The 144,179-nt window shown below is 44.6% G+C and overlaps 1 protein-coding gene across 1 annotated transcript; it reads right to left on the bottom strand.

Annotated features, from left to right (window-relative positions):
- Positions 1–60,034: 60,034 nt before the first annotated feature.
- Positions 60,035–133,819, bottom strand: hcrtr2 (hypocretin (orexin) receptor 2). Its single transcript, XM_052024844.1, has 7 exons — positions 133,627–133,819; positions 95,261–95,439; positions 87,112–87,355; positions 84,404–84,519; positions 84,092–84,315; positions 77,684–77,805; positions 60,035–60,258 (listed from the first exon to the last, which is right to left on the bottom strand). Exons 1-7 carry the CDS (start codon positions 133,817–133,819, stop codon positions 60,035–60,037), a joined length of 1,302 nt encoding a protein of 433 aa, XP_051880804.1.
- Between the last annotated feature and the right edge of the window lie 10,360 nt (positions 133,820–144,179).

The following is a 144,179-nucleotide window of genomic DNA, read 5'->3' as shown; positions in this document are numbered from 1 at the left end:
ATCTTCTTTAAAGCTTTCCTCTTCCCATCTTAAAGCTACGTCCTCTAGTATTTGACATTTCCACCCTGGGAGAAAGACTCAAACTCTCTCCCCTATCTATGCTTCTCATAATTTTATAAAATTTTATCAGGTCTCCTCCCCTCAGCCTCTAACATTCCAGAGAAAACTATCCAAGTTTGTCCAACCTCTCCTTATAGCTAATATCCTCCAATCCAGGCAACATCCTGGTGAACCTTTTCTGCACCCTCTCCAAAGCCTCCACATCCTTCCTGTGATGTGGGGACCAAAAACGCACACAATACTCCAAATGTGGTCTGACCATCTTTCACTTTTGTTGTGCCAATGGCCTCCTTCTGGGGTTGTGTCTCAACCCTGGTGGTCCCTTCGTGAAGATTGCATGCCATGATACCTGCGTCAGTTGTCTTATGAGGTTACCTGAATTAACTGGAGGTGTGCATCAAGGGAGGTATAAATATTTCACTGGCTGGGGAAGCAATTGGCTCAAATCAAATGGGTTCTTGAATTAAAAGGGGAGTTGATGGACATTAAACCATAACACAACCTTGACTATGACTCTGCCACAATAAGTGGACTCAGATAGACCACCTGTAACAGCCTGTCCAGCAACAGAGGAGTGCAGGGATCTCAGAAGGTTACATACTGGTGGAGATTACAGAGATTGGAAAGGGTTCAGGTTTGCGATTGAGCACATGGTAGCACTACATTTCACAGAGTGTTGCCAGTTTTATATACTTCCTTGTTGGAAATAATGCCTTGCACCAGGATTTCAAATCCAAACAACGTTCAAGCAGAAAGGAGGCAGGGTCATATCCATGGAAACTCATGGTGCATTTCTTTTGTCTCCACTGTTGGTATAACCCCTGGCGAGCTCTTGTTGGAAAGGCTTCAGGTTAATGCAGGTGGTCCAGCCTAAGACCCAGTGGGTTTTTTTAGTCACCACAAGGCCCTGTTGATATAATATTCTCCCTCCACAGGACGCAGATGGCACCTTTGCATTTGATTCTGCTCCTTGGTATCTTCAATCTCAGAACCTATTTCCATAACGACACTGAGGTCAACGTGTCAATGGCTGCTGACTCATCTGATGCCTTCCTTGTAGCTCATGAGGTTAAGCAGGGCTGTGTGCCCTACAGTTACCCAGAAGGTATGGTCTGTGGCATCATCCTCAAAACATCATTTGATGTTGGACTTCTCAAGCTCTTCCAGTTCAAAGCCAAAAACAGATCCAAGCCACATGATGTATTGGATCTGTTGAATGCCAACAACTTGCTGTTAGTTGGTCCTTCTGAGGGTGATTTTTATTTAACATTTACTCAATTCTTTTGCCCGCATTGGATCAATACAAAGACCAAAAGGGGATGCAGAGAAAGCCAAGGTCCTGTACCAGTCACCTCCCAGAGAAATCTACCACTCGCCAGAAAGAATAGTGAATGGTAGGTAATTAATCAACATCAGGTCCTTCTGCAACCCATTGTGCCTGATGACAGCAGCATTGACAAAGAACCTTCAGCACGCTTAAAGACAGCTACATCAGCTTTCAGTTCAAGACAGGTCGTCAGAGTGTCTGCAAAATTCCAACTTTAGAGAGCAGTTGTACATCCCTGGCGCCTGTGTACATTAGAAACTTGCTCCTTATATTGTCACCATGTCAAAACATGGCAGGACTCTTAGCAGTGTGGAGGAACAGAGGGATCTTGGGGTCCACGTCCATAGATCCCTCAAGGTTGCCGCGCAGGTCGATAGGGTTGTTAAGAAGGTGTATGGTGTGTTGGCCTTCATTAGTCGGGGTACTGAGTTCAAGAGCCGCGAGGTGATGTTGCAGCTCTATAGAACTCTGGTTAGACCACACTTGGAGTATTGTGTTCAGTTCTGGTCGCCTCATTATAGGAAGGATGTGGAAGCTTTAGAGAGGGTGCAGAGGAGATTTACCAGGACGCTGCCTGGATTGGAGAGCGTGTCTCATGAGGATAGGTTGAGTGAGCTGGGGCTTTTCTCTTTGGAGAGAAGGAGGATGAGAGGTGACTTGATAGAGGTGCACAAGATGATAAGAGGCATAGATCGAGTGGACAGTCAGAGACTTTTTCCCAGGGCGTCAATGGCTGACACGAAGGGACATAATTTTAAGGTGATTGGAGGAAGGTATAAGGGGGATGTCAGGGGTAAGTTTTTTACACAGAGAGTGGTGGGTGTGTGGAACACACTGCCCGCAGAGGTTGTGGGGGCAGATACATTAGGGACATTTAAGAGACTCTTAGATAGACACATGAATGATAGAAAAATGGAGGGCTATGTGTTGGGATGGAAGGGTTAGATAGATCTTAGAGCAGGATAAAATGTCGGCACAACATTGTGGGCCGAAGGGCCTGTACTGTGCTGTAATGTTTGATGTTCTATATCACTGCCCACGATGCAGTGGTGACACAGCTGCACGGCTGGTAGAACTGCAGCCTCACTTCTCCAGTGACCCGGGTTCAATCCTGACCTCGGGTGCTGTCTGTGTGGAGTTTGCATGTTCTCTTACTGACAGTGTGGTTTTCCCCTAGGCGCTCCTGTTTCTCCCTACATCCCTGAGAAACCTAGGTTGGTAGGTGAATTGGCTGCTGTAAATTGTTTCTAGTGTTCGGGTGAGGGGTAGAATCTGAGGGGGAAATTCTTGAGAATAAAATGGGATTATTGTAAGATTAATGCAAATGAGTGCTTGATGGTTGGCACAGATGTGGTGGTTCGAGGGGCCTGTTTCCATGCAGTATCACTCTGTGACACAGACACCAGGCTGTCTCTATGGCTGTCTTCTACAGAAATTCAATAATCTGATAAAATCATCCACACTCTGTATAAAACCATCCAATATAGGAGCAGAATTAGGCCATTCAGCCCATTGAGTCTGCTCCGCCATTCAATCATGGCTGATTATTTTTCAACCTTATTCTCCCACCTTCTCCCTGTAAACCTTAACCCCCTGTCAATCTCTGCCTTAAATACACCCAATGACTTGGCCTCCACAGCCCTCTGTGGCAACGAATTCCACAGATTCACCACCCTCTGGCTGAAGAAATTCCTCCTCATCTCTGTTCAAAAGGGACGTCCCCTTATCCTGAGGCTGTGCACTCGGACCCTGGACAAGCAGCCATACAAAACCTGGAAGGAATGTTTCCCAGAAGCAGGTGACCTGGATTGAGCCTTCCATTGGTCTAGGCAGTCTATTCTGTGCAGTGTATTTGGAAAATGTGCAGGGAAGGCTGGTTCGCCCAAACTCCACGAGAAGGAGGGCATCAAATGCCAGCCTTGCCTCAATGGCTGGGGTGATGTAGCCTATGGAAGGTGCGTAACAGAACATGATCCACACAACAGAGACATAAGAGATAAGATAAGCTAAGATATCTTTATTAGTCACATGTACATCAAAACACACAGTGAAATACATTTTTTTGTGTAGTGTTCTGGGGGCAGCCCGCAAGTGTCGCCACGCTTCCGGCACCAACATAGCATGCCCACAACTTCCTAACCTGTACGTGTTTGGAATGTGGGAGGAAACCGGAGCACCCGGAGGAAACCCACGCAGACACGGGGAGAACGTACAAACTCCTTACAGACATTGGCCAGAATTGAACCCGGGTCTCTGGCGCTGTAATTACATTATGCTAACCACTGCACTACCGCGCCTGTCGTACTCAAAGAGACAGTCATTCCACTGTACCACATCAACAGATGAGATTATGGAAGCCAGAGGAATTGGAACCATATAGAGACTTGAAAACAGGAATAACAATTTTAAGCAAAAAAAAATGCTGCTGGAGGAACTCAGTGGTCAGGCAGCATCTACCCATAACAATTTTAATATCAAGGTGAAAGTTAAGTGGGTTAATATTGAATTGTACGGCATCATGTCAATTGTATACACTGCATCGATAATGCTATTTCTGCAGTAATAGAACATTAGCTACACAATTAGATAAACTGCTTAACCAGCAACATGAGTTAATATGCATAAATTCCCAGCTACTTTCTGTGGGTCTTTCCATGCCATCAGAAGCATTTAGAACAATGTTCCCGTTGAGAATCTAACCCTGATGCAAATTGTATTGTCAATTCTCTGTGCGATTTGCACTGTGCACATTCAGGGCAAAGATTTCATCTGCTTCGTAAAAATCAAAATGTAATATCACCTCTCTTACCCTAATCCAGTAAGTTGATTACATCCTTAAAGGTCCTCATGAATGTTTTAAACACAGGCTGCAATTCAGTTCTGCAGGCTTTGCATAATTTCCTTCAATCTCTCAAGATGACTCTTAATTGTTTTTGTTCAAGGGGACACCAATATGTTTGCCACTATTATGACCCAGCTAACTGGTCTATAATTACCAAGATCATTCCTGTGACCTTTTTTTCTGAAGAATGCAATCACATTAGCTGCCTTTCTAATTCTATTTCCACTAAAGCAGCCTCTATTCCTACCTTCATCTTTTTAATTCTCACAACACAGAGCTTCCGTTACTGTAATTCCTTTATATCAATTTTAAGGTATTATAAGCATATTCACCATGGATCTGTTTCCACGCAATTTGGTGACAAGACTGGAAATATTGTTGACAACTCGAGTGAATATGCATCATTTACAGGTACTTCTTTCATTTAGAAGTCATTATATTTACAGGAAGGAGACAGAGAGTTTAGTGGCATGGTGTCATGACTGCAACCTTTCCCTCAATGTCAGCAAAACAAAAGAGCTGGTCATTGACTTCAGGAAAGCAGGCGGTATACGTACACCTGTCTATATGGTGCTGAGGTCAAGAGGGTTGGGAGCTTCAAGTTCCTAGGAGTGAACATCTCGAATAGCCTATCCTGGTCCAAGAAAGCTCACCAGTGCCTCTACTTCCACAGGAGGATAAAGAAATTTGGCATGTCCCCTTTGACACTCACCAATTTTTATCGATGCACCATAGAAAATATCCTATCTGGATGTATCACAGCTTGGTATGGCAACTGCTCTGCCCAGGACCGCAAGAAAGTGCAGAGAGTTGTGGACACAGCCCAGCATATCACGGAAACCAGCCTCCTGTCCATGAACTGGACCTCTTGCTGCCTTGGTGAAGCAGCCAGCATAATCAAAGACCCCACCCACCCGGGACATTCTCTCTTCTGCCCTCTCCCATCAGGCAGAAGATACAGGAGCCTGAGGGTACATACCACCAGGCTCAAGGACAGCTTCTATCCCATTGTGCTAAAACTATTGAACTGTTCCCTTATATGATGAGATGGACTCTTGACCTCACAATCTACCTTGTTTGACCTTCCCAGTAGATGTGACACTTTACTCTGTATTCTGTTATTATTTTTACCCTGTACTACCTCAATGCACTGTGTAATGAATTGATCTGTACAAACAGCATACAAGACAAGTTTTTCACTGTACCTCAGTACAAGTGACAATAATAAACTAATACCAATACCAAGACCAATAATTAATCTTTTCCTGCAACAAGTGCATCAAGTAACATTTCCCTTCAATCTGTCCATCTTCATTGTTGTCAATGGGGGAGGCTTTCTCTATTTACAGTGCGTGATGGAAATCTTAAAAATAGCATATGGCATTGAAATTGGATTATGAGTGTCCATTTTACTGTGTGAATCAAATGCTCAATTGAATTTACGAGAATGTTGCCAGGACTCAAGGACTTATAGGGAGAGGGTGGGCAGGCTAGGATTTCATTCCTTGAACCGTTGGAGACTGAGGGATGATCTTACAGAGGTGCATAAGATCATAAGGGGCATTAGATAGGGTGAATGCACGCAGTCTTTTTCCCACGGAAAAGGAGTCAAAAACTAGAGGGCATAGGTTTAAGGTGAGAGGTGTAGTGTAGCGGTTAGTGTAACACTATTACAACGCTTAGTGTAACACTATTACTATTAAGGAGTTTGTACATTCTCCCCGTGACTACGTGGGTTTCCTCCTGGTGCTCTGATTTCCTCCCACATTCCAAAGACGTACGGGTTAGGAAGTTGTGGGCATGCTATGTTGGCGCCAGAAGCGTGGCGACAGTTGTGGGCTGCCCCCAGAACACTCTACACAAAAGATGTATTTCACTGTGTGTTTCGATGTACATGTGAATAATAAAGATATCTTATCTTATGAAAGGAACCTGAGGTGGTGGCATATGGAACGAGCTGCCAGAGGAAGTCGTTGAGACAGGTGCAATAATGACATTTAAAAGACACTTGGACAGGTACATGGACAGGAGAGGTTTAAACTAAATTGGTTTATTATTGTCACATGTACTGAGGTACAGTGAAAAACTTTGTTTTGCATGCCATCCATACAGATCATTTCATCACATCAGTGTACTGAGATAGTATAGGGGAAAACAATAACAGAATGCAGAATAAAGTGATATGGGCCAAATGCGGGCAAATGGGACTAGTTAGATGGGCACCTTGGTTAACATGGACAAGTTGGGCTGAAGGGCCTGTTTCCCTGCTGTATAACTTGATGACTTTTTGACTCTAATCCACTCTTGTGGGTGGATGGGGGATCTCATTCTTGATGGATGTTACAATATGGTGCAAGGTATTGACCTGAAGTTGGCATCAAGAAGCACTGCACATTGTTCATTACTTGGAGGCTCACTTTGGGAAGACCATTCGGGGTTTGGAGAAGCTTCAGAGGAGACTTACGAACATTTAGGTTTCTTCTCTCTAACTTTCCTTTGCCCTAATAAGGAAAATTTCCCTGCACGAGAAGAACTTGATTTCACTGCTCAACAGTTCATAACTAGAAGACTCAGATCTGAAAGGACCTGAGCAGAGGAGACGCTCAGAATGGGTGGTCAAATAACATAGAACAGTTAAGCACAGGAACAGGCCTTTATGCCCACGATGTCATGCCGAACTAATTAAACTAATGGTTAACTAAACTAATCCCTTCTCTCGAAACAAGGTCCATATCCCTCCATTCTCTGTACATGCATGCACCGATCCATGATCCTCTTAAACACCTCTATCATATTTGTCTCCACCACCACTCCAGGCAGCACATTCCAGGCACACACCACTCTCTGTGTAAAAAATGTTCCCCTTCTTTCCCCTTTATGACTGAAAAAGTACTGCCTCTAAAAGTATCATGGAGACTGATTCAATAATAACATCCCAAAGGGGAGCTGCTCGAGAAGGGGAAGTTTTCTGGGCTAGAATGGTTGAGCAGCATCAGTTGGATTGCTCCTTCAAAGAGACACCGCATGAAGGACCAGCTTCATAAAAGTCAGCAGGAGGGATAAATGGGTTGGATTTTCCAGTGATGGACAGAACCATCAGCATTTACTGGAAGATATACTGCGATGTCTGTGCCCGTGTTGGCAAAAGTAAAGCCTTCGAATTGCTGAGAGACTTGGAATGGTGAACCTCCATGTTGCTCCACTTCTGGTTTCTAGGGCAGAGCACCATCTTGCTGAGATTGTTGAGATGCAGCAACCCATGTTGCTATCCATATCCAGTACCAGTTTAGACCTGGCACAGAATCTGAGACCATAATCATTTCTTAAATTTAAAAAAAACATTTTAATTATATACTTCATTCACAATTGATTTTAAATGTCTCTGATTATTAGAGATTTATGAAATTTTAAAACCACTTCCCAGCTGGTTGCAGTATCTTGCTGGCTGTCAAATCTTTGACCTTACAGGGCTTTTCAGGAGCATGGATACCTCAGTGCACAGGAGACCAGAGACTACAGATGCTGGAATATGGAACAACGCACAAAAAGGGCTGGAGGAACTCAGTGGGTCGGGCAGCATCTGTGGAGGGAAATGGACAGTCGACATCTGGGGTCGAGACCCTTCATCTGGAGTCATCTGGTCCAGATGAAGGGTCTTGACCCAAAACGTCGACTGTCTATTTCCCTCCATAGATGCTGCCCGACCCGCTGAGTTCCTCCAGCCCTTTTCGTGTGTCGCTCAGTGCACTGTTGGAGGTTTTGCTGCCACTCAAGATGGCTTGCTGGAGTCCTGGTACTTTAAGTCATCCAAGTAACTACAGGCATGGGGATTGATGGGGCAATTCCAGGTGTCAGTAAGAATCAGCCCAATATAAATGTGGTAGGAATCAAACTGTGTCTGCATTTAATATACAACGTGGTAATTTGAGATTCACAAGTGACTTCAAGATACCGAATCTTGGAAGTAGCAGCTACTTCCAACACATTTTTCACAAGTGATCGAGGGATTCCTGCCTTTTAATTTCTCCCTTTTCTTGGCATTTCACATCCATGCTGACTACGTAGATCAATACATGAACAATCTGAAGATTATAGATTTAGATTAATCTATTATCGTATGCACCAGGTATTTGCGTTCCCAGCTGGCACAAGCGCACACTGCAGCATTTCTTCCAAAGTGACCATTTTGCTCAGATAGAGCAATTATAAAAGGAACAGTGATTGAAAAAACAATGAAATGTCAGCAATGCAAGGAAGTGACTTGCACTGATGCAACACCTTATGTCTCAGAGAACTCTCACACGGAGACTCCCATATAATTAATTAGTTTGAAGTACAACCACTTCTGTTGTGTAGACAAATACCACAAGCAATAATTGGCAGTGAGTGACCAGTTAATCTTTAATGGGAAGTGATGTGGAGCAGTGTGTGAAATGTGTGGCTGATCCGATTGCATTAGTCTCCTGGCTGACTCCTTAGATTAAAATTACCCCAATCCTCACTTCACCAGCGACATTCTTGTCGAAGGCATTCCACTGCTTTCTGTACTTACGGCCCTCAGTCAGACTTTTACCATTTCACTTTTTTTCCTTTCTCTCTACATTTCCCTTCTGCAAGGTTCTTAAGTTCATCCAAGCAAGGCTGATTTTATTCCTATTTATCTGCGCTGTCTCTTATGAACACTCTCAACTCTGCGACATAACTCAATCAAAGAAATATTTAAGTGCATGATAGTTATCCTAAATGTGAAGTATCAGTCCACAGATAATTATATCCCATGAGATGACCACTAAAATGGATGAAAGCTCAATATATTCTGTGTTTCTGTAACTGAGCACTGACCAATCCAAAGGCACTGATGCATTAATCTTTAATTATATAAAACAGTTCAGCTGCTGCTAGAATTGTCTGTCACTTTGCCTTCAGACAAACAATTTGAAATGCTACTTTGATAATTCCAGATCAAGGGACTGAATATGTAATAATACAATAAATATTTTATCAAGCCATATCTTAATGATTATACAAATTAAAATTAGATAGTTGGAACATTACTTCAACATTTCACTTTATTTTTCCACTCAAGAAGTTATGTCGCCTGGTCTTTTTCACTTAGTAATTTTATGTTGCACTCCTGTTATGAAGATGGAAGCATGTATTTACCTCAGAAGTTGAAATCCCTCTCTGATACTTTCCAGAAGCCTGGGCCATGAAGAGTGTAAAGCTTTCCACGGTTACCCTGATTATCATATTTTTGAGGCTGCAAGGAGACAGAGCTAAAGTGGACAACATGGGGCAGGTGCGACTTCCTTGCAATGGTCCAGACGTCTACTCAAGAATATCCATGATACTTGAAACTTTTAATCAGTCTCTGTTAATTGCACTGCTGGCTTAAAATGAACAATCAATACAAATTGCCCAGCTACATATGAGCATATTCAAAGGAATATGAATTTATAAAATGAATTAATTGCTCTAAATGTATGTTCAAACTTAAGATCATGGATTACTGCTTCCTTTCACCGGGAAGGTCAAATGATTTAATATTGATCCAACATTTTTCTATAAGGCCTTTAACACAGCTAGAAGAAGAACTCACATCGCATGGAGGAGAGGGTAAAGTACTGATCTTAAAGTAAGCTTGGCAAAACTTATAACTGGTAACTATAGTCCCATCTAATGCAAATGATTTTCTCAATAATAATGCATGGTATACCATGTGAAAGCTTATTTACAACCCTGAATAATGTTGAACTTAAGTGTGCTATGCTGCTATCCTTACTGAAGCAAGTCAACACAAACTTTTCGTTTGATGGCATTCACATTAATTAACTTGCAGCCATATACATCCACTATAAAATTGTAATTTGAATGGATCTGGAAAACTGATTTGTCACTTCCAGGAACATTTAGGTGCAGTTGGAACGTAGGACATGCTGAGGGAACTCCAGAGGGCAGAGCTTAAGAGGTAAAATATTAATACTGTAAGATAAGATATAACATATCTTTATGTACATCAAAACACACAGTGAAATGCATCCTTTGCGTAGAGTTGTTCTGGGGGCAGCCCACAAGTGTCGCCACACTTCCGGTGCCAACATAGCATGCCCACAACTTCCTAACCCGTAGGTCGTTGGAATGTGGGAGGAAACCAGAGCACCCAGAGGAAACCCATGCAGACACGGGGAGAACGTACAAAATCCTTACAGACAGCGGCCAGAATTGAACCTGGGTCGCTGGTGCTGTAATAGCGTTATGCTAACCGCTACACTACCATAGCATTGGAAAACACCATTTACAATCTAGTGTGGGGATAATGAGGATACGTAATCTTTATTAAGCTTGAATTTTCCTTTTCTAATTCCAGGCAAACACATCTTCAAACTCCTAGAGCTGGGACCCAACACCATTCTTTGCAACTGAATCCTTGACTTCCTGACCAACAGACCGCAATCAGTGAGGATAGGCAGCAACACTTCTGCAACGATTATTCTCAACACTGGTGCTCCATAAGGCTGCGTCCTCAGCCCTCTACTCTACTCCCTATACACTCATGACTGTGTGGCCAGAATCTGTTCTAACTCCATCTGCAAGTTTGCAGAATAAACCACTGTAGTTGGCCATATCTCAAATAACGAGTCGGAGTACAGGAAGGAGATAGAGAGTTGAGTGACATGGTGTCATGACAACAAACTTTCCCTCAATGTCAGCAAAACAAAAGATCTGGTCATTGACCTCAGGAAAGAGGTCGGTGTACATGCACCTGTCTACATCAATGGTGCTGAGATCGAAATGGTTGAGAGCTTCAAGTTCCTGGGAGTGAACATCACCAATAGCCTGTCCTGGTTTAACCACATGGATGCTATGGCCAAGAAAGCTCACCAGTGCCTCTACTTCCTCAAGAGGCTAAAGAAATTTGTCATGCCCCCTTTGACACTCACCAATTTTTATCGATGCACCATAGAAAGCATCCTATCTGGATGCATCACGGCTTGGTACGGCAACTGCTCTGCCCAGGACCGCAAGAAACTGTAGAGAGTTGTGGACACAGCCCAGCGCATCACGGAAACCAGCCTCCTCTCCATGGATTCTGTCTATACCTCTTGCTGCCTTAGCGAAGCAGCCAGCATATCAAAGACCCCACCCACCCGGATCATTCTCTCTTCTCCCCTCTCCCATCAGTCAGGAGCCTGAGGGCACATACAACCAGGCTCAAGGACAGCTTCTATCCCACTGTGATAAGACTATTGAACAGTTCCCTTATATGATGAGATGGACTCTTGACCTCACAATCTACCTTGTTATGACCTTGCAGCTTATTGTCTACCTGCAATGCATTTCTCTGTAGCTGTGACACTTGACTCTGTATTCTGTTATTGTTTTTACCCTATACTACCTCAATGCACTGTGTAATGAATTGATCTGTACGAACAGTATGCAAGACAAGTTTTTCACTGTACCTTGGTACAAGTGACAATAATAAACCAATACCAATACACTTCAAAGTGATTGGCAGTGTTTTTAATGCCTTGCCTCCACCAATTCCTTTGCTATAACAAAAAGGGATGGACTGGAAGGAAGATCTTCCACCTTTATTGGAGCTAATCAGTGACTTTTAAAAGCTGTTGGTGAAGCCAAGTGGTGGTTGTAAAAGAGGCAGAAACACTGATCAAGTTACCGTGATGATTGTGGTTATAGTAAGCCCACCCATTGCTAACTGGGGCCCAAAGGACCAGTTTACGGGACCAGTTTGTGCAGACTAAGTTTGAACTAAGAGGATTAAAGGATGATCTAATCAAGATGTATAATATGATTAAATAACCCCACACTGCAGAAGGAAGGAAGGAAACTACCTCTTCTGATATGGGAGTCCAGAACAAAGGAACACTTCAAAATTAAAGCCGAGCCATTCCGGGGTGATAAGAGGGAGACACAAGAGATCCTGCAGATACTGGAATCTGAAGCAACACACACAAGATGCTGGAGGAACTCAACAGGTCAGGCAGCATCTACAGAGGGAAATAAACAGTCAACATTTCGGGTCGAGACCCTTCATCAGGACAGATGAAGGGTCTCGACCTGAAATGTTGACTGTTTATTTCCCTCCATAGATGCTGCCTGACCCGCTGAGCTCCTCCAGCATCTTATGTGTGATAACTGGAAAAACATTTTCCTAAAATAGATCATAAAAACATGGAGCTCTCTCTTCCAATAACATATATACAGCGAATGGTAGGGCTCTGAGGTGTGAGGTAGAACAAAGGGACTTGGGAATAGTTCCTTGAAAGCGGCATCACAGGTAGATAGGCTCATAAAGAGAGCTTTTGGCACTTTGGCCTTCATAAATCAGGGAACTGAATACAGCAGTTGGGATGTTATGTTGAAGTTGTGCAAGACGTCGGTGAGGCCGAATTTGGAGTATTGTGTGCAGTTCTGGTCAGCTACCTACAGGAAAGATATCAATAAGCTTGAAAGAGTGCAGAGAAAGTTTACACGGATGTTGCCAGGACTTGAGGACCTGAGTTAAAGGGAAAGGTTGAATAGGTTAGGACTTTATTCCCTGGAGCGCAGGAGAATGAGGGGAGATCTTATCGAAGTATATACAAAATTATGAGGGGTATAGATAGGGTGAATGCATGCAGGCTTTTTCCCCTCAGGTTGGGTGAGATTCAAACTAGAGGACATAGGTTTAGGATGAAAGGTGAAATATTTAAGGGGAATCTGAGGGGGACCTTCTTCACTCAGAGGGTGGTGCGAGTGTGGAACGAGCTGCCAGTGGAAGTGGTGGGTGCGGGTTCAATTGTAACACTTAAGAGAGGTTTGGATAGGTACACGGATGGGAGGGGTTTGGAGGGATATGGTCCGGGTTCAGGTAAGTGGGACTAGATAGAAGATCAGGTCGGCATGGACTAGATGGGCAGAAGGGCCTGTTTCTGTGCTGTGGTGCTCCATGACTTTATGGGGATAATTCAAAGAATATTTCAGAACTGAGGCTGAGAGATCTCTTTTGGCATAGGCATCAATGTTATGTAACCAAGGTAGGTTGTTGGAAATGAACCCATTCAGCAAGGGGAAAATTGAATGGCAGAGCAAGGTTGAGAGGTAGAATGGCCTTTCTCAGTTCCTCTGTCATTAATGTACCTGTTCAGGGAGGCTCAGATTGTCCTGCAAAGTCATAGCAAACAGACTAAACTGTCAGGATGACTGAGGAATTTCTCTCCACAGTGAGCTGAATTTCTGGCTGGACACAAGAGATCACCATAATGACTTATTTGGTGTTAGTCAGGAGTAAATGAGACCCAGTGTCAAGACAGCTACATTGCAGGGATGATGGAAAAAACGAGCAGGTTGGTCTGTGGGAGAATGGGTAAAGGCTGATTGATAGATTGGTAATTGGTCTATTGTACAGTGAAAAACCTAGTTTTGCCTGCCATCCATACAGATCATTTCAAAACATAAGTACATCAAGGTAGTACAAGGGAAAAGCAATAACAGAATGCAGAATATAGTGTTACAGTTACAGAGAAAGTGCAGTGCAGGTAGACAATAAGGTGCAAGGGCACAAGGTGAGGTAGGAGTTCACCTTCATCATACAAGCAGTCCCTTCAAGAGCCTTATAACAGCGGGATAGAAGCTGCCCTTGATCATGGTGCAGCATGCTTTCAGGCTTTCAAATGCAGTGAATTTCCATCCCTTTTTTGTCCTATTTTGGGTGCTGGAATCCGTGATCCTGGTCTCAGGAACACAAGTGTTGCAGTTGTATTTTAGAAGGCTGCCTCTGTTCAGCTTGAAGGAGCAGCCCCAACATAAAGCCTGCTGGAATATTCTATTCCAACCATTAGTGGACAGGACAAGCAGAGATAAGCCAGGAGCGGCAGTCCGAGCACTCACCCAGTGGTGATTTTGATCAGCTCTGGTAGTTCTGGGAAGGCGAGCTTTTACTCCCCACTAATGCTAGCTCTCTTTCTCCAGACCATCAAATCATTTATTTACAACATACTAATTTATCTAATGTAACGTGCTCTTTTCCCAACAGACATTTAAGTGTTTTGGCAACTTCTTAATTTAACCTATTCATACTACAGTCTCAGCCTTGCAAAATATTACCAATTAGCAACGGGGAGGGGGAGGGGGTTGATAGAGAGTGGGGGTTGGTGTGGGAGAGAGGATTCTTGATGATTGTTCCTTTTGCTAGGCTGAGAAGTTTTGAATCGTGTGTCTGAAGATTTGTCCACTTTCAAATCAAGAAAGTAACAAACTTCTGGGGGAAATTAACAGGGAAGGCAAGGCACCTTCAGAGTGGCTGGTCTCAAAATGGTATCCCTGACGGAAACCATGATGTGAAGATCACTCAAGTCTTCTATTTGTAATCAATGGTGTGAAACTCCTTTCTTTGGTTTCAAAACCATTTCAAATGAATTAACCTCTGCATTAAAATTGTGGGTGAAGAAATTTCAAGCCATACGTTAACATCAATCGTGCAATAGCCTATTTAAACAAGAATGATTGCACAGTCAAGTTCCAACCAGCCACAGGTCCCAGACACACTTGATTTTGAGAGATGTGGACCCCTTTCCTGAGTAAACCTTTAGGGTATTTAATTTTATTTGAGCTGTGATTGGGGAGAAGCAGTTAAATGTTTTCAAACGGCATCTCTCTCTGAAGCATTCTGTCCAGCACCTAATCCAATCTGGCCTTTATTCAGCAAGGCTGACTAATGACAGCTGCCTCTTTCAGAAAGTTAGACCCTCTGATTTTCCCATCTACTTCCCTGCAGCTCTCAGTTATGGCTTAATTTGTGCCTGGAGTTAACATGGAGGTATTTCTATGGACACTAATCACCTCCTTTAATTTAATTGCAGCTGAGTGACTCTTCATCATTGCAGAAGGTGGAATTTACTAAAAGGGACCTTCCACTTTCTAACCCATCCACCTGACAGTTCCATGCCAAGACTGTACAACAGAGGTTCCCGAGTTCTTTTCAAAACTTCCCTGGAATTTACATAGAACATAGAACATTACAGCACAATACAGGCCCTTCAGCCCACAATGTTGTGCTGACATTTTATCCTGCTCTATGATCTATCTAACCCTTCCCTCCCACACAGCCCTCCATTTCTCTATCATTCATGTGCTTATCTAAGAGTCTTTTAAATGTCCCTAATGTATCTGCCTCTACCACCTCTGCCGCCAGTGCGTTCCACGCACCCACCACTCTCTGTGTAAAAAAAACTTACCTCTGACATCCCCCTTATACCTTCCTCCAATCACCTTAAAATTATGCATCCTCGTGTTAGCCATTGTCGTCCTGGGGAAAAAAATCTCTGACTGTCCACTCGATCTATGCCTCTTATCACCTTGTACACCTCTATCAAGTCACCTCTCATCCTCCTCCTCTCCAAAGGCAGAACACTTGCAAAGATATCTCGACCTTAATAGCCAACCATATTTAGCATAAAGTTTGGTATTTGTGGGAGCTTGCTGTGCACTGGCCGCCCCTCCCCTGACTTACAACGCTTTGGTTGCTGTGATAAACTTTTATGACTTTCAGAAGGCGTGAAAGGTGCGAAGTAAATGCTAGTCTTTCTCGATGTTCTCATAAGAATCGTACTCAATACAGCTTAATACAAAGATCAGCGCCAATGATATTCATGTTAAAAAGGTGGTTACTGTTCCAATAAAATTTTCATTCAGACCCTTGAAAACGAGCCTATAACGATGGCAAGAACAGTCCAATAAGGAGCTGAAAGTTGAAACCGCAGTCAGGAACTGCTCTTCGCAGTAGACAATTCAAACAGCGCATGAAACATCTCTAAGTGCACTTGCAGAGATGCTTCTGCGTCCCTGGAACCGGCAGTAAGAACGCAACCAGTCACAAGACAAATATTTCCCTCACTCACCGATCAAGATTGCGCACCTCATCGCTGCGAAACTCGTCGGAGAGTCTGTGTGAAGGTGTTGATGTGTCCTGTCAGCAGGCTGTGTGGAGCCGGGTGGTTTGTGATTTCAGGACTCCCACTGTGGACAGCTCACTCTTCACTGACGTCAGTCCCACTGCACCTCACACATTTTCCCAGCCGGACGTTACCTGTTGCTGGATAGTTTAGGGAGAAGTAATCCTGATCCCCCCCCCCACACACACACACACATTGACACACACCATCATCATCTCGGCATATCCCACAGGCACAATATAGAGGCACAGAAACAAACACTGATAATCCCAGAACTAACATGCATACAATTCACCTGGTTATCACATAGAGAATGAACTGTCAGGGAGTTGAATCATAAAGTCAAGGAGTCATAGAGAGATACAGCAGGGAAACAGGCCCTTCAGCCTACTGAATCCGTGTTGACCATCAATTTACACTAATCCTATATTAATCCTACATTAATATGGTGTATTGTCCTTCATCAATCGGGGAATTGAATTTAAGAGCTGAGAGGTATTGTTGCAGCTATATAGGTCCCTGGTCAGACACCACTTGGAGTACTGTGCTCAGTTCTGGTTGCCTCACTACAGGAAAGATGTGGAAGCCATAGAGGGGGTGCAGAGGAGATTTACAAGGATGCTGCCTGGAATGCGGAGCATGCCTTATGAAAGCAGGTTGAGGGAACTCGGCCTTTTCTCCTTGGAGAGACGGAGGATGAGGGGGGGGACCTGATTGAGGTGTATAAGATGATGAGAGGTATTGATCGGGTAGATAGTCAGAGGCTTTTCCCCAGGGCTGAATTGGTGGCCACAAGACGACATAGGTTTAAGGTGCTGGGGAGTAGGTATAGAGGAGATGTCGGGGTAAGTTTTTTACTCAGAGAGTGGTGAGTGTGTGGAATGGGCTGCCGGAAATGGTGGTGGAGGCTGATACGATAGGGTCTTTCAAGAGACTGTTAGATAGGTACATGGAGCTGAGTAAAATAGAGGGCTATGGGTAAGCCTAGTAATTTCTAGGGTAGGGACATGTTCGGCACAGCTTTGTGGGCTGAAGGGCCTGAATTGTGCTGTAGGTTTTCTATGTTCTATGTTTCTATGTTAATCCCCTTTTGTTGTTATTCTCCACACTTTCCCACCAATTTCTCCCACATTCTACCACTCGTCTGCACACTGGGGCCAATTAACCCACCAACCTGCATGCCTGAAAGTCCGGAGGCTGTAGGTGACTGAGGTAGATTCACCAGTGCAATGCTGGGGAATCCCAGCACAACTGGAAGCTGCCACCAGGCTCCACATAACAGAGGAGCAGTGTGATAGATTCACCTGCCTCTGTCACTGTGCACTTTGTGGGTGTAGAGCTGGCCTGTGTAGGTTTGAGGCTTATCTGGGACTGGCTGTGTGATGGATATTCACTGTCCAGACCCAGGATACTTATTAACAACCTCATCATTTTAAGCAGAGCAGAAGATACTGGCCAGGGATTAAGGTTTTTATCAGCAGAAGAAATCAGTCCAAGGATTAAGGTGTTTATCATTACATAGTTTAAACTCTTAACTAGTACTCTTTGCTCAACTTAGCGTAATGCTATTACAGCACCAGCAACCCGGGTTCAATTCTGACCGCTGTCTGTAAGGAGTTTGTACGTTCTCCCCATGTCTGCGTGGGTTTCCTCTGGGTGCTCCGGTTTCCTCCCACATTCCAAAGGCGTACAGGTTGGGAAGTTGTGGGCATGCTATGTTGGCACCGGAAGCTTGGCGACACTTGTGGGCTGCCCCCAGAGCATTCTACGCAGAAGATGCATTTCACTGTGTGTTTCGATGTACATGTGACTAATAAAGAAATCTTACCTTATCAGGAGAAACAACATCACTTGCAGATGACTGGTTAAAAAATGGTATAGTATGGGTTGTTTGGAGTTACAGAGATGAAGACATGGAATCCACCCCTCAGCCTTGACCCAAGAGGGATCTCTTCCCAGAATATTCTCACTGGGACAGACGACTTGTTCATCTGGAACTCATTGGTACATTTTCCTAGTTTGTAGGAATTATATTTGAGCTTTGGAAATCCTTTGTAGAATTAAACTCTCTGTTGGAGTTTACTCCTCAAAACAAATGTGCTCCAGTTAAAAGAAAATAACTGTGTTTAATCTCGTTTGTGAGCTGGAAGTATCTTCTCCTTGGTTACGAGGGGGGATCCCACTGCTTGAAATAGTGATGTTTGACAGCCTTCAGAAATGAGACTAAAGTAGTTCAGTAAACTAGTCTTTGAAATGTAAGTTAATGCAGTGTAATCTCCCTAAAGTGAGGGTACTATAAGACACATAGAATTGATAAGGCTTACGTTTATGAATCTAGAACGAGTACACTCAGTATCACCACAGCTGAACCAGCAGTTACTTTGAGGACCTCCAGCCACTGCCAGTTCAATATGGCCCACCTTAGTTGACCTGTGAAATTAATTCCATTTGTTTTCTATCGGTATTGGTATTGGTTTATTATTGTCACTTGTACCGAGGTACAGTGAAAAACTTGTCTTGCATACCATTCGTACAGGTCAATTCATTACACAGTGCAGATACATTGAGTTAGTACAGAGTGCATCGAGGTAGTACAGGTAAAAACAATAACAGAATACAAAGTAAAGTGTCACAGCTACAGGGAAGTGATTCTCTGCCTCTCCCCATCACTGCCTTGGGTTAAGGCAGACTGTATACCAACTACAGGTTTTAGTGGTCCCCAATTGTATCCCTGACACCATGTCAATCTTGGCCCTTTGTTAATACAAACTATCACATTCTTTCAATACCAAGATCCTTAAATATTGTCTCACCCACTAAATTATTTTCCACCCTTCCTGCAACACTTAGTTTGAAATCTGGGGATCGAGTTTCTGCTATCAAAGGAGCAGATGACACCCCATGTGGCTATGACTGTGGTAAGTTAAATGTCCTCATTGTCTCCTCATGTGTTTACTTTTTAGAGAAACAAAGGACTGCAGATGCTGGAATCTAGATGAAAAACACGATGACACTGGAGGAAATCAGCAGGCCAGGCAGCATCCGTGGAGAAAAGCGGGCAGTCAATGTTTCGGGTCAGGAACCTTCTTCAGGACTGAAGATAGGAAAAGGGGAAGCCCAATATATAGGAGGGAAAAGCAGAGCAGAGATAGGTGAACAAAAGAGGGGAGGCGGGGTGGGCACAGGGTGGTGATAGGTAGATGCAGGTAAGAGATAGTGATAGGCAGGTGTGGGGGGGGGTGGTGGTAGGGGAGAGCAGATCCACTGGGGGATGGGTCAAAGGGATGGAGGCAGGCGCCCCATGGTTTACTTTTTGGTACAGTTAAGATGGTATCCAGTTGATTATTTGGTTCAACTATTTTCAGCTGTTTCATCAATGACCTTCCTTCCAACATTGAGTAAGAAGTGGAGTTGTTCAGTGATGATGTTCCGTTCCATATGCAACTTTTCAGCAAGTGTGGTAACAGGCACGGTAGTGTAGTGGTTAGCATAACGCTATTACAGCGCCAGCGACCCGGGTTCAATTCCTGCCGCTGTCTGTAAGGAGTTTGTACGTTCTCCCCGTGTCTGCGTGAGTTTCCTCCGGGTGCTCCGGTTTCCTCCCACATTCCAAAGACGTACGGGTTAGGAAGTTGTGGACATGCTATGTTGGCGCCGGAAGCGTGGCGACACTTGCGGGCTGCCCCCAGAACACTCTACGCAAAAGATGCATTTCACTGTGTGTTTCGATGTACATGTGACTAATAAAGATGTCACGTCTTGTCTTGTCTTGTCCAATCATCCCACTTGCCTGGATGAACGCAGCTTCAATCATACTCAACATCATCGCTACAAGTCATCCCACATACCTGGAACCCCATTCACCATTGTAAGTTTTCATTCCCATCGCCACTGTGGCTACAACGTGAACCATGCACTGAAGTTACTCACTGGAGCTGCTCTGACAACACCTCTCAAATCTGTCCCCTCTCTCCCCAGGAAGAACAAGGCCAGTTGGTACATAGGAAGACCACCACGTGCTGATTCCCTTCCAAATCACACACACTGATTTGGAAGTATATCACCGTTCCTTCGTTGTTGTTGGATCTAAGTCCTGGAACTCCCTCCCCAACAGCACCATGGGAGAACCTTCACCAGATGGACTGTGGTGGTGACTCACCTCCTCAAGGGCAATTGGCGATGGGAAATAGATGCTGGCCTGATCCACATCCTGAAAACATAATGAATAAAAGCAAATAATTTGCGTTTTCCATTTAAATCAGGATTGGGCTTTGATCTATCTTATAAATCAGTTTTCCCTGAATGATTGCATGTTCTCCCCTAGTTACAGCTCAAACCTTAGCCCACTACTACAGACGCAGGTAGATCAATGGTACCCGCTAATGTTTGAGGAGCAGCTTACTATATTATAACAGAACCCATGACAGTCCTCTGTTGTCGATCTGCTTATCCATTTCTTAAGTGTGGGCACCTAATGCATCCATGCATTTTGTTTAAGGTGAACTGTGCAGTGAATAACAGGAAGACAAGTATTATTCATTAAGTTGTTTTATTTCTCAGATAACAGGGAACAAGACAGAACAACTGATTTGATTAATTTAAGCAGTCCGACTTGTCCTTGTGCAATTAGACAAAATAACTGAAAAAGAGTTGCATTCACATAAACCTTTCAGAACGTTTAGCGTTTCATGGAAACCAGCATCCCTTCCTTGGACTCTGTCTTTACCTCTCGCTGCCTTGGTGAAGCAGCCAGCATAATCAAAGACCCCACCCACCCGGGTCATTCTCTCTTCTCTCCTCTCCCATCAGGTAGAAGATACAAGAGCCTGAGGGCACGTACCACCAGGCTCAAGGACAGCTTCTACCCCACGGTGATAAGACTATTGAACGGTTCCCTTATACAATGAGATGGACTCTGACCTCATGATCTACCTTGTGACCTTGCACCTTATTGCACTGCACTTTCTCTGTAGCTGTGACGCTTTACTCTGTACTGTTATTGTTTTTACCTGTATTACCTCAATGCACTCTGTACTAACTCAATACACTGTGTAATGAATTGATCTGTACGATCAGTATGCAAGACAAGTTTTTCACTGTACCTCGGTACAAGTGACAATAATAAACCAATATCAATACCAATATCAATACCTTGTGTTAACTGTACTTCACAGTCAGATAAGTAGTTAGAAGCGTACTCATTAGAGTAACATATGGGAAGCTAAAGTTAATATGTACTGGAAGATATCCCACAAACAACAGTGTGATAGTAGCCAGAAAATCTGTCTCTGAGTAGTATTGGCTGAGGGTTGAATATTGCCATAGACAATATAGAGTCATAGAGGGATACAGCATGGAAACAGGCCCTTCAGCCCATCAAGTCCATGCTGGCTGTCAAGCCTTCAATTACACTTGTCCTACACTAATCCCATTTTTTATTCTCGGCACATGCCATCAGCTCCCCCAAGGTTCTACCCCCCACCTGCACATTAGGGATAGTTTCCAGCGGCCAGTTAACCTTCCACCTGCACGTCTTTGGGATGTAGGGGGAAACCGGAGCACCCGGGATAAACCCACATGGTCACAGGGAGAACGTGCAAACTCCACACAGACAGCACCTGAGGTCGGGATAGAACCAGGGTCTCTGGAGCCGTGAGGGACGTCTCTACCAGCTACACCACTGCACCATTGTGAAGAGCCCATTCACCCTTGTCTTTCCTAATAAAACAAGCGGATCTTTTATATTCATAAAAGAACCTTCCTTTAACACTTAACCTTAGAAATACCACTCTGACTTTGCGCATTCCCTTAGAACTACAATGTAGTGTCAGTGTAGATTCTGAGTTAAGACTTTTGGCTTAAAAGGTGACAGTGTTACATACTGAACTGCAAGCTAAAGCCCAGTGAACACAATCGACCTGGCACCATGCAGACTCAGGTAAGCTGAATGATTGCTGCCACTGTTCTTGCAAAACAATTCACATCAATGATCACTTAACCTCTTTGTCACAGATCAATAAAGCCAATCTTTCTCTTCAAAAACCCCTATGTAATGATAACTGGTGAATGTATATTCAAAGGACTTTGAATGCCATTTCTACTGATGGACTTCCTCCTGGTCAGTTCTTCAGAGGCTGAGAGTGATAATCAGCTATCAGCCAATTGATTTTAATACTTGAATCTTATGGCAGTTGTGAGTGGGTCGGTATTATCGTTATTTTCACATTGCCAGGAGAATATTAAATTTGGTATTTGGTTTGCTTGCTGTACTAAATACTCAATACTTCCCTGTTTAATGTAAGTAATTTTGTTTACATGCTTATAATTGAATTTACAATCTGTTCCTACCCTGTTCTTTCCTTTTTGAAGACATAAGTTGTGGGATAAGCCTCAGTGAACCACAGTGTAGAGAGATTCTCTATTAAACCTTTGGTATCACTACATTTGACTAGAGTCCATCCACATATTGGAATACTCATACACTTCAGGGGTAAGAGGTCACTTATACTGTACCCAAGGTCAAAATCTTGAGGGCACAATCTTAGAATTAAAGGGTACAGGTTTAAAACAGAGATGAGTAGAAATTTCTTTAGCCAGAGGGTGGTGAATTTGTGGAATTCCTTGTCACGTACAGCAGTGGAGGCCAGATCATTGGAGGCATTTAAGGAAGAGATAGATAGATATCTAAATAGTCGGGGTATCAAGGGATATGGGGATAAGGCTGGAAATTGGGGTTAGGTTTTTTTTGGCCCCCGCCCTCAATTTCTCATTTCTTTTTCTTTTTTCCTTTTCTTTGGAGCAGACTCGATGGGCCGAATGGCCTACTTCTGCTCCCTTGTTTTGTGATCTTGTGAATAATTGTTAACAGCTGAAATGGAAGATGACTATATCATAGAGCATAGAACATAGAACAGTACAGCGCAGGAACAGGCCCTTCAGCCCACGATGTTGTACTGAACAATGTAAGCTAATGAGACATAATCCCTTCTGCCTACACAATGTCCATATCCCTCCATCCTCCGCTTATTCATGTGCCTATCTAAGAGCTCTTGAACGCTTCTATCATGGATTGGAGAGCATGTCTTATTAGGTTGAGCGAGCTAGGGCTTTTCTCTTTGGAGAGGAGGAGGATGAAAGGTGACTTGATAGAGGTGTACAAGATGATAAGAGGCATAGATCGAGTGGACAGTCAGAGACTTTCTTCCTAGGGTGAAAATGGCTAACAGGAGGGGGCATAATTTTAAGGTGATTGGAGGAAGGTATCGGGGGATGTCAGAGGTAGGTTTTCACACAGAGAATGGTGGGTGCGTGGAACGCACTGCCGGCAGAGGTGGTGGGGGCAGATACATTAGGGACATTTAAGGGACTCTTAAGCAGCCACATGAATGATAGAGAAATGGAGGGCTATGTGGGAGGGAAGGGTTAGATAGATCTCAGAGCAGGATAAAATGTCGGCACAACATCATGGGCCGAAGGGCCTGTACTTGGCTGTAATGTTCTATGTTTTATCATATCTGCCTCCACTGCCATCTCCTTTGAACACTCCCCCTCTCACCTTAAATACATGCCCTCCAGTATTAGGCAACTTGACCCTGGGTAAAAGATATTGTCTGTGTACTCTCTCTATGTTTCTCATAATTTTATAAACTTCTATCAGGTCTCCCCTCAACTTCTGCTGCTCCGGAAAAATCAACCCTAGTTTGTCCAACCTCTCCTTATAGCACATGCTCTCTAATCCAGGCAGCATCCTGGTAAACCTCTTCTTCACCCTCTCCAAAGCCTCCACATCCTTCCTATATTGACGTGACCAGAACTTAATGCAATGCCCCAGATGTGGCGTAGCCAGAGTTTTATAAAGCCACAACGTAACTTCCCGACTCTTGAACTCAATGCCTCAACTTTTGGTTTAGCCACTCCTGACCTCTGGAATTAGGTTTTGTACTTAAAATTGCAGCTAAAGTGTGAAATGTTCTTGCAGTCTGATGTATATTTGTGATGTTTTGGACTTAGTTTCCCTAGAGGCCAAACTACACTAGAGACCAAGCAATACCAAACTCACCAATACTTCAGAAGGAAATGCTAACGATTATTATTACATGGGATCTCAGTAACCTACAGCAGAAGAGGAGGCAGTTCATCTGATAATGCTGGTTTTTAGCTCTGAGAAAGTTCATTTGTATTTAGTCACACCTTGTCCATAACTTTGCATGTTCTTCATTCTCATCTACCTGTTTGGCCTTTGATTAACTACTTGTGAAACCAGCTCAAACAACCTTCATGGATCCCAAAAAACCCTCTGAGTGTAAAAAGCTTCTTCCTTTTCCTCCCTTGCGATCTTTTGCTGATGAATTTGAATGTTCAAGATCTGGATAATGATTAACTCGCCAAAGAGAGTTTTCCCTCATTCTGTCTATCCAAACCTGACGTCAACTTGAAAATCTAATTTGGGTTGCTACTTAACTTGCTCTAGTCTGAAAAGAGTGGTCCTCATCTCCCCAGCTTCTTCGTAGCTAGAGTCCCTCATCCCACATAACGTTCAGATACAGGCAGTGCTGGAAACAAATCAGTGTAGAGTCATGGAGTCATACAGCAGGGAAACAGGCCCTTCGGCCCAGCTGGTCCATGCTGACAAGATGCCCATCCAAGCTAGTCCCATTTGCTATGTTTGGGCCACATCCTTCTAAACCTTTCCTATCCATGTACCTGCCCAAGTTACATGCCAGGCAACATCTGTGGGGAGGGAAACAGGTTAAGGGTTTCTGCTTATTGACTTTTCATCAGAAGCAGAAAAGTTTTAATTTGCAAAGGGAGTAGGGGTGGGAGGGATGGAGAGAACAAAGGGAGTGTCTGTGATAGGATGGAGACAAAAAGAGACTGAATGACACATATGGTGTTGGCGTTGGCTGAGAAGATGGTGAAGGTTTGTCCTCTAAGGGGATTTGCATGGTAAAAAATGACTGAGAACAGAGAGGAGAGAATGTTAAGATAAGATAAGATTTCTTTATTAGTCACATGTAGATCGAAACACACAGTGAAATAGGTTGAGTGAGCTAGGGCTTTTCTCTTTGGAGAGAAGGATGTTGAGAGGTGACTTGATAGAGGTGTACAAGATGATAAGAGGCATAGATCGAGTGGACAGTCAGAGACTTTTTCCCAGGGCGACAATGGCTAACATGAGGGGGTATAATTTTAAGGTGATTGGAGGAAGGTATAAGGGGGATGCCAGAGGTAAGTTTTTTACACAGAGAATGGTGGATGTGTGGAACGCACTACCGACAGAGGTTGTGGGGGCAGATACATTAGGGACATTTAAGAGACTCTTAGATAGACACATGAATGATAGAGAAATAGGGGGCTATGTGGGAGGGAAGGGTTAGATAGATCTTAGAGCAGGATAAAATGAGGCACAAAATTGTGGGCTGAAGGGCCTGTACTGTGCTGTAGTGTTCTATATTCTATGTACTGCCTTCACCATATCATGTCCAATATGATTTAGCTTTCAGTGAGTCTCAGATGCCAGTCTGGAGAATTAACATCACCCAGAACGTCTTAAAAAATGGTATCAATTATGCAAGTTGTTATTTGTATGTTTATTGAAGAATTATATGGAGAAGCATATGGAGGAATGTGAAATAGAGGGATATGTGGGAGGAAAGGGTTAGATAGTGTGAGGGTGGTTTGATGGACGGCACAACATGGTGGGCTGAAGGGCCTGTTTTGTGCTGTATGGTTCTATAGTTCTATGGTATTATTACACTTCAAAAGCAATATAGGCCCAAACCTATCTTTAAAGTACTAATATGGTCACATGCATACCTGTTAAATGAAGAACTGGTCTACTGAGTTCCTCCAGCATCATCGTGTTTTTCATCTAGATTCCAGAATCTGCAGTCCTTTGTTTCTCTAACATATTTATGCTGCCTGCTTACTTCAGTGATGCAGGCTGTCCCTGATATTAATTGACTGCTTGCTTATTGAGGTTCAGAGTGAGGTTGAAAACATGGTTATGCATCCAAATGCAACTTAAAGCCAACACCTTCAGAGGGGAGGTGAACTCCGCTTCTCAGAGGAAGAGGTTGTTGAAGAAATCACTGCGGGATGAGGAGATTTCCCAACAATTCACTGGGAGCCTTGGTGTAGAAAGATGGAAGGCATTAGTTGTTCCCCTGGAGGCAGAAAACTTCCTAACCTTCTGCACAACTGTTTGGTCAACTGTGTGCTCTGCTGGGAGAATGACATTGTGGATTTGACTGTAATCCCTCGACAAAACACAGCATGACAATTTAGGAAATAGAAGGCATGTTTGAGCCTTCTGTGATTGTGACCAGCAGCACCGATTAGGGGGAAGGAGTGAATGTATTATACTTAGATCAGAAAAAAATTGAGATTGAGAGCTGCTGCCTCACAGCGCCAGAGGCACAGGTTCAATCCTGACCTTCAGTGCTGTCTGTGTGGAGTTTGCACGTTCTCCCTAAGACCACATCTGTTTCTCTCAGGTGCTCCGGTTTTCTCTACTGTCCCAGAGATGTGCAGGTTGGTGGGTTAATTGGCCGCTGTAAATTGCCCCCAGTGTGTAGGTGTGTGGTAGAATCTGGGAGAAGTTGATGGGACTGTGGGAAGATTAAATCAGTGGGAGTAATGTAAAATAAGATAAGATAAGATATCTTTATTAGTCACATGTACATCAAAACACACAGTGAAATGCATCTTTTGCGTAGAGTGTTCTGGGGGCAGCCCTCAAGTGTCACCACGCTTCCAGTGTTAACATAGCATGCCCACAACTTCCTAACCTGTATGTCTTTGGAATGTGGGAGGAAACTGGAGCACCCGGAGGAAACCCACGCAGTCATGGGGAGAGTAATGTGGGAATAGGGTAAATGAGCAGTTGATGGTATCATGAACTGAAGGGCCTGTTTCCATACTGTGTGCTTTTACAGCTCCATAAATCTTTGGCTCTATTATTGTATGGGGGAATATATTTGCAATGATTGAGGATTGATTGATGTTCATCAAACAAAATACAAGTAAAAGACCATTTGTTAGTTTTGGACACATCGCTAATATATTGACAGCATCTAGTTTGGCTGGCAGGGATATACCTAGGAAAGTTGAGGGGTTCAAAGCACAAGAGTACAATGCAAAAGGAATGGTCAATATTTTGTGGTCAGGAAAGACAATCCTAATTACTACCTTAGTACAGTAACACTATGACCACTTTGCACTACAAAGGACTTTGCTTTTACTTTTCTTGTTCTTTCTTGTAAAAATTATGCATAATTTATGTTTTTCTTGTGGATGTTATGTCACTAATGCTCTGTGTCTGTGATGCCGCTGCAGGTAAGTTTCTCATTGCCCTCGTGTACACATGGACTTGTACATATGACAATAAACTTTGACTTTGATTTTGATGATTGTATTGTGGAGGTCGTGGCTGTCATGTGATTGTGGAGGTCGTGGCTATCACGTGACAGCACTGCTCATCACCTGGTCAGAAGACACACCACTGTCAATCAAGGTTTGGCTCCACTCCTGCCCCTCAGGGCACACCTGACGATTGGCTGTTTTAAACACCTTGGTACCAGGCCTGGGGTGATTGGCCTGTTTGAACTAGCTGGGCTGGACCCCCCAGCCCTCCAGCGGTATAAAGAGTGCCACATGCTTGGTTCTGTCTCTTTTGTCTCTGAGGGATGCCCTGTTGGTAAGCTGCGTACTGTTTAAGAGAAATTAGTTAAGTATCCCGAGGAGCATAGAGCTGTGCCTGCAATAAGTCGAGGGGTGGCAGGCATCATATTGTTTCTTCCTTGATCATTTGTTCCAAGTCCATTGTGTGTGCATGTGTGCATCTTACCTTTGTTGTGATTCCCCCACGCTTGTGATCACCAGTGTGCATGTGTGCGTTGTTCCCGTTATCCTTTCCCGTGTTTGTTCTTATAGATAAATCATTTTAACTCCAAAGACTGTGTCCAGAGTCCTTGCCCTTCGAGACCTTTCGAAATTGTCTCACAACAATGATAAACTCAGAAAGAACAGAGGATGGTTAGTGGTCTTTGAAAGCTTCAATAGATGATTTTTAACCGAGTTCCAAAAGCAATAGTTTGTGTTCCCTGTGCCCAGATAAGGCTTGGTCATATTCTTCTGTGAAATAAATGGAAATAGATAGTCCCTTCTGATAGTTAAGACATGAAGCATCTACACTGGTGGTCAGAGTGGGGTTATTTGAAATAGATCTCATGCAAGAATGTACCAAGTCCGCTGGAGCAAAGCCATAGATGAGGAAAGGCTACGATCATATCAATATGGAGTTGGTTGGGATTGTGGTAATTGCCTCTCAACTCACTTCTGCAATGACTCCATCCCTACAGCAGGTCTCCAGTCAGTGATACCAAATCTGATTCTGATTCTAAAAGCACCAGCCATACACTCTGTTGAAGCTGGAACCCTCCTCTGCATCAGGCTCATATAAATGAGTGAATTAGAGCAAAGATTTAACAAAAAATTAAAATGTCTTCATTCACTTTTTCTTTGTAGAGATGAGTTAATTTGCTTAGTGTTACGGACTCAGTGTAAGTCCCTTTAAGATAGAGAGTGTGTGTGTATGTGTGGATTTCCAAGGGGCTTACCACAAAATTACTCGCACAAACAGGTCGAAAGACAACTGAACCTACAGAAAATGGTGGTAGAGGAGGAAAGAGAAAAGCTCAAAAAGCTTATTCTGCTTTGTCTGCTGAGGATGCAGCTGATTATACCAAGGTAAAACAAGCTATATTGAAGGCCTATGAATTGGTACCTGAAGCTTATAGACAAAAATTCAGAGACTTGAGGAAATCTGCAGATCAGACTTACATGGAATTTGCCAATGGAAAGAGAATATGTTTTGAACGATGGTACATGGCTAAAAATGTAGATGGGGATTTTGATAAATTGAAAGAATTGATATTAGTGGAGGACTTTAAAAGATGTGTTCCAGCTGAATTAACAACATATTTAAATGAAAAGGCAGTGGAAACTTTACAAGAAACTGCTAGGTTGGCAGATGATTATGCTTTAACCCATAAATCCAAATGGGGACAACCTAAAACCTTTCAAAAGAGTTACAAAGACAATCCAGGTAAACCGGAGATTAAATTGGGAGGTAATCAAAAAGGAAAAGATGAAAAGAAGCCAGGGCTGGAGAAACCTGTTGAGCGTACTTGTTATTACTGTAAGAAACCTGGCCATGTGATATCTAATTGTGCCCTTTTGAAGAAAAGGAAGGAAGCTGTGCCCAATGCTTGCTTTCAGGCAATTAAAAATCAAAAAGGTTTAGGAGATGCTGTTAAAGATCAGTCCTTGCAAGAGGTAAAGGCTGAAAAGTTGGTGGAGGTGAGAAAGGAATTCCGTTCGTATGTATCAGAGGGTTTTGTTTCACTGAATGATGAGTCACCCCAGGTGCCAGTGAAAATTCTTAGAGATACTGGGGCTAGTCAATCTCTCCTGCTGGACAGTGTTTTAAATTTTGGAGAAGAAAGTGACACTGGTGAGGTAAATCTAGTACGAGGCGTTACAGATGACACCATGTCTGTCCCTTTACACAGGGTGATTTTAAAGTCAAAGTTCGTAGAAGGACCAGTCGAGATAGGGATAAGACCTAGTTTGCCCGTGGAAGGAGTTTCTTTGTTATTGGGAAATGACCTTGCAGATGGAGAAATTGTTCCTGTGGTACGGTTAACAACCAAACCAAGGATTGATGAGTCTGAGAATGATCCAGATGTTTACCCATCATGTGCGGTGACTCGAGCTAGAGCTAGAGAATTAGCCAAGACAGACAGTCCAATGCAGTCTGATGTGGTTCCTTGTGACAGTCCTAAACAGGAAGAAAATTATGATGCCTTATCTGAGACTTTTCTGTCTTCACTGGAGGATCAACATCCTTATAGTGAGCCTGAATTTAAAGATTTGTCTTTGTCGAGGAAGGATTTTATGGTGGAACAGACAAAGGACCCTGAGTTGACAGAATTGAAAGAAAAAGCACTCTCATGTGAGGAGATTGAGAAAGTGCCAATTGGATATTATGTCAAAAATGGAGTGTTAAGGAGGAAATGGAGACCTCCCCATGTCCAAAAATTTAAAACTCGGTTGGAGAGAGTCTGCCAGCTAGCGAGAGAGAATTTGAAAACAAGCCAGATAAGAATGAAGACATTTTGATAGACGTGCTCGGCCTAGGACATTTGCAGTGGGGCAAAAGGTGTTGGTATTTTTCCCTAGCCAAAATAATCCCTTGCAATCTCGTTTTTCTGGACCCTATGTTATTGAATCTCAAGTGACTGATTTAACATATATAATCAAAACACCAGATAGACGCAAGAAAACACAACTCTGTCATGTAAACATGCTAAAACCTTATTATGAGAGGGATTCAGTGGTGGCCTTGGTGGATGATGTAAAGGTTGTTTCTAGAATGCCTGATGTTGATGTTGAGGAAGGCCAATTTAGACCAAATATTGTTCCATCGAAACTAAAAAACCAAAATATCCTGGAGAACCTTGAAACGAAGTTGGACCATTTACAAGTTTCACAAAAACAACAGATGAGAGAATTAATTTTAAAATTTAAAAATCTGTTCCCAGATGTTCCAAACAGAACATCGATAATTACCCATGATGTTGATGTTGGGGATGCAAAACCAATCAAACAACACCCATATCGAATGAATGTGGAAAAAAGTAAACTTGTTGATCAGGAGATAAAATACATGTTGGAAAATGATATTATTAGACATTCAACTTCAAATTGGAGTTCGCCCTGTGTTATTGTACCTAAACCTGATGGAACTGTTAGATTTTGCACAGATTACAGGAAAGTGAATGCTGTAACAAAGTCAGATGCTTACCCTATTCCTAGGGTGGATGATTGCATAGATAGAGTGGGAAAGGCAAAATTTCTTACAAAGATTGACCTATTAAAAGGGTACTGGTGTGTTCCATTAACAGATAGAGGAAGGGAGATTTCAGCCTTTGTAACCCCTTCTGGATTGTATGAATACAATGTTTTGCCATTTGGAATGAAAAATGCTCCGGCAACATTTCAAAGAATGATTAATTCAGTGATTCATGGGTTAAAACATACAGATGCCTACATCGACGACTTAGTGACTGGGAATGATACTTGGGAGGATCACATCTCTGCGTTAGAAAGGTTGTTTGAAAGACTTTCCAAGGTTAACCTTACAGTTAACTTGGCTAAAAGTGAATTTGGCCATGCCACTGTGACGTATCTTGGTTATGTTGTAGGTCAAGGCAAGCAAGCTCCTGTTCAGGCAAAAGTTCAAGCAATATCTGAGTTCCCTATTCCCACAGGTACGAGGAATGTTAGAAGATTTTTGGGAATGGTTGGATATTACCGAAAATTTTGTAAAAATTCTGTTGATATTGCTCTTCCCCTAACTAATCTTCTGAAGAAGGGAGTAAAGTTTGTTTGGACAGATTCTTGTCAAGAAGCATTTGAGAAGCTGAAAGCCATTTTATGCTACCATCCTGTGCTCAAAACACCTGACTTTGAAAAGCCATTTTCATTAGCAGTAGATGCCAGTGATGAAGCTGCAGGAGCTGTGTTGTTGCAGAAGGGTGACCTTGATGATATTGACCATCCTGTAGCTTACTTTTCAAAGAAATTTAATGAGCATCAAAAGAATTATTCCACCATAGAGAAAGAATTACTGTCGCTTGTTTTAGCCTTGCAACATTTCAGTGTATATGTTTGCACCGCTCAGAAACCATTGACTGTATATACAGATCATAACCCATTGGTGTTTCTGAGCCGAGTCAAAAACAAGAACAGAAGGCTGTTAAACTGGAGTTTAATTTTGCAAGAGTTTGATCTCATGATAACTCACATTAAAGGCAAAGATAATGTGATTGCTGATTGTCTTTCCCGATGTTAAATGGGAAACATGTAGCTGTACTAATCTGATAGTCTGTAGTTGTGTAGCATGATAATTATTAACATTACTAACTATATGCGCGGTTAAATTTTTCGTGGGAAAAATTTTTTTTTAGGTGGGAGGTGTTACGGACTCAGTGAAAGTCCCTTTAAGATAGAGAGTGTGTGTGTATGTGTGTGTGGGGCGTGCTTACGTCAATAGAAGATAAAGGACGTAATGACGTTGTTGAAGAAGTCAGAAGAAGAAGAAGAAGGAGAGAGAGAGAGAAGGGAGAGAGACACCAGCCTGCTTGTTTTCTCTATCGATGGATGAGAAACTATAACTGTGTCTGCCACTGAAATCCATGTATGGAAGTTGGAAGTAATCCGGTGGAGTTCACTTTATTGCTGACCTGCAGAAGGAAACAGGTATTTATGTGTGGACGACCACGATTCGGATGCTTTTCGGGGTGAGGAAGTCACTACCGAGTAAACACTGAAGTGTCGTTTGGGTTCCATCATGGAACATTTGGATTTCGTATTTACTCTCTCTATGTTTCCCTACATCTACGTCTTATCTTCTGACAACGGTGGTTGTTGAAGAAGCCCTTGCTCATGTTTCACCTTATGGCTTGCAGAACTGAACTTTAAGAACCATTCCGGAACTTGGAGTTTGGGACTTTGTCACACACACACACAACGAGTTTAGTTTTGGGGTTAACATTCGAGGTTTAACATTCTTGAATTCTAACATACTAACATTTTTACTTTTATTTTACGTATTATCATAAGTAGTAATTAATAAAATAGTTTTTAACACTGAATCATGCTCAGTGTGTTTCTTTTGTTGCTGGTTCGTGACATTAGAAACTTGACATTGGAAGTTTGATGCCTCCCAAAAATAAACCAGCAAAAATTCAGATCAAAAATAAATGGGCTGAGACTGTTTGGTTCATGTAGGTGTGGTGCCTCTTTCTCAGAATTTCCCTCTCTAATCTTTCCCTCAGGATTATTACATTGTAGTTCTACAGTACTGGATGAATGCCTGAAAAATATGTTTGTTTAAAAGTTATGCTGCAATAGCCAATACCCAGACCTGTTGGGTACATTTTTTAAAAGTTGATCTGGGCAATGTAATTATGACTGAATTTGACTTCTGGCCTACCAACTGTATAAGTCCCGTATTCAATGACTATCACCTGGTGCCACAGTGGCGCAGTCAGTACAGCCGCTGCCTCACAGCGCCCGAGACCCGGGTTCAATCCAGACCTCGGGCACTGTCAGTGTGGAGTTTGCACACCCTGCCTGTGGCCATAAGGGTTTCCCTCAAGCGCTCTGATTTCCTTCCACATCCCAAGAACATGTGGGTTGGTGGGTTACTTGGCCGCTGTAAATTGCTTCTAGTGTGTAGGTGAGTGGCAGAATCTGGGGGCGGGGGATGTCACTGGGAATGTGGGGAGAATAAATAAATGGGATTAAGATAAGATATCTTCATTATTCACATGTACATCGAAACACACAGTGAAATGCATCTTTTGCGTGGAGTGTTCTAGGGTGTAAGATTAGTGTAAGTGGGCGGTTGAAGGTCAATGTGGATTCGATGGGCTGAAGGGCCTGTTTCTGTTCTGTATCTCTCTGTGATTCTATGGCACCTGGCAGCATGTAAAGGATGGTAAAAAAGTTGACAAAGTTGAGTTTACTGTCACATGCACAAGCCCATGTGTACACAGGTGCAATGAAAAACTTACTTGCAGCAGCATCACAGGCACACAGCATCAGATTCACAAGAGAAACATAAATTATTGGTATTGGTGTTGGTTTATTATTGTCACTTGTACCGAGGTACAGTGAAAAACTTGTCTTGCATACCGTTCGTACAGGTCAATTCATTACACAGTGCAGTTACATTGAGTTAGTACAGAGTGCATTGAGGTAGTGCAGGTAAAAACAATAACAGTACAGAGTAAAGTGTCACAGCTACAGAGGAAGTGCAGTGCAGGTAGACAATAAGGTGCAAGGTCACAACAAGGTAGATTGTGAGGTCAGAGTCGAACATAAATTATACACAATTTTTACAAGAAAAAAACACAATTAGAACAAAAAAAAGTCCATTTTAGTGCAAAGTGATCAAGTGGTTCATAGCGTTGCCATGATTATGAAATTTGTGAAGAATATATTGAATTTCCAATTATTTAATAGATATATTTATTGCTGGGTTTGCAGTGACCTGACTGCATGTTTCTGGCATATTGCAATATGTTTCCATTAGTGGAAGGGCAGCATTTATGATAATCACTCAAAGTCCACTGCTACCTCATGGAATGTAACCCGGCTGCATTGGATTAAGATGGCTAACTGATGCATCAATTAAAGTATTTAGTAAAGGGGGTATCTGATTTTAAAACCAGCCTGGGCTGGATCTTCAGAAAGCTTTTGACAAGATTCAGCATCAGCATTTAATAGCTCAAGCAAAGAGACAATTGATTGGAGCTGTAGTAATGAGATCGGGGAGACATCGGTTCAAAACTGATGACAGAGAAAAGCCAAGAATGGGTGTTTCTCAGACTTGAAGGGAATCTCAGGCTGAAAAATCAAATGTTGAAGATCTCAAATAAAAACAGAAGATGCCAGGAACACTCAGTGGAACACTCAGTGTCGATGCAATGAGAAATGATTAATGTTTCTGATTCAGATCTGGATTCATTGTCATGTACACCAGGGCGCAATGAAGTTCCTCGCTCACGTGACGCTCGCAGAGGAAACAGTAATAATAAGTACAACAATAAATACAGTGATGAGTGCAAAAACAAGGGAATGATGCAAAGTATAGTGAAGCCAATTGAGGAACTGCAAAAAGAAATGTTAAAGTGACAGAAACAGAAGAGCTAGGATTAAGGCTCAGAGCGAACTACCTTCGAGGCAAGCAAACTGGCGGCATCACCTGGGGATGTGGAAGAGGTGATTGGTTCAGAAGTCCGATAGCAGTGGGGAAGAAGCCGTTCTGGTTGTCCGGGCTTTAAAGCTCCTGTATCTTCTCCCAGAAGGTAGAAGAATCCAGGACCCTTTATAAGGTATTTTTATTAGTCACACGTACATTGAAACACACAGTGGAATGCATCTTTTGCATAGAGTGTTCTGGGGGCAGCCCACAAGTGTCACCACACTTCCGGCGCCGACATAGCACGCCCACAACTTCCTAACCCGTACATCTTTGGAATGTGGGAGGAAACCGGAGCACCCGGAGGGAAGCCCACGCAGACACGGGGAGAACGTACAAACTCCTCACAGACAGTGGCCGGAATTGAACCCGTGTCGCTGGTGCTGTAATAGCGTTACGCTAACCACTACACTGCCGTGCCTGCCCTCATTAGAAGGGTCTTGGATCTGTTAGGTCTCGGGCTGTGTAGCTATGTGATGAGTCTTACTAGTACTGACTTATGAATATACCTGCCAATCTCCAATGATACTTACATCACAGGCAATGGCAGATGTGGGAAAGCTTGCATGTGAAGATGACAGGCGGATGCACAAACTTGCAGAGACGGTGTGAAGTTTCTGAGGCCCCAGAGCAGAGTGAGTGGAGTAACAGCCTCCCTGGTCACTTCACATTCTGCAGGATTTGATGACGAGCCCAAGAGGTTGCGAGGAATTCTTGTTTGACTGTTCCCTGGTGACTTGGCCTCCAGAAGACAGGGTTATCGGGAAGGGAGACCCAAGAAAGAAAGGAATCAGAATCAGGTTTATTATCACGGACTGAGACGATGTGAAATTTGTTGTTTTGCAGCAGCAGTGCAATGCAAAGGTATAAAGATACTATAAATTACAAATATAAATATTGCAAACAAAAAGGAATAATGAGGTAGTGTTCATGGGTTCATGGACCGTTCAGAAATCTGATGGTGGAGGGGAAGAAGCTGTTCCTGAATCGTTGAGTGTGGGTCTTCAGGCTTCTGTACCTCCTCCCCGATGGTAGTAACCAGAAGAGGGCATGTCCCGGGTGGTGAGTGTCCTTAGTGATGGATGCCACCTTCTCGAGGCGCCGCCTCTTGACGATGTCCTCGATGGTGGGGAGGGTTGTGCCCGCGATGGAGCTGGCTGAGTCTACAACTGTCTGCGGCCACTTGCGATCCTTGCGATCTGAGCTGCGTGGGGCAGCGCGTGGCCAGGTGCGCAAGCTGAGAGTTCATCAAGCAGGGATCGTGAAGTTGTGGATCGCAATTCAGCGGGCTTGCATGTGGGGGGTGGGGGGGGAAGGTGAAATTTAAACCGAAGGGCTTATGGCCCAACCCCACCACAATAAAACTTTGAAAAACTTTATTTATACAGCACGGTAACAGGCCCTTCCGGCCCAACGAGCTCACGCTGCCCAATTACACCCACATTAACCTACTAACCCGTACACCTTTGGAATGTGGAAGGAAACCGGAGCACCTGGAGGAAACCCACGCAGACACGGGGAGAACGTACAAACTCCTTACAGACAGCAGTGGGAATTGAACCCTGATTGCTGGCGCTGTAATAGCGTCACGCTAACCGCTACACTACCATACCGCCTTCTGCGCTACTGTGCCGCCCTATAAGAACATGAACGAGTTTGGTGTTGGCAATGGTTGTGAGTGCAACGTGTCAAGTTTGCTTGCAAAGTTGCCCGTGCCACAGTGTGACAGGTCTGAAAGTGAGCAGAGTGAATGGTTTGTCATTGAGTCACCTAGCACAGAAACAGGCTCTTCTGCCCACCATCACCCTGCAAACCACTAAGTGCCTATCAGTACCAATTCCAATTACCAGTGCTTGGTCCATAGCCTACTATGCCATCCAGGACCAGGAGACGGAAGGAGGGAGGGAGGGTGCAGATAGATTAGGCTGTTAAGAGATAATCAACAAGTCCTGGGTTTGCTGTTCATCCGGTCCAGAGCAGAGAAGCAGATATGAGGAGCCTATCTGGAGTCTGGAGGGGGAGACAAATATCCCGTCCTCAGTGGGAGCTGCAAGAACGTCTCCTGAACCGCTGATGCTCCTCCCAGGGATCTGAGCCCCACAGGCTCTTGTGTTGTGCCATTATGAAGCAGGCAGCAAGCAACCGGGGTCTTGATAGTGGGTTCGGATTGTCCTACCTGCCTCCTGCATTCAGCTGGGAGATGAGGCTGTGGACACAAAGCAGGCCCAGATTTTCTCCTCTTCTTGCTCTTGTTGCCCTTGGAATTGGAATTGGTTTATTATTGTCACTTGTACTGAGGTACAGTGAAAAACTTGTCTTGCATACCGATCGTACAGATCAATTCATTACACAGTGCATTGAGGTAGTACAAGGTAAAGCAATAACAGAATGCAGAGTAAAGTGCTACAGTTACAGAGAAAGTGCAGTGCAGGCAGACAATAAGGTGCAAGGTCATAACAAGGTAGATTGTGAGGTCAGGAGTCCATCTTATCGTACTAGGGAACCGTTCAATAGTCTTATAACAGCGGGATAGAAGCTGTCCTTGATCCTGGTGGTTAGTGCTTTCTGGCTTTTGTATCTTCTGCCCAATGGAAGGGAGGAGAAGAGAGAATGTCTGGAGTGGGTGGGGTCTTTGATTATGTTTGATGCTTTACCGAGGCAGCGAGAAGTGTAGACAGAGCTCTTCAGCCTCTTCTTCTGGTGCCACAGCCTCTATTTAGAAGTAGGGAAGTATTGTTCCAATTATCAGGTGGAGTGGACAGGACACAGTTGGAGTTCTGTGCATAGTTTTGGTCCCCTTACTTAAAATAGGAATCAATAGCATTGGAGTCAGTCCAAAGGAAATTCACGGGATCAATTCCTGGGAAGAGAGTTGTCGCTTAAGGAGTGGTTACAGAAATAAGATCTCTATTCTTTGGAGTTTGGAAGCATGAGGGTGGATCTTATTTAAGATTCTGAGGGGGAATGACAGGGTAGACGTGGAGATGTTTCCACTAGTGGCAGAATGCTAATGAGGGCACAGAGTCACAAGATAAGCGGGTAACCATTTAAAACTGAAGTGTGTGGGAATTTCTTCTTGCAGAGGGTGGCGAATCTCGGGAATTCTCTGCCCTGGAGGCTTGTGGAGGCTGGATCATTGGGGATAGTTGAAGAGGAAGTAGATACGTTTTTGAAAGATCGGGGAATTGAGGGCAATGGGGAATTGGAACAGAAGAGGAGATGAGGCCTGGGGCAGATCAATCACGATCATGTTGAATGGCAGGAACAGGCTTGAGGGGCCGAGTGGCCTCTTCCTGCTCTTTTCTTATCTTCCCATGTCTCTTTGCTGTTCTCCCTCCAGCTTTGCACAAGGTCAGCAGGTCTGCTTGCTGAAGACGGCAGGGTTCTCCTACATAACGCAGGCAAGGATATCTCACCTCCCGGAGACCCGTAGTATCCTTCACTGCCCACCTGCTTCTCCTGTCTGCACCTGGCTGCAGCGCTCTGAGGGGACAGCGGTGCTGAGGGTGGCCCTTGTTGCCTACTGGATACTGCCGACAGCTGAAAAGGTCCATCAGGATAGACCCTGTGTGACCAGGTCTGCCCTTGACATTCTTGGATGCACACCGCCGGGAAATCATGGCATTCACAGCAAGGAAATTCCCTTGTTCTATAGCCACCTGGAATAGAAATCCTAGAAAGCATCCTATCCTGATGCATCTCAATTTGATATGGCAACTGTTCTGCCTGTGACCTCAAGAAACTGCAGAGAGTTGTGGACACAGCCCAGCACATCACAGAAACCAGCCTCCCCTCCATGGACTCTGTCTAAATCTCTCGCTGCCTCAGTAAAGCAGCCAACATAATCAAAGACCCCACCTACCCAGGTCATTCTCTCTTCTCCCCCATCCCATTGGGCAGAAGATACAAAAGCCTGAAAGCACGTACCACCAGGCTCAAGGACAGTTTCTATCCCGCTGTTATAAAACTATTGAACGGTTCCCTAGTACGATAAAGTGGACTCTTGACCTCTCAATCTACCTCGTTGTGGCCTTGCATCTTATTGTCTGCCTGCACTGCACTTTCTCTGTAGCTGTAACACTTCATTCTGCATTCTGTTATTGTATTTCCTTGTACTACCTCAATGCACTGTGTAATGAATTGATCTGTATGAACGGTATGCAAGACAAGTTTTTCACTGTACATGTGAGAATAATAAACCAATTTACCAATTTACCATTCCCATCCATAAAAAGGTCCATGTTATTAAAGGGAGCCATCCGTCAATGGTTAATGGGAAAACAGTTTTACCGGTAAGTCCCAGTGCCTGAGGTGGAGTGGTTGCTAGGTTACTTGGCCATTTGAGGGATTGGATTTTCGGGGAGTGTGAGCAGAGTAAAATGAGATGAGTGTAAATTGGTGCTTGATGGTCAGCACTGACCTGGTGGGCCGAAGGGCCTGTTTATGTGCTGTATGACTCTGTGACTCCTCACTGAAACTACTTCTCTGTGGGTTGGGCAGGGATTGGAAAGGTCCTACAGCGAGGAAGCCAGGGGTCAGCTTGAGCTTGACCTCCACGCAGGGGAGCCATCCAGCCACAAGGGAGCAGTAGAGAGCCTTCCCACGGAATGCCTGCTCCCATTTCAGCCTCATCTACATCGGTGGGACTGGATGTAGACTGGGGGACCGCTCCGTCGAGCACCTTCGCTCCGCCCCATGCCAGCCAGGATCTCCCGGCGGCCAGCCATTTCAATTCCACTTCCCGTTCCCACACCGCCATGTCTGCCCTCGGCCTCCTCCACTGCCAAATGAAAACTAGAGGAACAACACCTCGTATTCCCCCCGGCCAGTCTCCAACCTGACATCTTGAATATCGAGTTCTCAAACTTCCGGTAACCGTTCCCTCTTTGTTCCTTTACCCTTTACCCTTTTCCCCCTCCTCCTGGTCCACCTGACCCCCATCCCCTTATCTCTTTCCCCTTCCTCACCTCATCCAGCTGCCCGTCACCCACACACTCCTCCCACCCCTTCCCCTCCCCACCTCCCTCCCTTTATTCCCCTCCCCACCTCCCTCTCCTATCAGATTCCATCTTCTTCAGCCCTTTGTCACTTCCACCTATCAACACACCCGGGACATTCTCCCTTCTCTCCTCTCCCATCAGGCAGAAGATACAGGGGCCTGAGGGCACGTACCCCCAGGTTCAAGGACAGCTTCTATCCCACTGTGATAAGACTATTGAAAGGTTGCCTTATATGGTGAGATGGACTCTTGACCTTATAAACTACCTTGTTATGACTTTGCGCCTTATTGTCTACCTGCAATGCACTTCCCTGTAGCTGTGACACTTTACTCTGCATTCTGTTATTGTTTTTACCCTGTACTACCTCAATGCACTGTGTAATGAATTGATCTGTACGATCGGTTTGCAAGACAAGTTTTTCACTGTACCTCGGTACAGGTGACAATAATAAACCAATACCAATACCAATACAACTCCCAGCTTCTGACGTCATTCCCACCCTCCCCCATCTGCCTATCAGCCCCCCCACCTGGATCCACCTATCACCTGCCAGCTCTTGCTCCACCCCTTCTCTCCACCTCTTTATACTGGCTATTTCCCCTCGTTCTTTCCAGTCCAGATGAATGGTCTCGACCAGAAAAGTCCACTGTCCACTTCCCTCCACAGGTGCTGCCTGACCCCCTGAGTTCCTCCAGCATCTTTGTATGTTATCTCAGCAATAACATCTTTGGGAACCCTGATCCTGTGAGGACATTGTTGGACAGAGAAGTCCAGGTAGGATGAAGCATTTCTGAAAGCTCTATGGGAGTAGATACTTCACTTGTGGGCATGTCTTTGTCTCCTACACTGAAGTCCCTGAAGTACCTACCTTGCTTCCACTAATTATTTGATGTGGCTACTGAAGCCTCAGGTGAGTGAGGTGGCATCCTGGAACAAACACCCGGTTAGTTTGACCACACTCTGTGCACTTTGGAAAACGCTCAAACAGCCTTCCGATGTGTCAAGGTACTGAGTTAGACTTCCCAATGCAGGCAAGGTACGATCTTAAATAGAAAAGAAGGCAAAAATGAGCAAAAAATGCATCTAGTTTTCCTGAAACTGTTCCATAACAGTGCTAGCCTGAAAGTAAAAGTTATTTGTGTGCACCCGATGTGGGAAGATGCACTTCGGTGAATACAGGTCCTCCCTGGTTACAGCAGGGTTCTGTCCCTGTGACCTGTTCGTAACCTGAACCATCTGCAAGTCGGAAGTGCGGCTGCAAACCAAGTTCCCACATGGCAGAAGATGCCGGACACAAGGGAGACTGGAGTCTGGAGCGACACACACAAAATGCTGGAGGAACTCAGCAGGTCAGGCAGCATCTACGGAGGGAAATAAACAGTCGACGTTTCGGGCCGAGACCCTTCATCAGGACTGAAAAGGAAGAGGGCAGAGGCCAGAATAAAAGGGTGGAGGGAGGGGGAGGAGCACAAGCTGGTGGGTGATAGGTGAATGCAGGTGAGGGGGGGGGAGTGGGGGGTGATAGGTGGAAGAGGCAAAGGGCTGAACAAGATGGAATCTAATAGGAGCGGACCGTAGATCATGGAATAAAGGGAAGCAGAAGAGGCAGAAGGTAATGTTGCAGCTCTATAGAACTCTGGTCAGACCACACTTGGAGTATTGTGTTCAGTTCTGGTTGCCTCATTACAGGAAGGATGTGGAAGCTTTAGAGAGGGTGCAGAGGAGATTTACCGAGATGCTGCCTGGATTGGACAGCATGTCTTCTGAGGACAGGTTGAGCGAGCTGGGGCTTTTCTCTTTGGAGAGGAGGAGGATGAGAGGTGACTTGATAGAGGTGAACAAGATGATAAGAGGCATAGATCGAGAGACTTTTCCCAGGGTGATAATGGATAACACGAGGGGACATAACGTTAAGGTGATTGGAGGAAGGCATAAGGAGGATGTCAGGGGTAAGTTTTTTTACACAGAGAGTGGTGGGTGCGTGGAACGCACTGCCGGCAGAGGTTGTGGGGGCAGATACATTAGGGACATTTGAGAGACTCTTAGACAGGCACATGAATGATAGAGAAATGGGGGGCTATGTGGGAGGGAAGGGTTAGATAGATCTTAGAGCAGGATAAAATGTCGGCACAACATTGTGGGCCAAAGGGCCTGTACTGTGCTGTAATGTTCGATGTTCTCTGCCTGTAGCCCTGCAGCAACCAGCAAGTACATCGTTCCGGTCTCCTAACCACTTGGTTGCAATTACGGGCTGTACATAAGTCAAGGGTCTGCAACCCAAGAAGGCCATTTAGTCCACAGAAGTGCCCACTTAAATTTTGCATCCAGTGCGATTCCATTTGGAAATGGCTCCAGCCACTGCAGGATTGGAGCAGACTGTTGTGCTGTGTAGTGTTAGTCCATTATTAATCCTTCAGGCAGGTTAGGGTTAGTGGTAGAATCTGGAGGGAGTTGATGGGAATATTGAAAGAATAAAATGGATTAGTCTAAAAAGGGTGCTCAATGGTCAACACGGATTTGGTAAATTGGTTTATTATTGTCACATGTACCGAGGTACAGTGAAAAACTTTGTTTTGCATGCCATCCATACAGATCATTTCACCACATCGGTACATTGAGGTAGTACAAGGGAAAAGCAATAACAGAGTGCAGAATCTAGTGTTACAGTTACAGAGAAAGTGCAGTGCAGGTAGACAATAAGGTGCAAGGCCACGACGAGGTACATTGTGACATCAATAGTCCACCTTATCGTACCTGGGAACCGTTCAATACTCTTATAACAGCGGGATAGAAGCTGTCCTTGAGCCTGGTGGTATGTGCTTTCAGGCTTTTGTATCTTCTGCCTGACAGGAGCGGGGAGAAGAGAGAATGTCCGGGGTGGGTGGGGTCTTTGACTATGCTAGCTGCTTTACCGAGGCAGTGAGAAGTGCAGACAGAGTCCATGGAGGGGAGGTTGGTTTCTGTGATGTGCTGGGCTGTGTCCACAACTCTCTGCAGTTTCTTGCCATCACGGGCAGAGCAGTTGCCACACCAAGCCATGATGCATCTGGATAGGATGCTTTCTATGGCACATCGATAAAAATTGGTGGGTCAAATGGCCTGTTTCTGTGCTGTGTGACTCCTCACTGAATCCAAACTGTACCAAGCTGGGAGCAGCTATCTCTCTGCTGGTAGCTGGGGTGAAAATTACAGGAGAGAATCAGATGGGAAACCAGACACTGATCGTGAGCTGACTTAATGAAAACCACATTTCCAAAGTCTTCAGTAGGGTATAATATTTATCTCCTGGAATGCATCACCATAAGCTTTTAAATGTGCTTCCTCTGTAAAAACAGATTAAGCAACTCATTAAAGCTAATCTCTTTGAAATGTTCTTTATATACTTTTAGTTTTTTGCATCATTGGACCAACATTTCTCATGTAAGCACTGAATAACCTCAGGACTGATGCTTTACTTCCAGAAGGAAGCTTCTCTCCAGTGTTTGTTGCATATGTCCACCAATCTGCCTGCTTGGGGCAGCCCCGGGTTAAACTGTCCACCGTTTTGTGGAATGCTTGTTTCCTTAGTGGCTTTTACAAGGCCTACAGCAACAGGTAAATCAGGTTCACTGGTTACAAGCATGCCTCCAGTACTTGCTGTTGAAAGATCCTGAAAACATAGAACATAGAACATTACAGCACAGTACAGGCCCTTCGGCCCACTCTCTGTGTAAAAAAAAACTTACCCCTGACATCCCTCTTACACCTTCCTCCAATCACCTTAAAATTATGTCCCCTCGTGTTAGCCGTTGTTGCCCTGGAAAAAAGTCTCTGACTGTCCATTCGATCTATGCCTCTTATTATCTTGTACAGCTCTATCAAGTCACCTCATCCTCCTTCTCTCCAAAGAGAAAAGCTCTAGCTCGCTCGACCTACCCTCATATGACATGCTCTCCAATCCAGGCAGCATCCTGGTAAATCTCCTCTGCACCCTCTCTAAAGCTTCCACATCCTTCCTATAATGAGGTGACCAGAACTGAACACAATACTCCAAGTGTGGTCTGACCAGAGTTCTATAGAGCTGCAACATCACCTCATCGCTCTTCAACTCAATACCCTGGCTAATGAAGGCCAACACGCCATACGCCTTCTTAACAATCCTATCAACCTGCGCGGCAACCTTGAGGGATCTATGGACGTGGACCCCAAGATCCCTCTGTTCCTCCACACTGCTAAGAGTCCTGCCATTAATAGAATATTAACATAGAAAAGAAACAGGCCCTCCGGCCCACGATGTCTGTGCTGAATGCCAATTTATGTCAATTTAAAATACACATCTCTCTGCACATCCCTCCATCCCTTGCCTGTCCGTGTGTCTGTCTAAATGCCTCTTAAACTTTGCTATTGTATCTGCCTCCACCATTTCCCTTGACAACCCATTGCAGTCACTGACCACTGTCTGTGTTAAAAAAACTTGCCCTGCAAACTTCCTTTAAACTTTCCCCCTCTCGCTTTAAGGTGATGCCTTCTAATATTTGACATTTCACCTTGGGGAAAAAGATTCTATCTACCCTCTCTATGTGCTTCATTATTTTATAAACTTCTATCAGGTCTCCCCCCAGCCTCTGATGCTCCAGAGAAAACAACCCAACTTTGTCCAACCTCCCTTTATAGCTAAGATAAGATTTCTTTATTAGTTACTTGTACATCGAAACACACAGTGAAATGCATCTTTTGCGTAGAGTGTGCTGGAGGCAGCCCGCAAGTGTCGCCATGCTTCCGGCGCCAACATAGCATGCCCACAACTTCCTAACCCGTACGTCTTTGGAATGTGGGAGGAAACCAGAGCACCCGGAGGAAACCCACGCAGACACAGGGAGAACGTACAAACTCCTTACAGACAGTGGCTGGAATTGAACCTGGGTTGCTGGCGCTGTAATAGTGTTATGCTAATCCAGGCAACATCCTGGTAAACCTCTTCTGCACCCTCTCCAAAGCCTCCACATCCTTCCTGTAATGGGGCGACCAGAACTGCACACAATACTCCAAATTTGGACTAACCAAAGTTTTATACAGCTGCAAAATGACTTCCTGACTTTTATACTCAACATCCCATCTGATCAATACTTGACAGGGTAATGAAACCTTCCTGTTCATAAGATCACCTCTAGTTCGCTGACGACACTACTGTTGTTGGTAGAATCTCAGATGACGATGAGGAGGCGTACAGGAGTGAGATAGATTGACTAGTTGAATGGTGTCACAACAACAACCTCGCACTCAATGTCAGCAAGACCAAGTAACTGATTGTGGACTTCAGGAAGGGGAAGCCAGGAGAACACACACCAGTCCTCAGCGAGGGGTCAGCGGTGGAAAGGGTGAGCAGCTTCAAGGTCCTGGGCGTCAACATCTCGGAGGATCAATCCTGGGCTTAACACATTGATGCAATCACAAAGAAGGCACGCCAGCAGCTCTACTTCATTAGGAGTTTGAGGAGATTTAGTCTGTCACCAAAGACTCTTGCAAATTTCTATAGGTGCATGGTGGAGAGTGTTCTGACTGGTTGCATCACTGCCTGGTGTGGAGGCTCCATTGCAAAGTATCGCAAGAGGCTGCAGAGGGTTGTAGACTCAGCCAGCTCCATCACGGACACAACCCTCCCCACCATCGAGGACATCTTCAAGAGGCGGTGCCTCAAGAAGGCGGCATCCATCATTAAGGACCCTCACCATCTGGGACATGCCCTCTTCACGTTACTACCATCGGGGAGGAGGTACAGGAGCCTGAAGACTCAACGATTCAGGAACAGCTTCTTCCCCTCCACCATCAGATTTCTGAACGGTCCATGAACTCATGAATGCTACCTCATTATTCCTTTTGTTTTGCACTATTTATTTATTTTGTAATTTGAAGTAATTTTATGTCTTGCACTGTACTGCTGCCACAAAACAACAAATTTCACGACATATAAGTCAGTGATAATAAATCTGATTCTGATTGTGAATTGAATGAATTTTAGGGCATTTTAAAGCTTGCTGGCACATGACATGGTGCGCTTAGTGCTTCTGAATGGATCAATGTATGGACACGTATTGCAGTGACATCACAATCTTCATGCCCTCAGGACATCTCAGAGCACCTCAGGCCCACAATGTATGCTCTTTGTATGGTTGCTATAGCCATGAAAGTAGAACCGGGCAGCACGGTGGCACAGCTGGTAGAGCCACTGCCTCACAGCTCCAGGGACCCGGGTTCGATCCTGACCTCGGGCACTGTCTGTGTGGAGTTTGCACGTTCTCCCTGTGACCGCTTGTGTTCCTCACACGTGCTCCGGCTTCCTCCCGCGTCCCGAAGACGTGCGGATTGGTAGATTAATTGGCCGCTGTGAATTGCCCCCATTTGTGTCGTTGAGTGACGGAATCGGGGGGGAGTTGGTGGGAATCCGAGGAAAATAAAATTGGATTGGTGTGGGTTGGTGAGGATGGTCAGCGTTTTCTCAATGGGCCGAAGGGCCTTTTTCCATGCTGTATGAGAATATGAGAATCCAATACTCCCAGCAAGGCCCCTTAAATGACAGTAGAACCAATGATTGGAGCATCTCCTTATGTTCCTGTTGACTGAGTGATACACATTGGCCAAGCCACTTGGAGAATTCTGCTACTCTCGAGGATTACTGTGCTTGAGAAGGCAGTTTGGGTCTCACTTTAACGTCTCATGAATGTCACCAATAGCTCGTCCTGGTCCAACCACATAGATGCCACAGCCGTGGAAGTGCATCAGCGTCTCTACTTCCTCAGGGGGCTAAAGAAATTCAGCAAGTCCCCGTTGACCCTCACCACCTTATATAGATGCACCCTAGAAAGCCTCCTATCCGGATCTATCACGGCTTGGTATGGCAACTGCTCTGCCCATGACCACAAGAAGCTGCAGAGAGTTGTGGACGCAGCCCAGCACATCACAGAAACCAGCCGTGGACTCTGTTGATACCTCTCACTGCCTCTCACAGCCAGCATAATCAAAGACCCCACCCACCCTGGACATTCTCTCTTCTCCCCTCTCCCATCAGGCAGAAGATACAAAAGCCTGAAAGCACATAACCACCAGGCTCAAGGACAGCTTCTATCCTGCTGTTATAAGACTGTTGAACAGCCCCCAGTACAATAAGATGGACTCTTGACCTCACGATCTAATTCTTTTTGGCCTTGCACCTTATTGTCTGCCTGCACTGCACTTTCTCTGTAACCGTAACACTTTATTCTGCATTCCCTTGTACTACCTCAATGCACTGATGTGAATCTGTATGGATGACATGCAGAATAGTTTTTCACTGTACCTCAGTACATGTGACAATAATAAACCAAATCACCAGTGAGCTAGCTCTCAGTACTGCACTGAATTGACAGTCTATCTAATGCTGTTTCAGTCCTGCACTGGATCTAAAATCCATGAACAAGCAGGAAGCCCTGTATAGCTGAGTACCAAAAAAATTGCTTCACAGGTCTGATAGAGTAATAGACTGGGACTTCAACATCAGTACGTGTCTCATTGATAGAATGCAGAGCTGGGCTGAGAAGCGGCAGATGGAGTTCAACCCGGAAGTGTGAAGTGATACACTGCGGGAGATTGGATTTGAAGATAGAATTCAGGGTTAATGGCAAGCCTCTTAGCAGTGTGGACGAACAGAGGGATCTTGGGGTCCACGTCCATAGATCCCTCAAGGTTGCCGTGCAGGTTAATAGGGTGGTTAAGAAGGTGTATGGACTGTTGGCCTTCATTAGTCAGGGTATTGAGTTCAAGAGCCGCGAGGTGATGTTGCAGCTCTATAGAACTCTGGTGAGACCACACTTGGAGTATTGTGTTCAGTTCTGGTCACCTCATTATAGGAAGGATGTGGAAGCTTTAGAGAGGGTGCAGAGGAGATTTACCAGGATGTTGCCTGGACTGGAGAGCATGTCTTGTAAGGATAGGTTGAGCGAGCTAGAGCTTTTCTCTTTGGAGCAAAGGAGGGTGAGAGGTGACTTGATAGAGGTGTACAAGATGATAAGAGGCATAGATCAAGTGGACAGTCAGAGACTTTTTCCCAGGGTGACAATGGCTAACATCAGGGGACATAATTTTAAGGTGATTGGAGGAAGATATAAGGGGGATGTCAGGGGTAAGTTTTTTACACAGAGAGTGGTGGGTGCATGGAATTCACTGCCGGCAGAGGTTGTGGGGGCAGATACATTAGAGACATTTAAGAGACTCTTAGATAGACTCATGAATGATAGAGAAGTGGGGGGGCTATGTGGGAGGGAAGGGTTAGATAGATCTTAGAGCAGAATAAAATGTTGGCACAACATTGTGGGCCGAAGGGCCTGTACTGCGCTGTAGTGTTCTATGTTCTATGTAACTACTGCTTCCCTCTTCCTCACCCACCATGTGGGTTCAGATGCAATAAGTTATTTTGTACAAAGTCGCCTCGGGCCATCCATGCGTTTATCTCTTTGTCACCCTTGACTTTGTCGACGTGCAGCAGACATTTTCTGTGCAAGCAACACTTCCAAGTTTTAAGCCTATTACTGCCTCTGAAACCACCTTTCAAACCTTTGTCCCAGGGAAGGGGAACTAAAAACTAGAGGGCGCAGGATTAAGGTGAGAGGGGAAAGATTTATAAGGGACCTGAGGGGCAGCTTCTTGGCATATGGAACGAGCTGCCAGAGGAAGTGGTTGAGGCAGGTACGTTGACAACACTTGAAAGACATTTGGACAGGTGCATGGGTAGGAAAGGTTGAGGGATATGGGCCAAACGCTGGCAAATGGGACTAGCTTGGTGGGCACCATGGTCGGCATGGATGAGTTGGGCTGAAGGGCCTGTTTCCGTGCTGCATTAGTCTATGACTCTTAGTGTGAGGGAAACTTTGGGGCACTAGGCTGCTTCTGTTGCACAGACAACACCCCACATTGAACAGAGCATGTTATTTATATAGAACTTGGGAAATTGGTGTTCAGTGGTTAAGCAAGACCTTGGGCAACAGAAAGTCCTGTGTATCACGTCAAGCTGCAACCACTGGCCTCAGGCTGCACAGTGCTGCAGTACAGAGTCACAGGGAATGTTAATTTAAGTCCTTGTCTTGCAATATACTCTGCTGCTGCAAAAAGCGAATTTACATGGCATTTATACCCTGGCCCAAGTATGCCCATGACAATAAATTTAAACTTGAACTTGGGAGTGTGGGTCCCTGGTGCTCTCCTGTACTCAGTGACCTGACTGATGAAGACCAGCATGCTAAATGCCTTCGTCACCGCCCTGCCTACCTCTGACACCACTTTCTAAATCCATCTGAGGCTTGATCAGTCAGTTTGCGGATGACACAAGATTGGAACGTAGAACACTGCAGCACAGTACAGGCCCTTCGGCCCACAATGTGGTGCTGACATTTTATCATGCTCTAAGATCTATCTAACCCTTCCCTCCCACTTAGCCCTCCATTTTTCTATCATTCATGTGTCTATCTAAGAGTCTCTTAAATGTCCCTAATGTATCTGCTGTGGTGTAGTTGATAGTGAAGAAGATTATCGTTGATTACAGGGGGATCGTCATCAGTTAGGGAAGTGGGCCGAGGAGAGGCAAATGGATTTCAATACAGATAAGTGTGAGCTGATGCATTTCAGAAAGTCAAACCAGCGTAGGACTTATACTATCAATGGTTGGGCACTAGGGAGTGTAATGGAATAGAGGGACCTAGGAGTACAAGTGCATAGTTCATTGAAAGCCGAGTCACAGGTAGACAGGGTGGTGAAAAAGCCATTTAGCATCCTGGCCTTCATCAGTAAGAGCACTGAGTATAGGAATTGGGACATTATGTTGCAGTTGTATAAGTCATTGGTGAGGCCGCACATGGAGCACTGTGTACAGTTTTGGTCACCTTGTTGTAGGGAAGACGTGGTTAAACTGGAAAGAGTGCAGAAAAGATTTATGAGGATGTTCCAGGCCTAGAGGGCCTGAGTTATAGGGAGAGGTTGTCCAGGCTGGGACTTTATTCCTTGGAACGTAGGAGAATGAGGGGCGACCTTATAGAAATGTTTAAAATTATGAGAGGCAGAGATCAGGCAGATGGTAACAGTCTTTTCCCAAGGGTAGAGGAGTCCAAAACTAGGGGGCATAGGTTTGGGGTGAGAGTGGAAAGATTAAAAAGGGACCTGAGGGGCAACTTTTCCATGCAGAGGGTGGTGAGTATATGGAACGAGCTGCCAGAGGAAGTGGGTGAGGCAGGTACAACAGTATCATTTAAGTTAAGCACTTAGACAGGTACATGGTTAGAGGGATATGGGCCGAACACAGGAAATTGGGACTAGCTGGGTGGGCACTGTGGTCGGCATGGACGAGTTGGGCCAAAGCACCTATTTTCTGTGCTGTGTGACTCTATGACTCTAATTTAATGGCTGTCTGTTAACTGTGATATTTTGATTCTACATTTTCTGCAGATTAAGTTATGAGACTTTATTTTATCAGGCTTGACATTAAAGTCCCTGTGACAACCATGAGTTTCGTCCAGTTGAGGACAGAGCCTTTGATGGTGCATCTCTTCGCAATGAGGGTGACATTAAGGGAAATGATGGTGAAGTCTGCCGTCTGGTGGTCCCTCCTCAAACTGCAGCTGGGTTGGAGGAAAAACTCTGCCTGTTTGGGAGGATGATGGCACACGTCAAAGGCACACGTCAAGGGATCTTTGCTTGTACATTGGGGGCCTGGGGTGGAGGGTGTTACGTAGAGTGGTGCCCTGTACCAAATTTTTAGGTTGCTAGAGGGATTGAATTTAAGAGCAGGGAGGTTATGCTGCAACTGTACAGGGCACTGGTGAGGCTGCGCCTGGAGTACTGCGAGCAGTTCTGGTCTCCTTACTTGAGGAAAGATATACCGGCTTTGGAGGCAGTGCAGAGGAGGTTCACCAGGTTGATTCCAGAGATGAGGGGGTTAGCCTATGAGGAGAGATTGAGTCACCTGGGACTATACTCGCTGGAATTCAGAAGAATGAGAGGGGATCTTATAGAAACATATAAAATTATGAAAGGGAGAGATCAGGTAGAGGCAGGAAGACTGTTTCCACTGGAAGGTGAGACTAGAACTAGCGGACATGGCCTCAAGATTCGGGGGAGGAGATTTAGGATGAAGGTGAGGAGGAACTGCTTTTCCCAGAGAGCAGTGAATCTGTGGAATTCTCTGCCCAGGGAAGCAGTAGAGGCTCCCTCATTAAATATATTTAAGACACAGTTAGATAGATTTTTAAATAGTAGGGGAATTAGGGGTTATGGGGAAAAGGCAGGTAGGAGGAGCTGAACCCACGGCCAGATCAGCCATGATATTGAAGGCGGAGCAGGCTTGACGGGCCTGATCGCCGACTCCTGCTCCTATTTCTCATGTTCTTATGTTCACAGATATTCCAGCCACTTCTGTGGGCTGGATGAGACCGTGTATTACACGTATGTGGAGTTTGTGAGGTTGCAGCCCCTACTTACCTATCTGAAGGAGCTGCTCCTTGCATTCGGGTTATATTTTAGCCCCACCCTCTTACTATTGGTCTCCTGGTGCAGAGGGGACGGGTTGCCTTACTCCTGGGCCTGGACGAACCGGCCATACACGGGTCATGGAGGCGGGCAGAGGAGAGTCCACTGCTTGGCTACCTTCCAGGGTTATGCTCGTGCCCAAGGTTTCCCGGGAAAAAGAACACGCAGTGCCCACGGGCACCATGGAGGTGTTCCGGGACTGTTGGGTGCTGCAGGGAATCAAATGCATCCTGGATCAGGATGGTACCGTTTTAACCGGCAGGCACAGTAGTGTAGCGGTTAGCATAACGCTATTACAGCGCCAGTGACCCGGGTTCAATTCTGGCCGCTGTCTGTAAGGAGTTTGTACGTTCTCCCCGTGTCTGTGTGGGTTTCCTCCGGGTGCTCCGGTTTCCTCCCACATTCCAAAGACGTACAGGTTATGAAGTTGTGGGCATACTATGTTGGCACCGGAAGTGTGGCAACACTTGCAGGCTGCCCCCAGAACACTCTACGCAAAAGATGCTTTTCACTGTGTGTTTTGATGCACATGACTAATAAAGATATCTTATCTAATTTGGCTGAAGTTTAGTTGTTGTTGTAGTTTGTAGTGTTGCAGCACTTGTAATTAACCTGGTTTTTATATTTAGAAAGTGGCACATGTCCATTGGCAAAGATGTAGCAGCACACAGCAACCTGTGCTTCACCCCAACCCATAAAGACCACACAAGGCAGGTAATTCAGGGTGGGCATTCCAAGGTCCCTCTGTTCTGATGCCACATCCAGTATCTCTGCCTTTTGCTATTCCCTCAAAATTATTGGAAAATGAAAGTAAATTTGAGAAGAAAGAACATGAAACAATTTTACCGGCGGTGCAAGAGCAGAGATCCCAGGGAGGTACACGTCCTTGGGGTAGGAGATGTGGACAGGCATTAAAGAGGGATATGAGACAGAACATGGAGATAAGGTCATAAAGCATAGAACAGTACCGCACAGAAAAGGCCCTTCAGCCCACAATGTTGTGCCGACATAGCTATTCCCTCCTACCTACAGAATGCCCATATCCCTCTATTTTCCTCTCATTCATGTGCCCATCCAAGCCCCTCTTAAAAGCCCCCAATAAATTTGCCTCCTCCACCCTATCAGGCAACGCATTCCAGGCATCCACCACTCTCTCAGTAAAAAATGTACCCCTCAGGTCTGTTCTGAACCTACCCCCTCTCACCTTAAATGCATGCCCTCTGGTATTGGATCGCTCAATAATGGGAAAAAGATATTGCTTGTCCATCCTATCTATGCCCCTCATCATTTTATACACTTCCAACAGATCACCCCTCAGCCTCTGCTGCTCCAGAGAAAAGAACCCAAGTTTGTCCAGCCTCTGGACAATACGAGAGAATCAAAGGACTGCAGATGCTGGAATCTTGATGAAGAGGTTTTGAAGCTCTTAAGTTTTCACACTTTGAAGAAGTTTACTTCTTTTCTTCACTTTGAAAAAGTTTTCTTCTGCTTTTCCCCTTTTCCTATCTTCAGTGTTTGCCTAGAGAAACAAAGGACTGCAGATGCTGGAATCTCGATGAAAAACACAATGATCCTGGAGGAACTCAGCAGGCCAGGCAGCATCCGTGGAGAAAAGCAGGCGGTCAACGTTTCGGGTCGGGACCCTCCTTCAGGACTGAAGATAGGAAAAGGGGAAGCCCGATCTATAGGAGGGAAAAGCAGAGCAGTGATAGGTGGACAAAAGTTGGGAGGCGGGGTGGGCACAGGGTGGTGATAGGTAGATGCAAAACGTTGACCGCCTGCTTTTCTCCATGGATGCTGCCTGGCCTGCTGAGTTGCTCCAGTGTCACCATGTTTTTCAAGGAGATAAGGTGATCTACAAGGGTTATTAGCCTCTGAGGCACGGTACAGTAAAACTCAGAAAACCCGTCACAAATTCAGCATATTTTCTGCACGATTTGATTCTGTTGATACCCCAACACACTTTTAATTCACTTCGCAAAAGATTTTACATGGTATTTTAATTAATCTTCTGGTAAGTGCTTAAGTTTAAAGGGAATGCAGGATTTGTCACCTTTGAGACAGATGCCAATCCATTGGATTTCAGAATCGTAGGACAGCAGATTATTGGAGTCTAAATATGAGCAAAGAACTCAGTAAAGTAGTAGTTAAACCACAGCTCGAGTGCTCTCTCTCTCTCTCTCTCTCTACGGCACTGAGGACTTGGTTCCACTCTTGTTCTGTGGGGTTTTCAGGTGAAGCGTGGGATCCATAGCCCCAGCCACTGGTGGATCAGGATGCAGTGGACGGATGGGTAGCTTGAATCAACGCATGCTCCTTCCGTTTGTGCTTGACCCCTGTGTGCTCCTGTCAGAGGCCTGAGGTGTGCAGTGACCACCCAGCGCTCTGCCTACATTTCTATAAGCCACAGGGCAGGGACTGCCAGGAAGCGGTGAGGCAGGCACGGTAGTGTAGCGGTTAGTGTGACGCCATTACAGCGCCAGCGACCCGGGTTCAATTCCCGCCGCTGTCTGTAAAGAGTTTGTATGTTCTCCCCGTGTCTGCGTGGGTTTCCTCCGGGTGCTCCGGATTCCTCCCACATTCCAAAGACATACAGATTAGGAAGTTGTGGGCATGCTATGTTGGCGCCAGAAGCGTGGTGACACTCGTGGGCTGCCCCCAGAATACTCTATGCAAAAGGTGCATTTTGCTTTGTGTTTCGATGTACATGTGACTAATAAAGATATCTTACTTATTTTTTTGACTTGGAAGTTCACCTTTTGAGCTTGATCTCTGTTGCACTGGTGATAATTCTGGTCATGGAACGAGGCAGCTTTAGAAAATGTGGAGAGACTTCCCAGGAGGCTGCCAGGGATGGAGGAGGTTAGTTGTGACAAAAGCCTGACCCAACATCAGAGTGGAGGAATTTGAGGGGAGATTTAGTGAGTTGTCCCCTCTCTATTCTCAGTCCTGATCCAGGGTTTCAACCCGAAACGTCGACAATTCCTTTCCTTCCCACAAATGCTGCTCGACTTGCTGAGTTCCTCCAGCAGATTGTTTGTTGGTCCAGAATCCAGCATCTGCCGTCTCTTTTAAGATATTTTTATTAATCACATGTACATCGAAACACACAGTGAAATGCATTTTTTGCATCGAGTGTTCTGGGGGCAGCCCACAAGTGTCGCCACACTTCCGGTGCCAACATAGCATGCCCACAACTTCCTAACCTGTACATCTTTGGAATGTGGGAGGAAACCGGAGCACCCGGAGGAAACCCACGCAGACACGGGGAGAACGTACAAACTCCTTACAGACAGCGGCGGGAATTGAACCCGGATCGCTGGCGCTGTAATGGCGTTACACTAACCGCTACATTACCATGCGTGCCTTGCATCTTTTGAATGAGTTGGATCAGCTTTGGACCAACCAGCGTGTAGAACAAGGACATATTTCGCTCAGCCAAGGGGACAATAACAGGCAGACTATGATTGAAAGGGAGTTCACAGTCATGGTAACAGCATGGAAACAGGCCCTTCGGCCCATCAAGTCTGTGCCAACCATCAAACACCCATTTACATCAATCCCCATTTTTGAATTCTCTCTGCATTCCCCCTAATTCCATCCAGATTCTATGTTCCACCTGCGCAATTCACAGTTGCGAGTGAACCTACCAACCCACACACGTGGTGAGGATACCGGCGGAAACCCACGCACCCGCAGGGAGGACACGCAAACTCCACGCAGACAGCACCGGAGGTCGGGATTGAACCCGGGTCACTGGAGCTGAGAGGCAGCAGCCCTACCCATTGCGCCACTGTGCTGCCCTGCGTTGAGGGAAGAAATCTTCACCCAGAAGGTCGCGGGGTCTGGAAATCACCAGCTGAAAGAACGGTGAGGGATGAGACCCTCATCATATTTTTAAAGAAATCATTAATTTCTATAAGGCTCTGGGGAAGAGCAATTAGTCCGTCTGGCCCATTTGTGGCTGGCAGGGCTATGATGGGCCACTTGGTCTCCCCAGTACCAAGTGATTCTAGGATTGCAGAGTGCAGGCCTGAGGGCACGTACCACCAGACTTAAGGACAGCTTCTACCCCACTGTGATAAGACTATTGAACGGTTCCCTTATACGATGAGATGGACTCTGACCTCACGATCTACCTTGTTGTGACCTTGCACCTTATTGCACTGCACTTTCTCTGTAGCTGTGACACTTTACTCTGTACTGTTATTGTTTTTACCTGTACTACCTCAATGCACTCTGTACTGACTCAATGTAACTGCACTGTGTAATGAATTGACCTGTCTGAACGGTATGCAAGACAAGTTTTTCACTGTACCTCGGTACAAGTGACAATAATAAACCAATACCAATACCAAGGTGGTGAGGGTCTACGGGGAAATATTGCCCGTGTAACTGTGCCATTCCCATGTTGCTAACAGCAGCCTTGCTATTCACTCTGACTGGTCCAGGGTTTGGAACAACCTCATTCAGTTTCCCCTCTGCTGTTGGATTCCAGCAAGAGAACGCAAATTTGCAGCGACCATCCCGCCAGTCACAGGATAGGCTCGGTTCAAACGTTTTGGTAAGCTTTAGTCTTGCTATTGTGAGTTCCTCCCCACTGATTTCAATGGGCAAGACAGTGGCGCAGTTCGTAGATCCGCTGTCCCACAGTGCCGGAGACCCGGGTTCAATCCTGAAATCCGCTGCTGTCTGTGTGGAGTTTACACATTCCCCCTTTGCAATGTGGGTTTCCTCCGGGTGCTCCGGTTTCCCAGAGATGTGCAAGTCGGTGGATTCATCCGTCACTGTAAATTGCCACGAGTGTCTAGATGATTGGTCGAATTTGAGGGGAATGTGGGAAGAATAATTTGGGATTAATGTAAGTAGGTGTTTGATGGTTGGCATGGACTCAGTGGGCTGAAGGGCCTCTTTCTGTGCTGTCTCTCTCTCCAACTCTAGAACAGATCTGAGCGATTGGGGCTTCAAGATGCTTTATTAATAGGTTTCATTTATTTAAATCATTTTATGTAGTTTTAAATGTTTTTCAATGTTTTATTTTAAAAGCAATGTTCATATTTAATTTTTTTAAAAAAATTATGAAAATTTTTAATAGATTTTAATCATATTTGATTATTTTTAAATGATAGGAGGAAATCAGTAGACATATGGAAGATGTAGAAGGCAGATGCAATTTAATCCAGGCAAAAATGAAGTTGCATATTGTGGTGCAAAGTATGACTGGAGCCAATTGCACACATTTTGCCTGTAAAATCCGATTTGCGCATGTCTTAATGCATTTGCATCTATTTCTGCTGTAAGCCCTGTCTGAACCTTGTTACATCTGGAACCAATTCACCCAGCGTGGCTGCCATTTTCCTGGTGTCTTCTGCACAGCTATTGATATAATTGATGTGCACGACAGCCACCTCTACATTTCTAACAGAAATTGGGCTTATCATGTGCAACATACTACTTTTGTTTTTAAATCACAGTGAAATAAGGAGGAAGCTGTACAACGTTGGTATCTATACAGAAATTAAACTTTCTGGGACATTGGTATTTTCCAGAGAGACTCTGGCACAATACCTAGGTGCTGCACCCCTCTGTGCCACATCATCAGCTGAGTGGTAGGCATTTACAGCCTCATAACACAGGACTGGGTCTACCCTATCCCCAACTGCTGAGAGCAGAGATAGGTTCTTAAAGCACACTGTTCATGGTCGCCTTTATGTGACCGTAATAGGGTCATAGACAAATACAGCACGGAAGCAGGCCCTTCGGCCCAACTGGTCCATGTTGACCAAGATGTCCATCTAAGCTAGTCCCATTTCCCCCCGTCTGGGACAAATCCCTCTAAACCTTCATGCCAATTCATATCGGAGTGTGGAGAAAGCATTCAACAGCAAAAAGCATGGCCAAAGTAATGCTTTTGTCTGGTTTGATATTTGATACCTTTATTTCATAAATAGTTTGTAAAATTCAAATGTAAGTCATTGCTCAGAAATTACAGCTGTTGGCATCAGTGGACAATGATTAATTGTCTATATTCTTCTTACAACCTTTCCTATGCATGCACCTGTCCAGGTGTCTTTTAAATGTTGTAATGTGCCTGCTGTAAATGGGGTGTATTCAGGATCTGACTCTGGTGACAGAACAATGCAGCGATCGGATACTCTGCCTGCCTCCCTCACTTGGAGACGTGGTGTATAAAAGAAAGGATGTTGTGCTGAACGTTATGAGTCACACGCTGGGGTGTAATTTCAGCCATCGCACTTCTGACAGGGTGGAAGGGCTTTAGAGGGGAGCATTCATTAGAATGGAACTGGGCGTGACACAGCTACTACCTCACGGCGCCACTGACCCTGGTTCAACAGAGTCACAGAGCAATACAGCATGGATACAGGCCCTTTGGCCCAACCAGTCCATGCTGACCACAGTGCTGACCACAGTGCCGACCCAGCTAGTCCCAACTTCCTGTGTCCGGCCCATATCCCTCCAAGCCCCGCCCCTCCATGTACCTATCCAAGGGCTTCTTAAATGATACTGTTGTACCTGCCTCACCCACTTCCTCTGGCAGCTCGTTCCATATACTCACCACCCTCTGCTTGAAAAAGTTGTCCCTCAGGTCCCTTTTAAATCTTTCCCCTCTCACCCTAAACCTATGCCCCTAGTTTTGGACTCCCCTACCCTGGGGAAAAGACTGTTACCGTCCACCTTACCTCTGCCTCTCATAATTTTAAACATTTCTATAAGGTCCCCCCTCATTCTCCTACGTTCCAAGGAATAAAGACCTAGCCTGGCCAACCTCTCCCTATAACTCAGGCCCTCGAGTCCTGGCAACATCCTCATAAATCTTCTGTGCACTCTTTCCAGTTTAATCACGTCTTTCCTATTAACATGGTGATCAAAACTGCACACAGTGCTCCAAATGTGGCCTCACCAACGACTTGTACAACTGCAACACAATGTCCCAGCTCCCATAGTCGATGTCCTGACTGATGAAGGCCAGCGTGCTAAACATCTTCTTCACCCTCCTGTCTACCTGTGACGCAGCTTTTAACAAACTCTGCACTTGTACTCCTAGGTCCCTCTGCTCCATTACACTCCCTAGTGCCCTGCCATTGATAGTATAAGTCCTATGCTGGTTTGACTTTCTAAAATGCATCACCTCACACTTATCTGTATTGAAATCCACTTGCCACTCCTCGGCCCACTTCCCAAACTGACGAAGGTCCCCCTGTAAGCTACGATAACCTTCTTCACTATGAACAACACCTCCTAATCCTGACCACAGGTGCCATCTGTGTGGAGTTTGCACGTTCACCCAACGACCACATGGGATTGTGCCCAATGCACAGTAGTGTAGCGGTTAGTGTAACACTATTACAGTGCCAGCGACCCGGGTTCAATTCCCGCCGCTGTCTGTAAGGAGCTTGTACGTTCTCCCGATGATGCTGTAGGAACTCAGCAGGCCAGGCAGAATCCATGGAGAAAAGCAGGCGGTCAACGTTTCGGGTCAGAACCCTTCTCCAGGACCAACCCACACATCGACATCTTGAAGAAGGGTCCTGACCTGAAACGTTGACCGCCTGCTTTTCTCCACGGATGCTGCCTGGCCTGCTGAGATCCTCCAGCATCATCGTGTTTTTCATCTGGATTCCAGCATCTGCAGCCCTTTGTTTCTCTTGCACGTTCTCCCCGTGTCTGCGTGGGTTTCCTCCGGGTGCTCCGGTTTCCTCCCACATTCCAAAGACGTACGGGTTAGGAAGTTGTGAGCATGCTATGTTGGCGCCAGAAGTGTGGCGACACTTGTGGGCTGCCCCCAGAAAACTCCACGCAAAAGATGCATTTCACTGTGTGTTTTGATGTACATGTGACTAATAAAGAAATCTTATTCCTCTGGGTGCTCCGGCTTCCTGCCACATTCCAACGATGTGCGAGTTGGTAGGTTAATTGCCCCCTTGTGTGTAGGTGAGTGGCAGAATCTGGAGGGGAGCTGATGAGAATGTGGGGGAATAAGGAAAATGGGATTAATATGGGATTGGTGTAACTGGGTGGTTGCCAGCTGATGAATCTATTGATGGGCCTGTTTCTGTGCTGTATGTCTCTATGACTCTGTGGAACCTGGGACATGGGGTCACTGAGGGTAAATGCAGTCAGCTGTGAGCTCAGCTGCACTGCATGAAGCAGGTTCAATGACAACTTTTTAGATTGTGTATTCCTCCTGAAATAGAGGAACTTACAGGGTTGATTGAAGGGGAGGGCTATTAGTTGCCTGGGTATTTCAGTGTTAGCAAGGTCACAATGATCGAGTGGCCCGTACTTGCTTGCCCCTGCTCTCATTCTTGTCACATGATCAGCATCACGGACGCAGTGTGGAAGCATCGTTCTCTTTCACCGTGAGATACAAGTCCAAGAAACCGTCACTTATCGCAGCACACCTTTACTCTTGACGTGTGTTGTGACAACAGAGGCCAGGTAAGATAAGCAAGGGCAGCGTCGTCTCTGTCACCAGGCACCGCCTGCACTGAAAGCACTGGCCTGCAACGTAGTCACATTTGTGAGCACCATGTTCTCTGCAGCTTTGGAAACGTTGTTGTAGTGGGAGGTCTGCATGGTCAAGGACTTGTGGCTCTCGGTACTTGTCCGCCCCCTGCTGAGACGCTCCTCATTCTGATGGTCCCTCCGGTCAAAGCAAGAAAACGCTGTCTTAAACTCTTCCCGAAACTTGCCTTGAAGAAAAGAGCAAAACCCATTCAATTATGAAATGCTTTTTTGGTATTATTAGAACATAGAACAGTACAGCACAGAACAGACCCTTCGGCCCACAATGTTGTGCTGACATAGCTAATCCCTCCTACCTACAGAATGACCATATCCCTCCATTTTCCTCTCATTCATGTGCCCATCCAAGCCCCTCTTAAAAGCCCCCAGTGAATTTGCCTCCACCACCCTATCAGGCAACGCATTCCAGGCATCCACCACTCTCTCAGTAAAAAACGTACCCCTCACGTCTGTTCTGAACCTACCCCCTCTCACCTTAAATGCATGCCCTCTGGTATTGGATCGCTCAATAATGGGAAAAAGATATTGCTCGTCCACCCTATCTATGCCCCTCATCATTTTATACACTTCCAACAGATCACCCCTCAGCCTCCGCCGCACCAGAGAAAAGAGCCCAAGTTTGTCCAGCCTCTCCTGATAGCACATGCCCTCTAGTCCAGGCAGCGTCCTAGTAAACCCCTGCATCCTCTCTGAAGCCTCGACGTCCTTCCTATAGTGAGGGGACCAGAATTGCACGCAATACTCTAAATGCGGCCAAACCAGAGTCCTATAGGGATGGAAAAGGAAATCAGAAAGCAGAGGTGTTTAGAATTCGTGAAGATATTTCAAACATAGGTAAAATTTGAGGGAGCTGCCAGTCCAATGTAGTGCATTCCCAACTGATGCTTTGAATTGCTGTTCCTCTTCCCAATCCCATTTACAGGATGTGTGTGAGCACTGAGACTTCTATTTGGGGACCTGTTTCAAGTATTTTCGTTCTGATTGCAGATTCTACTGTCCACGGTCAGCAGCACAGCTGGTAGAGCTGCTGCCTCACTGCTCCAGAGACCCGGGTTCAATCCTGACCTCCGCTGCTGTCTGTGTGCAGTTTGCACGTTCTCCCTGTGACTGGATCGGATTCTTCCGGGTGCCCCAGTTTCCTCCCGCACCCCAATGACATGCTGTAAATTGCCCCCTAGTGTGTAAGAGAGGGGTATAATTTGGGGGGAGCTGATGAGGATGCAGGGAGAATAAAATATGGGATTAATGTAGGTTTAGTGTAAATGGGTTGGCATGGACTAAATGGGCTGAAGGGCCTCTTTCTGTGCTGTATCTCTCTGGGATACAGACGTCTGCCATCAGTGAAAAGACATTGCAGTGGATATTAACAGCTCCAGGCAATGGCTGGGGTATCTTCAGCATGGAACAACTGTAAGGAGTTTGTACGTTCTCCCCGTGTCTGTGTGGGTCTCCTCCGGGTGCTCCGGTTTCCTCCCACATTCCAAAGACGTACAGGTTAGGAAGTTGTGGGCATGCTATGTTGGCTCCTGAAGTGTGGCGACACTTGCGGGCTGCCCCCAGAACACTCTACTCAGAAGATGCATTTCACTGTGTGGTTCGATGTATATGTGACTAATAAAAGATATCTTATTTACAGACTCTCTGACATCCCTTTCTGTAAGGTGTCACCAAAGGGGTCTCTGGCATCTGACAACCATGACACTGTCAAGTTCACTATCACAATGAAAACATTCTCACAGTCAGCAAACTACAAATGAAGAAGTGCAATCTGTATCTACTTTAACAAACATTTCTGCACCACAAAATAAAGATTCAAATAGGTTGCTGCCCAGGATTCAACAGATAGTTTGGGAGCCTAGAACATCAGAAGAGAAATTGGGCATCTTGTACATTTCTCACATGGGATGGCCCATCTCCCTTCAAAGTGGGCAATGTCCTATTTAATATGGGACTGCTGGCAACACTGATGTGACAAGACCAGAACTGGACATAATGTTGTAACTAAGACAGTCATAAAGGAAATATAGTATTCATTGCTTCATTTCCCGTCTAGTTACGATTTAGCAACCTTGGTCATCGAGAGTTAACTCAGTGGGAGTCAACTCAACTTCTGGGACAAGCTCTGGAACTAATTCTCCAATTAGTTCTTATTTCTGAAGTTTGTTTACCCTCAGCTTTTATCCTGGGTCCATCTGTGACACGATTCTTTTCTTCAAAATGCTCAAAGGTACATCACGAGGTGTGTTATCGAGTTGTCCATGCAGACACGCAAGGATAATAGAGCTGGGGACCAAAAAGCCTGATTCATAAGTAAGTACAATGTGTTGACCTTTCCCGCAGTACCATTGGCTTTAATGCATTAACTAACTCCTTAGATGGAGGCAAATGGTTTGTCCAATGAAAGTAGCTGTGCATCAGGAAATTGTGGATGGGGTTAAGTGGTGAGGACTGTAAGCAAAATTAGTTCTTGCTGAAATAATGGTCATTAACTTCAGGAAGTGGGGTGGAGCACTCAACCCTGTTTGTATCAATGGTGCTGAGGTGGAGGCGGTTGACAGCTTCACATTCCTAGCTGTAAACATCACCAATAGCTTGTCCTGGTCCAACCATGTCGACACCATGGCCAAGAAAGCTCATCAGCATCTCTACTTCCTCAGAAGGCTAAGGAAGTTCAGCAGGTCCCCATTGACTCTCCCCAATTTTTATAGATGGACCATAGAAAGTATCCTCTCCAGATACATCACGGCTTGGTCTGGCAACTGCTCTGCTCGAGACCGCAAGAAACCGCAGAGAGTTGTGGACACAGCTCAGCAGATCACACAAACCAACCTCCCCTGCATGGACTCTGTCCACACGTCTCACTGTCTTGGAAATGCAGCCAACATAATCAAAGACCCCACCCACCATGGACATTCTCTCTTCTCCCCCCCTCCCATCAAGTAGAAGACATAAAAGCCTGAAAGCACATACCACCAGGCTCAAGGACAGCTTCTATCCCGCTGTTATAAGACTACTGAACGGTTCCCTAGTACAGTAAGATAGACTCTTGACCTCACAATCTGCCTCGTTATGACCTTGTACCTTATTGTCTGCCTGCACTGCACTTTCTCTGTAGTGTGACACTTTACTCGGCATTCTGTATTGTTTTACGTTGTACTACCTCAATGCACTGTGTAATGAGTTGATCTGTATGAACAGTATGCAAGATATTTTTCACTGTATCTCGATGCACGTGACAATAATAAACCGATTCCAATTCCATTTTCATATACATATCCACTAGTTTTGTTAAAGTTTGAGTAACTCCATTCCCTGTCAGGTAACTTGTGTGGAAAAAAGCAATCTTCTCAATCTCCCACCAGTCTTTTTGCTAATTCATTTTAAATCTCTTCTCTCTGGTTATCAGTCGTCTCTTCCCTTTCTCTCCCCTACTTCACACCTCCGACCAATGTCTCCTTAACTTCTCTGCTCTCCAAGATGGTGACTTGCGACTCTGCGAGCTGACTTCAACAGATGTATTCATTACATCACTTATAATTGCTTTATCCTTTTAAACCTCAGTGCTGACTTAAAGAAATACTCGATACTCTGCATTCACAAACCAGCAACAAAAGAAACACACTGAGTCATGATTCAGTGTTAAAAACTACTTTATTAATAACTACTTATGATAATAAGAAAAATGTTAGAATGTCAGAAGCAAAAATGTTAAACCTTGAACATTAACCCCAAAAGCTAAACTCATCATGTGTGTGTGTCAAAGTCCCAAACTCCAAGTCCAGGAATGGTTCTTAAAGTTCAGTTCAGCAAGCCATAAGGTGAAACATGAGCAAAGCCTTCTTCAACAACCACCGTTGTCTGAAGATAAGACGTAGATGTAGAGAGACAATAGAGAGAGTAATTACAAAATCCACATGTTCCACGATGGAACCCAAACGACACCTCAGTGTTTACTCGGTAGTGACTTCCTCAATCTGAAAAGCATCCAAATCGTGGTCGTCCACACAAATACCTGTTTCCTTCTACAGGTCAGCAACAAAGTGAACTCCACCGGATTACTTCCAATTTCCATACGTGGATTGCAGTGACAGACACACTTATTGTTTCTCATCCATCGACAGAGAAACTAGCAGGCTGGTGTCTCTCTCGCTTTTCTCTCTCTCTCTTCTCTGACTGACTTCGACTGACTTCTTCAACAACGTCATTACGTCCTTTATCTTCTGTTGATGTAAGCACGCCCCACACACACACACACACACACACACACACACACACACACACACACACACACACACACACACACACACACACACACTACTAGCTCTATCTTAAAGGGACATTCACCGAGTCCATAATGCTTTTGTACTACCTCCACGTGCATTTGTATAGAATGATCTGTATGGATGACATGCAAACAAAAGGTTTTCACTGCATCTTGGTGCATGTGACAATAATAAACCAATTACCAATCCTGTCTCTTCACATGACTGAAGTCCTTCCCTTGGCACCCATCCCTCCCTCCACCCTCTCCGACATCCTTCTTGAAGTGCGGTTCCCAGAATTAAGCCCAATCCCTTTGCTAAGGCCTAACCAGAGACGTATAAGGGGCTTAGCACATCCTTCTTATGTTAAAGCCAACAATCTTGCCTACACTTATAGTACCTGCCCTGCTACTGTCAAAGTTCTGGAAAATGAAACCTCCAGTGTTTTTGGACACCTGCTTTGCAATTGCCCAGGCAATCGCTCCCCATGCAGCAATGGATAGAGTCTGGCTGAGAAATTGGATTTTACCCATTTATGGGTGGTTTGATGGGCTTTGAGTTGATTACGATTGCCCAATTGGTATTGGTTTTGGTTTATTATTGTCACTTGTATTGATGTTCAGTGAAAAACTTGTCGCATACCGATTGTACTGGTCAATTCATTACACAGTGCAGTTACATTGAGTTAGTACAGAGTGCATTGAGGTAGTACAAAGTAAAAACAATAACAAAATACAGAGTAAAGTGTCACAGCTACAGAGAAAGTGCAGTGCAGGTAGACAATAAGGTGCAAGGTCACATCAAGGTAGATTGTGAGGTCAGAGTCCATCTCATCGTATAAGGGAACCATTCAATAGTCTTATCACAGTGGGGTAGAAGCTGTCCTTGAGCCTGGTGGTACGTGCCCTCAGGCTCCTGTATCTTCTGCCTGATGGGAGAGGAGAGAGAATGTCCCGGGTGGGTGGGGTCTTTGATTATGCCGGCTGCTTCGCCAAGGCAGCGAGAGGTAAAGACAGAGTCCAAGGAGGGACCAAAGATCCCTAAATTGGTGAAAGTTACCTTTATAAATTAATGTGGCTCATCGTCCTTACAGCATAGACCAAATGCTTCCTGCATGGGTGGGCAGATGATCCCCACACTGATCTCTGGGAAGTGAATCAGAGCCTTAAAGTGCACTCTCCACAACAGCCACAGCTCAGCAGAATGAAGGGGTGATGGGGTAGGAGCTGAGGATTGGGGAAAAGGGACTTTGTAACGGGATTGGAGCCCACTGCACAACAGCCTGATCTGATATGGACCTTTGCCCCTTGTGAAGTATGGGCTTATCAAGGAGCAGAACCTTGAACAACAATGAGTCGGAGTACAGGAAGGAGATAGAGAGCTTAGTGACATGGTGTCATGACAACAACCTTTCCCTCAACGTCAGCAAAAGAGCTGATCATTGACTTCAGGAAAGGGGGCGGTGTACATGCACCCGTCTACATCAATGGTGCTGAGATCAAGAGAGCTGAGAGCTTCAAGTTCCTGGGAGTGAACATCACCAACAGCCTGTCCTGGTCAAATCACGTAGACGCCACGGCCATGAAAGCTCACCAGCGCCTCTACTTCCTCAGGAGGCTAAAGAAATTCGGCATGTCCCCTTTGACACTCACAAACTTTTATCGATGCACCACAGAAAGCATCCTATCTGGATGCATCATGACTTGGTACGGCAACTGCTCTGCCCAGGACCGCAAGAAACTGCAGAGAGTTGTGGACACAGCCCAGCGTGTCACGGAAACCAGCCTCCCCTCCATGGACTCTGTCTGTACCTCTCGCTGCCTTGGTGAAGCAGCCAGCATAATCAAAGACCCCACCCACCTGGGTCATTCTCTCTTCTCTCTTCTTCCATCAGGTAGAAGATACAGGAGCCTGAGGGCACGTACCACCAGGCTTAAGGACAGCTTCTATCCCACTGTGATAAGACTATTGAACAGTTCCCTTATATGATGAGATGGACTATGACCTCACGATCTTCCCTGTTGTGACCTTGCACCTTATTGTCCACTTGCATTGCACTTTCTTTGTAGCTGTGACGCTTTACTCTGTACTATTATTGTGTTTACCTATACTACCTCAATGCACTCTGTACTAACTCAATGTAACTGCACTGTGTAATGAATTGACCTGTACGATCAGTATGCAAGACAAGTTTTTCACTGCACCTCGGTACATGTGACAATAATAAACCAATATCAATACCAATACTGTACGGTGAGGTGCACAATTGAGATGCTGCCAGTTTCATCACAAGTGCCTTCAGAGAGGAGTGCTGCACATAGAAATGATTATAGCAGAACCATATTTCACACATGGATCCCAACTTTCAGTGGAGTTTGCTCCGTCTTGGATTTCCAACGTCACGGATCGTGACATTTTAGTCTCAATTGCTCCTGCCACATTGACAGCACCACCACATGCCTAGATAAGTGACCATCACTGTCTCATTACACAGCAAGGGCACTTCTATTTCAAATGGGCGGAAACACATCAAGACAGGCGCAAAATGAAATTTATTGATGATTTGCATCTCGCCAATAACGAGGTGCCTATTCATATTAGTGTGTGGAGACGGTGCTCAAAATCAAAGAACATGGAAAAGGTGATGCTGAGCTGTATTTGGTCCTGTTTGATATTTGAGGTGCACCATTATTTCATTAATCATTTGTAAAATGCAAATACAGCTATTGACATTAGTGGACAATGATTAATGAATGGTATTGGTATTGGTTTATTATTGTCACTTGTACCGAGGTACAGTGAAAAGCTTGTCTTACAAACCAATCGTACAGGTCAATTCATTACACAGTTCAGTTACATTGAGTTAGTACAGAGTGCATTGAGGTAGTACAGGTAAAAACAGTAACAGTACAGAGTAAAGTGTCACAGCTACAGAGAAAGTGCAGTGCAATAAGGTGCAAGGTCACAACAAGTGACGTGAGGTCATAGTCCATCTCATTGTATAAGGGAACCGTTCAATAGTCTTATCACAGTGGAGTAGAAGCTGTCCTTAAGTCTGGTGGTACGTGCCCTCAGGCACCTGTATCTTCTACCTGATGGAAGAGGAGAGAAGAGAGAATGTCCCAGGTGGGTGGGGTCTTTGATTATGCTGACTGCTTCATCAAGGCAGCGAGACGTAAAGACAGAGTCCAAGCAGGGGAGGCTGGTGTCCGGGATGCACTGGGCTGTGTCCACAACTCTCTGCAGCTTCCTGCGGTCCTGGGCAGAACAGTTGCCGTACCAAGCCGTGATACATCCAGATAGGATGCTTTCTATGGTGCATTGGTAAAAGTTGGTGAGAGTCAAAGGGGACAAACCATATTTCTTTAGCCTCCTGAGGAGGTAGAGGCGCTGGTGAGCTTTCTTGGCCGTGGCATCTACGTGATTTGACCAGGACAGGCTGTTGGTGATGTTCACTCCCAGGAACTTGAAGCTCTCAACCCTCTTGACCTCAGCACCATTGATGTAGACGGGTGCAATACACCGCCCCCTTTCCTGAAGTCAATGACCAGCTCTTTTGTTTTGTTGACATTGAGGGAAAGGTTGTTGTCATGACACCATTCCACTAAGCTCTCTATCTTCTTCCTGTACTCTGACTCATTGCTGTTTGAGATACGGCCTACAACGGTGGTATCATCTGCAAACTTGTAGATGGAGTTAGAGCAGAAAACAGTTAACTTGTTTAATTTTGATTATCACCAGCACCAAAATGAACAGACAGGAAATTTGACATCGATATGCACTACAGCAGCAATGAGAGTCAATTATTTCCTTAGACAAAGTGGTTCAAGAGGATACTTGAACAGAACCCACTGATTTTCTGTATTGGCAAAGGTTTATTATTGTCACTTGTACCGAGGTACAGTGAAAAACTTGTCTTGCATACTGTTCGTACAGGTCAATTCATTACACAGTGCAGTTACATTAAATTAGTGCAGAGTGCATTGATGTAGTACAGGTAAAAACAATAACAGTACAGAGTAAAGTGTCACAGCTACAGAGAAAGTGCAGTGCAATAAGGTGCAAGGTCACAACAAGGAAGATCGTGAGGTCATAGTCCATCTCATCGTATAAGGGAACCATTCAATAGTCTTATCACAGTGGGATAGAAGCTGTCCTTAAGCCTGGTGGTACGTGCCCTCAGGCTCCTGTATCTTTTACCTGATGGAAGAGGAGAGAAGAGAGAATGACCCGGGTGGGTGGGGTCTTTGAATATGTTGGTTGCTTCACCAAGGCAGCGAGAGGTAAAGACAGAGTCCAAGCAGGGGAGGCTGGTTTAAATCCTGATCAATCCCTTGTAAAAAAAAAAATTCTCTGGTCATCAGAAACCAATCACCCTAAGTAGTAATGTATGTGCTAATAGACTAAAGTTTCCAAAATCCCAAACATTGGGATTTGACTGACTTCATCATCACTTTACACAGGGGTTCGTTCAAGAGTAGTAAATTAAGAAGATTGGGTTGTCTCTGGTTGGCTATGGAACTGCAAGTGACATCAATTCAAATGGAAGCTTTTCCCAGACTTTCTTCCCTGGGAATCCCAGCACAACTGGCTTCAGATACTGGAGCCTAAAGGGTGCATTAAATTGGGAACGTTTTCCCAATCCAGTGCCAGGTCAGACCTGATATGGGATTGGGGACCCAATTGATTTATATGGAGATTACAGGCCTGCCAATGAGCGGAGGAAGGGGAAGGAATTTCTTTTTAGTTGTTTTATTTTAACTTAATATGTTTGATTATTTTTGTTTCGTGTGTGCCCGTATGATAATTCATTCTAAAATAAAAACAAACTTTTAAGTGTCTCCGAATGAGAGAGACAATTAAAAACTGTTGAAATCCCTGGCAGCTTTGACAGGGGGCAAAGCTCTGCCCCCTGCTTCACCTCTTGTCAAAGCAAGTCAGGAGCGTTTGAGGGGTGAGGAGTCAGACCATTCGGCCCAACTGATCTGTGCTGGATCTGCAAGATCCTTTCCCATTCAACTAGTTTCTTTGTGTCAGTTCATCCTCCTGGTCACACAGGGTTAAGACAGTTTAAGCTCCCGATTTTCTCCTTTGTAAATCAATAAATTAATTAGGGGAAGATTGGGGGGATGATAAGACTATTGAACAGTTCCCTTATACAATGAGATGGGCTATGACCTCTCGATCTACCTTGTTGTGACCTTGCACCTTATTGCACTGCACTTTCTCTGTAGCTGTGACACTTTACTCTGTACTGTTATTGTTTTTACCTGTACTACTTCAATGCACTCTGTACTGACTCAACATAACTGCACTGTGTAATGAATTGACCTGTACGATCACCATGCAAGTCAAGTTTTTCACTGTACCTCGGTACAAGTGACAATAATAAACCACTACCAATATATCCACTGCCTGCCCCAAATACAGGTCCTCCCAGATTATGAACGTCAGACTTATTGTCAGCTCTTACATACGATCGAGTGTATGGGAGACTGGTGGGATGGATTTGCTGGCTGTTGCAGGACTGCAGACATCTTCTGTCAGGTGGAAACTCGGTTTGAGGCTGCATTTCTGACCTGCGAACAGTTCGGGTTAGATTATGGGGAAAAGTTCCCTACATCTGCCCTGTCCATACCCCTCATTGTTTTGTATATCTCCATCAGGTCCCTGCTCAAAATCTGTGCAGAAGAGAATTGGAATAATTAGTAAATCCATGCAATAAAACCAGTCCTTTGTTTAAAACAGCTTCAAGTTCCTGGGCGTCAACATCTTGGAAGAATCTATCCTGGGCCCAACACATTGATGCAATCATGAAGAAGGCACGCCAGCGGCTCTGCTTTGTTAGAAGTTTGAGGAGATTTGGTATGTCACCAGACTCTTGCAAGTTTCTATAGATGTATGGTGGAGAGCATTCTGACTGGTTGCATCACCACCTGGGCTGGAGACTCCAATGCATAGTGTCACAAACCAGCAACAAAAGAAACACACTGAGCATGATTCAGTGTTAAAAACTATTTTATTAATCACTACTTATGATAATACGTAAAATAAAAGTAAAAATGTTAGTATGTTAGAATTCAAAAATGTTAAACCTCGAACGTTAACCCCAAAACTAAACTCTTCGTGTGTGTGTGTGACAAAGTCCAAAACTCCCAGTTCCGGAATGGTTCTTAAAGTTCAGTTCCGCAAGCCATAAGGTGAAACATGAGCAAGGGCTTCTTCAACAACCACCGTTGTCTGAAGATAAGATGTAGATGTAGAAAAACATAGAGAGAGTACATACGAAATCCAAATGTTCCACGATGGAACCCAAACGACACTTCAGTGTTTACTCGGTAGTGACTTCCTCACCCCGAAAAGCATCCGAACCGTGGTCGTCCACATACAAATACCTGTTTCCTTCTACAGGTCAGCAACAAAGTGAACTCCACCGGATTACTTCCAACTTCCATACATGGATTTCAGTGGCAAACACAGTTATTGTTTCTCATCCATCGATAGAGAAAACAAGCAGGCTGGTGTCTCTCTCCCTTCTCTCTCTCTCTTTCTTCTTCTTCTGACTTCTTCAACAACGTCATTACGTCCTTTATCTTCTATTGACGTAAGCACGCCCCACACACACATACACACACACTCTCTATCTTAAAGGGACTTTCACTGAGTCCATAACACCTCCCACCTAAAAAAAAAATTTCCCAAGAAAATTTTAACCGCGCATAGAGTTAGTAATGTTAATAATTATCAAGCTACACAACTACAGACTATCAGATTAGTACAGATACATGTTTCCCATTTAACATCGAGAAAGACAATCAGCAATCACATTATCTTTGCCTTTAATGTGAGTTATCATGAGATCAAACTCTTGCAAAATTAAACTCCAGTTTAACAGCCTTCTGTTCTTGTTTTTGACTCGGCTCAGAAACACCAATGGGTTATGATCTGTATACACAGTCAATGGTTTCTGAGCGGTGCAAACATATACACTGAAATGTTGCAAGGCTAAAACAAGCGACAGTAATTCTTTCTCTATGGTGGAATAATTCTTTTGATGCTCATTAAATTTCTTTGAAAAGTAAGCTACAGGATGGTCAATATCATCAAGGTCACCCTTCTGCAACAACACAGCTCCTGCAGCTTCATCACTGGCATCTACTGCTAATGAAAATGGCTTTTCAAAGTCAGGTGTTCTGAGCACAGGATGGTAGCATAAAATGGCTTTCAGCTTCTCAAATGCTTCTTGACAAGAATCTGTCCAAACAAACTTTACTCCCTTCTTCAGAAGATTAGTTAGGGGAAGAGCAATATCAGCAAAACTTTTACAAAATTTTCGATAATATCCAACCATTCCCAAAAATCTTCTAACAGTCCTCGTACCTGTGGGAATAGGGAACTCAGATATTGCTTGAACTTTTGCATGAACAGGAGCTTGCTTGCCTTGACCTACAACATAACCAAGATACGTCACAGTGGCATGGCCAAATTCACTTTTAGCCAAGTTAACCGTAAGGTTAGCCTTGGAAAGTCTTTCAAACAACCTTTCTAACGCAGAGATGTGATCTTCCCAAGTATCATTTCCAGTCACTAAGTCGTCAATGTAGGCATCTGTATGTTTTAACCCATGAATCACTGAATTAATCATTCTTTGAAATGTTGCCGGAGCATTTTTCATTCCAAATGGCAAAACATTGTATTCATACAATCCAGAAGGGGTTACAAAGGCTGAAATTTCCCTTCCTCTATCTGTTAATGGAACACACCAGTACCCTTTTAATAGGTCAATCTTTGTAAGAAATTTTGCCTTTCCCACTCTGTCTATGCAATCATCCACCCTAGGAATAGGGTAAGCATCTGACTTTGTTACAGCATTCACTTTCCTGTAATCTGTGCAAAATCTAACAGTTCCATCAGGTTTAGGTACAATAACACAGGGCGAACTCCAATTTGAAGTAGAATGTCTAATAATATCATTTTCCAACATGTATTTGATTTCCTGATCAACAAGTTTACTTTTTTCCACATTCATTCGATATGGGTGTTGTTTGATTGGTTTTGCATCCCCAACATCAACATCATGGGTAATTATCGATGTTCTGTTTGGAACATCTGGGAACAGATTTTTAAATTTTAAAATTAATTCTCTCATCTGTTGTTTTTGTGAAACTTGTAAATGGTCCAACTTCGTTTCAAGGTTCTCCATGATATTTTGGTTTTTCAGTTTCGATGGAACAATATTTGGTCTAAATTGGCCTTCCTCAACATCAACATCAGGCATTCTAGAAACAACCTTTACATCATCCACCAAGGCCACCACTGAATCCCTCTCATTATAAGGTTTTAGCATGTTTACATGACAGAGTTGTGTTTTCTTGCGTCTATCTGGTGTTTTGATTATATATGTTAGATCAGTCACTCGAGATTCAATAACATAGGGTCCAGAAAAACGAGCTTGCAAGGGATTATTTTGGCTAGGGAAAAATACCAATACCTTTTGCCCCACTGCGAATGTCCTAGGCCGAGCACGTCTATCAAAATATGTCTTCATTCTTATCTGGCTTGTTTTCAGATTCTCTCTCGCTAGCTGGCAGACTCTCTCCAACCGAGTTTTAAATTTTTGGACATAGTCCAACAGACTCAAGTGAACTTCCTCATTAACCCATTGCTCTCTTAACAACTCCAAAGGTCCTCTCACCCTATGTCCAAACACAAGCTCAAACGGACTAAATCCGATTGACTCCTGGATCGATTCTCTAACGGCAAACAAAAGTAAATGGATACCTTCGTCCCAATCCTTGGTGTTTTCAAAGCAATAAGTCTTCAGCATATTTTTGAGAGTAGAATGAAATCTCTCCAGAGCTCCTTGAGATTCTGGGTGATATGCAGATGATACAATCTGCTTTGCTCCCAGCTCATAGACTATTTGTTGAAAAATTTTTGACATAAAATTACTACCTTGATCAGATTGGATTTCTTTTGGCAAACCAAACAAGGTAAAAAAATTTTACAAGAGCCTTTGACACCGTCTTGGCCTTAATATTTCTAAGGGGTATTGCCTCTGGAAATCTAGAAGTGGCACACATGATGGTTAACAAATACTGATTTCCAGTCTTAGACTTTGGTAAGGGGCCAACACAGTCCACAATCACCTTCGAAAAGGGTTCACCAAAAGCAGGAATTGGTTTCAATGGAGCCACAGGGGGTTTTTGATTTGGTTTACCTACCATCTGACATGTGTGGCAGGTTCGACAAAACATCACCACATCTTTTCTCAAACCAGGCCAATAGAATTGTTTCAAGATCTTCCCTACAGTTTTATTCACACCAAAATGACCACCCAAAGGCATACTATGGGCCAGGTTTAAAATCTCATCCCTATAAACTTTTGGAACAACAACCTGATGAATAACTTCCCATTCCTCAGTAACAGGAACATGAGGAGGTCTCCATTTCCTCATTAACACTCCATTTTTGACATAGTATCCAATTGGCACTTTTTCAATCTCCTCACATGAGAGAGCTTTTTCTTTCAATTCTGTCAACTCAGGGTCCTTTGTCTGTTCCACCATAAAATCCTTCCTCGACAAAGACAAATCTTTAAATTCAGGCTCACTATAAGGATGTTGATCCTCCAGTGAAGACAGAAAAGTCTCAGATAAGGCATCAAAATTTTCTTCCTGTTTAGGACTGTCACAAGGAACTACATCAGACTGCACCGGACTGTCTGTCTTGGCTAATTCTTTAGCTCTAGCTCGAGTCACCGCACATGATGGGTAAACATCTGAATCATCCTCAGACTCATCAATCCTTGGTTTGGTTGTTAACCGTACCACAGGATCACTTTCTCCATTTGCAAGGTCATTTCCCAATAACAAAGAAACTCCTTCCACTGGCAAACTAGGTCTTATCCCTATCTCGACTGGTCCTTCTACGAACTTTGACTTTAAAATCACCCTGTGAAAAGGGACAGACATGGTCTCACCTGTAACGCCTCGTACTAGATTTACTTCACCAGTGTCACTTTCTTCACCAAAATTTAAAACACTGTCCAGCAAGAGAGATTGACTAGCCCCAGTATCTCTAAGAATTTTCACTGGCACCTGGGGTGACTCATCATTCAGTGAAACAAAACCCTCTGATACATACGAACGGAATTCTTTTCTCACCTCCTCCAACTTTTCCGCTTTTCCCTCTTGCAAGGACTGATCTTTAACAGCATCTCCTAAACCTTTTTGATTTTTAATTGCCTGAAAGCAAGCATTGGGCCCAGCTTCCTTCTTTTTCTTCAAAAGGGCACAATTAGATATCACGTGGCCAGGTTTCCTACAGTAATAACAAGTACGCTCAACAGGTTTCTCCAGCCCTGGCTTCTTTTCATCTTTTCCTTTTTGATTACCTCCCAATTTAATCTCTGGTTTACCTGGATTGTCTTTGTAACTCTTTTGAAAGGTTTTAGGTTGTCCCCATTTGGATTTATGGGTTAAAGCATAATCATCTGCCAACCTAGCAGTTTCTTGTAAAGTTTCCACTGCCTTTTCATTTAAATATGTTGTTAATTCAGCTGGAACACATCTTTTAAAGTCTTCCACTAGTATCAATTCTGTCAATTTATCATAATCCCCATCTACATTTTTAGCCAGGCACCATCGTTCAAAACATATTCTCTTTCCATTGGCAAATTCCATATAAGTCTGATCTGCAGATTTCCTCAAGTCTCTGAATTTTTGTCTATAAGCCTCAGGGACCAATTCATAGGCCTTCAATATAGCTTGTTTTACCTTGGTATAATCAGCTGCATCCTCAACAGACAAAGCAGAATAAGCTTTTTGAGCTTTACCTTTAATCACACTCTGTACCATAAGAGCCCATCCTTTCCTTGGCCAGTTTGAACTCACAGCAACCTTTTCAAAATGTTGGAAATACTGATCAACCTGATCTTCTTCAAACGGAGGGACTAATCGAACCTCCCTGCTGGCTGAAAAACCATCATCAGAATCAGATTCCAAACTCCTACGCTTCATTTGTAACTCATGCTGCCTCTTTTTCTCCTCGTTATCCAGCTCCATCTTCTTCAATTCCATCTGCTTCATTGCTAGATCAGCCTCTATCTTCATCTGAGTTAGCTTTTGTTCAGTCTCTAATTTCTTTTGTTCGGCCTCTAATCTCTTTTCCTCTCGTTCAGCTTCTAATTTATTTTGTTCTCGTTCGGCCTCTAATCTCTTTTGCTCTCGTTCAGCCTCTATCTTTAACTGGGTTTGCTCTCGTTCAGCTTCTATCTTTGCCAGCTGCACCTGTGCCTCAGAAATTGCTATTTCACTGCCAGGAAACTGTTTTAACACTTCCTTCTCAAACACCTTCTTTTCCACATAATGGCCAGCTATCAGTCTCTGAATATCTGCCTTTCTCATAGACTGCTTTACTTCTGTAAGGTTTAGCCTTGTAGCAATCTTTATCAAATCATCCTTTTTCGCCACCTCCAATCCCTTTTGGGTTGGTGACTCCAAAAATGCCTTAATATCCATTGCGGCTGGTTTCCACACACACAAGCCAATTAAAAAGAATTTATCAGACCTCCCTCAAAAATCTTTGGATTGAATCTCGAACAAATCTCGTCAATCTGGGGTACAATCCCAGACGACACTCGTTAACCTTGGGAACAATCCCGGACGAGCCCCCAATTTTGTCACAAACCAGCAACAAAAGAAACACACTGAGCATGATTCAGTGTTAAAAACTATTTTATTAATCACTACTTATGATAATACGTAAAATAAAAGTAAAAATGTTAGTATGTTAGAATTCAAAAATGTTAAACCTCGAACGTTAACCCCAAAACTAAACTCGTCGTGTGTGTGTGTGACAAAGGCCCAAACTCCAAGTTCCGGAATGGTTCTTAAAGTTCAGTTCCGCAAGCCATAAGGTGAAACATGAGCAAGGGCTTCTTCAACAACCACCGTTGTCTGAAGATAAGATGTAGATGTAGAAAAACATAGAGAGAGTACATACGAAATCCAAATGTTCCACGATGGAACCCAAAAGACACTTCAGTGTTTACTCGGTAGTGACTTCCTCACCCCGAAAAGCATCCGAACCGTGGTCGTCCACACACAAATACCTGTTTCCTTCTACAGGTCAGCAACAAAGTGAACTCCACCGGATTACTTCCAACTTCCATACATGGATTTCAGTAGCAAACACAGTTATTGTTTCTCATCCATCGATAGAGAAAACAAGCAGGCTGGTGTCTCTCTCCCTTCTCTCTCTCTCTTTCTTCTTCTTCTGACTTCTTCAACAACGTCATTACGTCCTTTATCTTCTATTGACGTAAGCACGCCCCACACACACATGCACACACACTCTCTATCTTAAAGGGACTTTCACTGAGTCCATAACAATAGGATCACAAAAGGCTGCAGAGGGTTGTAGACTCAGCCAACTTCATCACGGGCACAACCCTCCTCACCATCGAGGACAGCTTCAATATACAGTGCCTCAAGAAGGTGGCATCCATCACTAAGGACCCTCACCACCCGGGACATCCCCTCTTCTGGTTACTACCATCGGGGAGGAGGTACAGGAGCCTGAAGACCCACACTCAACGATTCAGGAACAGCTTCTTCCCCTCTGCCATCAGATTTCTGAACGGTCCATGAACCCACGAATAACATAGAACATTACAGCACAGTACAGGCCCTTCGTCCCACAATATTGTGCTGACATTTTACCCTGCTCTAATATCTATCTAACCCTTCCCTCCCACATAGCCCTCCATTTCTCTATCACTCATGTGTCTATCCAAGGGTCAATAATGAATAGTTATTCGTTATTTTGCACCATTTATTCATTTTTGTAAATTATAGTAATATTTGTCTTTGCATCGTACTGCTGCTGCGAAACAACAAATATCTCGACAGAAAAGTCAGTGATAACAAAACTGATTCTGAAAGCAGTCACTGTTACCAAGAGTTACTTAACCTGCCAAAGTGATATTGTCTAAACAAGTTGTGTTCACTTGACAGCAACAAGCTTGTGTTTTACTGGGAAGGAGCTCAGTACAATGAGACACCTTTTCTCTTTGCTGTATCTCTAAAAATACAATTTCTTCAACCTTGAAAATACACTTGGAACCACATCTACTGTCAAGTAGTTCATCAGCTGCCTTTGGAAAGCTGCCATGCCACAGATAAACACTGGCGATTATATTTTTTAAGCACTTGTTAACAAGGTACAAGCAATTTACAAACAATTTAAGCCTAATTGCAAATCTACATTGGAAGTGAATTTGGTTATAGATGTAACACAAGCAAAAGGATTAAAAAAATGAACTTACCACTCAAAAAATTATAAATGATGGGATTCGCTGCACTGTTGGCATAGACCAGCCAATGCGAGAATGTGAACAAAGCATAGAGTGTTGCTCTGTCATTAATATTGTCGAAAATCCCAAACACTCTGTGGGAGTAAGAAAACAAAAGATAGAATCAATCGCTGAGCTCACTTTACAGGGATAAACCACAGATGTAAATCTAATTTCAAAGGCATTAAAGAAAATGCTGGAAGTGCTCATCAGGTCAGGCAGCATCTGTGGAGAGGGAAGCAGTTAAGATGAATGATCGCCAACCTAAACATTAACTCTACATAGGCATGAATCTCAAATAATGATGAGTTGGAGTACAGGAAGGAGGTACAGAGTTTAGTGACACGGTGTCATAGAGCATAGGACAGTACAGCACAGAACAGGCCCTTCGGCCCACAATGTTGTGCCGACATAGCTATTCCCTGCTACCTACAGAATGCCCATGTCCCTCCATTTTCCTCTCATTCATGTGCCCAATGTGTTTGCCTCCACCACCCTATCAGGCAACGCTTTCCAGGCATCCACCACTCCTGTCTGTTCTGAACCCACCCCCTCTCACCTTAAATGCATGCCCTTAAATGCATGTCAACAGCCTTTCCCTCAATGTCAGCAAAACAAAAGAGCTGGTCATTGACTTCAGGAAAGGGGGCAGTGTACATGCACCTGTCTGCATCAATGGTTGACAGGGTTGAGAGCCTCAAATTCCTAGGAGTGAACATCACTAACAACCTGCCCTTGTCCAGCCATGTAGATGCCACGACCAAGAAAGCTCACCAGTGCCTCTACTTCCTCAGCAGGCTAAAGAAATTTGGCAAGTCCCCTTTGATCCTCACCAATTTTTATCGATACACCAAGAAAGCATCCTATCTGGATGCATCACGGCTTGGTATGACAACTGCTCTGCCCGGGACCGCAAAAAACTGCAGAGAGTTGTGGACACGGCCCAGCGCATCACGGAAACCAGCCTCCCCTCCATGGATACTGTCTATACTCTTGCGGCCTTGGTAAAGCAGCCAACATAATCAAAGACCCCACCCACCCCGGACATTCTCTCTTCTCTCCTCTCCCATTGGGCAGAAAATACAAAAGCCTGATAGCACATGCCACCAGGCTCAAGACAGCTTCTATCTCGCTGTTATAAGACTATTGAACGGCTCCTTCATACAATTAGATACGATATCTTTATTGGTCGCATGTACATTGAAACACTCAGTGAAATGCATCTTTTTTTTGCGTAGTGTTCTGGGGCAGCCAGCAAGTGTCGCCACGCTTCCGGTGCCAACATAGCACGCCCACAACTTCCTAACCCGTACGTCTTTGGAATGTGGGAGGAAACCGGAGCACCCGGAGGAAACCCACGCAGACACGGGGAGAACGTACAAACTCCTTACAGGCAGCAGCCGGAATTGAACCCGGGTCGCTGGCGCTGTAATAGTGTTACGCTAACTGCTACACTACCATGCCTGCCTTGACCTCACAAGCTATCTCATTCTAACCTTGCACCTTATTGTCTGCCTGCACTGCACTTTCTCTATAACTGTAACACTTCATTCTGCATTCTGTTATTACTTTCCCCCAGTACTACCTCGATGTACTGATGTGGTGAAATGATCTGTACGGATGGCATGCAAAACAAAGTTTTTCACTGTACATCGGTACACAGGACAATAATAAACTAATTTACCAATCTACCGATTTCGGTTTTTATTTCACTTCCCACACTGCGGGCTTTTCCTTTCTGATTCCTCTTTAACATAAACAGGCTGGTTTTAAGCAGCATGGACCACACACAAAGGAGGGATGGCTGGGGTTAATGTACAGCCAGGATGAGCTTTGAGCACAGAGAACTCATGCCTTGTGAACCCTGCCTTCATTTTCCAATCCTCACGTACTTGGCCAGTGTAATCACATATCCTGATATGATGAGTTGGACTCTGACCTCAATCTACCTTGTTGTGACCTTGAACCTTATTGTCTATCTGCACTGCACTTTCTCTGTAGCTGTGACACTTTACTCTGTACTGTTACTGTGTTTACCTGTACTACCTCAATACACTCAATGTATCTGCACTGTGTAATGAATTGATCTGTACGAACGGTATGCAAGACAAGTTTTTCACTGTACCTCGGTATAATAATAAGCCAATACCAATACCAATTCTGGAATTTAATTTACATTATAATCTAAAAACTCAAGTTTTTGGTTGACCTTGCTGGCCTCCATTCTGTGGACTGTGTCTTGCTTGTACAATGGTGCCCACTTGGTTTTCTCCCACCGACGTGGAGGAAGGAATCGTTGGGTGAGCTTTGTAGCTGGCACGATGCACCATAGAAAGCATCCTATCTGGATGCATCACAGCTTGGTACAGCAACTGCTTTGCCCAGGACTGCAAGAAACTGCAGAGAGTTGTGGACACAGTCCAGCGCATCACAGACACCAGCCTCCCCTCCTTGGACTCTGTCTTTACTTCTCGTTGTCTTGGTGAAGCAGCCAGCATAATCAAAGACCCCACCCACCTGGGTCATTCTCTCTTCTCTCCTCTTCTATCAGGTAGAATATACAGGAACCTGAGGGCACATACCACCAGACTTAAGGACAGCTTCTACCCCACAGTGATGAGACTATTGAACGGTTCCCTTATACAATGAGATGGACTCTGTCCTCACCATCAACCTTGTTGTGACCTTGCACCTTATTGCACTGCACTTTCTCTGTAGCTGTGACACTTTACTCTGTAGTGTTATTGTTTTTACCTGTACTACATCGATGCCTTCTGTACTAACTCAATGTAACTGCACTGTGTAATGAATTGACCTGTACGATCGGTATGCAAGACAAGTTTTTCACTGTACCTCGGTACATGTGACAATAATAAACCAATACCAATGTCTAATTTTCGTCCATGCAATGCAACTATGTATTATGTCCAAGTGCACAGTATTGCTCTTACTGGTTACATGTAGTAATGTGATCTGGTCTTCATGGTGTTACAGACTCAGTGAAAGTCCCTTTAAGATAGAGAGTGTGTGTGTATGTGTGTGTGGGGCGTGCTTACGTCAATAGAAGATAAAGGACGTAATGACGTTGTTGAAGAAGTCAGAAGAAGAAGAAAGAGAGAGAGAGAAGGGAGAGAGACACCAGCCTGTTTGTTTTCTCTATCGATGGATGAGAAACAATAACTGTGTTTGCCACTGAAATCCATGTATGGAAGTTGGAAGTAATCCGGTGGAGTTCACTTTGTTGCTGACCTGTAGAAGGAAACAGGTATTTGTGTGTGGACGACCACGGTTCGGATGCTTTTCGGGGTGAGGAAGTCACTACCGAGTAAACACTGAAGTGTCGTTTGGGTTCCATCGTGGAACATTTGGATTTCGTATGTACTCTCTCTATGTTTTCTACATTTACATCTTATCTTCAGACAACGGTGGTTGTTGAAGAAGCCCTTGCTCATGTTTCACCTTATGGCTTGCGGAACTGAACTTTAAGAACCATTCAGGAACTGGGAGTTTTGGACTTTGTCACACACACACACGAAGAGTTTAGTTTTGGGGTTAACGTTCGAGGTTTAACATTTTTGAATTCTAACATACTAACATTTTTACTTTTATTTTACGTATTATCATAAGTAGTGATTAATAAAATAGTTTTTAACACTGAATCATGCTCAGTGTGTTTCTTTTGTTGCTGGTTTTGTTGCTGGAGTATCCTCATGATAGGAGTGGGTTCCAGGAATATCTCCCACATTGCCTGTCCACGTTAGTCCTGAGATCTGAATGCTTTTGATCAGGTTCTGAGGCTGGAATTAGTGAATCGACGCCGACTTATATGGAAGATGGATCAACCACCAAAGTGATGATGAAATGTGAGATGAGATGTGCATCTCACGCTCACTGCTAAATATTTCAACAAAGTCATCAAATGCTTTATTTGTAACAACTGCAATATTTTCTAGGAGCAAAAAAGACAATACCCTATCTGTGACCAAATAGATGTTAAATTTCACATTAAAGCTTCATCGTAAACTATTGTGCTGCTTTGTGTTTTACAACTGCTTGATGCTAAGTTACATTCATCAATCTAAGATCCAACATTAAAAATTGATGATTGGTATTGGCATTGATTTATTATTGTCACTTGTACCGAGGTACAGTGAAAAAGTTGTACCTTGGTACAAGTGACAGTAATAAACCACTTCATGCTGCATATAAACTTTGCTGAACAAGGAAGATAATTAGACAGATTAGTTCAAAGGCTTTCTTTAATGTATTCTAATCTTTTTATATTCTATTTTTATATTCTAACCTTTTTTAATTGTTTCAAACTCAAGAAGCCCTTTAAAACAGATTAGTATTGGCCCTACTGTCATAGCTCGCATCCGCCAGATATAGGCGACATGTCAAACAGTTTTATAAGTTTCAATCATCCCCACTGCCCATTCCTAATTGACACTTGAATCAGGATCCAGGGTTACTTTAGTTCGATCTAAAAATACTGTCAGATGTCCCAGTGTTCAACCTGCTTAATTCCTTTTGCGTGAGCATCTGCTCCTCAACAGAATTCGCCATTCTTCTTGAAGTTGTGAAGATCCACTTGACAATTCCTTCATCAAGACTACTAATGGCTGCAACAGAAGAGCAGTGGTCAGTTCCAGCAGAAATCGACCTTCAAAGCTGCTAATTTTATAATTGCTGTTACTTTTTACCCATGAAAATATTAGCAACTTCCCTTTCATTATCAAAGTACTGAGTATAGGAGTTGGGATGTTATGGTGAGGTTGTATAAGACATTAGTGAGGCTAAATTTGGAGTATTGTGTGCAGTTCTGGTCACCTAACTATAGGAAGGATGTCAGTAAGATCGAAAGAGTGCAGAGGAGATTTACTAGAATGTTGCCAGGTCTTCAAGAGTTGAGTTACAGGGAAAAATTGAACAGGTTAGGACTTTATTCCTTGGACCATAGAAGAATGAGGGAAGATTTGATAGAGGTTTACAAAATTATGAGGGGTATAGACAGAGTAAATGCAAGTAGGCTCTTTCCACCTAGATTTGGAGAGATAAGCCCGATGGGAGGGGGGAGAAGAGAGAATGTCCAGGGTGGGTGGGGTCTTTGATTATGCTGGCTGCTTTACTGAGGCAGCAAGAAGTGTAGACAGAGTCCATGGAGGGGAGGCTGGTTTCCGTGATGTGCTGGGCTGTGTCCACAATTCTCTGCAGTTTCTTGCGGTCCTGGGCAGAGCAGTTGCCGTACCAAGCCGTGATGCATCCAGATAGGATGCCTTCTATGGTGCATCGATAAAAATTGGTGAGGATCAAAGGGAACATGGCATATTTCTTTAGGCTCCTGAGGAAGTAGAGGCATTGGTGTGCTTTCTTGGCCATGACATCTACGTGGTTGGACCAGGACAGGCTATTGGTGATGTTCACTCCTGGGAACATGAAGCTCACTTCTAGCTTACCATGTATGGTTCCTTGAATTCCCTAAAAACTCACCAGGACCCTACTTCCCACACTCCCTGCATCTCACCAGGACCCAGTTTCCCACATTCCCTGTATCTCACCAGGACCCAGTTCTTAACACTCCGTGTACCTCACCAGGACCCTGTTTCCCACACTCCCTGCATCTCACCAGGACCCTGTTACCCACACTCCCTGTAAATTGACCAGAATTCCGTTTCCCGCGCTCCCTGTAAATTCACCGGAGCATCACTTCCCCTGAACCCTGGCTTCCATCACTGGGGCCCTTTTTCCCCAATCTCCCTCCAAACTTACCCAGTACACTGGAAGACTTTTTAAACTACTCTGTAACATCCAAAAAGGATGAATTCGAAGTGTGCTGGGGTATTAAACATCCAATAGTCTGGAAAATGTGGCAGTCCAGCCCCAACCAAGTGCTGGGTGTGCTGGATTATTGGAGTTTTATGTGGATACTAAACAGACTTATACTGGTAGTCAGAAGTGGTCATGGATCTTGCATCATGATCTTATCTTACTACTTCAGGACTGATGAATAACCCTGCTCATTAGATTGACTCAGAGAATGAGAGCACAGACAGAAGCAGCCAGAGTTATCCAATTAGACCCACTTCCATGCTCCGTCCCCATAGCCCTGCAAGTACACTCATACATTCTGAATGGCTAGTGTTAAAAGTCCATGCATATTTCATAAATGGAGACAGACACAAAATGAGCTGAAGATTCACTGTTCTCGTGAAATGAGGTGAATTTTTTATACAGTTCTTTTAACAACTCAGGAGCCGACATCACAAACTTTACAAAAATGGGAATACTGGAATCATCGACTCATCACGGACTCCATTTCTTTGGCTGGCAAATGTAAATCGGTAATGGTATTTGCATTCCCAAAAGAATTCAACAACTCACCTTTTTAGAATATTTAGGACACTTATTGGAAGATAGCAAAGTGCAAAAAATATCAACACCACCACCAGCATCCGTGCTGTTTTACGTCTCGCTTGGATCTGTTTGATTTCTGCAGCAACGCCTCTGGTTTTTGACTTGCTTTGGTCTCTCTTGCCCCTTTGCGTCGTACACTGCAGGGCAAGAGGCTTCCAGTTCCTTTGCACCACCGAGAAAGTGCCTGGAATCTGCAAGTTCAGCGAAAGACCACTGTGAATGGCAGCTTTTATGAACATAAGAATAACCCTCCTGTTAATGGCATGACCGCAAGCTCACCTGTCGACACCAAAGTTTTCGAAATATTTGAAAGTAGGCCAAAATCATAAGACACAAAGGAGCCATATATGTCACGATGAAAAAGCAGATGTGATATACCTTGGCGTAAATCTCATCTGCAATGGAATAGCAAAGCATTATCAAAATCATGCATTAAAAAGGAATACAACTGCAATAAATTATTCTGTTGGAACGATAATACTGACCCACGGCTTGGTTTTAACTTAAATTTTACTTCCCTTGAATAAATAAAAAGATTAAATGATGTTTAAGAATAATTCATTGAACAGTGATGCATAACATTTTTGACAGATGCGAGTACCATGCTATTATTGGTAACAAAACAGAGCAAAAAACAAGCTTCTGTAGGAACTCAGTGGGTCAGGCAGCATCTGAGGAGGAAGAGGAGTAGTCGGCATTTTGGGTCAAGACCCTTCATCAGGTCCTGATAGAACATAGAACACTACAGCACAGTACAGGCCCTTCGGCCCACGATGTTGTGCCGATATTTTATCCTGCTCTAAGATCTATCTAACCCTTCCCTCCCACATAGCCCTCCATTTCTCTATCATTCAAGTGTCCCTAAGAGTCTCTTAAATGTCCCTAATGTATCTGCCCCCACAACCTCTGCAGGCAGTGTGTTCCACGCACCCACCACTCTCTGTGTAAAATAACTTACCCCTGACATCCCCCTTATACCTTCCTCCAGTCACCTTAAAATTATGCCCCCTCGTGTCAGCCATTTTCGTCGTGGGAAACGTCTGACTGTCCACTCGATCTATGCCTCTTATCATCTTGTACACCTCTATCAAGTCACCTCTCATCCTCCTTCTCTCCAAAGAGAAAAGCCCGAGCTCGCTCAACCTATCCTCATAAGACATGCTCTCCAATCCAGGCAGCATCCTGGTAAATCTCCTCTGCACCCTTGTAGGGTCATGACTCAAAATGTCAATTATCCCTTTGCTTCCATGGTAGCTGCTTGACCTCCTGCAGCTTGGTTTTGTTTCAGGTTCCAGCATCTGCAGTCTCTTGCGTCTCCGTCACAGAACATAGCTCAGGTTGGACTATCTAGACCTTCTCATGCATTGCTGACAGAGTTCAGAGGGAAGGTGGCCAGTATAAAGAGAAGGGGAGTGGTCAGAGAGGGACCAACACCCCTCCTTAGTCACCAATCACCTCCTGGCAGGGTTTCAACCTGAAACATCAACGATTCCTTTCCCTCCCCACAGATGCTGCTCGACCCGCTGAGTTCCTCCAGCAGATTGTGTGTCGCTCCAGATTCCAGCATCTGTAGTCTCTTGTGTCTCCATGGATCAGGAATAAACATCTCCAAGTTGTGTTCATTTCTATCCAACCATTAGAGAAAAACTTCCCAAGATGAGTTCCCAGGTTGAGCAAGCTAGGGCTTTTCTGTTTGGGGAGGAGGAGGATGAGAGGTGACTTGATAGAGGTGTACAAGATGATAAGAGGCATAGATTGAGTGGACAGTCAGAGACTTTTCCCAGGGTAAAAACGGCTAACACAAGGGGATGTAATTTTAAGGTGATCGGAGGAAAGTATAAGGGGGATGTTGGGGTAAGTTTTTCTTTTACACAGAGAGTGGTGGGTGCGTAGAACGCACTGCCGGCAGAGGTTTGGGGGAAGATACGTTAGGGATGTTTAAGAGAATCTTAGATAGACATATGAATGATAAAGAAATGGAGGGCGACTGGGAAGGGTTAGATAGACCTTAGAACAGGAATAAAATGTCAGCACAACATCGTGGGCCGAAGAGCCTATATCGTGCTGTAATGTTCAATGTTCTACAAAAGAACTACAGCTCCAAACCATAGAAAGCATCCTATCCGATGCCTCAAAGCTTGGTACGGCAACTGCTCTGCCCAGGACTGCAAGAAACTGCAGAGAATTGTGGACGCAGCCCAGTGCATCACGGACACCAGCCTCCCCTCCATGGACTCTGCCTATACCTCTCGCTGCCTTGGTGAAGCAGCAGGCATAATCAAAGACCCCATCCACCCGGGTCAATCTCTCTTCTCTCTTCTTCCATCAGGTAGAAGATACAGGAGCCTGAGGGTACGTACCACCAGGCTCAAGGACGGCTTCTACCCCACTGTGATAAGACTATTGAACGGTTCCCTTATATGATGAGATGGACTCTGACCTCACGCTCTACCTTGTTGTGACCTTGCACCTTATTGCACTGCACTTTCTCTGTAGCTGTGACACTTTGCTCTGTACTGTTAGTGTTTTCACCTGTACTACATCAATGCACTCTGTACTAACCTAATGTAACTGCACTGTGTAATGAACTGACCTTTATGATCGGTATGCAAGACAAATTTTTCACTGTAACTTGGTACAAGTGACAATAATAAACCAATACCAAATCTCTGACAATTTTTAGTCACATGTTAGTTACCTGAATGCTCAACAGTCATAAAAATCACCCCCCAAAAATCTTCAATGTTGCCAAAATCACTGCAATACATCTCATTCCATTTTAAATTTAGATTAGAGGTGACATCCTATTTTTTTAATTGGACAGTGAGACTCAATAAGAAAAAGTGGATGCAGGATGGTCAGTGGACTTGGTATTGACTAAAACTCATACGATTATCAAGGCTTAAAAAAGCTCATTGCTGCCAGTCTACAGTCTTGAGTTATTATTTATAATATATAAGCTCGATTTCAGTTCAAATTGTTTTTACCTTTCCAATGTTCATCGCAGATGGTGAATAGAAGCGTTTTGTTGGCTAACTCTGGAACCATGACACTGCACTCCATGACTATTGCTTGTGGAATCATTAGTACACAGGATGCAATCCAGATCAATACTATGTTGCTTCGTGCTCGTTTGACTGTGCTCTTGAACATCAGTGGGTGACATATCGCATACCAGCGGTCCAGTGCAATGCAGCTAAGTGTCAGTACAGACACAGAAACCGCCACCGTCTGCAGTAGAGAAAGCAAAGATTTATTAAATCTAATCTCTTAAAAGTTTATCATCTGTTAATGGGGCGATCAGGACAAACATACTGGTAGAGCTTTTCCTCAGCTGTTTTCCCTTGTGCTGCCTTATGTAAAGCTTATAACACAGAAGCAGAGGCCTGGATTAATGACCCAGAGACAAGGGTTCAAATCCTGCCTCATCAGCTGGGGAATGTAGATGCATAAAAGCCTTGTCTCAGTCACAGTAATCATGAAATTACTGGGCTGTCTTAAAACCCCATCTGGTTCACCGATGTCAAGGAGAGATACAGCATGGAAACAAGAGGCCTTTCGGCCCTCCATGTCCATGCTGACCAATGAAGGTCACCGTGTCCTTCAGGAGAAGAGATCTGATGTTCTTACCTGCCATGGACTCCAAAACCCATAGCAATCAGCTTGAATCTTAATTGTCCTCTGACGTGTTACAGCAGGCAATCCACCTGTCACCACCACCTTCCCAAGGGAACACAGGGAAGGGCAACTAACACTGACTTAGCCACTGATGTCAATAGTATAAAGAGCTTGTGTCAATGAGCTGATAATACTAATACATTGGTATTCATATTAAATCAATTGGATGTTGATTAAATTTAGTTCAAAATAAACTCATGTGGGGGGGGGGGGGTGTTGGAATAAGCAGTGAGAATAGATGCCACGGCCAAGAAAGCACACCAATACCTCTACTTCCTCAGAAGGCAAAGGAAATTTGGCACGTCCATGATGACCCTCACCAATTTTTACACATGCACCACAGAAAGCATCCTATCCAGATGCATCACGGCTTGGTACGGCAACTGCTCTGCCCAAGACCACAAGAAACTGCAGAGAGTTGTGGACACAGCCCAGCGCATCACGGAAACTGCCTCCCCTCCATGGACTCTGTCTACACTTCCCGATGCCTCAGTAAAGCAGCCAGCATAATCAAAGAGCCCACCCACCCCGGACGTTCTCTTTCCTCGCCTCTTCCATCGGGCAGAAGATATAAAAGTTTGAGAACACGTACCACCAGGTTCAAGGACAGCTTCTATCCCACTGTTATCACACTCTTGAATGATCCTTTTATACAATAAAGAATAACTCTTGGTCTCTCAATCTACCTCACTGTGGCCCTTGAACCTTATTGTCTACCTACACTGCACTTTCCCTATAACTGTAACACTATATTCTGCATTCTGTTATTGCTTTTCCCTTTAGTACTCCCTCAATGTACTTACGTATGGAATGATCTGTCTGGATGGCACGCAAACAGAGGCTTTTCATTGTATCTCGGTACATATGAGAAGAATAAACCAATTCCCATTACACTTAGTTAAAGATAAGATATCTTTATTAGTCACGTGTACATCGAAACACACAGTGAAATGCATCTTTTTGCATCGAGTGTTCTGGGGGCAGCCCGCAAGTGTCGCCACACTTCCAGCGCCAACATAGCATGCCCACAACTTCCTAACCCGTACGTCTTTGGAATGTGGGAGGAAATTGGAGCACCTGGAGAAAATCCACGGGGAGAACGTATGAACTCCTTACAGACAGTGGCCGGAATTGAACTTGGGTCGCTGGCGCTGTAATAGCATTATGCTAACTGCTACACTACCATGCCTGCCCAGAACTATTGGCATTGCAATAAATCACACAGTCTCGAATTTTACAAGAAATTATTTTAAAATTAATTTTCAATTTCAGTAACTAGAAGATACTCAGTGGGAGCAAATAACAGAAATACATTGCTGACACCTGCTCACTTCTCTACTGAGGCACATCTTGGTGTATTAAACCAACTTGTTCAGGTTAGGGAAGGGATTTCAGCGCTCAGAGATCTGTAGTTCATACTTCACCCCGCTTCATGTGACCATCGACTGTCAGTGGGGGTGTCCAAGTTTCACCTCTTTTCTCCTGAGTATTATCTAAAACACATGTGTTGCACACCCTCTATATGGAGGGCTGATTGTATGTGTTAGGGGGTTTTGGTGAGTGAGAGGGGAGTTTGGTGAGAGTGAGAGTGTGGGGGGTTTGGTGAGTGTGAGGAGAGAGCTCGGTTGGGGGGGGGGTGTGAGTGTGAGGAGGAACTTTGGTGAGCGTGATACATCTCCCTCCGCAGATGCTGCCTGGCTTGCTGAGCATTTACTGGCATTTTCTGCTACGTGTCAGATTTCCAACGTGCTGTATTTTGTTTTCGATTTAATTATTCGCCTTCATTCCTTGAGTGGCAGCAAATTCAAACACACAACCTGTTGTCAATCAATTGCAGGCAGGAATATTCAGAACTTATTTGAATCCTGGCTCACTTTACAATAACAACGATGTCTTGAAACTCAAACCTGGTTGGCAGTACAATACAGGAACGGAACGATTTTGGCTTTGAAATTCCGAACTTCAGACACAATTGATTGTCACTAGTATAAACTTTGCTTAGCACTGCCAATGGGGATACATTTCCAGACAAGAAGGATTTGGATTTATACATTAATTTTCACAACCTTGGGAGTCTCAAACACTTTATAGCTAACTGTGTTAATATGAGAAGCAGGGCAATTAGTGCGTCATAAGAGCGAATAAAAAAACAGATGCAGCCCTTTGTCACCTCCACCTATCACCTCCCAACCTCTGTCGCTACTTCTACCCTCCCCTCCACCACCTGCCTATCACCCCCCAGCTCTTGCTCCACCCCTTCCCCTCACCTCTGAGTCTCGGACTCAACACCTCCCTCTGTAGCTGGATCCTTGACTTTCTAACCAACAGACCGCAATCAGTGAGGATAGGCAGCAATACCTCCGGCACGATTATTCTCAACACTGGTGCCCCACAAGGCTGCATCCTCAGCCTCTACTCTACTCCCTATACACTCATGACTGCGTCGCCAAATTCTGCTCCAACTCCATCTACAAGTTTGCAGATGATACCACCGTTGTAGGCCGTATCTTAAACAGCGATACGTCCGAGTACAGGAAGGAGATAGAGAGCTTAGTGGAATGGTGTCATGACAATAACCTTTTCCTCAATGTCAACAAAACTAAAGAGCTGGTCATTGACTTCAGGAAAGGGGGCGGTGTACATACACCTGTCTACCTCAATGGTGCTGAGGTTGAGAGGGTTGAGAGCTTCAAGTTCCTGGGAGTGAACATCACCAACAGCCTGTCCTGGTCAAATCATGTAGATGCCACGGCCAAGAAAGCTCACCAGCGCCTCTACTTCCTCAGGAGGCTAAAGAAATTTGGTTTGTCCCCTTTGACTCTCACCAACTTTTACCAATGCACCATAGAAAGCATCCTATCTGGATGCATCATGGCTTGGTACAGCAACTGCTCTGCCCAGGACTGCAAGAAACTGCAGAGAGATGTGGACCCAGCCCAGTACATCACGGACACCAGCCTCCCCTCCTTGGACTCTGTCTTTACCTCTTGTTGTCTTGGTGAAGCAGCCAGCATAATCAAAGACCCCACCCATCCGGGACATTCTCTCTTCTCTCCCCTTCCATCGGGTAGAAGATGCAGGAGCCTGAGGGCACGTACCACCAGACTTGACAACTTTTACCCCACTGTGATAAGACTATTGAACGGTTCCCTTATACAATGAGATGGACTACCTTGTTGTGACCTTGCATCTTATTGCACTGCACTTTCTCTGTAGCTATGACACTTTACTCTGTACTGTTACTGTTTTTACCTGTACTACATCAATGCATTCTGTACTAACTCAATGTAACTGCACTGTGTAATGAATTGACCTGTACGATCGGTTTGTAAGACAAATTTTTCACAGGACTAATAAAGATATCTTAAGATATCTTAAATAATAAAGATCTTAGATCTTTATTAATATCTTAAGATCTTAATAATAAAGATACCTTAAAGATAATAAAGTATAATGAGATGAGGAAAAGGTGTGGGGCAAGAGCGGCAAGTGATAGGTGGATCCAGGTGAGGAGGTGATGATAGACAGGTGGGGGAAGGAAGGGCGGAGATAGCGACAGAGGCTGGGAGGTGAGAGAATCGTACAGCACAGGAACGGATCCTTCAGCCCATCGTGTCCATGCCTATCTTTATCCCCATCTACACTAACCCCCTTTGCCCACATTAGGACTGTATCATAAGAAACGCATTAGGAATGCTCAAGGAAAAAATTCTCTTAAACAGTAATGTGATAATGACCAGAATTTACTGTTAATGATATTGACTGATGGATGTACATTGGACAGACGTTGTGGCAATTCTAATGCTCTTCTTTGACATAGTACAATAGGATAATGTACCTAAGACTAAACACGAGCTATCAATTTATTGTCTTATCTGAAAGATGGCATCCCTGGGAGTTTGGCACTCCCTCAGTACTGCACTGGACTGCCAGCCGAGGTTTACTTGAAGGTCAATTCAATTCCCGATGAAGGGTCTCGACCTGAAATGTCGACTGTCCATTTCCCTCCACAGATACTGCCTGACCCGCTGAGTTCCTTCAGCATTTTCTTTGTTGATCCTACAGTGTTCTGACTTGGAGACAAGAGTGCTCTCAAGTGGACCATGCCTGGCTCTTGCTGGACAAGATATAATGCAAAAAAAAATTTTGATTGTCTTGATGCCTTAAGTTTTCCGCCTGATTCACCAAATTAACCAATGCAACAGGGTGCATCTTTTTTAATACCTTTTTGTCGTCTCACTGCTCCTTATCTCTACGACCTCCTGCAGTTGGTCCCATGTCTTCCCAAGGGAGCAGCCCTCCTCCAATTCTGGTACCTTGCCCATTTCCCATGGAAATCTCTACGTGACGGGCTTCAGCTAAGCCCTGAAGCTCTGCAGTCCAACAACTTCCCCCCCCACCCCCCCAAACCTCACTACCTCAGCCCTTTTTCTGCCCATTCAGAGGCTCTTTACAACCAACTGGTGAAGAGACTAAAGGGGAGTTGGGGAAGTAAAGGAGATCGAGGTTGTCTAGAACTCAACGCCTGGAAGGGCAGTAGCAACAGACACTCTTAGCTTATGTAAAAACTACACACACCAATTTGAAGAGGAATGGCCCATAATGACCCAAGAACCAGGCACTGGGATTAAGCTAAATATTCCATTTTCTTGACATGAAGAGCTTTAATTTTCTATGATGCTCTGGAGTTATAGAAAAACCTCTAGCAATTTATTATACTAGGACATTACAGCATTACAGCCTTCCCCTTTGAAACAACAGATGCTCCAAACCTTTGGAATAGAGTTCATTCTGAATTCCTTTTTCACTACTGTAGGTGGTTTCACCTTACTCTGAGACTGATGTATATCACATAGAGGTTCTCGCTATGTTTTGCTTTATCATTCCTACTGTGTCGAGGGGGGTTTTACTCACGCAAGGTGTTCACTTGATGAGCTTTCAAGACAGTATCTGTTCCGGGACCCCCACTCTTTGTGATTTTTATAAATGACTTGGATGAGGATGCGGAAGGGTGGGTTAGTAAGTTTGCAGATGACACGAAGGTTGGTGGTGTTGTCGATAATGTAGAAAGTTGTTGTAGATTACAACAGGACAGTGATAAGATGGAGAGCTGGGCTGAGAAGTGGCAGATGGAGTTCAACCTGGAAAAGTGTGAAGTGATACACTTTGGAAGATCGAATTTAAAGGCAGAATACAAGGTTAATGGCAGGACTCTTAGCAGTGTGGAGGAACAGAGGGATCTTGGGGACCGCGTCCATCAATCCCTCAAGGTTGCCGCGTAGATTGATAGGCTTGTTAAGAAGGCGTATGGTGTGTTGGCCTTCATTAGCCAGGGTATTGAGTTGAAGAGCGATGAGGTGATGTTGCAGCTCTATAGAACTCTGGTCAGACCACACTTGGAGTATTGTGTTCAGTTCCGGTCGCCTCATTATAGGAAGGATGTGAAAGCTTTAGAGAGGGTGCAGAGGAGATTTACCAGGATGCTGCCTGGATTGGAGAGCATGTCTAATGAGGATAGGTTGAGTGAGCTAGGGCTTTTCTCTTTGGAGAGAAGGAGGATGAGAGGTGACTTGATAGAGGTGTACAAGATGATAAGAGGCATAGATCGAGTGGACAGTCAGAGACTTTTTCCCAGGGCGACAATGGCTAACATGAGGGGGCATAATTTTAAGGTGATTGGAGGAAGGTATAAGGGGGATGTCAGGGGTAAGTTTTTTTTTTGTTTTTTTTTTTACACAGAGAGTGGTGGGTGCGTGGAACGCACTGCTGGCAGAGGTTGTGGAGGCAGATACATTAGGAACATTTAAGAAACTCTTAGATAGGCACATGAATGATAGAGGAATGAAGGGCTATGTGGGAGGGAAGGGCTAGATAGATGTTAGAGTAGGATAAAATGTAGGCACAACACCGTGGGCAGAAGGGCCTGTACTGTGCTGTAATGTTCTGTGTTCTAGGGTGGAAGAAGAGGTGGGTGTCAGGAGGCACTGTTGGTTAGGAGGGACTGTTGGCTGGAGAAATGAGACCATTCTTGATACAGCTAGCAGACCAGCTGCCTCACAGCGCTGGAGACCCAGGTTCAATCCTGACCTCGGGTACTGTCTGTGTGGAGTTTGCATGCTCTCCCTGTGACCATGTGAGTTTCCCCCTGGGTGCTCAAAATTGTCCCTCATGTGTAGGTGAGTGGTAGAATTGATGAGAATGCGGAGAGGTTAAAAATAGGATGAATCTAATATTGGTGTCAATTGATGACTCAGTGGGCTGGAAGGCCTGTTTCAATGCTGTATCTCTCTATTACTCTGTCTACAACCTTCTTGTAAGGTCACTAAAAGATATTCAGAAACTAGAACCAATAAACTAGAATTTTTCTCCGCCACATGGTGCAAAGATCTTCAGGGCAATGTGAAACAACTGCAGTTAGTTCACCTGGCTCAGGAGTGAAGGTGAACCTTACTGCCATTACCAACTGAATGCCTTCGGGAGATTGAGAGTGAATCAGGCAGAGTGGTCCCCTGTCTACAGTAACACAGGAGGAAGTTTGCTCTCTGCACATGAAGTCAATTTGGATGAGCACTCTTTATAAATGAATTTATGATTTTGCTGTGCTTAACAGGGAGAAGCAACTTCATAATGGTGCCCAGTTTGGGAGTTAAATGTACTGAACCATCCCAGATTTAATCTATTTTTCAGGTTAGAATAAATTCTCCTGCATGAACAGAATGGTGATGTTCTAGCTGTCATTATTCATCGTGCTCTCAGCTCGCTTTTCAGAATGGCACTACTGCGTAGTGAGTAGACCTGCTGCCGTATAACTCCAGAGAACTGGGTTCGATGCCATTACAGCGCCAGCGACCTGGGTTCAATTCTGGCCGCTGTCTGGAAGGAGTTTGCATGTTCTCCATGTGTCTGGGCGGGTTTCCTCCTGGTGCTCCCACATTCCAAAGACGTACGGGTTAGGAAGTTGTGGGCATGCTATGTTGGCGCCAGAAGCCTGGTGACACTTGCGGGCTGCCCCCAGAACACTCCACGCAGAAGATGCATTTCACTGTGTGTTTTGATGTACATGTGACTAATGAAGATATCTTATCTTATCGATCCTGACCTCCGGCGCTGTGTGGGGTTTGCACATTCTTCCTGTGGCAGTCCAGGATTCCCCCCCAAGATATTCCAGTTTCCTCCCACTTCCCAAAGACTGCTGCAAGTTACCCGAGTGTGTAGGTGTACAGGGGAATCAGGAGGGAGATGGTGCAAATGTGGGCAGAATAGAATTGGATTAGTCTAAAAGGGTGCTTGATGCATTGAAGATTATGACTCATTTCTGTTTCTCCTGTAGCTTTGCAATATTCATAATCTAATTTTCCATTTGTTTTTTTAGCTTACATAGTTCAAATTTTACAAGCTAGATAATGAACACTTGCTTGTACATTGATTGCCACTGAAGTCAAATTAACTAGTGCTTACCTGTAGGTAAGGAATTATTTTGCACAGAACTTGCCCAAAGAACCAGGTCTCAGTTATGTCAACTAGCAGACTGGCAGGTAGGCAGATAATTGTAACAAGAATATCAGCAAATGACAAATTAACGATGAAATAGTTTGTGACCGTCCTCATATGGTGATTCTTCCAAACTGCAACACAAACTGGGAGAGATAGAAAGAATTAGAAACAGCAAAGTTAACACCCAACCTTTTTAGCATCTGTACATTCCTTCCTTAATTTCTCAAGTCAGGCAGTATCTGTGGAGAGGGAAACCTGGTTAAATTTTGAGGTTAGCAACTTGGAATTGGTTTATTATTGTCACTTGTACCGAGGTGCAGTGAAAAATTTGTCTTGCATACCAATCGTACATGTCAATTCATTACACAGTGCATTGAGGTAGTACAGGGTAAAACAATAACAGAATACAGAGTAAAGTGTCACAGCTACAGAGAAAGTGCAGTGCAGGTAAACAATAAGGTGCAAGGCCATGTCGAGGCAAATTGTGAGGTTATTGTACAAGGGGTCCATTCAATAGTCTTATAACAGTAGAATAGAAGCTATCCTTGAGCCTGGTGGTATGTGCTTTTAGGCTTTTGTATCTTCTGCCCAATGGGAGAGGGAAGAAGAGAGAATGACCCAGGTGGGTGGGGTCTTGATTATGCTGGCTGCTTTACCGAGGCAGTGAGAAGTGTAGACAGAGCCCATGGAGGGGAGGTTGGCTCACCTGCAAGGATTGTCTGGGACCCTGAATGGTGGTGAGGGATACGTGCCTCTGTGTGTACTAGTCCTGATGCAGGGTTTCGCCCCAAAGTGTCGACACTTCCTTTCCTCCCACGGATGCTGCTCGACCCCCTGAGATCTTCCAGCAGATGGTTTGTTGTTACCATATTTGTGTTTGACACCCCACATTAATTATCCAGAACTCTGGCTGCTAACTCAGTAACTTAACCACAGTGCTACCATAACTAGCATGCCACACACAGCCAAAGCTGATGAACCAGCGTTGATGAAGTACTACACACCATCTTAATTGAGCAGCACACTATAATTTTGCTTGAAGTTTAAGCAAACACACTGAGATAATACTAAAGGTGATTTCAATTTACTTGTAAAGCATAAAGAACTCAGGCCTAATTTTGCAAAAGACAATATTCCACCTCATGGCCCAAAGTTGAAACCAAAATAAGAATCTACTTTGCTCCAATCCTTAGTTTTCTTTCTTCTAAAATGCTTTCATAAACCAAAATGTGAGATTTATGATTCTCTTAAAATTGAGCTCCCTTGTTTAATCTTGCTGCAGAATTGAAACAATTTATCTCTACTTACAACTCTTTATGTCCCCAATTTTCTGTCCTTCACTGAAAGCTGCTATAATTTCACCTGTCTCCCCAGATGACTGTAACCCCACCACTGGAAATATTTTAGTGAACTACACGCAGCTTTTCTGTTGTATCTTTATTTGCTGTGATGGAGTTTTAATCTGTGAATGCAAATCCTGACGGGCTAATCAGAATGTTGCTCATTATAGCCTTGTTTCCACAGCCTACGTCTCCAGGAACAAAATTGAACATTCAATTGTTTTTTAATGGCTTTATCCTGCAGTCTGTTACACTGATTCATGAATCTACACTTCAAGGTCCATTTAAATCTTGCCATTTAATTGCCTATTTCCTTTTCCTCATTTGGTCCACTGTCACAAACCAGCAACAAAAGAAACACACTGAGCATGATTCAGTGTTAAAAACTATTTTATTAATCACTACTTATGATAATACGTAAAATAAAAGTAAAAATGTTAGTATGTTAGAATTCAAAAATGTTAAACCTCGAACGTTAACCCCAAAACTAAACTCTTTGTGTGTGTGTGTGACAAAGTCCAAAACTCCCAGTTCCTGAATGGTTCTTAAAGTTCAGTTCCGCAAGCCATAAGGTGAAACATGAGCAAGGGCTTCTTCAACAACCACCGTTGTCTGAAGATAAGATGTAGATGTAGAAAAACTTAGAGAGAGTACATACGAAATCCAAATGTTCCACGATGGAACCCAAACGACACTTCAGTGTTTACTCGGTAGTGACTTCCTCACCCTGAAAAGCATCCGAATCGTGGTCGTCCACACACAAATACCTGTTTCCTTCTACAGGTCAGCAACAAAGTGAACTCCACCGGATTACTTCCAACTTCCATACATGGATTTCAGTGGCAAACACAGTTATCGTTTCTCATCCATCGATAGAGAAAACAAGCAGGCTGGTGTCTCTCTCCCTTCTCTCTCTCTCTTTCTTCTTCTTCTGACTTCTTCAACAACGTCATTACGTCCTTTATCTTCTATTGACGTAAGCACGCCCCACACACACATACACACACACTCTCTATCTTAAAGGGACTTTCACTGAGTCCATAACACCACCTTCTCAGGGGGAGTCAGGGTTAACATAGAACATATAGAATGTAGAACACTACAGCACAGTACAGGCCCTTCAGCTCACAATGTTGTGCCGACACTATCCTGCTCTAAGATCTAGCTAACTCTTCCCTCCCATTTGTCTATCATTCATGTGTCTATCTAAGACTCTCTTAAATGTCCCTAATGTACCTGCCCCCACAACCTCTGCCGGCAATGCGTTCCACGCACCCACCACTCTGTGCGTAACAAAACTTACCCCTGACATCCCCCTTATACCTTCCTCCAATCACCTTAAAATTATGTCCCCTCGTGTTAGCCATTGTCACCTTGGGAAAAAGTCTCTGACTGTCCACTCGATCTGTGCCTCTTATCATCTTGTTCACCTCTATCAAGTCACCTCATCCTCCTTCTCTTCAAAGGGAAAAGCCCTCGCTCGCTCAACCTATCCTCATAAAAGAGTTGTGCACTAAATGGCTGCATCCCCAGTAACACTACCATCTGAAAGTGGTGCAATGTATTGCAGGCGAAGGTGGGAAAAATATCGCCCAGGACAAAAGGTTTAAATTAAAGGTAGTTATCGGGAGTAAAGGGATCACTGCTAGAACTGCAGGGTTCACCTCCCTCGGTTTCTGTATACGCCCCGGGTAGCACTCAGGACAACCGTAGGCTCGTACAGCATGGAACCAGGGCCATTTGGTTCACCAAATCAGGGTGGACCATCATTCACCATATTCGCACCAATCCCATCAGCTCCCCTACAGATTCTCCCACTCAACCGGAAACCAGGGGCAACAAGCGATCTGCTGGAGGGACTCAGCAGGTCAAGTAGAAGCCGCGGGAGGAAAGGAATTGTAGACAGTTCCTTTCCCTCCCCACAGATGCTGCTCGACCCGCTGAGTTCCTCCAGCAGATCGCTTGTCGCTCCAGATTCCAGCAGCTGCAGTCTCCTGTGTCTCCACAAACTAGGGGAAAATTACAGTGGCCAATTAACCTGCCAAAGTCAGAGTCGAGTTTATTGTCATCTGCACAAGTGCAGTGATAAACTTACTTGCAGCAGCATCACAGGCACATGGCATCAGATAAGCAGCATTCACAAGAAAAACATAAATTAAATATAAATAAAACACAATTTTTACAAGAATGAACACAATTAGAATAAAATAAAAAGCAAAGTCCATTTTAGTGCAAATTGATCAAAGTGGTCCCAGTGTTGCTGTACTGAGGTGGTGATTAGGGTTGTGCCGGTTGGTTCAAGAACCGAGTGGTTGAAGGGAAGTAGCTGTTCTTGAACCTGGTGATGTGGGACTTCGGGCTTCTGTACCTCCTGCCCCATGGTAGCTGCGAGAAGATGGCATGGCCCGGGTGGTGGGGATCTTTGATGATGGACGTTGCCTTCTTGAGGCAGCGCCTCATGTAGATACTCCTGATGGTGGGGAGGGAAGTGCCCGTGATGTATTGGGCTGTGTCCACTACTCTCTGCAACCCTTTACATTCCTGCGCATTCGAATCGCCGTACCAGACCCTGATGCAACCAGTCAGGATTCTTTCAACAGTACATCTGGAGAAGTTTCAGTGACTATCCAAAAACTCCTAAGGAAGTAAACACACTGGCGCTCTTTCCTTGCGATTGCATCTATGTGCTGGGCCCAGGATAGGTCATCTGCTATGTTAACGCCCAGGAGTTTCAAGCTGCCGACTTTCTCTACCACCGATCCCCCAATGTAGACTGGCGCATGTTCTCCCTCCTTCCCCTTCCTGAAGTCAACAATCAGCTCTTTAGTTTTACTGATGTTGAGTGAGTTGTTGTTGAGACACCACTCGACCAGGTGTCCTATCTTGCTCCGGTAAGCTGACTCATCACCACCTGTGATTTGTCCGACAACAGTGGTGTATCAGCAAATTTGTAACTAATAATTAAATGAGTAATTAAACTAGTAACTAAATACCTAACTAAGCTAATCCCTTCTGCCTACACAACGTCCATATCCCTCCACTCTCTACATATTCACGTGCCTGTCTAAGAGCCTCTTAAATGCCTCTATTGTATCTGCCTCCACCACCACCCCTGGCAGCACATTCCAGGCACCCACCACTCCCTGTGTAAAAAAAACTTGCCCTGCACATCTCCTTTGGACTTACCCCTTCTCACCTTAACTGTGTGCCCTCTAGTAATAGACATTTCCACCCTGGGAAAAAGATACTGACTGCCTACTCTATCTATGCCTCTCATAATCTTATAAACTTCTATCAGGTCTCCCCTCAGCCTCTGCCGCTCCAGAGAAAACAACCCAAGTTTGTCCAACTTCTTCTTATAGCACATGCCCTCTCATCCAGGCAGTATCCTGGTAAACCTCTTCTGTACCCTCTCCAAATCCTCCCTATAATGGGGCGAACACAACTGAATGCAATATTCCAGATGTGATCTAACCACAGTTTTATAAGTCAATGGAACAGAACATATTTGTATGTTCAAGCTCCAGATGTGTACTCTGACTGGACCTCCAGCCTCGTTTTACCGAAACAGACCTGCTTAATGGGAAAATGCTTCTTGCCACACTTTATTCAGAATGGTTTAATTTTTATGGATTTTTCAAAGGCTTGTTTTACAGGAAAATTAACAGCTGACAGCTGTTTCAGTTACACGCCTTCTGACTAGCAAGAGATGCTTAAAAGGGTACAGTTTCAGCTACATTGTCTTTGAAAGATTTGACAATGAAAGAGCGTATTCTCGACAACAGCGCACAATGCTGTAGTCAAACATAATTTGCAAGAATTGCTGGCAATCTTTGAAATTGCATAAGACCATGGATGCAATGCATGTAATTGTAAATGCAGATGAAAGAATTGAGTGTATTTGCTATTATTTTTGATGCTTTATTGTACCAGACACTGACATCATTTGAGTGTCATCATTTTCAATAATGGATGTTCCACTTTGCTGGCAATGCAAGCTACAAGACAAAAGAATCTACAGGTACTCAATGTCTAACACCGAGTCCATTTAAACTAAGAGACAACTTGAGGCGGCACAGAGGCGCATCTGGTAGAGCTGCTGCCTCACAGCTCTAATGGCCCAGGTTCAATCCCGACCTGGGATGCTCTTCATGTGGAGTTCGCACGTTCTCCCTGCAACTTCATGGGTTTCCTCCCACATCCTAAAGACATGCAGGTTGGTAGGTTCATTGGTCTTTGTAAATTGCCCTCATTGCGGTAAGGTGGTTTATTATTGTCACATGTACCAACATACTGTGAAAATCTTTGTTCTGTATGCCATCCATACAGATCATTTCATTAGACAGGCACGGTAGTGTAGCGGTTAGCGTGACGCTATTACAGCGCTAGCGACCCAGATTCAATTCCGGCCACTGTCTGTAAGGAGTTCGTACGTTCTCCCCGTGCCTGCGTGGGTTTCCTCTGGATGCTCCAGTTTCTTCCCACATTCCAAAAACGTACGGGTTAGGAAGTTGTGGGCATGCTATGTTGGCGCCGGAAGTGTGGTGACACTTGCAGGCTGCCCCCAGAACACTGCACAAAAGATACATTTCACTGTGTTTTGATCTACATGTGATTAACAAAAATATCTTATCTGTGCATCGTCATAGTACAAGAGAAAATAATAACAGAACGCAGAATGAAGTATTACAATTACAGACAAAGTGCAGTGCAGGTAGACAATAACATGTAAAGCCATAACAAGGTAGATTGAGAGGTCTAGAGCCCATCTTATCATACTAAGGGACTGTTCAATAGTCTTGTAACAGTAGGACAGAAACTGTCCTTGAGCCTGGTAGTACGTGCTTTCAGGATTTTGTATCTTCTGCCCGATGGGAGGGGGGAGAAGAGAGAATGTCCGGGGTGGGTGGGGTTTTTGATTATGTTGGCTGCAGATAGAGTCCATGGAGGGGAAGCTGGTTCCCATGATGCGCTGGGCTGCGTCCACAACTCTCTGCAGTTTGCTGCATTCTCAGGCAGAGCAGTTGCCATACCAAGCTGTGATGCATCCAGATAGGATGCTTTCTGTGGTGCATCAATAGAAGTTGGCGAGTGTCAAAGGGGACATGCAAAATTTCTTTAGCCTTCTGAGGAAGTCGAGGTGCTGGTGAGTTTTCTTGACCATGGCATCTGCATGTTGCACCAGGACAGGCTATTGGTGACGTTCACTCCTGGGAACTGAAGCTCCCAATCCTCCCAACCTTTGTGTGGGTGAGGAGTATAATCTGGCAGGAGTTGATGAGAATAATAATAATAATAATTCAAAAAAATTGACTTACATATAGTGTAAATGGGTGTTTGATGGTTGGCACAGACTCAGTGACCAAAAGACCTGTTTCTATGCTGTGATTCAATGACTCCATCACAAAATATTTCTGTAACTTTCTGTAAATTGCAGCAATATCTGGGAATACAGATTAGAATTAGATTTATCACTGACTTAAATTAGCTGTTTTGCAGCAGTGCAGAGCAAAAGTTACTATCAATTACAAGAAATAAGTGGTACAAAAAGGAGGAATAATGGAGTGCTCATGGACCATTCAGAAATCTGATGGCAGAAGGGGAGAAGCTATTCCTGACAAGTGGAGTGCGGGTCTTCAGGCTCCTGTACCTCCTCTCCAATGGTATAAGAGAAGGGCATGTCCCAGATGGTGAGGGTCCTTAGTGATGGATGCCCCATTGAGGCACCACCTCTTGAAGATGTCCTCAGTGGTGGGGAGGGTTGTACCCATGATGGTGCTGGCTGAGTCACTGAGTCTACAACCCTCTGCAGCATCTTGCAATCCACTGGATGAACTCAACAGGTAATTCAGCGTCTGTTTGGGGGTGGGGGTGGGGAGGGAAGGAATTGCTGACATTTCAGGTCGAAACCCTGCATCAGGACCTATTTTCTAATAGTTTTTGTAATTATACATCATTCAAAAAACACATTGAAGCCTTCGACATTTGCATGCCTGATTGGGCAGGGCTTTGGGGATGTTGTGGGGAGGGGAAAGGGGCTTTTTAAGTGCCCTGTCGGATGAGCTGTCCAGTTCAGGTCACACAGTTGGACTCTGGGGTTCTTCAGAATGGAGAGGTAGGTCTTTTGCATTCATCAATAAACTTTGAGCACAGGGTCACCCCAGGCAGGCAATTTGATCAGTGAGTCAGAGCTATACAGCATGAAACAGGCCCTTCCTTTGGCCCAACTTGTCTATGCTGACCAAGCTACCTACCTGCATCCCTCTCAACCTCTCCTATCCACTTAGGAACGAGCCTAAGCCAGCAAGATACAACTCCTGAATGAGGTGAGCTTTGTGTGTGTGATGACTGACGGTCAGATCCTCATTTCTCTAATCCTCATTTCTCTAACCCTCTTTCAGCTCAGCTCTTCCATATTTTGCATTTAATGTGCACTTCAAAATAGTATTGAAATCATACCTGCACTGACAACATGCAGACTTGAAATAGGATGAAGCCTATGTCTGATTGACTAGTGTGGTGCTTTGGAGAGATATGGTAACAAGTTCAACTATATGGAGACAAGACATTGCAGATGTTGGAATCTGGAGCAACAAAACTGGAGGATCTCAGTGGATCAGACAGCATCTAGAGAGGGATCTTTACTAGTCACACTTACACCAAAACAGTGAAATACATCTTTTGCACAGTGTTCTGGCAGCAGCCCACAAGTGTCACCACACTTCTGGTGCCAACATAGTATGCCCACAACCACCTAACCCATACATCTTTGGAACGTGGGAGGAAACCCACAGACATGAGAACGTACAAACTCCTCACAGACAGCAGCCGGAATTGAACCTGGGTGACCGGCACTGTAATAGTGTTATGCTAACTGTTACACTACCATGCCTGCCCATGGAGGGAATGGACAGTCAACATCTCAACCTGAAACATCAACTGTCCATTTCCCTCCATAGATGCTGCCTGACCCATTGAGTTCCTCCCATGGTTTTGTTGCTCCAAGTTCAGCTACATGTCAGGCTGCTGTTAGGGGAAAAAAAGTTACTCCAATCCCTCGCAGCATACCTGGTCTTTATTCATTGCAAACTTGGTGCCTGGCTTCTGAAACCTCCATATTCCTCTCAAACAGAGAGCAGGTAGACAAAGAGATTCAATGACTCACATGCAAACCTCTGGGAGCAACACTCCCAAATACAATGTGTGGGCTGCGTGCTTTGCAGAACAATGCTGTGTCACATGCTGCCCAGCGTAGCAATTGAAAGATGTATTCAATTCAAAGAGGGCAGGTATAAGTGAAGCAACTTGATCAATTTACAAGTGACATCAGGTAGAATACATACAAAAACAAACCGCTGGAAACACTGGCAGCAAAGTTGATCATTATGGTCATGAGTCAAAGTTATGCAGCAGAAACAGGCCCTTTGGCCCAACTTGCCTATGCTGACCAAGTTGTCTACCTGAGCTAGTCTCATATCCCTCTAAACCTTTCCTATCCATGTACTGCCCAAATGTCTTAAATGTTGTAACTGTACCTGCCTGTACCACTTCCTCTGGCAGCTCATTCCATATCAGTGATGTTATTTTGGACAAAGTTTATGAAGCCCTGAAAAACCATGTTTTTGGGGGTTCAAACCATCACCAGACTCAAACCTTCATTCCCAGATACAAGTCAGGTGTACGGTTTGAACCATGAACTGCAGCTGTGACCCAAGCTCTGGCTCTGAACTCAGGATTGGCATTCAGCAGGCAATACACCAACCAGGAGCCCCATTTGCAGCCACACAAGCTCTTGTCTATTCCCCTTACCGTGGAATTCCCAACCACTAGAGCTCTGCTACTCTTTTTCCTGCCCTCCTGTGCAGCAGAGCCACTCACGGTGCCCCGATCCTGGCTACTTCTGCCTTCCCTTGATGAGCATCTCCCCCAACAGTATCCAAAGCAGTACATCTGTTTTGGAGGGAGATGACCACAGGGGACTCGTTCACTACCTTCCTACTACTGGTCTGCCTGTTGGTCACTTATTCCTTATCTTTCCCTAGGCCTTTAAACATCAGTATGGCCAACTCACTAAACATGCTATCCACAATATTCTTAGCATTGGTATATTATTGTCACTTATACCAAGGTACAGTGAAAAATTTGCCTTTCATACCAATCGTACAGGTCAATTCATTACACAGTGCAGTTACATTGAGTTAGTACAGAGTGCATTGAGGTAATGCAGGTAAAAACAGTAACAGTACAGAGTAAAGTGTCACAGCTACAGAGAAAGTGCAGTGCAGGTAGACAATAAAAGTGCAAAGACACAACAAGGTGGATTGTGAGGTCACAGTCCATCTCATCATATTCAATAGCCTCACCACAGTGGGATAGAAGCTGTCCTTGAGCCTGGTGGTACGTGCCCTCAGGCTCCATTGCAGATGTCCAAAGTAAACCCATGCACAGCTCCAGTGCAGTCATGCAGTCTGTCAGGAGCTGCAGCTGGACACACTTCCTGCACACAGAGTCATCAGGGACTCTGGCAGCCTCCCCAAGTTCCAACATTGCACAGGAAGAGCACAACACAGGTCTGAGCTCACCTACCATGAATAAAAAGCTTTGAGGGGAAAAAAATATAAGACAAAAAAACCTACTCTCACCTTAGTATTGCTCACCAAAGCCCACACTTAGCCAGCCAACAGCACTTTAACTAGACAGCAACCCCACCCAAAATGGCTACACCACTTGACACTAAGTTCTTTTTACTGGCTGCTGATAATTAGCTAATTAGCCAATCATCTATTCATTAAGAATTAGCTGGCTTGGCTCTTTAAAATTCCTGCAAGTGAAACTCTCAAGCGAGCAATTCCCCTTAATTCTCCTGCTCTCGCTCCAAGTCTCAACTCCTGTAAGGTTCAAAGATGTTCCTGACCATGGAAGAACAGCTCATGTAATGGGTTCCTGTTCACTGACATAACTTCTGTCACCTTACACTATCTGCCAGGGAGAAAAATAAAACTGGACACTCCCACTGGTCTCATCGCCACCTTCACCCACTCCAACTCAAACAGGTCTGTTGCAAATAATCCTGATGCAAATTCTTTTCCACTTCTTCTTACTTAGTTATTGCGTGTCAGTTACAATCACTGCAACAACCAGTAGTGCAGTGGATAGCGTGACACTATTACAGCACCAGCGACACGGGTTCAATTCCCACCACTTTTTGTAAGGAGTTTGTACGTTCTCCCCGTGTCTGCGTGGGTTTCCTCCGGGTGCTCCGGTTTCCTCCCACATTCCAAAGACGTACGGGTTAGGAAGTTGTGGGCATGCTATGTTGGTGCCGGAAGCGTGGCGACACTTGCGGGCTGCCCCCAGAACACTCTACGCAAAAGATGTATTTCACTGTGTGTTTTGATGTACATGTGACTAATAAAGACACCCTATTTGATCTTATCTTATCTTAAGATGTTCCTTGTTTAAATCAGAATTATTATCATTGACTTGGAGGATGTGAAATTTGTTGTTTTGTGGCAGCAGTACAGTGCAAAGACATGAAATTACTATAAATTACAAAACTAAATAAAGAGTGTGAACAAAAGGTAGTGCCCATGGGTTCATGGACCGTTCAGAAATCTGATGGCGGAGGGGAAGAAGCTGTTCCTGAATCATTGAGAGTGGGTCTTCAGGCTCCTGTACCTCCTCCCCAATGGTATCTGGATGCATCACGGCTTGGTACGGCAACTGCTCTGCCCAGGACCGCAAGAAACTGCAGAGGGTTGTGGACACAGCCCAGCACATCATGGACACCAGCCTCCCCTCCCTGGACTCTGTCTTTACCTCTCACTGCCTTGGTGAAGCAGCCAGCACAATCAAAGACCCCACCCACCCGAGACATTCTCTCTTCTCCCCTCTGCCATCAGGTAGAAGATACAGGAGCCTGAGGGCACGTACCACCCGGCTTAAGGACAGCTTCTATCCCACTGTGATAAGGCTATCGAACAGTTCCCTTATACGATGAGATTGACTATGACCTCACGATCCACCTTGTTGTGACCTCGCACCTTATTGCACTGCACTTTCTCTGTCGCTGTGACACTTTACTCTGTACTGTTATTGTTTTTACTTGTACTACCTCAATGCACTCTGTACTAACTCAATGTAACTGCACTGTGTAATGAATTGACCTGTACGATCGGTATGCAAGACAAGTTTTTCACTGTACCTCGGTACAAGTGACAATAATAAACCAATACAAATACGTGAAGAGGGCATGTCCCGGGTGGTGAGAGTCCTTAGTGATGGATGCCGCCTTCTTGAGGCACCGCCTCTTGAAGATGTCCTCGATGGTGGGGAGGGATTTGCCCATGATGGAGTTGGCTGAGTCTACAACCCTCTGCAGCCTCTTGCAATCCTGCACATTGGAGCCTCCATACAAGGCAGTGATGCAACCGGTCAGAATGCTCTGTAGAAATTTGAAGAAGAGTCTGTGGTGACATAGCAAATCTCCCAATGAAGTGGAGCCGCTGGCGTGCCTTTTCTGTGACTGTATCAATGGGAGTGAAACCAGTTTCCCGCCAGTACCAGGTTTCCTGCTGACCTGAGATGGATCTCAGATTGTACAAGTACTCCTTTGGTTCCAAAAAGGCAATGAGAATCCTTCTGGGTCTCAGTTACGTCGACCTTCCCATTCGGTGTGTGCTACATGTTGGGTCCCAGTTATACTCTAGTTCCCGTTCACCAGTTTTCCTGACACACTGATGTCTGGATCAGTGACATTTCCTGCCCTCACCCAAGCTGGAAAATTACAACTCTGCTTTTGGTTTCCATCTTCTCTCACTGATCAAGATCCCTCTGTAATTCCGGCTAACCACCTTCACTGTCAGCGACACCACCTATTTTAGTGTCATCTGCAAACTTACCAACCACGCCTTCTACATTCTCGTCCAAATCATTGATATAGATGACAAATAGCAATGAGCCCAGCACTGAGCCCTGGGGAACACCACTACTCACAGGACTGCAGTCCGAAAAACAACCTTCCACCATCACATCACGAAAATCAGCCTCCCCTCCATGGACTCTGTCTACACCCCTCACTGCCTCGGTAAAGTACTCAGCATAATCAAAGATAAGATGAGATCTCTGTATTTGTCACATGTACATTGAAACACACAGTGAAATGCATCTTTTGTGTAGAGTGTTCTGGGGGCAGCCCGCAAGTGTCGCCACGCTTCCGGCACCAACATAGCATGCCCACAACTTCCTAACCCGTACGTCTTGGACATTCTCTCTTCTCCCTTCTCCCATCGGGCAGAAGATACAAAAGCCTGAAAGCACATACCACCAGGCTCAAGGACAGATCCTATCCTGTCGTTATAAGATTTTAGAATGAACCTTCTGTACGTTAAGATGGACTCTTGACCTCACAATCTACCTCGTCATGACCTTGTACCTTATTGTCTGCCGGCACTGCATTTTCTCTGTAGCTGTAACACTTTATTCTGCATTCTGTTATTGTTTTCCCTTGTACTACCTCAATGTACTGATGTGATGAAATGATCTGTATGGATGGCATGCAAAGCAAAGTTTTTTTACTGTATCTTGGCACATGTGACAATAATAAACCAATTTACCAATTTACCCTCTGCTTCCTACCATATCCAATTAGCTAGCTCTCCCTGGATTCCATGCAATCTAACTTTGTGTTTTTTCTTTCCTCCGTTCCCCACTTTCCCTGCCTTTATACTTGCTTGAACCTTTCGATCTGCTTTCCTCTCCACAGATGCTGCCTGACCTGCTGAGTGTTACCAGCATCTTCTGTCCTTCCAAGTTTCCAGCATCTGCGGTATTTTATTTTTGTTTACAAGATATTAATTGTTTTACTTTTGTAAAAATTAATATTAAAATATACTCATATGTTGCAATACTTCTGCATTAGTTGTCGTCCTCACTGGTACAGGATGAATGCTGGCTTGCAATATTGTTCCAACTGTGTAAATATCTCACTGCACTACACTGGCACCAAAGAGCAGGTCATTTGTTGGAAGCCTCAGTGTTCAGGTAAGAACATTTCCATATTGATAATCAATGGTAGTGGATGTTTAATTTATGTTTTTACATATAGAACATAGAACAGTACAGCACAGAACAGGCCCTTCGGCCCACAATGTTGTGCCGACATAGCTATTCCCTCCTACCTACAGAATGCCCATATCCCTCTATTTTCCTCTCATTCATGTGCCCATCCAAGCCCCTCTTAAATGCCCCCAATGAATTTGCCTCCACCACCCTATCAGGCAACGCATTCCAGGCATCCACCACTCTCTCAGTAAAAAACGTACCCCTCATGTCTGTTCTGAATCTACCCCCCTCAACTTAAATGCATGCCCTCTGGTACTGGATCGCTCAATAATGGGAAAAAGATATTGCTTGTCCACCCTATCTATGCCCCTCATCATTTTATACACTTCCAACAGATCACCCCTCAGCCTCCACCGCTCCAGAGAAAAGAGCCCAAGTTTGTCCAGCCTCTCCTGATTGCATATGCCCTCTAATCCAGGCAGCATCCTAGTAAACCTCCTCTGCACCCTCTCTAAAGCCTCAACATCCTTCCTATAGTGAGGTGACCAGAATTGCACGCAATACTCTAAATGCGGCCCAACCAGAGTTCTGTAGAGATGTATCATAACTTCTTGACTCCGAGACTCAATACCCCGATTAATAAATGCAATCATTCCATAAGCCTTCTTAACCACCCTGTCTACCTGTGTAGCCACTTTCAGTGAGTCATGGACTTGCACCCCAAGGTCTCTCTGCTCTTCAATACTGTTAAGGTTCTTGCCCTTAAGAGTGTACTGCCTCTTGACATTAGGCAGTTTTTCTTTTGAATGTTGTGCTGCTATGTACCTGTGATGCTGCTGCAAGTAAGTTTTTCATTGCACCTGTGCACACGTGTACTTGTGTATATGACAATAAACTTGATTTTGACTTCGAAGTTTAAAAGACAAATGGACACCTTACCGCAGTGTCCCTGAGACTATTCACAGCAATGCTGTGTTGTTATGTGATTTTCATTTGATGCTCAACATGATGTTCATTGATGACATTTCCTTTTTATGAGCACTGTACATCTTTCTGTGAGAGTGTGTGCACTTCTCAGCATGGCCAGTATCACAGCAGTGAGCCTGCACTAATTAATCGCAGATACAAAAGGCAAACCACAGCAGTTTACACTGGCAATGAGGATGAAACATCTGGGAATCCAGCTGTGATCAACTTGTGCTTGGGTATCACCCAGAATGAGCATTTGCTGTTGATGGTTGATCTAGTATGGGGAATTCTTTGCAATTTTGTCTGTATCTGAGTCTGTCCTCCATTAAAACCTACAGCTGCTATGCAAGCCAACCAATGTTGGATATAAGGATTTAAATAAAGAGTAACGCTCTGTACATTCAGAGCACTTGTGCAGTCATGTACTGTGGACATGCCCATAGCGTCTTACCATTCAGTCTGCATTCCAAGCTGCCCTCAGTCATTCTTTGCTTGGAAACATGACTTTGCAGGTTTGACATAGAACATAGAACACTACAGCACAGTACACGCCCTTCAGCCCACAATGTTGTGCCTACATTTTATCCTGCTCTAAGATCTATCTAACCCTTCCCTCCCACACAGCTCCCCATTTCTCTATCATTCGTGTGTCTATCTAAAGAGTCTCTTAAATGTCCCTAATGTAGCTCCCAACAATCACTGTCAGCAGTGCGTTCCACGCACCCACCACTCTCTGTGTAAAAAAAAATTACCTCTGACATCCCCCTTATACCTTCCTCCAATCACCTTAAAATTATGTCCCCTCGTGTTAGCCATTGTCACCCTGGGAAAAAGTCTCTGACTGTCCACTCGATCTATGCCTCTTATCATCTTGTACACCTCTATCAAGTCACCTCTCATCCTCCTTCTCTCCAAAGAGAAAAGCCCTAGCTCACTCAACCTATCCTCATAAGACATGCTCTCCAATCCAGGCAACATCCTGGTAAATCTCCTCTGCACCATCTCTAAAGCTTCCACATCCTTCCTATAATGAGGCGACCAGAACTGAACACAGAACTGTCTCGTACCACAAGTGATACAAGGAGACACACTCCTGTTTTACTATGACGATGAAGAACTGAAGCCTAGGCACAAAACATTATCACCCACACCTACTACGTACAAGGAGTAAAATGGCACTGAGAGCATATTTTACTTAACAGCAGAATCTGGCACGTGAGATGTTTTCAGAAATAAAAGGAAAAATTAATATCGCTCATGGCTGAGGTCATTTGCAATAACATGCAAATTTTCTGATCTTTAAGGAGAGCTAAAAATGCAGGGTGTGGGAGGATGCACACTACAGTAACTTTAATGGGAAACCCTTAAAAAGATATTAAACTGTTTGAGCTGCTTGAGTTAGCAAGATCATTGGCACATTCAGAGAGCAGAGCAAGTGAGGTGCAAACTCTGCAAGATACTGCTGTGTATAAAATCAGGGGAGAAAATAAATACCAGCAAAAATTTTTCACTTAAAACCACTCAGCAGAAGACAACTGCAAGCATCGGGGATGGCATGATGGTGTAGCGGTTGGTAAACTGGTAAATTGGTTTATTATTGTCACATGTACCGAGGTACAGTCAAAAACTGCGTTTTGCATGCCATCCATGCAGATCATTTCATCTCATCGAGGTAGTACAAGGGAAAAACAATAACAGAATGCAGAATATAGCGTTACAGTTACAGAGAAAGTGCAGTGCAGGCAGACAATAAGGTGCAAGGTCATAACAAGGTAGATTGCAAGTTCAAGAGTCCATCTTATCATACAAGAGGTCCATTCAATAGGGTTATAACAGCAGGATAGAAGCTGTCCTTGAGCCTGGTGGTACATGCTTTCAGGCTTTTGTATCTTTGGCCTAATGGGAGGTGGGAGAAGAGAGAAGTTTCATTCAATGGTTTTATAACAGCAGGATAGAAGCTGTCCTTGAGCCTGGTGGGATGCTGGTGCCTCACAGATCCAGGGACCCAGGTTCAACCCTGACTTCATGTGTTGACTGTGTGGAGTTTGCACGTTCTCCCTCTGTCCACTTGGTTTGCTAATTAGTAATTGGTTTCTAATTGTCACATATACTTCATTTCTACAGATGTACTAACTGGTATCCTGACTGGTTGCATCAGGGTCTGGTACGGCAATTTGAATGTGCAGGAACCTAAGAAGCTGCAGAGAGTAGTGGACTCAGCTCAATATATCACGGGCACATCCCTCCCCACCATCAAATGTATCTACAAAGAAGGCAACATCTGTCATCAAACATCCCCACCATCCGGGCCGTGCCATCTTCCCGCAGCCACTATCGGGCAGGAGGTACAGAAGCCTGAAGTCCCACACCACCAGGTTCAAGAACAGCTACTTCCCTTCAACCATTCGGTTCTTGAACCAACCTGCACAACACTGATCACTACCTCAGTAGAGCAACGTGATGACCACTTCGACACTTTGCACTACAATGGACCTTTTTTAGTTCTAACTGTGTTCTTCCTTGTATAATTTTATATAATTTATGCTTTTCTTGTGAATATTGTGTCTCTGATGCTAGGTGCCTGTGATGCTGCTGCAAGTAAGATTTTCATTGCACCTGTGCATACATGTACTCGTGCATATGACAATAAACTCGACTTTGACTTTACTGAGATTCAGTGAAAAACTAGTTTGCGTGCCATCCAGACAGATCATTCCATACATAAGTACATTGAGGTAGTACAAGGGAAAAACAATAACAGAATGCAGAATAAAGTTATACAGTTATAGAGGAAGTGCATTGCAGGCAGACAATAAGTTGAAAGGCCATGACGAGGTAGATTGCGAGGTCAAGAGTCCATCGCATCGTACAAGAGGTACGTTCAATAGCGGGATGGGATCTGTCCTTGAGCCTGGTGGGATGTTGGTGAAACAAAATGCAGAATATGGTGTTACAGTTACTGAGAAAGTGAAGTGCAGGCAGACAATAAGGTGCAAGGGCCACGACGTGGTAGACTGGGAGATCAAGCGTTCATCTTTATTGTACAAGAGGTCTGTTCAAGGATCTGATAACCTCTGGATGCTCCGGCTTCCTCCCACATCCCAAAGATGTGTGGGTAGGATAACCAGCTTCGCGTAAGCTCATGGCAACAAAGGGTCAAAGGTCAGTCAATGGATATGTGTGTGAGAGAGTATACAGGAAATAAAATATTTTTTTATTAGTCACACGCACATCGAAACACACATTGAAATGGAGTGATGGGATTGTTCTGCTGGGATCCAGTATGTACCTGATGGACAGAATGGCCCTCTTCTGTCAGTCAGGCAGGAAGGAGGAGCAGTGTACGGTTCAGGTCTGGGATCTTTCATCAGAAGTGGGGGAGGAGAAAATACAAGCATCCGCAGTATTTTTCTGATTTTGACTGCCTTCTGCCTTGCTGTGACCACAAGAGCAGCAGAACACAAAAGAACAGTGGTAGCTGTTCACGCAAAACAAAATATCTTTCTCCGGCAAACAGTATAAGTTCTGCAGAAAAGTCAACTATTTTCATGCCCGAGGCATCAAAACTCATCAGATCATGTCGACAATGCTGAAACCCATGCAGAGATTAAAAGCAGCTCTGGTAATCCTGGATATGAATTTGTTATTCATCACACTCATCAGAGCATGCAGCCATAGGCAGGAACAAACATTAACTACTCACGAATCAATGTACTGGTTGATGGAGGTTCATCAGTCAATGTGGTGAGTGTTGACACTGATCTGACTTTCAATTCAACATCAGCTCTTTGTGTTGCAATGATCAATGTCTACATGCAACCCCAGTGGTCACAAAGGTGCTGAGTGATGTATCGGGTATCAGAGTGTGAATGCAGTACATTAATTGATAACACTGAGAAAAATCAAAGTTGTAATGAAACAAGATGTGGCTCCATCAGCTCAGCCACAAAAATGGGAACCTGTGCAATATTGCACAAAGACTACAAGACCTTCACAAGCTTCGTGATGAATTGACTATTGAAGCAACCTCAGATCTTGTGCTATGAGGGAGCCACAGCCCACAGTCAATAACAGAGCACATTAAAGACATTAGTCACAAAGACCATCCAGGAGTCATGAAAAACTATTACAGAGACTGCATAATTACTGGAAATACTGGCCCGTCAACAAAAACCTGTCAAACCTGCAAGTGTCAAGGATACCCAATGGGCTAAGGTTTAATATCAGTGTTGGTTGTTCAGATCTATGGGGTAGGTTCAAACGAGATGCACAGGGCAAGTGTTTTTTACACAGAGAGTGGTGGGTGCCTGGAATGTGCTGCCAGGGGTAATGGTGGAGGCAGGTACAACAGAGGTGTTTAAGAGATTCTAAGATAGGCACATGAATGTGCAGAGAATGAAGGGATATAGACCTTGAGTAGGCAGAAAGAATTAGTTTATTTAGACATTTAGTTACTAGTTTAGTTTGTTTGGTACAACAATGTGGGCCGAAGGTCCTGTTCCTATCCTGCACTGTTCTGTGTTCTATGTTCCATGTACATGCTGGTGATCATTTGCTTGTGATTGTTGATGACCAGATGAGAATCCCCGTTGCAGAAATTGTCAGCTCAATATACGCAAGATCTGCCATCTCAAAGCTTGGTCATGCTCCTGGGCAGTTTGGTGTTCCACCAACAGCAAGGATGTATAGAGACTGCCATTCAACAGGAAGTTTGCGACCTACCTCATAAAATCACACCTCGCTGGCCATGAGGAGATTCATGCAAATCTATGTAGATTTATGCAAATTTATGCCAAGAAGTTGAACTCATGTCGAAGAGAAAGCCTGAATTCAAGATACTTGTCACTTCTTACAGAAGTACACAGCAACCCCGCATCTCAATGTCAGCTGGTCATTGACTTCAGGAAATAGGAGCAATGTACATGCACCGGTCTACATCAATGGTGCTGAGGTCGAGAAGGTTAAGAGCTTCAAGTTTCTAGGAGTGAACATCACCAACAGCCTGTCCTGGTCCAACCATCATGGCCAAGAAAGCTCACCAGTGCCTCTACTTCCTCAGGAGGCTAAAGAAATATGGCGTGTCCCCTTTGACACTCACCAATTTTTATCGATGCACCATAGAAAGCATCTTATCTGGATGCATCATGGCTTGGTATGACAACTGCTCTGCCCGGGACCACAAGAAACTGCAGTGAGTTGTGGACACAGTTCAGCACATCACAGAAACCAGCCTCCCCTCCTTGGACTCTGTCTATACCTCTCGCTGCCTTGGTGAAACAGCCAGCATAATCAAAGACCCCACCCACCCGGGTCATTCTCTCTTCTCCCCTCTCCCATCAGGTAGAAGATACATAAGCCTGAAAGCACATACCACCAGGCTCAAGGACAGCTTTATCGTATGGTGATAAGACTATTGAGTGGTTCCCTTAAATGATGAGATGGACTCTTGACCTCACAATCTACCTTGTTATGACCTTGCACCTTATTGTCTAACTGCAATGCACTTCCCTGTAGCTGTGACACTTTACTCTGTACTCTGTTATTATTTTACCCTGTACTACCTCAATGCACTGTGTAATGAATTGACCTGTATGATCAGTATGCAAGACAATTTTTTCACTGTACCACGGTACGAGTGACAATAATAAACCAATACCAATACTCAAGCCCCACTGTGGCGGTACAACCCCTGCTGCATGTCTTCCAGACGGAAGCCATGAGACAGGTGATCAATATGTACATGAGCATAATGAAGCCAAGAAGATCACCATGAAAGTAAATGCAATTATCTGACATTCAAATCCGTGTATACACGGCCTGATGAATAAAGTTCTTGTGAAGTGCAATAATAACATATGCAAGCAACTCCGTACGCATATCAACACCTACAGCACAGGGTAGCAGCCATTTGGAGTAACTGCCATGAAAGGTTCCATCATCATTTCATCGCAAGGTTTGTGAAGCTTCACATACGATACATCATTCTTTGAATTATCCATCGCACAATCATTTCTGAAAGACTTAGTATCGGAGTATAAAGACTAAGAAAATCAGAATGCTTCTTTTAGTTAACATGGGATTGGAGATCGTCCTCTCATGTTATTGTTATGTGATGTTACATTTCCTTTCAAGAACACTTGTGTAGATATTTTACGATTGTGTATTGTCCTGAATATACCCTGAGTCTGTAGATACCACACCCAGTTAATCGCGGATGTGTGGGTCAAACTGTTGCCATTTACAAACATTGGGAAGACAATAGCATGCTGCATCAGCAACAATGAGCAATGCAGTTACTGCAAGTCCAGCTTTTCTGAAGCTGTGCCAGTGATGTCTGACCATCTCTGCACTGTTGACCAATAACTATATGGAAGGATCTCATTTACTTGTGATCTCCCAACTGCCATGAGTGACAATGCCTGAGGTGTTGCTTGTTTACAGTGCTGGTGATCCGAAGTGGATTCACCTACAGAGTCATAGAGCAATACAGCACGGATACAGGCCCTTCAGCTCAATCAGTCCCTGCTGACCACGGTGCCCACCCAGCTAGTCCCAGTTTCCCATGTTCAGCCCATATCCCTCCAAGCCCCGCCCCTCCATGTACCTATCCAAGTGCTTCTTAAATGATACTGTTGTACCTGCCTCACCCACTTCCTCTGGCAGCTCGTTCCATATACTCACCACCCTCTGCGTGAAAAACTTGCCCCTCAGGTCCATTTTAAATCTTTCCCCTCTCACTCCAAACCTATGCCCCCAAGTTTTGGACTCCCCTACCCTGGAGAAGAGACTGTTACCATCTAGAAGGAGAGAAGATTGATAGTGCGGTAGTACAAAGGGACTTGGGGGTACTTATACAAGATACCTTAAAAGTTAACCACCAGGTTGGATCGGTGGTTAAGAAAGCGAATGCTATGTTGGCATTCATCTCGAGAGGTATAGTGTATAAAAGTAAGGAAGTGTTGATGAGGCTCTACGGGGCGCTAGTGAGGCCTCATTTGGAATACTGTGTGCAGTTTTGGGCCCCGCATCTTAGGAAGGATGTGCTGACGTTGGAGAGGGTTCAGAGGAGATTTACGAGAATGATTCCAGGAATGAAAGGGCTTAAGTATGATGAGCGTTTGTCGGCTCTTGGACTGTACTCGCTGGAGTACAGAAGGATGAGAGGGGACCTCGTAGCGACATTTAAAATGTTGACAGGTAAGGATAGAGTAGATGTGGCTAGGCTGTTTCCCTTGGTGGGCGTGTCCAGGACCAGAGGGCACAATCTTAGAATTAGAGGGTACAGTTTCAAGACAGAGATGAGGAGAAGTTTCTTTACCCAGAGGGTGGTGAAATTGTGGAACTCCTTGCCACGCACAGCAGTGGAGGCCAGATCAGTGGGGGTGTTCAAGGAGGAGATAGACAGATATCTAAATAGTCAGGGTATCAAGGGATATGGGGATAAGGCTGGCAAATGGGATTAGAATAGTTTTTTTTTTTCTCTCTCTTTTTTTCCCACCCCATTTCTTTTTCCCTTTTCCTTGGAGCAGACTCGATGGGCCGAATGGCCTGCTTCTGCTCCCTTATCTTGTGATCTTGTGATCTTGTGACCTTATCTCTGCCTCTCATAATTTTAAACATTTCTACAAGGTCGCCCCTCATTCTCCTACGTTCCAAGGAATAAATACCTAGCCTGGCCAACCTCTCCCTGTATCTCAAGCCCTCTAGTCTTTCCTATAACAGGGTGACCGAAACTGTACACAGTACTCCAAGTGCGACCTCACAAACGACTTGTACAACTGCAACGTAATGTCCCAACTCCTATACTCAATGCCCAGACCAGCACCATGTCTGTAATCCTCAGGCAATCCTGCTAAGATAAAAAAGATGTTAAGAGTTTGGGGCGGCAAAGTAACACAGCTGGTGGAGCCGCTGCCTCACAGGTTCAATCCTGAGCCCCGCTGCTGTCTGTGTGGAGTTTGCACGTTCTCCCAATGACCGCGTGGGTTGACTCCAGGTGCTCCAATTTCTACCCATGTTTCAAAGGCTTATGGGTTTGTAGATTAATTGGCTGCTGTGTATTGCTCCTGGTTTATTGGTGAGTGGTAGAATCTGGAGGGAGAATGTGAGAAGAATAAAATGGGATTATCACAGCACTGATGAGTGCTTAATGGAAATGTGGCAGGAATAAATTGGAATAAGCATAGGATTAGTGAGTGCTTGATGGTTGGCATGGAGTTAAGATAAGATTTCTTTATCAGTCACATGTACATCAAAACACACAGTGAAATGCATCTTTTGTGCAGAGTGTTCTGGGGGCAGCCCACAAGTGTCGCCACACTTCCAGTGCCAACATAGCACGCCCACAACTTCCTAACAAGTACATCTTTGGAATGTGGGAGGAAACTGGAGCACCCAGAGGAAACCCACGCAGTCACGGGGAGAACGTACAAACTCCTTACAGACAGCGGCGGGGATTGTACCCGGGTTGCTGGCGCTGTAATAGCGTTACGCTAACCGCTACACTACCGTGGCTGGGTTGTGGCATTGATAGGAACGGTGTCCCTGGCCGTGTCCTTAGGTCCTGTGTAGATCAGCCGGCAGAGGTATTTGCAGACATTTTTAACCTCTCCCTGCTTCAGTCTGAAGTTCTCACCTGCCATCATCCCAGGACCTAAGAAAAACAAGGTAACGTGCCTTAACGTCAACCACCTGGTGGCTCTGACATTCACTATCGTGAAGTGTTTCGAGAGGCTGGTCATGGCACACATTAACTCCAGCCTCCCAGACAACCTCGACCCACTGCAACTCGCCTACTGTCGAAACAGGTCTATGGCAGATGCCATCTCCCTGGCCCTACACTCATTTCTGGAGCATCTGGACAGTAAAGACTATTGTTTATTGGCTACAGCTCTATCTTAAATACTATAATTCCAAACAAGCTTGTCACCAAACTCCAAGACCTGGGACTCTTTGCAACTGGATCTTTGACTTCCTGACCAAAAGACTGCTATTAGTGAGATAGGCAGCAAGACCTCCAGTATGATTATCCTCAGCACTGGTGCCCCACAGGGCTGTATCCTCAGCCCTCTACTCCCTATACACTCATGACTGCATGGCCAGATTCTGCTCTAACTCCATCTACAAGTTTGCAGATGATACCACTGTAGGGGGCCATATCTCAAATAATGATGAGTCAGAGTACAGGGAGGAGATAAAGAGCTTAGTGACATGGTGTCATGACAACAACCTTTCCCTCAATGTCAGCAAATCAAAAGAGCTGATCATTGACTTCAAGAAGGGGGTGTTGTACATGCTCCTGTCTACATTGACAGTGCTGAGGTCGAGAGGGTTGTAAGCTTCAAGTTCCTAGGAGTGAACATCACAAATAGCTTGTCCTGGTCAAACCATGTAGATGCCATAGTCAAGAAAGCTCACCAGCGCCTCTACTTCCTCAAGAGGCTAAAATTTGGCATGTCCCCTTTGACACTCACCAACTTTTATCGATGCACCATAGAATGTATCCTATCCAGATGTATCACGGCTTGGTATGGCAACTGCTCTGCCCGAGACCGCAAGAAACTGCAGAGAGTTGTGGACACAGCCCAGCGCATCACAGAAACCAGCCTCCCCTCCATGGACTCTTATACTTCTCGCCGCTTTGGTAAAACAGCCGGCATAATCAAAGGTCCCACTCAACCCGGACATTCTCTCTTCTCCCCCCTCCCATCGGGCAGAAGATACAAAAGCCTGAAGGCACATACCACCAGGCTCAAGGACAGCTTCTGTCCTACTGTTATAAGATTATTGACCGGTTCCCTAGTATGATAAGATAGGGTCTTGACCTTGCACCTTATTGTCTGCCTACACTGCACACTCCTTGTAGCTCCACACCTTTATTCTGCATTCTGTATTGTTTTACCTCGTATACCTCAGTGCACTGTGTAATGAATTGATCTGTATGAACGGTTTGCATGACAAGTTTTTCACTGTACCTCGGTACAAGTGACAATAATAAACCAATTGCAATTTCCATGCCGTATGACTCAGTGGCTCTGTGTTCATACGTAATACTCTTCATTCATCTAAACAACAGATATCATGGGCTGCCTGCACTGTAGTCACTTGTGGGTATTATTTAAGACATAAGCTTTGAACTACACAAGTGTGTACCAAGTCACAAGTACACAGGCTACCATGTACACAAACTACCATCAACATTCTAAGACCTCACTAGTTAAATCATCCTGAATCAATTCCTCAGCCATGGTTAATATGTGGCTCTGGGAAAGTCAACTTGCTGCACTCAGTTCTGTTTTAGATTCATCAGTTATTGAGAATTGCACAGACATTCAAGCAGTAATTACACAACATGGGTCTTTTATGGCAGCAAGGTAGTTTTAGCTGCTGATTTGTTATGGGAGCAACCTTGTTACTATTGTGGCCCAATTAATTCATAGCAACAAAGTATTTGGTGAAACTATTTATTCTCCTCTTGCAATACAACATAGAATACGTAGCATATGCACTGTGGTAACAAACAGATCATGCAGTCCAAATGATTAACGCTGGTGCTCCTCTCCACTCAAACCTTTCTCACATTTTTTTAATCCATCAACATAACAAAGAGTCACAGAGTTAAACAGTACGGAAACAGGCCCTTCGGTCCAACTCATCCATGCCGACCAAGGTGTCTATCTGAGCTGGTCCCATCTGCTTGCGTTTGGCCCATATCCCTCTAAAGCTTTTCCATCCAGGTACCTGTCTCTTAAAACTTGTAGTTGTACCCACTTCCACAGCTTCCTCTGGCAGCTTGTTCTACATACCCACCACTCTCTGTGAAAAAGTTTCCCCTCAGGTCCCTTTTAAATCTCTCCCCCCGCACCACTGCCCCTTAGCCCCCTCCCCCTCCCCGCCTACCTATGCCCTCCAGTTTTAGACTTCCCTACCCTGGGAGAAAAGACTGTTACATTTACTCTATCTATTCCCCTCACAACTGTGTATACTTCTATAAGTCACCCCTCAGTCTCCTACGCTCCAGGTAAAAAAGTCCCAGCCTATCTAGTCCCTTAACCTATTGTTGGTGCAAAAATAACCCAGAACAAACTGCACAAACTGGGGTATTTCCTCTGCTTGTGCAATAATTTTTATACAGAACATTGAACATTACAGCGCAGTACAGGCCCTTCGGCCCACAATGTTGTGCCGACATTTTATCCTGCTCTAAGGTCTATCTAACCCCTCCCTCCCACATAGTCCCCTATTTTTCTATCATTCATGTGTCTATTTAAGAGTCTCTTAAATGTCCCTAATGTACAGTATGCGTCTCCACAACCTCTGCCGGCAGTGCGTTCCATGCACCCACCACTCTCTGTGTAAAAAACTTGCCCCTGACATCCCCCTTATACCTTCCTCCAATCACCTTAAAATTGTGCCCCCTCATGTTAGCCATTTTCACCCTGGGAAAAAGTCTCTGACTGTCCATTCAATCTATGCTCCTTATCATCTCTATCAAGTCACCTCTCATTCTCCTTCTCTCCAACGAGAAAAGTCCCAGCTCGCTCAACCTATCCTCATATGACATGCTCTCCAATCCAGGCAGCATCCTGGTAAATCTCCTCTACACCCTCTCTAAAGCTTCCACATCCTTCCTATAATGATGCGAACAAAACTGAACACAATTCTCCAAGTATGGTCCAACCAGAGTTCTATAGAGCTGCAACATTACTTCACGGCTCTTGAACTTAATACGCCAACTAATGAAGGCTAACACACCACACTCCTTTTTAACAACCCTATCGATTTGCACGGCAACCATGAGGGATCTATGGAAGTTGACCCCAAGATCCCTCTGTTCCTCCACACTGCTAAGAGTTCTGCCATTAACCTTCAAATTCGATCTTCAAATTCTTCAATTGCATCGAGAAACGGACACCATTTTCCCTTCTATCAGTGTTACCTGCCCAGCTGGACTACGCTGGTCCCCACTGGATTTCCCTGTCCACTCCATACATATTCCATCAGCGCCATCCGTCTCCAGGGTTGTTGCTTGATAATCTCCAATCCCTATTCAATGGTTGGCCTCAGGTTAAAATCACAAAAATTTAGAGCATCTGATTAAGGACAATTGTCATTCAGCTTCTAACGCTGGCATATGGCAAACATTGTTCACTTAAGTGTATGAAGGATGCTGTCAAACTAAATCCAATAACAGGTCCAAAAATACAGGCCCAAAGGATCAGAGTGAATGAAAAGCAAGGAGGACATTTCACCAAGTTATTGGCATTCATTCTGGTATGTACAGCATACTGAAGCTCTGTTCTAGACTGATAATATTCTGTTTACTAATGAATTATTGCAACACCAAATTTTGCATTGGTTGCATTAACAGCAACTTTCAAATAGAGTCCGTGCCAACTTGTCACAAAACCGTACAGTCAAAGAATGATAGAGCTCAGGAACAGACCCTTCGGCCCACTACATCCATGCTGACCAACATTACCTGTGTATACTAATCCCATTTATAAGCACTTGGTCTGCAGCCTATTATGCCTTAGCAATTCAAGCGCTTGTCTAGATACTTTTTAAACGTTGTGAGACTATCTACCTCTGTCACCTACTCTGCTGGTGTATTCCAGATTCCAACCTTTCTCTGGGTGAAAAATTCCTTCTCCGATCCCCTCTGAACCTCGTCGCCCTAATCTTAAACCTTTGCCCTCTAGTTTTAGACACATTCTTTAGAAATCCTCCAAAATGCATTTCTTGGCAAGCAGCACCGTTTCCGGATCCTTCCAATTCACCTCCGGTCCTTGTTCCTTTTCCCATACCCCTGATCCCAGCCCCTCATCACCCATTTTCATCACACACCACCCCCCCCCTCCCCATTCCCCATCTGGTTCCATTCACCAACTACCCACACACTTCACCCACCCAATCTCCTCCCCCCATTTGCTTCCTTCTGACCTTCACCTCTCCCTTAATTACTACTGCCCTTAATTCCTGTTACTTAACAGATTCCAGTACCGGGAGCCTTTGTGTCCTCACTTACCACCCTCCCATCCATTCACCTGACTCTATCTGCCCATCGATCCTTAACCCTTCCTTGGTTCCCCCAGTCACCTACTGGCCCCTGTCTCACTGCTCCCGCTCCGCTCTTTACACCAGCTATCTCCCCTCTCCACACCCAGTCCTGATGCATGGTCTCAAGCTGAAGCATCGACAGTTCCTTTTCTCCAGCTGATCGATCCGCTGAGTTCCTCCAGCAGTTTGTTGGCACTGGAGCATGGCCACTCGTTGCGAGCTGCTCTCTGCAGATCTATTCATTACTTCTACTATAATCGCTCTACTCTTTTAAATCTAAATTCTGCATTCTATTATTGCTTTTCACTTGTTCTACCTCACAGTACTTATGTTTTAAAGTGATCTATAGGGATGGCTTGCAATATTAAGTTGTTCCACTGTATCTCAGTACATGCGACAATAATAAACCAATACTGTTTCTGGCAACTGTCTCTGGTGTCTCCATTGAAAGAGACGATAAGGAGCATTAGTCCAAAGCGCCCATTGCTATCTACAAAGCAACTGATAGCTGTTAATGCTTCACTCCAATTCCTGGCAAAGAGGAGACCTTGGACGACAACACTGACAGGAAGGATGTTGGAAATGGTACAAACAGACTGAGTGAATTGTTGGATCAGCCGACCCTTTATTCTAAGAATCCTGGATGACACCACGTTTTTACCACTGTTACGTGGAACATAGATAGAACAGTGCAGCACAGGAACAGGCTCTTCAGCCCACAATGTCTGCACTGAACGCAATGCTGAATTAAACTAAATCCCTTCTGCCTGTATACCGTCCATATCCCTCAAATTCATGTGTCTATCTAATAGCCTCTTAAACACCTCTATCACATCTGCTTCCACCACCACTCCTGGCAGCATGTTCCAGACACCCACCGCTCTCTGTGTTAAAAATTGGTCCCGCACATCCCCTTCAAACTTTCTCTCACTTACCCTAAATGCGAGTCCTCTAGTGTTTGACCTTTCTACCCTGGGTATTCTATTCTGACTGTCTACCCTTTTGTGCCTCTCACGATCTTAGAAACCTCTATCAGATCTCCCCTCAGCCTCCAACACTCCAGAGAAAACAGCCCAAGTTTGTCCTACCTCTCCTTATAGCACATGCCCTCTAATCCAGGCAGCATCCTGGTAAACCTCTTCTGCACCCTTTCTAAAGCCTCCACATCATTCCTGTAATGGGGTGACCAGAACTGTACACTATACCCCAAGTGTGGTTTAACTGAAGTTTTATCTAGCTGCAACATGAATATCTAACTGCAACTTATTGGTATTGGTATTGGTTTATTATTGTCACTTGTACCGAGGTGCAGTGAAAAGCTTGTCTTACAAACCGATCGTACAGATCAATTCATTACACAGTGCAGCTACATTGAGTGAGTACAGAGTGCATTGATGTAGTGCAATAAGCGTACAGAGTAAAGTGTTACAGCTACAGAGAAAGTGCAGTGCAATAAGGTGCAAGGTCACAACAAGGTAGATCGTGAGGTCAGAGTCCATCTCATCGTATAAGGGAACCGTTCAATAGTCTTATCACCGTGGGGTAGAAGCCGTCCTTGGGATTGGTATAGATGGGTGGTTGATGGAGAGCATGTACATGATGGGTCGAAAGGCCGGTTCTGTGCTGTGTGACTCTTTACCTCAACTGTGGGCTCCTTGGCGGAAGTGTTAAGTCTACTCAGACTCAACAAAATGGAAGGCTACTCAGGAAGGTATAACTGGAGGTTGCAGTTATATTGGCAACACGTTCTAGATTGGGGTTATATTACTTCATTATGAGAAGAAACATTTTCAAAAAGTGAAATTCCACCAAAGCTACACTGTGATCGAAATCCGTCTCTCTTTAAAATTCTTCGACAGAGCGGTGAGTGTCTCAGCGCTGTCATTTTGACCCTTTGTTTTGATCATCTTTGAACAACTGCAAGGAAATACTTAAAAGTTGACAGGCAATTACTCGAAAATCACATTCAAGTCTGAACATTATAAGCTCCAATAATGAGCAGTAAACATTGGTTGAGATAATGCTTGCTGCATTACCCTCTGGTCTATAATCTATCCATTATACCTCAGCTCAGACTTCTAATTATCTGCATACTATCGTACATCACTCAACAAAATTGCCTTTTTGTTACACAGTCTAGGCTGTGTGTTATTTACAAAGCTTGCTACATTTCACCTACAAATGGATGGCTGGCTGACAGCAAAACTGTATGGAATCGGGAGGGGAAGTTACAGAAATAATTGCTTAATGTGAATATTTTCTCTTTGCCTATATGGAGTGATGTTTCTATCTCCCCTTATTGCCTCTGCACTCAAAGTACCTCATCACTTTATCTAAGTCTGATCACGCATCGTGGGGGATTGATAGTAGGGAATCACAAAAGCAAACTTCCGCTAAATTTTCATGCTATTACGTCAAAAAGCAGCAAAGTACAGGCAGTCCCTGAGCAATGATTCCATTCCTGGGAATCCTCCATCAACCGAGTTTTCTGTAAGGCAGAAACGTCTGTTTTCTATAGCCGCCCTTATTGTATCGGTTTGCATACACTTGCTATAAATCTTTCATTTCATATTCACCCTAACACTACCCATAATTAAACTGCTGGAACATATGCTGCATCCAATTTTATTATTAACATTTTATTATTATTATTTTTACTCTATTGAAAAATTCTTTAAAAATTTATGGGAAAATTTGCATGAAGTTGCAGTCAGGTCTTCTGCAAGGTGAGGAGTCCGTGTAGTTCGTTTTATATCGTTGGTGTAAAAAGCAGAAACACATTAAATTTAGCACACTGCCTAGTTTGTTTTAAAATGCTGATCCCAGAAAATCATTCCGAATGCTAATCAACACCGTATTTTCTATGCAACTCCATGAGAATGTATCAGATTGTTATGAAATAATTAGATGCACCTGAAGAACCTTAAAAGAGAGTAGATTTGCATTAATGTCTCATTCCATTTTCATAGATTTTCTCTTTCACTGTTAACTCAGATGCTATATTTCGTTTTAATTACCAGGTGCTCTGGCGCACCCAAGGGTTGGAAGACAAGCCAGTGGGTCTGTGAAAAGCAACTGAGTGGCAGCTGGGAATGTGGGAGTGTTTTAATAGATTCACAGAGCCACAGAGCACAGAAACAGGCCCTTCAGCCCAACATGTCCATACCAACCAAGATGCCCATCTACGTTAATTCTGTTTGCCTGCGTTTGGCCCATATCCCTCTGAACTTTTCCTATCCATGTACCTGTCCAAGTACCTTTTAAGTGTTATAAATGTACCCACCTCTACCACTTCCTCTGGCAGCTCGTTCCACATACCCACTGCCCTCTGTATGAAAAACCTGCCCCTGAGGTCCCCTCTTATTCTTTCCCCTCTCACCTTAAACCCCTGCCCTCTAGTTTGAGACTCCCCGACCCTGGAAAAAAAGACAGAGGCCATTCCTCTCATCCATGCCTATTGTCATGTGCACAAGTACGGTGAGGCACAGGTACAATGAAAAACTTGCAGCAGCATCACAGGCACAAAGACTCAGACAACGCACAGAAGATAAATTTTCCATAAATTATGCATAAATTACACACGACAATGAAGGAAAAGACAGCGCAAAGCAAGACTTTGTTTCAAATGACCCTCAGCCTGCTTTGCTCCAGGGAAAAAAGCCCCAGCCTATCCAGCCTCTCATAACTCAAGCCCTTTCCAATTTTCAGACCTCTCTGTTCCAGTGGACATCAGGAATGCACCAGAGTGTATGGATTTTATAATTTTATTTACAGCATGGTAACAGGCCCTTCCGGCCCAACGAGTCCGCGCCGCCCGTTTTAAACCCCAAATTAACCTACCCGTATGTCTATAGAATGTGGGAGGAAACCGGAGCACCCGGCGGAAACCCACGCAGACACAAGAGGACGTACAAACTCCTTACAGACAGCGACGGGAATCGAACCCCGATCGCTGGCACTGTAATAGCGTCGCGCTAACCGCTACGCTACCGTGCCGTACCATACTGTGTAGTGTGTGGACACTGCAGTGGAGATCGGGAATGCACCAGAGGTCAGACACACACTCATCTGCTCTGAGAAATCAGGTACACATCATATCTGACCCCTAAACATTATACCAGCCATACCCTGGACAACCAGCATGGGGAGAGCATCCTTCACTTAAAAGCAGGGACCTTTTGGAGGTATATTAAAGACAAGTTTAAGTTAGATTTCTTTTGTATTTATCTTTATTTCGATATATGTTATTTTTTAATTAATCAACAGCAGCTTCATTTTTAGAGCTTTGTTTGAGCTTTTTAATGTTGTATAATATCTTAAGATGATTTCAACCTTTTATTCAGCTGTTCCGAAATATCTCTCATCATTTGCAACGGGGAAAGGCCTTTGACAGGGCAGGCAGACGTCACGAGATATGGGTCAGGATCAGTATGTTCTGACCACCGTTTCAGTCTTTTGTTTCTAAGAGTAGACTAATTGAGTAGTAGTTGGCTGGAATGGATTTGTCTTGCTTTCTGTGGAAAGAACGTACTTGGGCAAGAAGATACAAGAGCTTGAAAGAGCCCACCACCAGCTTCAATCCCACTGTCATAAGACTCTTGAACGGACTCTTGTATCACAAAGATGGTCATAATCTCTCAGTCCATCTCGTTGTGGCCCTTGCACCTTATTGTCTACCTCCACTGGACTTTCTCCGTAACTGTGACACTATATTCTGCATTCTGTTCATGCTTTTCCTTTTGTACTGCCTGAATATCCTTGAGTTTGGAACGATCTGTCTGAATGGCATGCAAAACAAAGCCTTTCACTGTATCTTGGACAATAATAAATCAATTACCAATTACCAATGTTCCACATGGTTGGGTAACTGACAATGTAGTCACTGCACTGGAGAAGCTTGGCTCGAGGCACAGCTCATTCTGGACTGCAATACTACAGTCAGGATGCAGTCTAGCCCCACAGCCTTTGCCATATGCAGTGCTTCCAGCTGCTCTACAGTATCACATGGAGTGAATTGAATTGGTTGAAGGCCGGCTTCTGTGTGGAGAGACCTCAGGAGGAGGAGAGGATGGATTATCCTCTTGGTACTTCTGGCTGCACATGGTTGTGAGGTCCCTAGTCTGAAGATAAGATCCTGTTCCCCGAGCTTGTGGTGGACTTTTGTTGGAACAACAGAAGAGGGCAAAAGCAGAGATGTCAGAGTGGGAGTGGGGCGCAGTGTTAAAGTGAGAGGTAACGAGAAGCTCAGGGTCACCCCGGTGAACTGAACCCAGTCTGTGTTTGGTTTGCCCTGTGTTTGACCAGTTTGCAGTGCACCAAGTTAGACAGAAGCAATTGAATGACTGCTTTATCTGTAAGGGGCATTTAGGTGCCTGGATAGTGGGAAGGGAGGAGAAACTAAAACCATGCCCTCTTACACTGTTCAAACAAAAGCCCAACCTAAACTCGAGGAACATCTCACCTTCTAACTTAGCACGTCACAACCCTTAATGTACAATTCAACAATTTCAGATAGCCTGCCATCCCCGTTTGTGTCAGAACTGGTCGTCCTGATGAGAGGTCATTGCCCTAAAATGGAATCGCCTTCTCTCTACACAGAGGCTGCCTGGCCCCTGTATACTTTCAGGATCTCTGAATTAATTTCAGATTTCCAGCATCTGCGGAGTTTTATTCTTCCAGTTTGTATCTCACAGTTCCAGCATGGTCTTGTTTTCCTCTTTTAACTTTCCCCCCTCTCTCCTTCTCTGTTGTCATTTACCTCCTGTTATTTATACCTCCTCCAAGCAGATTATCAGTGATTAAATCAACTTCACTGCCCTCTCTCAGCCAGTACCACACCGCCTGTGTCATTCAGTATCATAGGCACCCTCGTCAACCTCTCCACCGCTCCCCCTTCTGACAACTTAAGACGTCTTTACTTTTCAGGTTTTGATAGTTCTGATGAAAAGTGATTGACCTGAGACATTAATGCTGCTTCTGTCCCTAAAGAAGTATTTCTGCCAGTTAATATTTTACTTCAAATGATATTTCATCTTTTTCCACAGAACGAGTCCTTGAATTCAAAAAGCATTCACCTTCCTTCAAAGAGACATTCCCAAACCTCATCTCTTTCAATCTGTCTTGGATATCCTTCCCCTGCACTGGATTCTGTGCTCATTTGTACAAAGATCAGGATTCCCATTTATAGTGTAGGCTCAATATCTACTCATGTGGTCTGAAATTTTTTGATGCAGGTTGCTTGGGAGTTTTACTAGCGGAAGGTAAGTACTAATAATAGAACATAGAACATTACAGCACAGTACAGGCCCTTCAGCCCACAATGTTATGCCGACATTTTATCCTGCTCTAAGATCTATCTAACCCTTCCCTTCCACATAGCCCTCCATTTCTCTGTCATTCATGTGTCTATCTAAGAGTTTCTGAAATGTCCCGAATGTATCTGCCCCCACAACCTCTGCAGGCAGTGCGTTCCATGCACCCACCACTCTCTGTGTAAAAAACTTACCCCTGACATCCCCCTTATATCTTCCTCCAATCACCTTAAAATTATGTCCCCTCGTGTTAGCCATTGTCACACTGGGAAAAAGTCTCTGACTGTCCACTCGATCTATGCCTCTTATCATCTTGTGCACCTCTATCAAGTCACCTCTCATTCTCCTTCTCTCCAAAGAGAAAAGCCCTCGCTCACTCAACCTATCCTCATAAGACATGCTCTCCAATCCAGGCAGCATCCTGGTAAGGGATGCAATGCATCGAGCTCATCCATGGACAGAGGACATACAAGCCACAGTGCTGGGTATGAGCACTCCTAGCACCCCCAGTGGATGGTGGGAGCAACGTGTACCATCTGCAAAATGCCCTGCGTCAATCACTGGGGGGTTATCGACCTACCCTTCCAAATCTGGAACGTCTAACACCGAAAGGACAAGGAAGCCATCTGTAGCTCCTCTGCCAAGTCAGACTTGGAAATCTCTTGTCATTCTTCCATTGTTGTTGGGTCCAAATCCTGGAACCTTGCTCAACAGTTCTGTGGCAGCACCTCCACCAGGACTACAGCAGTAAAAGAGTGCCTCAGCACCACTTTCTGAAGGACAGGCAATAAATGCTGGCCTTGGCAGACAGATCTGCTTCATCAAAAAGAATAATAGTTAATCAGAGTGAAAGGGAACAAGCAACCAGTAATGGGTGCATTCAATCTGCAGCTTTATCAAATGCTGCAGTGAACTGCCCTTCCCTCTAAATGTACAGAGAGCATCAGCATTCTTGACAACAGAAGCCTTTAATACCCATTCCCAGACACCCTTGAAAACGTGCTAGAACCTAGAACCAGTGTGAGATGAAGATGCTTCCCTTGGGGATAAGCAAAGCATACTTTTACATTTATAAGTTGCTGCTCCAAAAAGATTACGAATCACACTTGTGTGACCTTGCCTGTCATTGGTTGCTACATTACATATGCTGTCTTAAAGTGGTATTTTTATAATTCGTAGAATGTAGTTTGATGTGGAAGACGGCAAGAACTTAGAACAGTGATATTATACACTATTTAGTTTATTAACATTCAGTGACATGTGCGGCTAACATCTTTCTGTAAAAAAACACTGGTGTGGTAATGGTTAATGTGGTAAAAAGCTTGGCTAAAGCTGACTGCAATAGTGATGTCATGTGAGAGAAAGCACTTGTCACGCTATAGGAAGTCTTAATCATATCTATAAAAGAAGGAGATTTTGCCATTGATGGAGAGAACTTTGAGCTGGAGTTGAAAGTGGTGCCTAGGACTGTAAGCAGAGAAGATATGCCTACATTTGCTGTTGCAAGGGTTTTGGAACAGCAGAAGGGATGCAAGAGCATTGCTTTCCTTTGAGAACAATATTTTCCTGGATTGTTTGAGCAGACTTTGCCTTCAAACTGTAGTAGTGGTGACAAATGCTATTGATAACTCTTATATTTGCTGTTGCCAGCAACAGCAGAAGGGATGTGAGAACTATGTTCACCTAAATAGTGTAAACCATTTCTTCCCGTTACTAATCATATAACAAAATTTTCTCGAACGTATTGATTGGATCAGAATCATATTGTAATAAACAACATATTTGCAACCACATATTAGGAGACCCATTTCAAATCTAGTTGTACAATGTTCAATACATGTGGTTTCAAAGCAGGTGTGCAACACTCAATGTATGTGCTTTTGATTCAGGTTATACAATGCCCAATATAAATTCTCTTTCAAAGCAAGTTCTATGTCGTTCAATATATTATCTTTCAGTGCAAACTCTGCAATGCCCAATAGATGTGCTTCTGTATGAATCCTGTTCCTTGCCAAGACACTGCAATAGGAGCTGAACCACTCTAAATGACCAGGCACAACCTGCATAGGACTTTCAAGTTTCTGAAGAAAACTAGATCTTACTGCTCTGATTACTCTCTGTTCTAAATGGTGTGTGTCACTTTGCATTATAAGCTCTAAAGCACCACTCTTTCTGGATGATTAAACCCTTGTTATCAGGGAAAATTAGAAAATTGAGCAGTATGTCTGTGAACATTTGAGGAATTTCAATGTACTTTTAGGACATACTTCATGCAACATGTTAAAATCCTCATGGAGAGAAATGAAATGATTTTATTTTGTAACTCTTTTTCCCAATCACTGATGTCTTAACAAAGCACTTTTGAAAATCAGAACACTTGTGATGCAGGGAGCAAGGCAGGGACTGAAGCTCCCAGAGACAGCCATTTGATAATGACAAGCATAGAACATAGAACACTACAGCACAGTGCAGACCCTTCAGCCCATGTGCCAACATTTTATCCTGCTCTAAGATCTATCCAACCCTTCCCTCCCACATAGCCCCCTATTTTTCTATCATTCATGTGTCTCTCTCTAAGAGTCTCTTAAATGTCCCTAATGTACCTGCCCCCACAACCTCTGCGGGCAGTGCGTTCCACACACCCGCCACTCTCTGTGTAAAACACTTACCCCTGACATCCCCCTTATACCTTCCTCCAATCACCTTAAAGTTATGTCCCCTCATGTTAGCCAGTTACTCTGCTTACTCTTAACCTTGATTCAAGGACAGACACTGGGTAAGACTGCTGGAATGATTCACCTCCTCGTTTCCAAAATAATCATGCACGCATTTGTGTCTTCATTAAAGAGGTTCAACACCTCAGGAGGAAAGAATCCCCAACAGAGCAGCACTCCCATTTTACTGCACCAGCCTAGATTTTGTTGTTCATCCTGAACACCAGGTGGAAGTCCAGAACACGAGGGTGCTTTATTTGAGTCCAATTCAAGTGAGGAAGGGTTCATGGTTTGCTTAGCATCCAACACTATGGCCTCTTTGACAATGTTGCATTAAAATCCAGAGGGCTTGCATTTAAGATGAGAGTGGGTAGGTTCAGAACAGACGTGAGGGGTGAGTATTTTACACACAGAGTGGTGGATGCCTGGAATGCGATGCCTGATAGGGTGGTGGAGGCAAATTCATTGTGGGCTTTTAAGAGGGGCTTGGATGGCCACATGAATGAGAGGAAAATAGAGGGATATGGGCATTCTGTAGGTAGGAGGGAATAGCTATGTCGGCACAACATTGTGGGCCGAAGGGCCTGTTCTGTGCCGTACTGTTCTATGTTCTATGTCAAATGGACTCATTTTTCTAATTTATGTTTTTCTTGTGAATGCTGCTTATATCTGATGCTGTGTGCCTGTGATGCTGCCGCGAGTAAGTTTTTCATTGCACCTGTGCACACATGGACTTGTGCATCTGACAATGACCTTGACTTTGACTTAGTACTACCCCTGTATCGGCATGCCTTTTCATTGAAAGGATATCTCACTGCTTTTCTTCCAATATCCACACCATTATCAGCCTTGCATCAGGATGAATCTCACTCATGCTCTTACGACCCCTTTTCTCTGGCCTCCAACCTGAAAAATTGGGATTTCTTTGATTAAGATTACAGAGAGTGCAGATAGGTTGAGCAAAGTTGTCAGCCACCCTGATTGCCATAGGGGCATTGAACTCAAGGGAGGGAGGGGTTATTCTTTTAGACACTTCGTGTTTTTTAACCTCCACCATTCAACCTCCCAGTCAGCCCCTTTGACCAGATGGCAAGCTCAGACATTCATGAGGTCATTCGCACTCACTCATGCTCTTACGACCCCCTCTCTCCCTTTCCTCCCTTTCCACTTAGAGTGGCAATCACTTCTGCACAACGCAACTCCCCCTCCATGGATGCTGCCTGACCCACTAAGTTCCTCCAGCATCGAGTGCATGTTGCTCCGGATCCCAGCCTCCGCAGTCTCTCATGTGACCCCCCCCCCACCTCTGCGAATGTCCAAGTGGCGCACTCCAAGTCTCGCAAGGAAGGAGACTACCAGACTTAAGGACAGCTTCTACCCCACTGTGATAAGACTATTGAACGATTCCCTTATACAATGAGATGGACTCTGACCTCACGATCTACCTTGTTGTGACCTTGCACCTTATTGTCTACCTGCAATGCACTTCCCTGTAGCTGTGACACTTTGCTCTATACTCTGTTATTGTTTTTACCTGTACTACCTCAATGCACTCTGTACTAACTCAATGTAACTGCACTTTGTAATGAATTGACCTGTAAGATCGTTATGCAAGGCAAGTTTTCCACTGTACCTCGGTACAAGTGACAACAATAAACCAATACCAATAAACCAATACCAATAAGCATTGCACAGTCTGTGGACCCACTGCGGAATAAAGTGCTTTGATAAACAAAACGCAGGCTGCCTTTAACTCGGGCTGATTCGCAGTCCCGGGAACGTGGAGCGGGCGGAAGGGACGGGAGCAGGTGGGAAGGGAGGACAGGCAGAGGTGGAGAGACAGATGGACCCCCCCCCCCCCCAGTGTTACTCACCCAGTATATTCCCAACCAGAGCAAGGATGAAAACCGCAATGTAAGCGGCGATCAGCACCCACTCGTACTCCTTGGGATACAAGTACTCCTGCCACAGGTAAGTGATGAATTCCTGGTCGTAGTCAACAGCGGGACCCAGGGCTGCGCTGATATTGGTGTCATTGGTCAGCAGTAGATCTGTTCCCCTCTCCATCTCCTCTCGCTCGCTGACCGCCCAGGTTTGTCCAACCCCCACCCCAGCAGTTGCAGGAGAAAGGTGTTCAGGGTGGGGTGGGGTTGAGATGACCCCAGTGGACTGATCTCAGCCAGTCCTCCCAAGCCAAACTTTGGTGTCCTGACGCGCCGTGGAAGCAGGGAGAGATGTTGGGCTGGGTCTCCCCTCCCCACAGACTCCCCACTGACCGTCTCCAACGCTGCCACAGCCGGCGAAAGCTCTTCAGCCGCGCCGGCTCCACAGAAAACTCAGGCTTCCCAAACTTGCCCTTCAGAATTTAAAAGATGCATCAGGGAGGGGGGATTAAAACAAAATACCCTCAATCAATCCGTTGAAAGCAGATCTGGTCTTCGCGCAACATGTTTGAGAAGACAGGCTGCTGCCCGGGATGGTGTCTGTGGACGTGCGGCAGGTTCTGGCAACGCATGAGGCGAGAGAAGCATCCAGTCTCCGGGGTACCCGAGTGTCTGGGGCTCAGGTACGTGGTGGGGGCGTGAACGGCTTGCGGAGTCACAAGTGGTAGGGCTGTACCTGGGCGACACGCACTCCTGCTTGGAGATTCAGGGGGCATTGCACACCTCCTCAAAAACAGGGCTTGGGGGTTAAGGCATACGTACCTGCACATGCATCAAGGAGCAAAAACTTGCATAAAAGCCCAGCTGCATGCACTCTTGCATATATACCCCGGGGATGCACTCTTGCAGAAATAAGATATCTTTATTAGTCACATGTACATCGAAACAGACAGTGAAATGCATCTTTTGCGTAGAGTGTTCTGGGGGCAGCCCGCAAGTGTAGCCACACTTCCGGCGCCAACACAGCATGCCCACAACTTCCTAACCCGTACATCTTTGGAATGTGGGAGGAAACCGGAGCACCCGGAGGAAACCCACGCAGTCACAGTGAGAATGTACAAACTCCTCACAGACACTGGCCAGAATTGAACCCAGGTCACTGGCGCTGTAATAGCATTATGCTAACCACTGCACTACCGTGCCTGTCCCAGGGGATGCACTCTTGCATATATACACAGGGGCATGCACTCTTGCAAATATACCTGAGCACATGTACTCCACCATATATACCATACCCAGCAGACATGCATGCTTGCCTATGGACTGAGTGTGCATGCAGTTATGTATACCCAAGAGCCTGTAGTCTTGCACATATAATCAGTATGCACATTTCCACATATATGCAGGAGCTCTTGCATAAACACCCAGTGGGCATAACATATCTTGCATATACCCAGGGAGCATGCAATCTTGCACATAAACCTGAGGGCATGCATTCTTGTGCATACACCTTAAGGGCATGCACTTTTACATATATGCACAGGGGCATGCACTCTTACATAGATAATTAGAGGGCTTGCACTCCTGTACATATCATCAGATTCCACAAACTCTTGCATATATACCGGTGGGAATAAAATATCTTGCATATACCTGGGGCGTGTGCAATGCTGTATTTATTCCCTCAGGCATGCGCTCCTGCATATATACCCGGGGTCATGCAATGTTGCACAAATATCTCGAGGGCATTTACTCTGGTATTTTTACCTAGGGGCATGCAACTTTGCACGTATGCCCAGAGTATGTGTGCTCTCTTACACACACACACATGCATGCACACACGCACGCGCACACACACACACACAGAGGAATTATGTACTCTTGGACATATACCCAGGGTGTTGTGCACAATCCTGCATACAACTAGAGTGTTGTGCACCCTTACATAAACCCATGTGGCACTATATTATTGCATATTTCCTAAGGGGTTATGGATTCTTGCAGATACATTTGAAGAAAGTGCATATGCACACTTATCCATGCACAAACATCTGGGGAGTTTGCTCCTTTACACATACATTCAGGGGTATTCATGTTTGCACATAGACCCAGGGGATATACATAGCTTACATATTCATCCTGGGAGGATTGAACACTTACAGATATCCCTCTGGGGTATGTCCTCTTTGGAAATTTGGAAATTGGTTTACTATTGTCACTTGCACCGAGGTACAGTGAAAAACTTGTCTTGCATACCGTTCATACATCTGGGGAGGATTGAACACTTACACATATCCCTCTGGGACATGTCCTCTTTGGAAATTTGGAAATTGGTTTATTATTGTCACTTGTACCGAGGTAAAGTGAAAAATATCTTGCATACCGTTCATACAGATCAATTCATTACGACAGTGCATTGAGGTAGTACAAGGTAAAACAATACAGAATGCAGAGCAAAGTGTCACAGCTACAGAGAAAGTGCAGTGCACGTAGACAGTAAGGTGCAAGGTCATAACGAGGTAGATTGTGAGGTCAAGAGTCCATCTTATCGTACTAGGGAACCATTCAGGAGTCATAACAGTGGGATAGAAGCTGTCCTTGAGCCTGGTGGTACATGCTTTCAGGCTTTTTGTATCTTGCAACTGGAGGTGAGTGCATTGTACCCAAAACTAGCAACCAAGTACACTGGAACTAGAACTGGGGGCTTTTAGTTCCACACAATTTAATCAAACGACTTGTCATCTTCACCAAATATCAAAAGGGTGAGTGTGTTTACAGATCTGTCAAAGGTGGCGTCCAACATTGCAGGAGCTCGGACTTAGGTTCCGGAGATCAGGGAGCTGTAATTTCAATAACTAGTTCATTCTGGAATTTAGAGAGATGTCATTAGTAACCATGAAACTACTGGATAGGTTGAGCGAGCTAGGGCTTTCTCTTTGGAGAGAAGGAGGGTGAGAGGTGACTTGATAGGGGTGTACAAGATGATAAGAGGCATAGATCGAGTGGACAGTCAGAGACTTTTTCCCAGAGTGACAATGGCTAACATGAGGGGACATAATTTTAAGGTGGTTGGAGGAAGGTATAAGGGGGATGTCAGGGATATGTTTTTTACACAGAGAGTGGTGGGTGCGTGGAACGCACTGCCGGCAGAGGTTGTGGGGGCAGATACATTAGGGACATTCAAGAGACTCTTAGATAGACACATGAATGATAGAGAAGTGGGGGGCTATGTGGGAGGGAAGGGTTAGATAGATCTTAGAGCAGGATAAAATGTCGGCACAACATTGTGGGCTGAAGGGCTTGTACTGTGCTGTAGTGTTCTATGTTCCATGTTCTATGGATTGCAGGCTACTCTCAGCCAGCCGGCATCCATGGGGAATGGAGTCGCAGGTTGCGTGGATGTGTTAGCTGCACGAGAATTGCTTAAATAATATCATTACTGTGCATCACACATTGGTATTCTATGCATAAACCTTTAAATAAATTGCTAAACGATTTGTCATCTCCTTACCTTCTTATTCCTCTCCTCCCCTCCCCCCATGGGGCGCCTGCTTCCATACCTTCGACCACCCCCTGGTGGCCTTCATTAGTCGGGGTATTGAGTTCAAGAGCCGCGAGGTGATGTTGCAGCTCTGTGGAACTCTGGTGAGACCACACTTCGAGTATTGTGTTCAGTTCTGGTCACCTCATTATAGGAAGGATGTGGAAGCTTTAGAGAGGGTGCAGAGGAGATTTACCAGGATGCTGCCTGGATTGGAGAGCATGTCTTATGAGGATAGGTTGAGCGAGCTAGGGCTTTTCTCTTTGGAGAGGAGGACGATGAGACGTGACCTGATAGAGGTGTACAGGATCATAAGAGGCATAGATCGAGTGGACAGTCAGAGACTTTTTCCCAGGGTGAAAATGGCTAACACGAGGGGGCACAATTTTAAGGTGATTGGAGGAAAGTATAAGGGGGATGTCAGGGGTAAGTTTTTTACCCAGAGAGTGGTGGGTGTGTGGAACACACTGCCGGCAGAGGTTGTGGGGGCAGATACATTCGGGACATTTAAGAGACTCTTAGATAGCCACATGAATGATAGAGAAATGGAGGGCTATGTGGGACGAAAGGTTAGATAGGTCTTAGAGCAGGATAAAATGTCAGCACAACATCGTGGGCCGAAGGGCCTGTACTGTGCTGTAACGTTCTATATTCTATGATCTGCTCTCCCCTCCTCCCCCGCACCTGCCCATCACTATCCCTTACCTGCATCTCCCTATCACCACCCTGTGCCCACCCCGCCTCCCCTCTTTTGTCCACCTATCACTGCTCTGCTTTTCCCTCCTATATATTGGGCTTCCCCTTCCCCTACCTTCAGTCCTGAAGAAGGGTCCTGACCCGAAACGTTGACCGCCTGCTTTCCTCCACGGATGCTGCCTGGCCTGCTGAGTTCCTCCAACATCTTGTTGTTTTTTTCATCTAGATTCCAGCATCTGTGGTCCTTTATTTCTCTTCTTTTTAAATACTAATGTTTTACATTACATATATATTTTAAGGCTAAACTGTATTAATGTAAAATACAACAAAAGTAAGTCAGTGAATGACTGTACTCATTGTTACATGAAGTACCAAGTCTTCAAAGAGGATGTTAATCAGCCTACAACTGCACTGCCATTATATTATAACATAAATAGACTAAAAATGTCTTTTCACACTTATTCTGCATAACACTTGAAATAAGATTCATTGTTTGAACCTATTTTCATAATAACAGAGCAAACTTACGCAGGCTGTGCATAGACATTTATACAGAGCCCAGTCTCAGCTTGGCCACCACTTCAAGTAAAATTATTTAATTCTAAATGTCAAAAGGGCATTGTGGTTTATTCACAGTGTTCTGGGTACTCTAATGGCATTTCAGTCGCTTCAACAGAAGTTTCGTGAGTCGAAGGCTGAGGATATTAATATTCATAGAAATTTTTGCCAGTTGCATACGTATTCAGGATGCATAAATGCTTGACAAATGAGAATTCACTGTCGTGTAAAAATCACCGAATTCTGGCTGTCTTTTAGGGAAAGAAAATCTGACCCCTTTGTAACATGGTTAATGCTATACATGCCTCCTGTTGTCTAAGAATACAAACTCAGGGACCATGGGAGCTCAGTAAGGTACCAGTAATACATATTTCACAGGCATTGGACAACTTTTGACATTGTAGCGTCTGCAGAGACTTGAATTTAAGGAGTGCTACACTCTCAAATGGTGAATCCTTCAGACAAACCTCTAAGCCGGGCATTATCTGTTCTCTCGGGTGTATTAGAAGATTCCAGTGGGGCTGCTCCAGACTTAGGTGTGCAGAGACATTCAAATTTACAGGCTTTCGGAGAGCCAAGCACAACTGAGCTAAAAAATATGGAGTGAACATGTGTGCGCAAATTTGAACCTTGCATAATATATTTTTGTGACTTGTTATGGTTTGTGCTCCTGCCTCATGTACAAACCTGATTTTGGGAATAGCGGGAAACTATGCCCAATGCCTTGGCCAATATTTAAGCCTCAGTCACCATTTCCAAGACACATTGCTTGGTCATTCTTTCTGTGCTGACTAAGGGAGCTTGTTGTGTCCAATCTTTCCTCTATGGTAGCCATGCTTCAGCGCTTCATTGGCTCTAACGCAGATTGGGACATCTGTAGAGGGATGCAAAAGATGCTACATAAATGCAAATACTTATTTCTTCATAAACATCAGACAGTCAGAGACTTTTTCCCAGGGCGACAATGGCTAACACAAAGGGACATAATTTTAAGGTGATTGGAGGAAGGTATAAGGGGGATGTCAGGGGTAAGATTTTTACACAGAGAGTGGTGGGTGCGTGGAACACACTGCCTGCAGAGTTTGTGGAGGCAGATACATTAGGGACATTTAAGAGACTTGGATAGACACATGAATGATAGAGAAATGGAGGGCTATGTGGGAGGGAAGGGTTAGATAGATCTTAGAGCAGGATAGAATGTCGGCACAACATTGTGGGCCGAAGGGCCTGTATTGTGCTGTAGTGTTCTATATTCTATGTTCTATCTGGCCTAAAATTCAGAGAGCCATCTCATAGACTTACCTCGCTATAGCCTAACATAATCACGTTCATAGAATCATATCTTTCAGGCAACATCTTTGACTCCACTGTTACGAACTATAACCTGTCCAGGAGTCAGGTTCACCAGAGCTGGTGACACTGTGGAATAGAGTTGGGAGCGAATATCCCCAGGAATTCCTCCATGCATCACTTCAAGTAGGGGCATGAAGTCTCCCTCTGATCTTTACTCACCTGATCTCATCCTCCCACAGTCTGTCAGCTGACAGCTAAACAACAAACATGAATATCTCCATGCCTGTGACTGCGAAAAACAAGGCTCTTTAAACATCTTCAGCTGCAGGTACCCAAGTTATATTCCATCTCAGCCTCTTCCTGAGGTCTCCACTACACAGAATCAGTACTCAAACAATCAGATCTTTACACCTGATGTCAAGCTGAATACATACCTACCAATGGGGCCATCAGTATGGGTGTAGTGCAGAAGCCATGCTCCAGAACTAAAAGTGCCTGCAGCCCAGCCGTCGCAATCTAGGTCTGTAACTGCAGTGCATTTTGTAGGTGGCACACATTGCAGCCACAGTGCACTAGTGGGGAGAGAATGAATGTTTAAGTTGGTGGATGGAGTGTAGAACAACTGAATATTTTATCCTGGATGGTGTTGAGCTTCTTGAATGTCATTGGAACTGCACTTACCCAGGAGAGTATTCCATCAGGAACCTTGTAGATGGTAAAATAGTGTGGGATATCAGGAGGTAAGCAAATCACCACAGGATTCACCACAGTCACCATAGAAGGACATCCCTTTAGAACGGAGATGGGGAAGAAGTTCTTTAGTCAGTGGGTGTATAGCAGTTAGCATAACGCTATTACAGCACCAGCGACCCGGGTTCAATTCCGGCCGCTGTCTGTAAGGAGCTTGTACGTTCTCCCCGTGTCTGTGTGGGTTTCCTCCGGGTGCTCCAGTTTCCTCCCGCATTCCAATGACATACAGGTTAGGAAGTTGTGGGCGTGCTACGTTGGCGCCGGAAGCGTGGTGACACTTGCGGGCTGCCCCCAGAACACTCTATGCAAAAGATGCATTTCACTGTGTGTTTCGATGTACATGTGACTAATAAAGAAATCTCATCTCATTGCCACAGACGGCTGTGCAGGCCAAGTCATTGGGTGTATTTAAAGTGGAGGTTGATAGGTTCTTGATTAGTAAGGATGTCAAAGGTTACGGGGAGAAGGCAGGAGAATGGGGTTGAGAGGGAAAAATAAATCAGCCATGATCGAATGGTGGAGCTGACTCGATGGGCCGAATGGCCTAATTCTGCTCCTATGTCTTATGATACCCAGCCCTTAACCTGCTCTTATAGCCACACTGTTTATGTGCCTGATCCAGCTGAACTTGAAGGCTGGGGTAATGGAGATGCAGGGCTATTGTGGATCAAGGATAGGTGGTTGGAATCTTTCTCGATGGAGATGGCCATTGCCTGGCACTCTTATGGTGTGAATCTACTTTGCCACTAATGAGCCTGAATGTTGTCTGGAATGAAGATCACTGATGAAGCAACTGAAGATGGTTGGGGCGAGGACACCTCCCTGAGGAATTCCTGTGGTGATGTCCTGGGGCTGGGATGATCGACCTCCAACAACCACAACCATCTTCCTTGTGTAATTTTGATATCTTGACATACTTCTGCTGTGTAAGTGGTCTGTGTGTTATTTGCAGAGATAATTTTTGGTTGAAGATCTTGTTGCTAATTGTTATTGAACAGCGGGCATCATTTTGGAGAATCACGTTTTGTTTGGTACATGACCATACGTGTTTGCTGTCCTGACTAAGAAGTAATTACCACAATTTTCTTCTGCTGATGCTTGCTTTTATCTCCTTGACCTTTGAATTGAACAAGTTGGGTTTCAAGAAATCTCACAGATCTTCAGTTTTCTTTTCACCACAATCTGCAAATTCTCCCTTGACACAAAATCCCAGAGGAGAAGAGCATTACAAACATTAACCCTGCTCATAAATTGCAGAGGCACAAACCTGTCAAGTGAGGGCCTCATAAAATGGTTCTGCAAACTTGCTGGGATGCAATGAACAATGGATCTAATCTGGCCCTGTTGGAGAAAGCCTGTTTTATGGTCCAGCAGCCAATGTACAAAGATCATGGTCTCTCCTGTGAGAATGATGCCAGTGATAATAAGTTCACGCTCATTCATGCTCCCATTTCAGTCTTCTATCTGCTGGGGAGAAAAATATTTAACATCAGCCTTCCCATTCACAGAGACCTGAAATGCTCACCACAATTGCATTACAAATTGTGCCACCCATTCTGGGTAACTGCATTTAATAGAGTCATCCAGCATGGAAACTGGGCCTTCGGTCTATCAAGGCTATGCCAACCATCAACCATCCATTTACACCAATCCCAATTTATTCCCCCCACATTCCCATCAGCACCCTCGGGATTCTCCCACTGGCCGACACACCAGGGACAATTGACAGTGGACAATTAACCTACCAATCTTAATGGCTTTGGGATGTGGGACGAAATTGGGGCACCCACGGCAAATCCATGTGGCCACAAGGAGAACATGCAAACTTCACACAGACAGCTCCCGAGGTCGGGATTGAACACAGGAGTTTGAGGCAGCAGATCTAGTTGTGCCACCGCGCTGTCCAAGATTGGACATGTTTACATTGAATCAGCATCCAGATGGATGAATTCATGGAATTTGTATGGTAATAAGAACAGCATCATTGGCTTTAAGCTTCTTCGAAGGTAATGAACAGTAGCTGGTCCAATCAGCACAAGCCTGTACCTCAAGTGTAAGGTGAGGGGTAATTTGTCATCCAAACCATTAGCTACATCTGATAGACCTGCTCACCAGCCTTGCATTTCTCCTTCCAATATCTCAGGCTATTGAATTAACAGCTAACCTAAAGAGGGTTGATGCACTTCTATGACTATTGACTGGTTCCCTAGAACGATAAAATGGACTCTTGACCTCACAATCTACCTCATTATGACCTTGCACGTTATTGTCTACCTGCACTGCACTTCTTTAGTAGCTGTGACACTTTATTCTGCATTCTGTTTTACCTTGTACTACCTCAATGCACTGTGTAATGAACTGATCTGTATGAACAGTATGCAAGACAAGTTTTTCACTGTTCTTCAGTACAAGTGACCATAATAAACCAATTCCAATTCCATGATCCCATGGACTTCACAAAAAGTATCAGAAATGGCATGGTGGCACAATTTACTAATTGCCACTGCCACAGACCTGGATTCAATTCAAGCCTCCGGTGCTGTCTGCGTGAAGTTTGCATGTTCTCCCTGTGACCGCATGGGTTTCCTTGGGGTGTTCTGGTTTCCTTCCACATCCTAAAGACGTGCAGGTTTGTGGGTCAACTGGCCACTGTAAAATTGCCTGTAGTGTAGGTGAGTAATAGAATCTGGGGGGGGTAGTTGATGAGAATGCAGGGAGAATAAAATGGGATTTATGTAAGATTAGTGTGAATGGGCAGTTGACGGTCGGCATGGACTCGGTGGGCTGAAGGGTCTGTTTCCATGTTGTATCTCCCTATGACTCTGTGACTTTCAATAAAGTACAGTGTAATAGGTGAAGAACAATGCTAGCAAAATAGAATCTTACAGTTTTAAAGGGAGCAAGGTAGTAAAAGACATTATCTAAGGCAAAGCAAAAAGTAATGAACAGTCATTTTCACCTTGGAAAGAGATTGTATCAGGATTACTGCTTCTTTGACATATGTGAGTGACTTGGATCTCAAAGTCTGCCGATAACACAATATTCAGAAATAGTATGAGAACAGAATAGTATCACAATAGCAGAAATGAGGAAGAGAGCAGAATTCTTTAGGAGCTGGAAAGGGTACAGAAAAGATCCACGAGGATGTTACCGGAACTGGAGGGTTTGAGTTATAAGGTGAGACTGGATAGGCTGGGACTGTTTTCCCTGGAGTGGAGGAGGCTGACCATTTATAGAGGTTCATAAATGGTCACAGTCTTTTTCCCAGGGTAGGGGAATCTAAAACTAGGGAGCATAGGTTTAAAGTGACAGGGGAAAGATTTAAAGAGGACCTAAGGGGCAAGTTCTTCACACAGAGGGTGGTGGGTATGTGGAACGAGCTGCTAGAGGAAGTGGTAGAGAGGTATTCAACTGCAATGTTTAAAAGACATTTGGACAGGTACATGGATAGGAACGGTTTAGAGGGGTATGGACCAAACGCAGGCAAATGGGACTAGTTCAGTTAGGTAACTTGGTCAGCATGGACCAGACGGGCTGAAGGGCCTGTTTCCATGCTGTGTAACTCTACGACTCTCTGACAGGGATAGAGTGGAACAAGAGGCAGATACATAACCACTACAATTTAACCAAACAAAAACGAAGTGATGTCATTTTGTGGGCAGGATAAATTGGCAGAGAGATAGAGAAATTCAAGTGTTGCTTTATG

Source organism: Pristis pectinata, chromosome 10 (assembly GCF_009764475.1).
Source record: "Pristis pectinata isolate sPriPec2 chromosome 10, sPriPec2.1.pri, whole genome shotgun sequence".
Taxonomy (NCBI): domain Eukaryota; kingdom Metazoa; phylum Chordata; class Chondrichthyes; order Rhinopristiformes; family Pristidae; genus Pristis; species Pristis pectinata.
The sequence above is the reverse complement of the archived record's forward strand: the minus strand, read 5'-3'. Positions and strand labels throughout refer to the sequence as shown.

Coding starts and splice junctions, on each gene's coding strand:
- hcrtr2 (XM_052024844.1), bottom strand. CDS start 133,819: ATGGAGAGGGGAACAGATCTACTGCTGACCAATGACACCAATATCAGC. Junction 77,806..84,091: donor GTCCTAAATATTCTAAAAAG/GTGAGTTGTTGA, acceptor TTACTCCCACAG/AGTGTTTGGGATTTTCGACA. Junction 60,259..77,683: donor CATTTATAATTTTTTGAGTG/GTAAGTTCATTT, acceptor CTTTTCTTCAAG/GCAAGTTTCGGGAAGAGTTT.